Here is a 121,080-nt window from a genome sequence, read left to right as displayed (position 1 = left end):
CTTAGTGGCCTTCACAAAGGAGGAGGCTGGGCATTGGCCCAGAGTTGCCACGAAAATCTTTCTAACCAAATGTTCGGACAGGAGACATCGTCCGATCATTCCCGTTAGCTTTTCTGCGGTCCAAGTCTACATGCACATCCGACTTTGCTTTCTATTTTCTTTTGTTTTCCTATTCTTTTTCTTTTACTTTTTTTTACTTTTTTTCTTTCTTTTTAATCTCCTTTTCTTTAATTTGTTTTATTTTATTTTCTTTTCTTATTTTCTATACGTGACTTACTCTTTTTTGTTTTATATTTCTTTTTTCTTTTCCTATCTTCCTTTTCTTTTCAAGCTTCATTTTTTATTTTATTTTCGTGTTTTTTAATTATTATTTTTTTAACTTTTATTATTATTATTTTCTTGATGTTCGTGTGTGGTATTGGTGATGTTTTATTTTTCTTTTTCTTTTTTATTTTGATTTCCATTTATTCATTTCCTTTTGTTTTTTCCCTACTTATGTTTTTCTTTTATTTATTTTTCTATTTCTTAATGTTTATTTATTATTTCTCCTTTTCTTTTTTTCTTTTAGTGCATCATTTATTTTTTATTTTATATATTTACTATTTTTAAGTATCCATGTGATGTTCTAGTATATTATATATACATTGTTTTATAATTTATTTAGTGTTGTTTTGTGACGTATTTAGGAATATTCGCTTAGTATACATTTGATATTCTATGATTGGGCGGGAAACCATCAAACAGAAGCTATGGTCCGCCTATTAGACGCTAGCAGCCCCTGGGCTGCCAGGCCCTGAGTCCGTCCTTGGTACTTCTATCTAGTTTTAATTCTTATATAAAACATAAGTATTGGCATATATTTTAAGAAACACCAAGTGATTTTCATGAGCACAAAAGTGTCCTAATTGGCCATGAAGGTGGAAGTCTTACTATGAGGATTGCAGCAGCTAGTATCTATAGACAACGTTTGCATTTTTTTATCCCAAGTTGTTCCGATCATCCACTCTCATGTAAGCTGGCATTCCTAACAACAGAGAGTTGGTGTGCATTGAAGTTGTGTTACTTCTGTTGTTTTTCCAAAATAAAATCTTGGTATTACATCCATAAAAAAGTACTAATTTATACCAAACTAAACCCGTCGACAGTGACGTACCTATGATGACTTCGTGAATCTCGTGATCTGCCGGCTCAGTCATTCAGAGGTGCTTATTGTTGACGGTCCTTAAGTATCAAATTTAATTATCAAATAAACAAAGAAAAGGATCCAAATGAAATCAACATCTAGACTTAGGGTTTTATCTGACAGAATTCCACGAGTTTTGGTGTTTGTCTATTTCTGCAGGGGGTTATCAGGAAATACGGAAGAAAGGCCCACACGTCGGGATTACATAGAGATATTAACGTGCCGCGCAATTATCTTACATCTAGAAGACTCCAGAAGCCACGGAAAGGAAGCGGAGGCCGAACGGGGCCAGAGGCAGGGCGCCCGCCCTCCTGCCCTGGGCGCCCGCCCACCTCTGGAGGCCAATCAGGACTCTGTTTCTCGGGAGATCTCCACCGACCTACAGGATCAAGAATAACCGTTCAATCTATGTCGGTTTGATCTGACGGCCCAAGTTCACTTGAGGGGACTATAAAACCTGACCCCGTGGCCCCTGGAGGAGGCACCCCTTGATCATTATTCATTATTCATAGACAGAGCAAAGCTAGGGTTTAGAGATGAGAGCTCTCCTCTCTTCTCTAAACTAGAGTAGATCTAGATAGTAGCAAGATGGAGAGCGAAGGAGGATTAGAGGAGAGGCCGGCCTGTCGGTTCTTTCTCCGGTTGTACTTCGTCATGATCAAGCTCTAATCAAGCTTGCTCATGGGATGTCTCTGGTAATCTACTTCTAATTCATTATGCAATTACTAATCATGTATGTTCTGGTTCACAACTCTTTTGAGTACTTCTAATCTATAGGGCGCTATAGGTTAGAGTTGTAGTATAGGTGTAAGCGTGGTGCTTAGACCTAGATTACTTGTGGATATCCCCTGTCTAGCTGGATCGTGTGGTAGGCCGCGTAGGTGACAGTTACGTTGGTCCTCTGTAGTCCACCTCTCGTTAGCAGGACGGGTAGGGTTTATCGGCCTATGGATAAGCATCCTTTGTGGTGTAATCTTATCACGTGGTTCGTCCCAGACATAGACATACCCCTTTAAAGTAGAGAAACCATAGTTATCTTCTCTATTCTGCTACCATCGCCTATATACTAGAATTGCTCTACTCTCTATTCTCATATTATCACTCACTGTTATCTTACCTTTAAAATTGTTCTTATTCGATTCTACCATCTTTCCTATTTACACCTATCTATCTATCTAGGTTAAGTTAGAGCGTAGATCAGTTCTCCCGTTTCCCTATGTATACGATAAAACCTTTAACCGGGTAAAAGCTTCAACGGTATCCGTGCGCTTGCGGATTATCTGTGTGCGTATAAATACCATAGTACACTCTAGTGTCATGCTGGGGATGACAACCTAGTATTCAAGTGGTGTTAGCAAGTGTCAACAAGCATTTTTGGCGCCGTTGCCGGGGAAACGGTTGCTGAGTTGACTACGAACTAGCTTAATCATTTTCTAAAAAAATAAAAAAAATTATATATATATATATATCCTTTTATCTTTTACTTATCTCTGCTATTCTTTCCTCTTATATAATCCTTGATCTCTGGTCTATCATGAATTCAAACATGTCTATCTACGAATTTCATAGACCTACGGGCACACATCTCGAACCACCAAAATCTTCAAAGCCTATCATAGCATCTAGTTTTGAGATAGACCCCGAATACATAGAATTTGTTCAAAAACAACCTTTCTTAAGAGAAGGTGAGGAAAACCCATACACACACCTAAGAGAGTTTTATAGAGTCTGTGACCTCCTTCGCATAGAAGGCATGTCCGATGAGACCCTTAAATGGAAGCTCTTTCCGTTCTCTTTAACAGGAAAAGCTAGACATTGGTATAAACTCAAAGTAGGGAGTGTTCATGGAGATTGGAAGGAGTTACATAATAGTTTTCTTTCTAAATATTTTCCAATCTCCAAAGTGGTGGAACTTTGGCGTGAGATTCTTTCTTTTAGACAACTGAAAGAAGAATCTCTTGGCAAATTATGGGACCGCTTTATTAACCTTACTCTCACTGGCCCAAAGCTTTCTATTACAGAAGAAGTTCTTCTAATTCACTTTTTTGAGGGCCTTAGTAGGGAAGATAAGCAAACCCTTCATGCGGCCTCTGGAGGATCTTTCCACCACCTATCCGCTAGTGAAGCTTGGAATTTGATTGATTTAATGAGCGGAAAGTCTCCTAGCTTTTATATCCCTGAGAAAGAGACAGAACCAGTTCCTAGACAAGAAGAAGAAGTTTCGATAGCCAGATCACAACCATTTCAATTCCAAACTTTAGCTATCGACCCTAAACCATCAATACCCCAAAATTCTCTAAGGGAGGAAGGAATTCCGACCTTAAATCTTTCAGATACTGATGGTTTAGACTTCTGGTTCCATAAGAGACCTTCAAGCAGGGATAATTCAAATCCTTGCAATAATGTTTCTCTTAGAGAATGTCCTGGTTCCTATTATGAAGAAGTCGAGGATGACATATCAAGTGAAGGAGAGCTAAACCATATAGAAGATTCTATCTTCTCCCCTTCCATGTTCACAAATTTTAAATCCATCCTTGACCTTAGAGACCCCTCTTATCCTTCTCCTTTTAAGTCTCATGATAATCCTAACAATCCATCAAGACGATCAAACCATAGGAGTCATAAAGACCATGAGGATGACATGTCAAGTAATGTCATAGAAGGAGAGCCAAGCCATATAGAAAATTCTAACACCTCCCCTTTCCTGATCACAAGTTCTAAATGGCTAGAATGTGTAGAATGGATGGATAACGAAGAAGCCTTAATGGATTCTGACTTTGGCTCAATTTCAAATGGTGAGTTCTTGACTCCCTTTGAAGATGAGGTTCATCCAACTACAGAAGAGGACATAGGTGAGACCAATCTAGGAGAAACTCCGAACATTCAGATTGGAGACGAAGATAACATTAATGAGCATAGAATTTATTTCATAGCCACTTCGTTTACTCCATGCTCATATGCAACATCTTCCCAATCTATTGGTCTCTCCAACATCACCACATTTGAGATCTCCAACCCCCTCTTCCTTTCTATTTATAAAAACTTTAAAAGGGCGGTTGTCGATGCATATGTCTATAATAAATATTGCAGATCTCGTTGAGTTGATCTTGATATAGGTCAGCGTTGGAAGGGAAACCACTTCGCCGACATAAATTGATGGTTTCCCAAGGACAAGCTTAGTGTCTTAAAATAAGCACTGATCAGATCATAACATGAGCTTTTAATTATTTACAACATTACCTGGTGTATTGAGCATATAAGGATAATTGTAAAAAAATATATATTCCTTCGGGTATTCTTGTCACTAACCTTTCTAGAATTGGAGCAAGAAGATCGGATGAATGACAAGCACAAGGTATGTCTAACCAATCATCATACAACATTGAATTAAGTTCATCCAAACTTGAGTTTTGTAAAATTCAAGCTTGGGGGAGTACTTTACATAAAAACATCCTTTGCCATGTTGCTATGCTGGTTGTCCCTACCTTTGAGACATGCTCAATTTGTTAAATACTAATCACACTACTTCATCTCCACTTGAGTAGATCCCTATAAATGCTGTCATGCTACCTTTGTCTATTTACTAGCAAGTGTTGGTTTGGAAGTACTTGCCATACTTCCATTGGCATTTAAATTAAGCATGGTGCTTAAGTTAAATAGCCTTCCTTAATCTGATTAGACATAGAGTTTAGTTTGGTTACTGAACTAAAAACTGCTTGAGTAGATATTGGTATATTTTGTCGGACTAACCCCTGCAGGAAAACTTTCACTATCAACCTGGGAAGTCCTGAGATAAACTCACATCAGAGATGAAGAGAGTGACACATGAAGTTTAACAATTTGCACAAGAAGGACATAGCTCATTCATCATAGAGAGATGATCCATGGAAGGAGACAAAGTACATAAACAAGATACACAACCACTACGAATGGGAAGCTTCCACAAGGTGAGATGGTACCATCACTCTTTAAGAATTAAGAAGACTAGCAGACGGAGGACATTCTAATCGCTGTCAGAATGCTGCTGACTTTCAAATACACCTCTGCCACCTGCTAGCTACATCAATAGAAATTACGTCAAAATTCAGCTTGGGGGAAGAGCACCCCCATTTATCTCGCTAAGTATTTCTACCTATCTTTATACTTATATTATGTTAGAATATTAAAATACATAAACTATGAAAAACCAAATAAAGATTTTGTGCTTATATATATTTTGCTTAGTGTGTTTAATAAATAAATAAAGTGGCTATGCTAATCTGAATCTTAATAATAAGACTCTAGCATGGATATGATGAATAGTTGCTCTGCCTAATTTGCAAATTTGAAGTTCTCTCTGAAAGCCCTAGTTTGGTTTTGGATAATTGATGAAACCCTAATACTAACCTCTATGCTAAGTGTGTGTAGACTTAATGAGGTTGGTACATGCCAAGTGATGGAGCAAGTGATGATCATGGTGATGATGGTGATGACCACAAGATGATCAAGTGCTCAACTTGGAAAAGAAGAAAGAGAAAAACAAAACCCTATAGAGATCAAGGCAAAGGTATTGCTTAGGGTTTTGGTTTTGGTGATCAAGACACCATAGAGGGTGTGATCACATTTAGGATAGATAGCCGTACTATAAAGAGGGGAATTCTTTGGCTAAGCGATTATCAAGTGCCACTAGGTGTCATTGTTCATGTGCATGCATTTAGAACCTAGTGAGCTAACTTAACTCCTTCGAAGAAAATGTTTGTGAAAATGCTAACACACGTGCACACTTGTTGGTTTACACGTTGTGATGTTGGCACACTTTGAGAAGGAGGTGAAGTTTGAAGGGTAGAGAGAGGATTGCGAGGCGGGATTCGGCGCTTTTTGAGAAAATGAAGTGCATATTTTCTATTGCGCTGGTGGGAATTTTTGGAGTAGTCGCGGGAGTGTTTCTCGCTGAGAAAACACTCACCGGACGCTGGCTTCTGGAGCACGGACGCTGTGTCTGAGCGTCCGGTGCAGACAGTGCCTGTCCCAGTTAGGGTAAGGCACCGGACGATAGGCACCGGACGCTGGGTTGAGCGTCCGGTGGTGCGCGTCCGGTGTGCGGGCATTTTGCGACCCTCTCTGCGCATGGGTCCGGTGAGCACCGGACGCTACCGGTGCTGAGCGTCCGGTGACCCGCAGGTTTGCGGAACTCTCTGCGCATGAGTCCGGTGTGCACCGGACGCGTCCGGTGCCAACTTGCTCAGCGTCCGGTGCACTGCAGGTGACCGTTAGACTCTGACACGAGCGTTTCAAAAGGCAACACGTGGCTGTTGTTGGAGCATCGGACGCAGGTGTTGAGCGTCCGGTGCCCCTTTAAGAGCGTCCGATGACCCCGTTTTTCACCCAGTGAAAGAGCCAACGGCTCTATTTGTTTGAGGGGCTATAAATACGTGTTTGGTCGGCTTGGGGCTTACTCTCTTGGCATTCTTGACTACTAGACATCCTTGTGAGCCTAAGCATAAAACTCTCACTCAACTCCTTCATAGATTATACATCTTTGTGAGATTAGGAGTGATTCCAAGTGCATTTGCTTGAGTGATTGCATCTAGTGGCACTTGGGGATCGTTCTAGCTGCGGTTTTCTTGTTACTCTTGGTGGTTGCCGCCACCTAGACGGCTTGGAGCAGCGGAGGAGGATTGGCATGAGTTGGTGATTGTTCGTGGCCATCTCCCGGTGATTGTGAGGCGTCTTGTACCTTCCCCGGCGGAGAGCCAAAAGGTAACTCTAGTAAAGTGCTCGTGTCATTGAGTTACCTCACTTGTGGGTAGGTTCTTGTGGTGTCCTAGTGAGGACGAGGTTCGTGCTACACCTCTTAGCCACCGAACCACCAAGTGTTGGTCGACACAACGGGGACGTAGCGTGCCGGCAAGCACGTGAACCTCGGGAGAAAAATTGGTGTCTCAATTGTGTTTGATTGGCATTCTCCCGGTGCTTGATTGTTTATATTGGTGATTGGTTCTTCCCCTACACGGCGGTATAAATATCTCATCTTATCTTTACTTACCGCAAACTAGTGTAATTAGTTTAGTTGCTTACTTTGACTTGTGTAGCTTAGTTCTTGTGTGCATAGTGATCATAGCAACTAGAATTGTTGGGTAGGTGGCTTGCAAACACCCCTTTAGAGCTAGAGCAAAAAACTTCGCTTTGTTATTTACTAACCTCTTGCTCTAGTGTTTTTGTAGATTTTTTAAATAGGCTATTCACCCCCCCCTCTAGCCATATTAGGACCTTTCACTCTCTCAAGTTTAGACATAACTGTTATAATTTAAAGCTTGCTCTAGATCTAAACTTGTGGGATGAAAACTTGATCTGAAGTCTAAGTTGTTAACGGATAAGATGTGGGAAGGTTGAGCTGCTGTTTATCTGTTCCTAGAGATGCTAGAATTCTGGAGAATTTTATCTTTGAAAAATCTTTAAAATATTGCATGATGAGTTCCTGTATGATGAGAGTTTAAATTCCTACCACAGCCATATATACATGCTTGCTAGACTTTGAGCCACACATTTACTATTTACTACTTATGAGCATTGAGTGTGGTCAAGCTGTGTAGACCCTTAGGAGCTTGTCATGTGGTTAAATCAAGATTCACTTGCACGTTCACTCATACATGCTACTTCTACTCCGGAAGTACCATCCACATATATTCATCCATGTCCATCTCCAGAACCACCCAAAAATATTCTACTCCTAATCCGGGAGAGAGTAGCCAACAATATTTCTGTTTTCCCTTGTGAAATAAATGCTCAAGTTATCTTGCTACTACCACTTGCTATATTATCTCAAGAGATGAGTGCTCTGAAAAAAAATAGAAGAAGAAAAAATAAACGAGGAAATAAAAAGGGGCCAGTGCCCGGAACCTCGAAAGAAAGAAAAAGTATGACGAGAGGTAAAAATGGACAAGTGTCCGACAGTAGAATTAGGGGTACAAGATACCCACCTGAGAGGAAAGAAAAAGAAGAGCATCTCATTCTCCTCATAAAGTTTCAAAAAGCAAGGAAGGTATGTATCCCCTCAAAAGAGCAAAAGTAGAATTAGACTTTCACCATTGTTATCACCATACACCATTCATTCGCCACACATGCACATCTTGATTTGGCTTATTGATTTGTTTCTTTGGATCCATGGTTTGACTATACAAAAAATGTCTTGTAAGTATGTATACTTTATCTCCCACCTATGAGCTCCAGATATTAAAGCTTTATTAGAGTAGGGTGAGAGAGAAGGCAATGTCACTATGCCTTATACCACAAATACCACATATCTTGAGAGAAGGCATATACCATCACTGCCTTGGTAAGGATCAAATACCACAAAAGAGAGATTTAGAGAGTCATACAAGGAATCTCTGAGTTTTATTTGAAAATCTGCAAAAACTTCAGAGCTATAGCTGATCAAGAATAAGAGACATGGCACTTGGCTAGACTGTTCTATCTTTTAACTACTCAAGACAGAAGTGACAGTTACAAGTCCCATGATGAAAGGTAAAGTAAGTAAGTTTTAGTTCTTGACAGTTTACTCTAACTCAGAGATGAGATCTTATTTAAAAGCATGTGTACCATCAAATTTTTAAGATATTGTAACAACTTCTGATCCATTGCTGAGTCTATCCTTGCTCAGGGACGAGTAAGAGGTAAGCTTGGGGGAGTTTGTTGACGGTCCTTAAGTATCAAATTTAATTATCAAATAAACAAAGAAAAGGATCCAAATGAAATCAACATCTAGACTTAGGGTTTTATCTGACAGAATTCCACGAGTTTTGGTGTTTGTCTATTTCTGCAGGGGGTTATCAGGAAATACGGAAGAAAGGCCCACACGTCGGGATTACATAGAGATATTAATGTGCCGCGCAATTATCTTACATCTAGAAGACTCCAGAAGCCACAGGAAGGAAGCGGAGGCCGAACGGGGCCAGAGGCAGGGCGCCCGCCCACCTCTGGAGGCCAATCAGGACTCTGTTTCTCGGGAGATCTCCACCGACCTACAGGATCAAGGATAACCGTTCAATCTATGTCGGTTTGATCTGACGGCCCAGGTTCACTTGAGGGGACTATAAAACCAGACCCCGTGGCCCCTAGAGGAGGCACCCCTTGATCATTATTCATTATTCATAGACAGAGCAAAGCTAGGGTTTAGAGATGAGAGCTCTCCTCTCTTCTCTAAACTAGAGTAGATCTAGATAGTAGCAAGATGGAGAGCGAAGGAGGATTAGAGGAGAGGCCGGCCTGTCGGTTCTTCCTCCGGTTGTACTTCGTCATGATCAAGCTCTAATCAAGCTTGCTCATGGGATGTCTCTAGTAATCTACTTCTAATTCATTATGCAATTACTAATCATGTATGTTCTGGTTCACAACTCTTTTGAGTACTTCTAATCTATAGGACACTATAGGTTAGAGTTGTAGTATAGGTGTAAGCGTGGTGCTTAGACCTAGATTACTTGTGGATATCCCCTGTCTAGCTGGATCGTGTGGTAGGCCGCGTAGGTGACAGTTACGTTGGTCCTCTGTAGTCCACCTCTCGTTAGCAGGACGGGTAGGGTTTATCGGCCTATGGATAAGCATCCTTTGTGGTGTAATCTTATCACGTGGTTCGTCCCAGACATAGACATACCCCTTTGAAGTAGAGAAACCATAGTTATCCTCTCTATTCTGCTACCATCGCCTATATACTAGAATTGCTCTACTCTCTATTCCCATATTATCACTCACTGTTATCTTACCTTTAATATTGTTCTTATTTGATTCTACCATCTTTCCTATTTACACCTATCTATCTATCTAGGTTAAGTTAGAGCGTAGATCAGTTCTCCCGTTTCCCTGTGGATACGATAAAACCTTTAACCGGGTAAAAGCTTCAACGGTATCCGTGCGCTTGCGGATTATCTGTGTGCGTATAAATACCATAGTACACTCTAGTGCCATGCTGGGGATGACAACCTAATATTCAAGTGGTGTTAGCAAGTGTCAACACTTATAGAGGTAGGATTTGCATACATGTGTTTATAGGAGGTGAGTGCGCATGTGTTTGCGTTATACCGTGCAATTCTCTCTCTCTCTCTCTCTCTCTCTCTATATATATATATATATATATATATAAACGCTACTAATATAAGATAAAATTATGTCTAAAGATTTCTATTATCTCTATTCAAAGATAGATACCTACACTACTAAACATATTTCAATTTTGATCACGCTCTGCCAATCGTAGACTTTAATAATAAAGTCGATATGGGGTTGATCCCATTTATTCTTTCAAAAATAATTGCTTCGCTTTGAAATGACTCTAGGACCTGGTTGATTTTACGCACGTCTCGATGCTCGCATCTCCATGTAAAGATCCATGTAAATTTTTTCTAATAATTTTGGGGTCGGATTGCAACTCTTCGATAGCACTTAAGAACATTCTTTATTTTTAAGAAAACTAGGTGAAACTTCTTTATTGATTTGCTAACATATCATTAGAAACCATTATAGCAACGCCATCAACAAGGAAGCTTGAGATATGCTGCTCCCTTCAACACAATGAAACACCAACCTAGCCATCTCATGAGCAACTCGATTACTAGTTCTACATATCTAAACACACACTTAAAGGTAAGCATTTCAAAGCACACCCAAGACTTTATCTCTGTTAGCATATGACCGACCACCATGTCTTAGTAATTGTTGGTTTTGATAGATTGTACTACCTCTTGAGCATAATCAAATGATCGATCCCTAGGCTTGTGACCATTTGTAAACCTTGGTTGCAAGCAATCACCTCCGCATGAAAAGCTTGAGCAAATGTTCAACTTTCCCTCTTCTTGCTATCACAACATCACCATCGCTAACTCAAATAATAACCCCCTAGCTCCCCGAGTTTGATCCCAAAATAAAAGAAGCATCATAGTTCAGCTTCAGGAAACCTACCGGGGGTTTAGCCCATCTCACCAATCGTCGTCCAACTGACGCATTGCCCCTCTCATTCAAATCATTGACTTCAGTGACTTCTTTGGCATAAAGGCCGACGCTTCTGGCCAAAGCCTCTACACCCTGCTGACATCCCTCCTCCTTACAATATTTCATTTATTCCATAGTTGCAAAAGACTAATGATCATCAATAATTTTTATCCTCTTTTGCCTTCAAGATTAGCTTCATAGTGCCTCGGGCATTCTGCATGCCTCCAAGAGATGTCCATTCATTCTCCCAATTCAGTAAGCGCCAAACTTGCTTGGCCAAGTTGCATTTGAAAAATAGATGCCCGCAGTCTTCACCCAAGGAGCCATAGAAAGTGTGACAAATTCGTGCGACAAAAGTCTAGATAAGGCTATGATACATACTAGCATCCATGAACAATTTGTGCGACAAACAACAACCACAGGAAAGATATAGTATAAACACCATGTTTATACTATCCCTCACTACTCTAAGTGTGTGCACACGATTAATTAAAGCACTTGTTAAGGCGGTGATCAATGTACAAGTGTGTGGGCTTGGATCACAATCCTCAATACATACAACTATATACCAAGATAAACCAGAACAACACTATCACAAATAAATCTTGCACCAACTAAAGACTAAGTAAAGTAGAGAAAGAATAATATATTGAATAAAATGAGGTCTTACTTAAAAATGTAAGGATATATGATCTATACCAAACTCTCTAGAAGACCAAATCAGAAAACTTAAACAAAGCTCAATCCAACTCTGACTCTCACACTAGACTATCCTACTATACTAAGATACAATTGAGCTTACTACTTCTTGAAGTGTCTCTTCCCTTGAGTCATGAATGGAGAGGGGGGTGACCCTCTATTTAAAGGATTTGGAGGTGGATACATGAATCTGTGTGCTTCCCACCTCATCCCTTGAATCAAACTGCCATAAAATGCATGGTGGAGATGTGCCAATGTTGTGCTTCCTTGCATGGTAGCTGGTGGAAGGCGGTGGAAGGAAATATGGGGTCGCCCAACCCCCTCTCTGGTCAGTCGGGACACCTCCTCTAGTGTGGGCCCTCTTAGCGCCATCCTAAGAGGGTACATATATGCAGGCAGGGAAACTTGTTCATGTCAGTTTGTTGAATGGTCATCCAATCCATGTGCTTTGATCTTGAGCCATCCAAAGAAAACACACATTGCATCAAAGGGCTAGAAATTCTTGGGAGTGCGTTTCATCTTGGATTTACACAAGAATAATGGGGGTCTATGGGCCCATAGGGATGGTTTGACGACACCCCCTATGGTGGGCCCGAAAGCTCCATTTCCTCCATTATCTTATATCCTACAAGGAAATACTCCATATACATGTGGAACTTATTATTTGATAAAATATGCTCATGATATGTTCATCATCCTTTTATTTCGAGGCTTTGTTGATGGTGTTTTGGATATATATAAAAGTGTGACATTTTAACCATCAACAAAGTGGGAGAATATCATAAGGTGGGAGGAACTATGACTTATTACAATATGTCTGACCTTGTTTAATTAGACGATGGAACTAAACATGACTTTGCAACATTTTGAAATTATGGCTTCATTTATAGTTAAGTTTAATTGTAAAATGTTTGTGCTACTATGATGAGACACATGTGTGATGTATGCGCGTATGCTTGTGTGTGTGTGTATTTCACATGCATATCGTTTGGCGGAGCCAAGGGGGGCTGGCAGGGGCCATGCCCCCCTAACATGTGTCAATAATTTTTTTTACTAGTATAAATTTAATATTTTTATTTATGTTAAGAGGGAAATATAATAATTTTTTGTCATATATACTTATTAATATCCTCGAGATAATAGAATCGTACTCCCTCCATTCTAATTTAGAAGTAATTCAAGGAATTTTGGAGAGTCAAAGCATCCTAAATTTTACTAAATTTATACAATAAGATAATAATATTATTATTAATTATATTTTCATAGTATATCTATCTGATGACATAAATCTTTACAATTCTTTCTATAATTTTGGTCAAACTTGAGATATTTTGACTCTCCAAGATTCTTAGAATGATTTATACTTTGGGATGGAGGAAGTACAAAACATAACTAGATAATACTATGAAACACCTTAGAAAAACTGAGACACGGATCTTAAGGTTTATAAAATCATCTCAAACATCTTGTTGTTAAGGGTTTATCGCCTACCACCGAAAGAATAACACATTTGATCCTAAATACATATAGAAAATGCGAGCACCTATGTCAAGTTGATGAATTGAGTTAGACGGTCACCAGTTGTGCTCAGTTTTGACAAATCGAATTTTTTGGTTGGCCTTATGCATAATTCCTGGCTCCGCCATTGCTGGCAGTTGTGGTTCCTAAGTACATCTTATTCAGTTCACAACAATTAATCTTACAATTGCGAAAACAGAATTCAAATGAGATGATGAGAAATGAAAAAAAAAACAATCTGCAAAACATCAACAAAGGCGACACTATTAGGATGGTCACCTCTGCTAATCAATAACAGAGGCAAGCACCTTTTAATCAGGCCCATCTTTGTTAAGAGTTAACACGAAGGCGAATGTCTTAGAACTGTCACCTCTATTAATTGGGCACGGCATCTGCCTATAAAAATCTTCTACAACTAAAAAGACTAAAACAAGGACTTTTTTGTGCGGCATTTGATTTCGTCCTGCCGTGCCCCGTCCGCTGCGGCTCCCCAGCGTCTAAGGAAACCGCCGTCCCCTCCGTGATCCCCTTCCCTTTCCTATCTTCACCGTGACCACTAAGCAGAGACCCCGATCCTCTTCCCCTTTCCACCGTGAGCAGAGACCCCCATCCCCTCCGTGATCCGCATCGACTCGGAGAAGCTGCGGCAGCGGCACATCCCCTCCGTGATCCGCATCGACTCGGAGAAGCGGCACATCTCCTCCGTGTTCCGCATCACCGCCTCGCCTGGCTCCTTCCTCTTCGCCTGGCTGGGCACTGGGACTCGGAGAAGCTGCGGCAGCGCCTCCTCGCCTGGTTAGTCCCGGGAGGCCGCAGTGAAGCCGGAACCCGCTCGATCTCCGTTGGCCGCGCCCCGCGCCGCGAGCTCGGTGCCCGAAGCCGGTGGCCGCGCGCCCGCCTGCTGGTGCTCGCGGCGCGCCCCGCCCACCGCGAGCTGCGGGAGGCCGCAGCGAAGCCGGTGGCCGCGCCCCGCCCGCCCGCTGCCCAAGCGGCCGCGCAGTTGGCCGCGCCCCGCCCGCCGGTGCCCGCGTCTCCCGCCGCGAGACCTCGCGGACGCCCCTAGCCGTGAGTCGCACATGGACAGGCCTCTGGTTCCCAGGTATTCTTGCGTCCTTGCAATTTCTAACAGAGAAGTAAATTGATTGCAATACATTCGAAGTGCTGCCTGATTTTAGAGAAGTGAATTGATTATTTGAGAGAGAGAGGACAAACCAACCTTGAGAGAGAGAGCAAAAACCAATTGCTGCTGATTTGTTGTTTTGGTAAATGCAGAGTCGAGGGATTTAGAGTTGTAGGAGATTTAGGTGTTTTTTGGTTGGTTGGTTGGGGGGCGTTACTAGATGATTAGTACAGTGTATGATGAGGATTTGAATTATCGCAGTACCAAGAAAATTAAACAAGTACATATATATATTTATCGTCTCTGTCTCTGCTCCAATGATCTGAATAAAATGGCATTGTCTGAATTGTTAAATTTATATTTATTGCCTTGCTCAATTCATAAGAAATTTGGCTTCTTCGGTCACCATTGAATTTATTGACTTGAAAACTTATGAAGGTCCTACAAGTGTGATACCTAAAAAAACAGGTATAATGAGTGTCAATAATGTGTGATAGCTAAAAAAACAGGTATAATGTTTTTGAAACAAATATGTTGTGCTAATTTGGAAGCTGCAACCATTATAGCCTGTCGCAATCTCTTAAAATAGACATGCTTTATTTTGCTTCAGTAGGCATGATGATGCAATTTCAGCTGCACAGATATACATTGAGCAAAATGGATCGAAAGCATTTGAGAATATTGTAAACAAGGTATTATCTATTTGCTGTTAAATGTACCATTCTCATTTGTGAAAATGGTGGCCACTTGGTACCAGTTAGTTTGCTTGTGCCGTGAGAAGCACAACAAAGTGCCTCTACAGTCTATAGTGATGATGATGCCCTAATGTTTAATGATATTGCAGTGTGGTTTTTCCTATGCATACTAAGGAATTTTAGTTACCAACTGTCATTGTCTTCTATTAAATATTACTATAGTGATTTCCTACATTCTTAAAAAAAACTCGACGGATGAGGAGAGACAGCCTCCATTGCTTTGCACATTTTCCACATTATAGGCCCTTGTACCTTACTGAAAGGGTTATTACCAGAATGAGCTTTATTTTGGGGTGAAATAGCTGGGCTTTATCTCTAGAAATTCTGTAAGGACTCTATGCAACAAAGCTGAGTGCAAATGAGGGTGATCTGGAGTTTGACAGCTTATGGTGCTCTTATGAGTTATGAGCTAGGTTCACTATTGCAGCTTTTAGGCATTATTCATTAAGTTTGCACACAAACTTAACACAAAATTGAACAAAAGTTGGCTTGTTGAGCTTAACATAAAGCTGAATTAGAATTTTTTTAGATGAATGTGGGAATAATTTTTTTTGATTGCCATGGAGTGAATAAATTTTCCACTTGAAAAAACTATTGTTTTTAGGCAATTTTCTTACAGTCTTGTCTGTCCATAATGAGTTCTAGATATAAAACATGACTGATTGGAAAACAACTTTCTCTACATTTACAGGCATTTTGGTTGGTGATGAGCTTGTAATAGATGGTCGAATGGCAAAATTTGAAATTACTGAGAAAACAAGAAATGATTTGCTCTGTAAGTGCGTGGACCCAGGTTTACTTCTTCCTCGAGCCAAGTTGTCATTCGGAAATTTAGTTCAAAGGAACTTTGTCCTTCCTAACGAAAAACTTTATATTTCTGCATCTCATGTATTAATTTTTTATAGTTCCCTTCTGCAGCAACATTTTCCGTGGCATATTAAGAATTCAGCAGCTGTTTCATGGACATTCTTTTTTTTGACTTATGGTCCATAGTTAAAAAACTAATCCTTTTGACACGATCAAATTTCTAGCTAACTTTATGTGAGAAATATCATCTAATCCCTTCCCAACTTGCTTGACATGAAAAGGTTTTGTTGTTCGTGATATACTGATATGTATATAATCTCCCAATCTCTCTTATCATTCATTGGCCACAACTATGTATTTGCTTCTTGCTGAGTGCCTGTATTATATTTGAGGGTTAGGAAGGCATCGGATTTGGGATAGCTGAAGGAGTTGATTGCATTACTCTATCATTTGTAAATGATGCCAATTATATAAAGCAGTTGAAGGCTTACCTCTCTAGAAGATCATTAGGGTCAGGCCACTACCTGGACCTTATTGTTAGTTTTGATTTGTGCCGACATAGAGAACCTATTTGTCCTTGTCTTCGTATAGAAAAAAAATGCTAATTGTGATTTATGTCATCACATTTCAGTTTATTTTTCATGTATTGCTATAGAAATAACTTTGTAGTTTATTAATTGTGATTTATGTTAACACATACAACTCAAGCTTGTCCTTGTATTTTCAAAGTTTAGTTTGTCAATTGTATTTGTGCCAACACTGATTAGTTTTTTGTGTTTTGGTTTGTTTTTGTGTAAATATAGATCAGGCATTAACTCTACTCGCTGCAGGCTTTATATGCACGAGCCAGATTCTCTGGTCAGGGAGATCGTGAGGAAGAATAACACCTTCCTTATCAAACAATTTGGCAACGACAATGGTAAGACCCAGTTCAGTAAGGATCCCAACAATGTATATAATGTTCACTGCTAGGGAACTCTGGTTAGCATCTGTTTACCAGCCTGTTCATTTGACCTTTTAATGCTATCAGCGGCATTGATAGGTTGCTTTTTAGGCCTTACAAACAAGAAGATTATGACATTGCAGCCAGCCAGTGGTAGGGGGATTATAGTGGTCCTCTATATACAACCAAAACAAAGAAGCAAAACAAGGCTCTCAGCCTCTATGACAAGTCTTTCATGCACAAGGACTTCCACAAGATGGCCAAGGTGGTGAAGAACTAGGTATAGAACAATTTCATCCCATGCTCAATGTTTTTTGTGGTTTGGGGCTTTTGATTTAATTCTAGACGAAGAACTAGGTATAGAACAATTTTGTGGCATGGATCGATGAAAAATCAGATAGCTTCTCTGTAAGTAGTGCTTATAGGCTGATGATGGTGCTGCATGACCTTGAGCAGGGTATTTAGAATTGAAACTGATCTGGTTCTTAATTTGTTGCCTGTTGCGGAGCATGTGATTCTGTACTCGCTAATGTATGCCATGTTTGTCACTTATCCTCATGACATCTATGTCCTTTGGTAAGTCCTATCGACTTAGTGCCATATTTGTTGCTGCTTCATGTAAATGCTTGGTTGTTGCAGTTATCTTGTCAATTGTTTGGTTGCTGTCGAGGTACATACAATTTAACTATGTTGCAAAGTAATGTGTCCTTCCTGATGTTTGAATTAAATATTTGTTGAGATTGTGGTTACTTGAGTTTACTCAGAAATCAATATAACATGTTTTCAAAATGGTTAGGTTCTGCAGCAGAGAGAGGGGAGGCTATTGGGCGTTGTTGTGGGGGTGCTGCGGAGTCGCTGGTGATGTGCAGCACCGGCGCCATGGGTGTCGATGACGGCGATCACGAGAAGGAGGACAGCGACAAGGAGCGGATCAAGATTGGACGGCCCAACGGACATGCCACACGTTTCACACATCACCTATGACAATTTCGGCGGCTTCCTCAGCCTCCCCGCCGGCCTTGAACTAGACATACTGTGGCGCACGCCCAGTGCCAGGTGAGCTCACCACTGTTGTGCCATGCGAATGATTAAGCATTGATTACCTTTTATGTCTCTTGGATTTTCCTTTGTGTGCCTTGATTTGTCGATTGCTTTCATGACGGATTTGTAGCTTTCTGATGAAGTGGGCATTGGCCAAATACACGGCGTGAAAAATGATATGTTCCTAAATTCAGTTTGAGTGGCGCACTGCACGTTATAGAAGTTTAGGCACATTGTTTTCAGGGGACGTTCCTAAGCAAGCTGATGGAAGTGAGCTGTATATTGTTTTCAGGGTGACTACATATATTGTCTTAGCTCTTGGATAGTTGGATCTTGGTCTAATTAATGAATTATATTAAGGTGCTTCACCAGACTGCTATATCATCGTCTTTTTCTGTAGGAATGAGATTGTTCAATGTTCACGTCGAGCTTTGAGGATGGTGCGGTGCCGACAAGCTTTGGCAAGGGCAGTCCAGCGTCGTGCGACCACGTGCACAAATGGTGAACGTGGATCCTTGAGGTATGAAAAATAAAGAAAATATTATACAGAGAATTTTTGAGCCTTAGATATTAACTGATATCAACGACACAATACTTAGGTATCAACTGATATCAATAGCAAGAATAAAGCTTCAATTTGTTTTCAGTTGAGCTGTAGGTTCTGAGCATCAATGTAACCCCTTTTTCCTAACATTGTTAGGGTGGTGAGCAGATTCTACTAGAATAATATTTTTGAATGTTGGGACTATAAATCATGTACTGCATATTAGCATATTTTTTAGTGCTATTTGCGTACAAAAGTATATAAGTAAAATACTTTCTCATTCTGTATCTATCTATTTTGGTTGTGGAGGTGCTCTTCCTATCCATGTACTAAGTCTTTAGCTTCTATAGTTACACATTTCAAAAGGTGTAGAACACTTCAATATAGTACAATTCAGTGATTTCAGTCAACACGAAAGGATGAGTTATCTACTCAATATACTTTAGTAGTTAAAATCATCCATGAAATTTGATATCGGCATATCATCTGTAGTTGAAGATGAAGGAAAGGGAGACACCATCAATATGGTCTGGGCTCTGTGAACTGTTCAACCTCGCCAAAGAGGCGTCGAACCTGCTGATCATCTGGTGTCCAATGAGAAGGTCCTACCTTGGATGAGGGGTAGTACATTTGGGGTCTACTTGACAGTAGTTTTTACAGAAGTCATAGCTCCTCAACCAAACGACCCAAAAGCAGGGATAATGGTGGTGTGAAATTTGAACAAGTTAAAAGGTGCTTTTGGTTATACAATATATAAAACGTCAATCTTAATAAATCTGATTTTTTTGTTTTATTTTTTATATAAAGTTTCACTCCTTATTCTATGGTATATATCCGCGTAAAATAGATCTAAAGCAACACATGTTTATACTGTAAATATAACATACTTTGTTTTAAGATTTTATAAGAGATTTCTTAAGCCCCTATTTTAGGTATTAATATTTACATATATACTTGAACTTGATATAAAATATTATCTTAGTCACATCACAAAAAATCTATACAATAGAGTTTATGGGCATGTGTTACCGTATTTTGCTTTTTGATTAAATAACACTTTAACATCGTTATTTAGGCCATATTTGGCTTGCGCCTACGTGCACCCAGCTGTAGCAGCGGTGGCGTCGAAAGCTTGGCGTTCGATTTTATGCCTGACTTTTGGCGAATCCAAGTGTGAAAAATGACGTACGTGCAGTTTAGAAATTGTGGCGGTGCTGAATGTGTGGAAACAATAGTCAGAAGTGCGGCATCAGAGGTGTGCAGTTTAGAAATTGTGGCGGTGTTGAATGTGTGGAAACAATAGTCAGAACTCAGAAGTGCGGCATCAGAGGTGCTGTGAAATCTGGAGAAGTATGGGAACCAACCAAATACACCTACAAAGTGTGGGAACCAACCAAACACCACGCTCTTAGGCCCCGTTTGGTTGCTCTCGGTAAAGTTTACTGCCCGTCACATCGAATGTTTGGATACATACATAGGTACTAAATGTAGACTATTTACGAAACTAAAACACAGATAAAAAGTAATTTGCAAGACGAATCCTTTGAGCCTAATTAGTCCATGATTAGGACACTAATTTCCAAATAAAACGAAAATGCTACAGTATCTATTAAACTTTAATATCTCCAACCAAGCACCCCCTTGATTTCGTAGTATTGTTAAATTATCGTACGATCTATGTATTTTAAGTATAAAAGTTTAGTTATCCCGTAGCAACACACGGGCACACTATCTAGTTATTGATTAATAATGAACATTTGCTAAAGGCGGATATAGTGTCTGCCTCTGGACACCCACCCAAAACTACGTCCACCTCCAAAAATGGTTCTAGTAGTATAGTGAGTAGAAATTTCAACCTTTGATTCCAAACGAACTAAATGTGCAAGTTACAATTTCCACCATTGGGCCAATAAACCAACTATGAAAATATAATATTTACCCTGACATATTTGTTACAAGAACTGATGTGGTGCAAATATATTACTGTAGTTTGTATGGTCAAATCCGTATGATGAAGTGGATGTGGAAATTCATTTTCATAGTTTTTTAGCACTCACACGTAGTGACGATTCTTAAATTATTGCAGCCGACTATGTTATGAATTTCACATGGGTGTCTTAAGCCAAAACAGAGATTGTGCTGTATTTTCAGAGTTGATTGTATTAGGACGGTTTTGTAATAATGGTGGATCTTGCCAAAGTTGGAGATCGTCCAAAGGGTTTTTGGGACAGAAAATTCATCTTGCCAAAGTTAGCCGAATAGGGCTTAGCTTTAAAATAAGACCATGATGCAATGATGTCGTCACCAGTTTTTCTTATATGTCGATCAGTTTTCTTATTATGTTCTTATGTTATTGTCATGTACGAGCCTTCCAGACAGAAGTCCAGTGCAATAGCGAAAGTGTGAAACCACGCGTATCACGGCGTACCCATGTGATGAGGTACCACGCACGCAATAATTAATCAGAGTTTGATCCCTTTTTGTGGTCGATTGAAGTTTGTCATGTCTTGCCAAAATGCATACTGTGCATTACAGTGGCAACTAGTAGTCTAGTGTACTATATAGGTACTCATAAGTGTATGTGAAAACCTTGGCTACGGATCGGAAACATAGGATGGCACCGGATGGGTCGATATACTATGTATGTAGTGTAGTACAAGCTTTTGTAGGAAGGACCGCAGGACCATCATATCAATGACCGGAGGTAGTAAACCTGCGCAAATGGTCCAAAGTAAAAGGTCTATACTAGTACTTATATGGGAGTATATATAGAAGTCCAAAATTTTCTTCTCCGGCTGTTACATATATACATACAGTACATACCTGCCATATATATACCCATATGATTATAAGTTTGTATCACAAGGAAAATAAGGTTTAGAGTTCGGGCTTGTCAACAGGGTTTTTTTTTTTACCAGCCATATTATTCGATTGTATTGTAGGCGCTTCCGGACAATAAGGTTTAGAGTTCTGCAGGATTCAGAAAATAGTCTATAGGATCACTTTCGGCTGATGCCTGGTTGGTGCCTTGATGGCAGAGGCGTAGACATACTATGTACCGGGCGGGTCATATCTTTGCATGCATGCATGCGTCATAAGGAACGGTAAAGATGCATCCTGCAGCCTTTCAATGATACATTTGCCTGTCATGCATGCTTGCTTCGATTCCTTGTTGTTGTTGGCGTGCAGCAGACTTAATTTTCATTGGTTCAGTCTACATGTATAGTGTGGTCTCTCTTCCATCAAAACCGACATATAGGTAAGTAATTAATAAAGCTACTTAAGCTTTATTATTATTATTATTATTATTATTATTATTATTGTTATTATTATTGTTATTATTATTGTTATTATTATTATTGTTGTTGTTGTTGTTGTTGTTGTTGTTGTTGTTGTTATTGTTATTGTTATTATTATCATTTCTCTACACTTGCAAGTATGATCGAAGAAGTGCACACAGCACACGATACTCACAACCATCTAGCTAGTTAATTATATATTAGATGCATGAAACCGTTGTAATTATTTGTATTGTAAATCATTAGCGCTAAGATATACTAACGATTCATATGGTGGATAGAGTCATATATTATCTCATGTGGTCATCCCTCCATCAAGGAATCGAAATACGTCATTCCTCTCTTAGATTTATTTAATTTATATCCCCTCATTCCCTTAATGATAGGTGTATTATTTTGTATAGGAAAACTAAAGTTGAATTTTACAAATTCTGACAACAACTAGTCAAATCATATATAACTTTAGGACATATATAAAAATTGCATACATAAATTTATACTTAGAGTGCCTCTTGAGGTAGTACTATATTGTTTATTTAGCAAATAACAACATATTGGAAGACTAATCAAGGATCCAAATCTATTTTGTATGACTTATTTCTATTCAAAATATGCTTACCATTCCAAGACCGAGCGTGAGTAATAATGCACAACATAATCATGGCCAGTATTTCATGGAGGCAATTTAAAGTGAGTAAAATTAGAAGAAGTGTATGTACCTTCATAATTATTTTAGAAAAAAAACTCCAATGAAAACCCTAAGATGGTCGGTAGCATATCTCCATACCCGCACCGATAGGGTTGGAATTCATAACGAGTAGCGAATGCCCTGACCTCCACGTAATGTCAGTATTGTGGTCAGATCTGATCCCCTGATCACCACGACACAGATAATGCGTGAACTATGTTATTAGGCTCACGTGAACTACGCACGAACCAGTACGCGCCACACCGACAAGATTGGTTATATAATCATAATTGACCCTCTTGTGATGAATCATAGCATATCATCCAATTGGTGGATGCATCCCCACTCCTCAACGTCTAGGGCAAGCCGTGGGCTGAAGAAGAAGTCAAGAAGATATAATTGTATTACCACCTCTAAGGCCTTGTTTAGTTCCCCAAAAATTTTGCAAAATTTTTCAGATTCCCCGTCACATCGAATCTTTAGATGTATGCATGAAGTATTAAATATAGATAAAAATAAAAACTAATTGCACAGTTTGGTCGAAATTGACGAGACGAATCTTTTGAGCCTAGTTAGTCCATGATTGGACAATATTTGTCAAATACAAACGAAATTGCTACAGTGCTCATTTTGCCAAAAATTTTGGAACTAAACAAGGCCTAAGAGTCTCTCCCGGCAGCCATTTTGGGGGGGGACAACCGCTATAGCAACGCTATCATGCACCCATATGCATATGGCCGGTCGCTTTTCGTATGCCTGTGGGGAGCAAGCAGGCATGCCATGCAGGCTACTGTTGCTGCAGAGAAGTGCAGCGATGCACGTAGAATTTTTTTTCCACCTTCTCGGGGTGTGAGCCGATGCAGGCAGCAGGCCGGTGGGTCTCTGACATGTGGTCCTGGAGGAATTCGAGACCACGTCGATCGATCGCGTGGTGTGCAGTAGTAATGACAAGCAAGGTCGTAGGGATCCGCATCGCATCGGCTCTGCTCTCTGCAGCTCACTGCGTAACGGCGCCTAGTTTTGTCTCCACTAAAATCCTCGTCTACTCGACACGCAGAACGTGCATCAACAATGACATGTGGGGCCAAGTCGTTGCTGGGCATACATGTCAGTGAGATGGAAGCAGCTTCCCTTCGCATAGCGGCGGAATTAATGGCGTCTCACAGGTGACAGGTGGGTGTAAAAGGGAATGAGAGCCTGCGCCGCCGCTGCCACGTCTGCCCTCCACTGCATGCCTGCTACGGAGCGTGCTGCCGCTGACAGATGGGACCACGTACGTCTGCTGCTGGCCTGGACCATAGAACATCGCTCTGGCGCCCCCACCATACATACCGCAGTATGGTTCTTAGGCCTCGTTTGTTCACCTCAAAAACCAAAAAGTTTTATAGATTCTCCGTCACATCGAATCTTTTGGCACATGTATAAAGCATTAAATATAGACGAAAATAAAAACTAATTGCACAGTTTATCTGTAAATCGCGAGACGAATCTTTTGATCCTAGTTAGTCCATAATTAGACAATATTTACCGCAAACAAACGAAAGTGCTACAGTATCGAAATCCAAAATCTTTTCGCATCTAAACAAGGCCTTAGTATGGTTGTTTAGTTCTTAAAAAGTAGCTAAAATTTTTCAAAATTACTTATCACATCAAATCTTACGGTATATGTGTGGAACATTAAATATAGATAAAAACAAAAACTAATCATACGTTTGTCTGTAAATCACGAGATGAATCTTTTGACCCTAGTTAGTCCATGATTGGACAATAATTGTCAAATAAAAACAAAAATACTACAGTATCCTAAAACAAAAATTTTTAAGAACTAAACAAGGCCTATGTTGCATGGGGTACTGCATGTACGGGAAGCTAGTTTGGAGCCCGTAATATTTCCCTATTCTCCCACAAGAATTTAACTTAGTTTTCCCTTAAAAGAAGTTAAGGGTTCCAAAGAACCTAAATCTTACAATGAAGAGAATATACTGGCATGGGCTCTCGAATCAAAATTCATACCAATTCCTCGTCTCTGGTTACCCGGCTCATTTATCTTAGCACAAAAGACTCATGGGATTATACTGTGGTTCAAATAATGAGTCCTACGTCTAGTGGAAATAATCTAGTAGTGCTCCTAAGCGCGAGAGCTCAAAGTTTGCACTAGGGGTTATAAATGAATGGAGAGAGAGAGAGAGAGAGAGAGAGAGAGTTAAAGTGTACATGTGAGGCATATGTGCTCGTCTATGGTTGCAACTGAGAGAGAGAGGTCCCCTACATGCCTCGCCTTATATAAACAAGAGGCAAAGGTTATTACAAAATGTGTTGAGGCCCGCATGTCAATTGGAGAGGGGTCCCTTTGATGACATCGCTTGTCCTCCTCGCCACTGGTGTTCTACTGTGCAGAGGAGTGACATAATGTATTGGTCCACCCCTATCAAATCCAAGCGAGGAGAGGAACCTACCACAGCGGTTCACCCACACACAGGTTTGGTGGTGCAGTATCACTGTAGTCATCCATAGTGGGTATTATTCTCACCTATTTCACACTGGGTAACCACAGTTCAAGTGGTGGTGGAACTTATGTGTGTCATTGCCTTGTATGCTATTTGATGGGTGGGGCCCTTTCTCTCGAGACGTGATGTCCATGTCCAGCCTATTGACTAACTAGCCGGACTCCAGGCAACACTCTGAGTGCCCACTTCTATATTTTTCTTCCAAGGCATTAGAGGTCGACTCCTCAAACTAGAGGTGTGTGGGTCAAAGAGGCTCTTGAGAGATCGCATATGGGAACCAAGCTCATTGAGGGTCGTTCCCACCGGGTTTGTGTGAGCGCACGCGATGGGTGTAGCCCTCGAGCCCTTATCCTTTGGGTCCAAGTCAAATAGGGGCTTAGTCTTCTGCAAAGTCATATTACACTTAAATACAAATTTAAGAGGTTAGTTAGACTATCTACTAACATGATAGAGATGGGTAATTTAGACTCAAGTGTATGGATTTCCTTTCCGGTTATATTTCATAATGGTAGATGTAGTTAATTTAGATGCAAATTAGGAGGTTACTAATGGCACATGTGGGTAATTTAGGTGCATATTTTGGGGATAATTTTATATTATCTTTAATAATATATAGGTGGGTAATTTATATATTTAAGGATAATTATATGTTATTTTACTAAATGAAAATGTGGGTAAATTATCAGAAAATAGAACATGTCAAATGGCTACAGTTGCGAATATTATTGTTAAAGTCAACCAAAATTAATGGCTAAATGTTTTTTCTGAGGATTTTTTTGGATTTATCATTTTCTTCTAACATGCCTCAAGAGGATTAACATAAGGACTTCATTAGGGTTCATCCAATTAGTAATAGTAAGATTTTTATCCACCCGTTATTTTTATTATAGATATAGGTATGTGTGTAATTTATAAATAGATGTATGAGTATTATGGGTTTGCTTTTTCATAATAGCTATGGTGGAAAATCTATAAATAGTTATGGATATATTTTATTTATACTTTTCATAACAGCGGAGATGTTTAATTTGTAAATAGACATAGAACACTCAAATTTCTTTTTTCCTTATTAATGCGATAATTGTTACCCTTGAAAGAGAATGTAGTAGCATCTTTTGTTGGTCAATTGTAAAGACAATAGATAGATAAATTGGAATCTAGATATGTGTAACTTAAACTGACAACAACCAAACAATACATTAATTACCATGGCCTTTATATTAAATACTCCCTCTATACCCATAAAGAAAGTCGTTTAGGACAATAATACGGTCTCCAAAGTCTAACTTTGACTCTTTGTTTTTTATAAAAATATTTATCAAAAATTAGTATATGTATATTTTTATGAAAGTATTTTTCAAGACAAATCTATTCATATGGTTTTCATATTTTCAAACTCAACAACTTAAAAGTTATTCATGATTTATATTTTCAATGTTTGACCCAAACCCAGCCCTGGCCTTGGAGGGGGGCGAGAAAGGCAGCCGCTCTAGGCCTCTGGGACCAAGGGGCCTCCGAAACTAGTATGTACATAGCAATATACTCCGTTACTTGCTTTATGTATATAGCAAAACGACTTGCTTTATGAGTATGGATGAAGTATTTTTTATATAGGCACACTGATTTAATTTTTTTAGCTTCTATTTGTTTCATTCGAAGACAGAATTAGTCTAATTTTTTTGGCTCTGGACTTATCAAAGGATGGATGAGAGCGTGCTCATATAAAAAGCCAATGCAACGACCATCAGTCCATCAGAACCCAAGAAAGTGTTGTACTGCCTTTACATTATTGGCGCAGCACTAGGCCAAGTGGGCCATCGTCGATCGTTATCGTTGTGTGGCAATTTGCTCTTTTTTTCCTTCCCATTTTATTTGCTACTTTGCGGTCGCTCATGCATTGAAACAAGAAAATGATTCGCAGGGCCATCCGACCAAAATGTTGCCGTCACAAAGGATTCTTGAAATGCTCTTCTCATTGTCCCATTTATTATTCAGCCAAAAGCGAAGAATAACACACTGAAGCCATCCAAAGGAGCCCAACTCGGTAGATATATAGTGGGGTTAACCACACCCTAATAGCGTAGCTAGGATTTCCATCTACGGTGGTCCGAGTTAATATATAGTTTTTTTTACAATAATATAGTATCATTTGACACGTAGGTTCTCTCAAACACTCATACCAATTGACTAATTGGTTCTGTTCTTTTAACTAGACATTTCGAATCTCAGATGAAGAACTTATTAACTACAAAATTGTAGATCTCCGCTAGTACTATAACTTTAATGTTGATGGACATGTCTAAAAGAATAGCACCATTAAATCTAAAAACAATATATCTAGAAAAATGTGAGTACCCTAGTCAAATTTAGGATTTGAACTAGGACGATGGACAGATTTCACCATAAAAAAAATTAAACTAACTGAGCTTACTTAATTATTCTATGGCCAGCTGCAGAACAGTACTTTGTTCTACACTATGGTTATCTCCATTTCATTTTATTGCTACAGCACGGAACAGTACGATGAACAAAAATGAACAGTAGCTTAATTGGAACTGGAGTCTTACAAAGTACGTGTGCTCTTAAGTCTTAATTGGTGGTTAATTGGGACTGGAGAGAAAGTGGTAGAAAAATCATGAAAAAAGGGAATTTGTATGCTGCATGTCTAAAATTAATCTAGTGGTTTCAAAAACATAAACAGAAAACTTTAACCGTAATAATTGTTGAAGGATTATTATGGTGCCTTATATTTTTTTCTATTTCTATTTAATATAATTACATTTCTATCTAAATTCATGAAACACATACATAGCACAAAGCGTAAAAAAGGAAAAAAAAGTAAGAAGGGGATTTGATACGTCTTTTTAAGACTCAGTTTTTTTTCACGGATATGCAAATAATGTACAATTCATTAAGAGAAGAAAAGAGGTTACAAGCTTTTAAGTTACAAGGATGATTGGCAACATGTCTCAGAGTGCCCTCCCACCCTGCACACAGAAGGCACATCATTCGTCTAGTTTAAGCTACACAGATGAATTTGGGAAGAACAACTCATTCCTACGTAACAAGTCTGCTAACTACCAAGCGATGAGTACACTTACACTCTATTTTTTTTATCACAAGTCAAAATTCTTAAATTTTGACCAAGTTATATATAGAAAATGTACCAGAATCTGTAGCATCGAATTGTTTTCATTAAATTCTAATAAAATGTCTTCATAGTGTATTTAATTTATTTGAACCCTTTGATAATCTTATATTTTTGAAAAAAATAGTTAAAATTAGAGAAGCTTGACTTAGACAAAACTAAAATTAATCACATATAATTTGAAAACAAAAGGAGTACATAGTATATGGTGCTTTCTATATAGATCTGTATATAGGATGGCCCATGTACCCCAAATATATATTAATAATCAGATAATGACAGTCTAGCTAGCAAACATATGTCACAGTCCTTATGGTGGGTTGGGATCGAGCAATTAAACTTCAGTATAATTGATTATCTCCGTTGGAAGATACGATTTATTTGCCATATGAGTATATATATATATATAATTCAGCTCCCACTTTGTGAATATGTACACGATGTATGAAACCCTAACAAGGCAGTCTGAATGAGAGCGGTACCTAGCAAACGTATAAACCTTTGATACAATGCACTGTTCAAATTAATTGTTGACACCAAAAAATGTCACAAGTCGGATTATAGGCATATCTCCAACAAGTTATGTACCGTACGTGCTATGTTGCAGGTTAATCGGCAACCTCTTTATAGGCATGTTAGCTCTGCTGGTGTGTGATCTGGATTTTGGACACCCTCGGGCGTCAACATTAATAAAGATAATAATAATAGAGGATGCACTATATACATCAGATATATGTGCAGGAAATTGAATGATATTTGAATCGATAGTAGCAGAGAGCCAGAGAGTACTTAAATATATATATCTAGAACAGCATCTCTAGCGTACCTTTTGCGTTTAGTTCTCGGTGCTGGCATGCATGGTTGAGACTTTAGAGAGCTCTGGAGGCCTAGTACGTAGTACGTCTTCCTAATGTTTACAGAAACAACAATGTTTACCTTTTTCAGCTACTACCTATTATTACATACTATAAGAGACCGAGAAGATATTCACACCAATGGTTTATTAATACGTAGTGTGGGTATAAATATAATGTAAACCAAGTAACCAACCATTTAGCTCTCAAGCATTTTTCTTATACCATTTGCTTTTGCAGAACTTACATTTATTTTATACTGGGTTTGTAGGCAGGGGAGAAGCTACGCTTGTAGCTGTGGATGTAGATGCACCCCCAGGAAATACAAAATTAGTCATAAAGTTTAATATGTACCCTCTAGACAGAATGTCCATGCACACAACAAGGAAGTCAGACCTCTTTAATTTGTTCGCTTCGCCACTGATTATAGGCAGCACAACAAAGAAGTCTCATGATAAACATTCTGACCGACTGATTCAATGTGTAGTATATCCTAAATATGCAAGTTTACATATATATAAAAGGTGGTTTGTACTATATATACAGTACACAAAATGATTTTTTTACAGTGCTACATACACCGTACCGCTACGCAGTTAGACAATGAACACTGAAAGTTCCTAATATTCCTAAATTTACTGTACAATATTTCGTTACTTTTATATATTTGTATTCAGCTACATGTGCTATGTTCTATCCTTGGTTGTTAAAATAGTGTCATTCCCTAATTTAATCTGCTTAAGCACATGGTTATATACAGCATGATCCAATACATTTATTTATTCTCTGAGACATGCATGTTTTCATGCCTCAGCTGGAAATTTAATGTTTAAGAACTGAGCCAGCTGGATATCTCTTGATTCTTGTAAGAATTACAGACAGAGCTGCAGCATGCAGCAATGAACAATGGAAGCAGAAGCGGATCAGAATATCAGGTGCAGCAGCCTCTGCGGGCAGCAGGGAAAGAATTGCACAAGAACCAAGACAAGAATGATAATACAGTTGCAGAGACGATGCGGATGCAGTAGTAGAGTGTACGTAGATATCCATGAAAAGCATCTGATGTTTAGAAGAAAGACGTACTAGGGTCTGATCTGACCTGATTCCAGTCATCCAATAACTGCCTCTGCTACGCTGCTACCTTGCTTTGGGGGGAGAGCCTTGTGAAGTTGCCCGGAGGGGCCAGAGAGTGCTTCAAGAAACCAAACTAAAAAATTACATGACCCAAACAGTAAGATATGCACACATTGGGGACTAACTGATATCGTATGCAGAGTGGACAGTGCAGTTCTTAAATTACTGAACTTGGTCAGGAGATTCAGAATATGTACAATTACAATGAGCAAGATATATCATATTCTCAAGAAAAGGGAAGAAACACACATTAGTTAATAAGGAAAGCACAAGTGAACTAATATGAGCAAGATATCATCAAGAAATATCAATCCATCAACAATTACACATGCAGATGCAGTACTGGAGCTATATACCAGAGCTGTTCCAACCACTTGATCAGTTCGCGCGCGTGTCAGTGCCTCTTCAGTTCCTCGGCCCAATTTCTCCTTTTTTGCTAGCTGTTGATTGTCTTCACAGTCCAAGATCCAAAGAGCAAGCATCCTTCCCTGCCGTCGAGGAGGATGTTGACGACGATGGCGAGGGCAATTGCAGAAGCGTCGACGCCGTCCGCCGGGTGACTGTGGCGCCGTCTTCGGCAGCGTCCGGCGGGCAGTCGAGGTTCACCCCGAACAGGCGGACGCGCTTCGACCTCGTCGCCTCCACCGCGGATGCAGCAACGTGCACGGGCATCGATGTAAGAACAACGGCGGCCGGCACCTGCGGGCGCAGGAACAGCACGTGCCGGCTGGGCGCCGGAGTGGAGGCGCCGTAGTCCTGCCACGGGCAGATGGGCACCGACGGGAGCGGCAGGAGGCGCTGCGCAGACGCCAGCGGCGGCTGCAGGAACGCGAGGTCCTGTCGGCGGCGGCGGAAATCGATGAAGAAGCGGCCGCGCGGGGCGCCCTCGCCGCCCGCGCCGCGCGCGAACAAGACCGTGTCCCCGGCGCCGAGGCGCTTCTCCTTCACGAACCGGCTCCATCCCTTGGTCATCACGTAGCTCTGGCTGCTGTTCCAGTACGAGTAGCGGAAGCGCCACGCCTTCCCCGCCCGGTCCTCGAAGCTGAGCACCAGCCCCTTCCCGCCGCCCGCGGCCGCTGCCGCGGCGGCCGCAGATGCGTCGAGCGCGGGGAAGTAGCGCTCCGCGTGCTGCTTTGGGATGACGAGGCGGTTGAGCTTCCCCACGTCGCTCGGGGTGACCACCTTCTCGAACATGTGCTCCTTCTCCACCCACGCCACGCCGCCGCGAGGCCTCTCGGAATCCTCGACGACACGGGCATGCGCGGGCGTGAACTCCATGGGGCTCTCCCCGCCGCTCACGCGTCTCGAGCGAGAGCTCTCCGGCTGCTGCTGCTATAGCTGTTGACTTTTGACTTGTATGCTACTTCAGGGAGGGAGGGATCTGGTGGTATGTAACAGTACTATATCCCACAAACTATTTAGGGTTAGATTAGCTCAATATTATATGTGGATGCAGCTCTGTCGAACTTGCTAGGATAGCAGGTGATTGGTGAGTGAGCTGCTGCTGGATAAAGAGTGCTGTTTGTTCTTGTAACAGGACACAGGACTTGGTGATCAAAAGATACTCCTATATAGGAAGAAATGGGATCTAGCTTGCTGGGAGCTCTGATCGAGGTGGTTGTGGTTTGCAATTGTGAGATCGATCTTCAGCAAAGGTGCTTTGGCTGTAGATCAGTAGGTATCAGTGTACATGAGACAGGGAGGGGGGGAAGGCTGGGAAGAGCGATACAAAGCAGCCCCAGCTAGCTTTCTTAAGGAGGAAGATGAAGCGGCCGGCATCTAGCATTCTACTACTAGCTGAAGATGAGGCCGGTGGTGGGAGAGGAGGAGGGGCGAGAGGGACTAGAGAGGGCGATGCCGATGTGAGAGGGGTGGGGCCCACGAGCGACGAATGATAGGGCTTGAGATCATGTGAGTATGCATGTCACTCTCAGCTCTGAGCCTATTGGGATCCTCTCACCTCTCTAGCTCCTCCATGGATGGATGGATGGATGTGTATGATCTCGCGGCTGCAGTGATTCACACTTGACAGCATGAATGATGAGATGCAGGTATGGGGGAAAAAATATCTTCTCCTCCTGGAGGTAGGTCGTGGCAGAATAAGGGACAGTACTCTCTCTTTTCTCTCTCCTTTTTTTTAGTTTTTCATGAATGCTTTGATCTATATATATTTGTATATCCATTGATCATCAGATTGCGCTAGCTACTGAGCCACTGAGTTCTGCAATGCCCAGCTCCCCTCCGATCCCCTCCCCACCAGTGTACTACTACTACTAGTAGCAAGAAGAGGCAATTAACTGCAGCAGGTTCCAACCTGCCGTAGTGCTGTACATCTCTTCTAGCAGCAAGTTCAATTGAGGCCTTGTTTAGTTCACCCTGAAAACCAAAAAGTTTTCAAGATTTCCCGTCACATCAAATTTTGTGGTACATGCATGAAATATTAAATATAGACAAAAACAAAAATTAATTACACAGTTTAGCTGTAAATCACGAGACGAATCTTTTGATCTTAGTTAGTCTATATTTGGATAATATTTGTCACAAACAAACGAAAAATGCTACAGTACCGAAAACTTTTCACTTTCCGGAACTAAACAAGCCCTGAGACAGATAATATCGTGCAGCTGTTGCAAATGGTGGTGTTCGATCGCCTTTGCGCTGCGCGGCGAGGACAAACGAAATTTTGTCAAAAAAAAGAGAGAGGGCAACCAAAATTGTACACATGCAAACTATATATTTTTGTTAACATTTCTCCTAAATTCAGGTGCTTGGTTTTTTTGTTTGTTGAGATATAAATTTTTTATTGTTTGACTATAAAAATTACAAATTATTATTTTAATTATATTTGTGGGCTGTTTAAAATTATTAGCTAAAAATTCCTGAAATATAGCAACTTCTATTTTTAATTGGCTCGTGCAATTATAAAGTATTTAAACTATGTACTCATAACTACACGCCCTAATTCGAAATATATATCTTGAATTAGGACAATGATACGGTCTCAAATGTGACATTTGGCTTGTGGCTTTTTGTTAAAATATACTTAAATAGTGGAAATTACATATTGTAAAAGAATTTATCATGAGATGAATACAATAGCATCAAACCATGTATATGCCGTGAAAGACCGAATAAAATACTAAATGATGATCTACATTTGGTATCGATCGACGTATATGATAACACCCTGTGGTATTTCTAAACATATTTCTTTGATGCTACTTTAGACATATTTTGTACAACTTATAAGCTACTTATGGCTAAAATAAGCTAAAACCAACAGAGCCGCTTATTTTGAATGTTGCTTGTACTCTATTTGTGCAACTTATAAGCCTTTGAGGCACCATTGGATACATACAGCTGAGCTGATGGCTTAGAGCAACATCAAGAGCCTCTTTATATCCTTTCTAAGGCCTTGTTTAGTTTCCAAAAAGTTTCAAGCTTTTCCATCACATCGAATCTTTGGACATATGCATGAAGCATTAAATATAGATAAAAAAATAACTAATTGCATAGTTACCTGTAATTTGTGAGACGAATCTTTTGAGCCTAGTTAGTCCATGTTAGACAATAATTATTAAATGAAAATACTACAATAAGCGAACCCAAAAAATTTCGCGAACTAAACAAGCCCTAATTGTTAAGAATTAAAATTTTGGTAAAAAGATACTATTTGACGGATTCTTTATTTATATCTTTAAATATAGACATCCTCTATTCAAATTTCTCACTAGACAAACATAGAGAGGCGAGGCTAGCTCTAGAGTACGCACAAGACATAGAGAGGGTGAAAAGATATAGAGAGCGATTTTTATTTAAATTTAAATAACTCTCTTAATGAAGATATAGATAAAGAGTAAGTAGAGACTCTTGGAGATGCTCTTACCTTTTCTGGTGCTGCTGTGGTGCCATGTCCATTTCGATCGATCAAGCAAAACAACGACAATGTTGTTCGATGGTTTTTCCATATTTAGCACGACCTACTTTGGTTTATATTTACCTAATCCTAGTTGACTATACAATAATAATAATTAAACCTGCACGCGCGGGGGGTGGGGTTGGGGGGGGCAACATATAGTCATGCTCAGTACACCAATACTAAAATGTAACATGTATTTTATACTAGTTATGCTGCTGGTGCATACTATAAGCATGTAACGAGTGCCACGTAGGACTTTTTACTAGCACACTAATATAAAAATTGATTTTAGAAAATAACTTCATTATTGATTTATAAAGACGGATTATTATATCCTTGCACCTCCTAAAATACCTAGCAAACTGCAGAGGTAAGTCAGTATTTATTTGAGACAACAAAAAACAATATCTCTATAAATCTATTTAGAGACAAACTTCAAAGAGGTCAGCCTCTAAAAAATTAAAAGGGCTGACTTAGAAAATAGACCTGAAGGTCTATCATCGTGGTCATGTATATAAGCAGGCCCTTAGGGTATGTATCGTCAGGCATTCTCCCTGTCCTCATTTTTAGTCACGGTGTCTTACTCTCTTCTTTCTCGTCCCTCGACTCTCTAGACAAACCTTCTATGGCTTGTCCAGCAATAGGCACAACATTAGGGCCTTGGCAGATGCCGATCGAGGGCGTTGCAAACGCATAGGATGCCTACGGTGGCTACCCCACCGAGGGCATGGCGGGAGCAGAGAGGCGATGCCTCGACTATTGGCCTACTATGTTGCCATGGGTGAGGCGGGCATGACATTGACATCCCAACGAGTCAATAGGAATCATTGAAACAATTGCACATACAAGATCGATTAGGGTAAATTTTCATTGTAGTTTGGACCGTTGGGTGTGTATGAGCCCATTAGGGATGCATATATGGGGTCATGACCTCTCCTAATACAATATATTAATTTACATTCTGTCATCCAAGATAGGAATTGAGTTTTGCTTAGATCAATCTATCATTGAACAATCATCATTCATTAGTTTAGAATGAGATACCCTACATTTGAGTGCTAAATCATTCTTTAGCAAATTACAGTTGAATTATTTTTATATTCTTTGATTTACAGTCATGGTTAGCATTTATGGCGAGGTTAATTAACCGGGTAATGCACGTTTAATAACTAGAGGAAACATGGTGCTACAATCGTGGGGTTTAGGGTTTTGTGATCGAAAACTAGATCATGTGTCAAGTTTTCACCTAATGAAAAATCGAGCACCCTTTGTTCCCATCAATATCCTCTCTTCATATGATATCATTTTTATTTAGGCCAGTTTCTTGAGAGTTTCATGGCATTAGATGAGATGATATGGCATGGAATAGATAAAGAGAGAGAGATGATAAAAATTTTATGGGGATAAAACTCATCTACACTGTTTTCAACACATTGGGTCTTGGAAACTGGAAGATGAAACCCCTCACTGATCGAGACTAGCCTTAGACCAGTCTCAATGGAGTTTCATGAGAGTTTCATGTACATTAAATATGCTGATGTGGCGCTATAGTAATGAAGAGAGAGATGATAAGAGTTTCATGGGAGTAGAGAGAGTTTCATCCCCATGAAACTCCAATGCACTGTTTCCAAAATACAGATGTGTTGGAAACTGGGCTATGAAACTGCCATTGAGGATGGCCTTAGGGCATCTGCGATGATGCTAGCTATGTAGCCAACTTATGTGGACCAAACACCATTTTATATATTCTTATTTTTCTATGTACTATTGGACCCACATGTTTCTCTCTAAGATTCTTGAACTATGTGAAATAGATCAGCTATATATTTGTTCACCACTAGTGACTACCCTCTCTCCTATTTTTTTATGTCCACTTTATAACTAGTCAAATAGATAGCTGTTGGGGACACCCTTAGTGCAAAAAAGATGCATTGGTGGATTCCTATTTCACTTGGTGTCTTTAGAAAGACATAGATTATTTTGTAGTAACTGTCGATAAAATTAAATATATTGTAAGAAAAACTAATGGGCAAAATATACCTTGAAAGTCTTTCTAATACGCCTTATGAAAGAAATGGAGAGATAAATATATGGGACAGTATGTAGGAACTTGAAAGTACTCCGTCGACTTAATCTGCGATTAGAATCGAGATATGGTTGAGATCAGAGAACACACAGAACCTACATATATATGTAGATGCTCCTTGGTCGTTTTGCTCATAAAACTAATTAAGGGGGGACAAAAGCTTTCTTGGCCTAACCCAGTTGCATGATTGAAGGATCATCTATACTGGGTACACGTATATGTAGGAGTGTATATACCTTCGAATATGTACTAGCAAATTGCTTGACGCTTTGGGCACTTGCAAACCAAATGGATCTCTAGATGCATGCACACTGATCACTGATAGAGATCCTTCACACAGTGATATAGCTTGCCCTTCATTCCGATTGGTCGAGGACTTGAGATACTTTGACCGGTGCAGAGAGCTAGCTAGAAGGTGGAGCATGGGCGCGTGATTTGCACAAGTGGGTCGTCGTCATAGAGGTCCCAGGATTAAAGGTAGACAACAGAGCTCTTTTTATACAAATCATCTGGTCCGTGGAGATAAGATCATGTGGCATGCATGCATGCATTTTCATAACACTAACCGGCTGGTCTCAGCTCGCACAGTCCAATAAGAGCAGCAGATTCCGTGGGGGACCGGCACGGCCCGAGTGCGCGTACGAGCATATGATATTATTGCATTGGCACACCAGCTGAAGCGCTCTGATGACGATTTAATTTGATGTGGACAAAATGTGCAGATGAAACAAACAGTGCTTAACTGTATATATATGTCCATGCTATTTTCTGCAGTCTGAATCTCTACCTTCTAATGACAAATCTGCGGCTTGATATGATTAATTGCATAGATGCTGTACTGATGTCTGATGATCAAATATAGTATCATAGTATCAACACGCATGAACATATATATACTATGTGGTAGCAGCAAGTACAGTCTAAGATCTCAAGGGGGCCTTTTGAGCTGAGCTTCTTGAGGCTCACAGATCGAGGCGCACATATGTTTTGATTAATTTGAGGATAATATATACAGATGCACATCATATTATATGTTATCAGTTCTGGACACCAATACCTGCAATGATAGTGCTCAAAGACACAAACCATGTAGTGATCATAGCATTTGCACACAAATAATCTGCAGGTAAAGAAGGAAATAAAAAAGTGGGGACAGGAAGGCAGGTATCTAAACGAAGACAGATTATTGGGCTTAATAAAAAACACATAGTTTGCACATGTAAAGCAAGGGCAAAGGAAAAGGTACAGGAGAGAAACATGTTTAGTAATGGAAGGACTACAGCTTTTTTTTTCTTGCCACGCCGCACAACATGCAAGCAGCTTTTGGGCTTCAGTCTTAAGATGATATTCAGAACAGAATTTCCTTAATTTGCTTTATTTTCTCATGTCTACACATACAGCATCAATCGTGTTAACAGACTCCTATATCAATCCGTACATATTGATAACATCATGTGTAATATATGCGAAAAATAAAAATGTCATAGCTAGCTACTTCAAGAAAAGGGTAAAAAAACTACTCGCGCATGCATATGGACCACCTATATGCATAATTTTCTTCAGATTATGGTGTGGAAACTGGAAAGAAGTACTACTACATACTGTATGACATATATAATTCAGAACTTTGGGAGTATATATGTATGCAACATACAGAAGCACTAGCAATAGACAATTAGCTAGACCGATATTATTGATCATATATATGTAGGCAACTAAGCAAGAGAAAGGTCCATTTATATTGATTCAGAATTCAGATCTGAGTTTAATTAACCTTTGAGCTTCATATGCGCGTCAATACATCATATACTCCCTCCATCCCAAATTGTAAGTCATTCCAAGAATCTTGGAGAGTCAAAGCATTTTCATGTTTGACCAAACTTATAGAGAAAATTACTAATATTTGTAACGTAAAGTGAGTATATTATGAAAATATAATTAAGGAAGAATCTAATGATACTTAGTTGGTATCATAATAATAATTATTTTATTAAATAAATTTGATCAAACCACTACTGCAGAAAGAATAACCGTGGCGGGCATTTTCCCTTTTCCGTAGCGGGCAAACGCGTCCGCCACGGCCATAAGGCCACGGTAAATCGTGGCCACTTCCGTGGCGGGCGCCGCCGACCGCTACGGTTAATCGATTAACCGTAGCGGGCAACATAAAGCGCCCGCTACGGTTAATTCCTATTTACCGCAGCGGGCTCTTTACGTCGCCCGCTACGGTTAATAGATTAACCGTAGCGGGCGCTTTATGTTGTCCGCTACGGATACTGCTATTAACCGTAGCGGTCACTTTATGTTGCCCGCCACGGTTAAGTGTTTTTAAATAAAAAAAACACATTGCAGAACCATTGCTGCAAATGAATTTAAACAATTTACAAATTCCAGAATCTTGAAATAGATTTCATTTTAGAAACAGAAGATATATATCTATAGACACACATATGACTGAAAGTTCAATACATAAGACACAACATAATATATAAATCCACTTAGTTGTTCTCATCATCCACATATACACATATGAAATCCGCGAATCCGCTACACATCACAATTCTACTGCGTGGGTGTAATCGGTCGGCCGTAGCATGGTGTCCCATCTCCTAAGCTTCTCGAACTCTGGTCGAACTGCCAATTCACCTTCATTGTCAAAGAATGGTTCGCCTTCGAGCACGCATTTCTCTAGGATGAACTTACAGATGTCTGCCATGATTTGCTTAAAAGCTTGGCGTTCATTCTTCATTGTCTCTCCACGATTCTTCACTGCTTCTTTGAGCTTCTTCCAGCTGTTGGTGTACTCCTTGCTTTCCCTTAGGTTCTCGCAGGTGTACAAGCCACATGCCTTTGATCCCAAAGGTTATTTGGCGCACTGCAGGATCGATACAAAAGCATTAGAGCACATATATACCAAAAGCATAATTGAACTACCTTTAAAATATACTTACGGGGAAAAGTTTGACTCTCCAAAATTCTCGAAATGACTTACAATTTGGAATGGCGGGAGTACATGTCATGGAAGAACGTAACTATACCCATGAATGCATGATCATGCATGTCCCTCTTACTGTGCTACAACCTTTTGCCTGATATATATGCATATCCTAAACGAAATAGGAGCTCGTTCTTCATAATGTATGCTTCCATCAACTGTACTACATATGTCGTACTGTGCTCATTCATATATACCTGTCTCTCAAGAATAAACATCCGTACATCCGTACCCTCCACATATATGTAATTAATTATAATATAACTATCATTATAACGCACCAGAGACACAATTGAAGATGGTAAAGCAGTACTTAATCGAGAGTAAGTGAGCATTCATGCATGCTAGCTAGCTTTACAATGCAATGCAATCTTTTTGTACCAATCTCTAGCAGTGTGGCAGCTGCTATAGCTCTCTCTCAGCATAAGTACATTGACACTGTCATCTCTAGCTCGACGATGTCCTCCGCCCCATCCCCATGGGAACGGATCGGGGAGATAGATAGGGTGCACGAGAGAGGGAAGAAGGATCAAGAGGTCCCCGTGATGCGTGCCCCTGCGGTAGGGGGCGCAGGGGTCGCCATGTGTGTGTGGAGTGGCGTACCTGGTGCGTGGGGGAAGAGCTAGCTAGCTTTAGCCAGCCATGCAGCTAGCTAAGCTAGGGCACGCATTGAGTAATAGTCGTTGATCAAAGGTGAGTAGGGGACCCCCTCCTTGGGTGAAGGCGACAGATCAATACTACAGCATGAGAGTGAAGAAGCGAGATGGTGGAGAAGGTACTAGCACAGTTGCGCATGTTTTATGGTGATGCTGCTGTGTGCTGTGCTTCCATCCACACAAAGGCATTGATAGCGGCTTAATTATATATATATGGTTCCGGAACTTGCGATTGTCAAAGCTGAATTTCTTGCATATCCATCCTTTTCGTAATTGCATTTTGGCAGTCAAGTAACCTTTAATTATGTGTATTGTATATGTGAGCTTAATTACTCCTCCCTGAAGCTTGTTGCAAGCAGAGCTGTGAACGTACTATGTAGGAAAAAGCACGAAGTCACATATATAGAGCTTTTCGCAGTTTGGTTAAGGTATTTGTGATGAAACTTGGTCCAGACAGATTCACATGTGCACTGCTTTTCTTAAAAACTGGCCTTCATCGGCTAGCATTTCAAGGCAACAAACATCTATTATTCCTAATTAATCTTTGGTATGTTCACTTTTGCTGAGTTTTGATCCTATGGCTCGCGATTCATTGCGTTTCGTTTTTTTTTCTCTTTTCCTTTTTAAGACTGGAATATAATAGTTCTGGATTCAGATATAGACCTCTTCCCAACCGATATGGTAGATCTTTCCTCACGGTTCAGACCATCACGAACTATTTTGTGTATTCTGTGACGGGTTTTTGTCAATGAAAGTTGACTTTTCCTATCATTTTTCCCTAACAGGTGATCTCTCCTGACAGTTTTTGCCTCCTGACGGATCTGGCCGTCACGGAAAAACTTTGCTGGGGTGGTGTCATGAAGGAGGCATCAGTCCATGATTATTACAGATATCATCAAACGTATTAAAACAAAAGAGCTGCACATATTACTACTTCCATTCCAAATTATAATACTTTTTGGCTTTTTTAGATACAACAACTTTTACTACGTATTTAGATACATACTATATATATTTAGATGTATAGTAATTCGCCAAAACAACTACTTGTTGATGTGACCGAAACAGGAGCTATCTTTCCAGGATATCAACTCTAGTGCTAAGTTGTCATTACTTTGACCTAAACTGGTCGATGAAGGACACAACACTGCAAAGTATGCGTGTTGCCCTCTTTGATTAGAGTCCCAATTGGATCCTATAAGATTTTAAAAACCTAGATAAAATTCTAAAATTCTCATCCAAACATATTTGATCTGAAGGGATTTAAACATAGAGGTTTAGAATCCAATTCTCATTAAAAATGTTTAAACACGTATCTCACCAATGGTTGACCCTTCGACCTTCACCTCCTTCTGCACATCTGCGGCCATGATGTCGGATACGCCAACGCCCCTTCGACCTTCATCTGGCTCCAGCCTCTCAACTTTGTTGGTATTCTTGCCTAGGTTGGAACTGATCGGGGAGCCAAGCTCGTGGCTAGGGTTGTTTTTGCGCTATTCTGCTTGGGCTAGTCCGCCTCATGGACTCACCTGAAGTGGGCTTTGCTTTCTTAGCTGTCCGACTTGCTAGGGACGCTAATAATCACATATGTCACCAGAGAGTGAACCCAAAAGAAAGGAAGAAGCACACCCTTCTGTTACCCCTCCATTTGGTCGAACTCAGGTCTGATTCAGTAGGTACGTATGGCTTTCTGGTCCCTCCTAATGCATACGGTATGTATTTGATCCGGACCACATAGGTTGGCTACCGGTGTTTAGAGGTGAACATCTCTTGGCTTGTGAATATGTTGATGTTTAGTGCATCAAGGAGGTAGACGGGAATGGAGAAGGACAAAAGAGGGGTTTGGGTCGATGGACCACGGGAGTGAAGAACGAATAGGGTTCACTACCCCTCCTTATATAGTTAAAGAGGTAGGGTTATATATAGAATCTTGATCAATTTATAGGTTGGTTTCCTAGTTGGTTACAATAGACTCGTCTTCTATGCATATTGCATATGCCTTGACCAAGTCAGTGAGGCACACCTTGTTTGGATTCATCCTAGACCAGTTGGACTGACCCACCCTCTTGATCGAGGGTGGCCAATTATATAGCCTTGATGAGGCCATGAGGGTAATAGGGCCTCATGTAGTCAACACTCACCAAAGTGGGAGGAAGGCTATTTTGATTTATAGATGAATTCATCTTTGAATTTGAAGAAAATATTGTCATACTCATTCTTGGATGCCCCCTCCTTTTTTGAATCCTTTTGTGAATTTTTGTCATATTTTCTTGGTGATTTGGGGAGCGGTGATTGATCCGAGTTCTTGGATAATTTAGAGATGTTTCTCAGAGCCTTTAGACATGAGTACATGATGAGATTAAGCTCAGCACCAAACTACCCATAAATTGGCATCTAAAATACCTCTTTCTATTCTCCAAAATCCTTGTTTTTGTGTCCTCTTTGAGATGGCTATTTTTGGTTGATTATTCTGCTCAATCTTGGAGCTATGACCACAAGGGAACATATCTAGGTTTTCCCTCCAACAAAGTTCCCACTAGCACCTGTTTCTCTTGAAATTGAGCCTTATTGAGAAAACCCTAGTTTTGGAGAAGGATTATTCAATTTGTGGTTAAGCCCAGCCTTTCTGGAAAGATCTCATGTTATGGTGGACGAAGTATACCAGCGCCGCAACAAGATCAGTGGCTAGGAGTGAGCTATGGCGGGAACACAGCAGGGCGTGGTCACCAAGTGCAGCATTGTTGTCGGAGCGCAGCAACACATGAGGAGTTTGTTTCAGTAAGTTGTTAGCCATCAGGATATTTAGGAGTTTGTTTCACTAGATTTATTATTCCTTAGAGTGAGGAGAGGTTTGTTAGCACTTTGTTATAAGTATGGAACAATATTCATTAACAAAGGTTTAGCCAAAGATTGAGTTAATCTCCCTTGCTCCCGGGCCTATTGCGTACGCTCTCTCCCTCTTACTCTATAGCTCTATAGTTCTCGGCCCGAGCACGGCGCCGCCTCCTCACCGTCGAGCGTTCAAACCTCGCACATCCACCTTCCGCTCCTATCGCCTCCATAGCAACCTAAGCTCCAACATCCCGTGGAATTACCTTACCATGAGTTCATCAAGATCTAAACCAAGTTTCACATTTTTTGAGGTGATTTGAACTTTGAAGTAGCTTTGGATTTTTGGCAAGTTTCCTACTTTCTAGAGAAATAGGGTCGTCGGTTTGGAAACCTGTGACCCGGTTTTGAGACTTGTGTTTTTTAGGGAGATCTTCTTGGGGTTGTTTTATATTGTTGTGATGCGTTCATTCAGAATTCAGAATTTTTTAAGAGCATTTGAACAGATTTTGCCTTTTTCTCCAAAACCTTCTAGATCTAAAATCCACGAAAAGATAGTCATCTGGTCTGAAAACAAGGCAATATAGTTTTCACTATAAAAACTGGGTCATATGGTTTGGACATAGGGTGATCCATTTCCTTTTCTGTGTGTTTCTCCTTATTCTTTGCTTGTTTGGCTTTTGCACATTGCCAGATTTGTAGGTCAGTAGATACATTGTGACTACGTGATCTTTAGCAGAAACTAGAAGAGAGGCGTGATTAACCTCTGGGACAGCCAATATATCGCTCAACGGTTCAGAGAAAAAAAAAAGGGTTATGAACACCTCCGAAAAATCGAGTTAGACCGGCAAATCTCGAGATTAACGAAGTCACCATAAGCACCTCGTTATCGACGGGCACGTCGCCTAACACTAAAAGCATAGCATCGTTAAATCCTAAAATAAATTCAGGAAAATGCGAGCAACCGTGTCAAGTCAGGGACTTGAACCCGGGTGAGTAGGTTCTACCACAAGAAACCCAATCAGCTGATCTATGATTAGTTCGCCATCAATAACTTTTAAATTGTTAAGTTTGTAAATGTGAAAATTATATGAATAGATTTGTCTTAAAAATACTTTTATAAAAGTATATATATATATATATATATATATATATATATATATATATATATATATATATATATATATATATATATATATATCATTTTTTAAATATTTTTATAAAAAATAAGAGGTTAAAATTGTGTTTTGAAGACCGAATCGCTGTCCTAAACAACTTCTAAATCCTATACAAAGGAAGTATGAACAACAATGGTGAAACAGCCTGAGGTAATGCTTTATTGTGATGTGTAACCTCGTGTTGCGAATTACGATGTTTCGACTTCCCTATGAGTATGACTTTTCTGAAATAGCAAAATTCTTATTAATCTTTTACTTGATTATTCGCCAACGAGGTGATATTGTGATATGCTGTAATATTCCATATTCATCTGTTAACCATATTCATCTGTTAAGGCCTTGTTTAGTTCACGGAACTTTTTTAGATTTCGCTACTGTAGCACTTTCGTTTTTATTTGAAAATTATTATCCAATCGTAGACTAACTAGACTCAAAAGATTCGTCTCGCAAATTATAGATAAACTGTACACTTAGTTATTTCTTTTACCTATATTTAATGTTTCATACATGTGCCACAAGATTCGATGTGACGAAAAATCTTGAAAATTTTTAGAAACCAAGGCCAGCAGCATCTGGATTCTGGAATATTACAATTGTCAGGTGATGTACTCTGAATCTGGAGTCAGAGCTTATTTTCAATTCACCTGCTAAACACAAGCAGCCAAGCAGAGTCAACAGACAGCACAAGTGCACAGCCACAATATCCAAATTTGCTGGAAGTAAATATATACAGTAATTCCCTCTCGGTCCAGAACATATAAGTGCCGTTTATAGATAAACTTTGGCATAGACCCATGCAGACAAACCAGACTACTTCCATACAGCACCATCGGGGGGCACAGTGTGTTTCCTTGATCACCGATATGCAGATTATTGAACATACAGAAAAAGGTTAGGGAGGAGAGGATGTATAATATCATATTTACAAGAAGCATCAGCATTCTCAGGGAACATGAGCTGAAACAATAGCTTTCCAGTTTATGGTTCAGATTTCGCCTATTTGCCTGGATGGAAGAAATTCTCCTTCAGCACATGCTCCCACTCTGTAGGTGAACCACCATACTGGTCAACTGGAGAGGAGATTATGTGCGCTTCCTGAGACCCTTCTGTGCAAACATGAGAGTCCCCAGCAGTTTGAAGCCATACATGGTTTTCACCGAGTTTATCACCATGTACTGCGCTTTGGATGCTCACTTCGTCAGATCTACCTTTGCACCTCATGGGGGTAGCAATATCTGCTGAACCACCTATCTCATTTTTCTCCCTAGCACAATTTCCTCCATCACCAAATGTCTCCAGGCCACCTACTGAATCTTTTCCTCCCAAACGATCTGCCAAATCATCGGAGTGCATAAAGTTAGAGCACTTCTCACTCAGGGTGTTGCTAATGGCTCCATTGCACACAACACCAAGGTCATCCCCATTTGATTGATCACTAAATGTGCCTTGCTGCTCCTTGTTGGCATCACCCACTGAGGTTTCATTATCAGGTCGAGACTTCAAAATTCTTAGCCTAGCCATAACAGCATCATCAATCCCATTCCCATCTTCTCTATTTGTTCTCGTATCCAGTGGTTGCTTGCTGCTTTCCTGACCCAATAGGACTGCACTATTAGGATGGGACTCCAAAATTCTCAGCCTACCCATAACAGCATCATCAACATTATCTGCACTGTTTGCACTTGCATCTAGCTGGTGTTTGTTGCTTTCCTGAATCAAAGAGGTTATATTGTCAGGACGAGACTTCAAAACTTTCAGTCTCACCATAACATCATCTTCGACTGCATATGGTCTCTTGCTTGCTTCTTGCGGCTCCCCACAGTCAATCTCACTGAAGGAGTTTACATTATCAGTACGGGACTGCAAAACCTTAAATCGGGCAAACACATCAGCATCAACACCATTGAAAATATTCCTATTTACAACAGGAGATTGCTTGGTATCTCCTCCCTGGCCCTGAAAAGCCGCAGTGCATGTAATGGTTTCTTTCCCATGGTCCTGTGGTTTGCTACTGGACATGTATGAGATAGAGCCTTTACTGCCTTCCAATGAGTCAGGGGCTGCATTGGCCAAAGAAGAAAAACATGAGTATACACAAAATCCAAGAACCATTGAAAATATTAATTTATATATCCATCTTGCTACTCCCTTCAGCTTCCTTCCACAAATATGTGTCTTCAGCATTCAAAATTGTCCACAAATGTAAACATTTCTGGTATAATCAACCCCTCCCCTCCCTCATCATTAATATTTGGAAGCAGTTTTATTTTGATGGCAAGCATGTATCTTGCAGTTTAAAGTTTTAATTAGCACTTGACGTTTATGGCATCTGTACGAAAGAAAGGCATTAACTGCGCCTCTGTAATCTTGGTGATTGATTGAGGAACATCACAGTCATTTCCCTTCCTCCTACATATGTCCCAAAAATCCTAGAAATGCTTACATTTGTGGAGCAAGGGAGTACCTTTTACTGTGTTGTTGAGACCTTTTGCTGTCTCAAGCTTCAGGCGAGCATGTTGAAGCTCATATTTGAGTTTACAAGCCGAAGCTTCTGCTTCAATCCACAAGTTTCTATAGATTGACACCTGAGAAACTTCAGTGTTGTCAAGCATCTTATCCTCCAGGTGATTAGTAAGAACCTGAAATCAAATGTGCAACGTAAGGCACACACTTCTGAAGAAATGGCTGTATTAATTCAAATTAAGCAGAAGCATGATGTTCCAAATAATGACTAAAGTTACCTGTGAAACAGTGGCCTTCAATTCTGAATCAGCATTCTCCTGTGCTGAATCTCCATGCATTGACCTCCAAAAGTCGTTCCTCGCACAATTAATATTTTTTAACTTCATTTGACTCGAGTTGCTCAATCGATCATCAATTTTTTGTTCAACCTTGAAGATAGATGAAATGAGTTAAGGCTAGAAACTAAACGGGATTATCTATCTATATATAATGTCTGGACTCTGGAGATCAGAAAGCACCATAGAAAGGAAGGAAATATAATGTCTGGACTCTGGATTCATAGTATAACTTTGGTTTAAATTGCATTATGGAATAGTAAACAGTATTTAAATAAAAGCATTTCAAGATCATACCTTGCTTCTTTTGGAACTGGCAGCTGTAAGATTTTGAATCACTGATTGCAGAAGCTCCTCTTCACCTTCCTGCAATGAAGAACCACCCTTGCATGTCGATAGAAGCGCTACTGACAGATTGTGCATTAGTTTCAGAAATATTGCCCGAGTGCTAGAGCTGGATTCAGAAGACACATTCAGCATATTCCCCTCAACACCTGGATAACATTGAGAAGGGTCTTCACCTCTTTTGTGAGTGCTTTCTTCTTTCTCCACATCTGCAGAAAAAATATTTCCATGTGGGCTTCCTGTTCTTAAATGGTCTGTATGAACTCTAGGACTAGGAGTAATAGCAATAGGATTTATCACACCTTTACTCATTAGCTCATTTATGCTTGCTGTAAGGCTGCCACCATGTTCACCCAAAAGTTTTGGTTTGCTGGCAGGACATGAACTTTCCTGTTGACTTGAAGCTATCACATTCTTAGAATCTTCAGAATCATAGCATTTATGTGTCGTGGAATGCTGTTTGTCAGGCAAATAACTAGCATGAGTAGTCATGTCATTAAGAACCCTGAAATCATTTGGCGGAACTTCTTTATGATCTTTGGAGATTTTACATCTTTCAGGCAACTTGAACGCCTTAAAAGGGTCATTCTCAGAACCCGATGCTTCATGGTGTTCACAGAATCGCCATGGATACTCAGAACTCAACTCAGGGAGCTTCTGGTTTTGATGTGGATTGATGTAGCCTACTGTTCCTATCACCACAGGAGGAGCACCATTATTTTCCATGATCCCAAAGGAAGACTGGTATGAGGCTGGTGTGCCCTTCCAACAAGGTGAATCAACACTGGTGTTATTGACCTCAGGAAACTCAGATGAACATTCACGAGGCTGAACAAATCCAGACTCAGACGAAGAAACCTTGGAACTGAAACTTCCCAAATCATGTTTCATTTCAGAAGATCCCTGCATCGGTCTCCCATTCCCTAAATGCTCAGGATTAAGGTGGTTCTCTCCAGGAGAATTGAGGGAATAGTTACCCACTGTTGCCTTGTCATCAGGGTTACTCCATTTTCCATGCTGCTTATCAGTAGTTTGGTATCCAAGACCTTTTTGTTCATTCCACACACAATCAAAATAGTCAAGATTGATTCTGCAAGGATTCATATAAGACGAAAAGGAGAATGAACTTTCCCCAATAGTGTCATTCATCAATGGAACGGTTGTATTGGCCATTTCAGATGAATTGACATATCGTGTAGACAAGATGTGAGGTTGTGTATCTGTTGAACATGACGAAAGCTGTGTGATGTATTTGTCATACGTAGAACCAAAAGGATACTGATTTAAATCTTGTCGTGGGGGATAAGGCCCTGTGTCTTCAGCACCTGAATTATCAAGCAATTTACTCACAAAGGCACTCTGCTGCTGATGAAATGCTGATGGTCCAAAATCTTTAGTGAGGGCCTCTGAACTCTCTTGGCAGTTTCCTGTCTGCTTATCATTTACTGAATTCGAGCTCTCTGATCTCAGAGAATGTAGACCCAATAAGTTACTGAAGTGATTCCTTGAGTATATGCCATAGGGAGTGGACTCGCCTACAATATGTTCAACGAGACCATCAGAAAAATGTAAAGCCACTGTTTGGTTAAAGTCGCATAACTATGCATACCAATCAAATGACTCACTCAGTGCACCTTGTTTGACAAACATGTTTTTACTGCTGCATAATTACAAGGTAATCATGTGCATCTAAGGACGTAATATTTTTTTTACCATTTAATAATAATAACACCTAGCTTTACCCGGTCTTCATGTTGGGACAACACAACTTTATCCCGTACCCGCTGTAAGTAGTATATGGAAATTGTCATATAAAGATGCTAAATATCCAGTTAAAACCTTATTGGCAAAGTCTATCAGGATCCTTCACTGCCACCCACCCACACCCAAGTCAAAACCAAAAGGCTAATCTAGCCGCTACAGTTATCTATCAAAACTGTAATTGTCATAAACAAATGCTAAAAATCCAGTTAACAATTTATTGAGAAAGTCTAAAATGACATTCACCTGTAACTCGTCAACGCCCAACAGAAAACCAAAGGGTCTGTCTATACAATACTCTGGTGAAAAAAATCTCTTACAGCACCCGATTTCTGGCCACTGGATGGAGATCGAACGGCCAGGGTCATATTTAGCTTTGAGCAAACTGCTTCTTCCCAAGCTCTACTGTTCCAACACCACCCCACGTGCCTCCAGCCCTCCACCCTGCCGCAGCAGGCTACGGTTTTGCTGAAGCCAGCAAGGAGCTCCGGCAAGACAGGAAAAAATTGGATGGACCCTGGGTCCATAGCAGGTCCTGTGAACACCCCCATGGATAGCTGCCACGTCGTGAAAACATAAATCCGACGTCTGACTGTGCATGTAGGAGAGGATGCTGCGGTGGAGCCATACTATCCATGGGAGGAGCTCACAGGACCTGCTATGGACCCAGGGTCCATCCAATTTTTTTCCCGGCAAGACACTAGCCCACACGCAGCAACCACCTCCTTACCCCTCCCTCCACCGCCGGTGTCACCCCGGCCTCAACTCCACTCACCAGAAATCCTCCACTGATGAGCCAGCGGCACCGTCACCGCCTTGCCTCACTGCCAGCCCACCACAGCCGCCGGGCAAGGAACTCCATCCCTGAAACCCAACCCCAAACAGCAAACTCTAATAGTCTAATCTCAACAGAGCTCTCGCCAGATTTGGGGAGGGCAAGGTCGTGCCATTCATTTATTTGCCACAAAACAACTGGGTGCTGCCACCTGACAGAACACCCTAGCATTCCCCGAACCAAACAGCCAATCTAGCCACAAGCTTATAAGGGCGTCATGCTCAAATCACCAGCTCTGGTGAAATTTTATTGGGCGCAGAGGAGAGAGAGAGAGCAACGAGCTAGCGCTGCCACAGTCACTAGTCTGACATGCCGAAAAAGCTCCCTCTCTCAGCTCTGTTGCTCTGCATACCTCCACTCTCCACTTCTTTTTTTTAATTGTTTTCAGCTTTCAACTCTGACTGGCGATTTGGTCATCCCGTTCGGGACGCCCTAAAGTCTCTATCCCAAATATGTAAAGATGAAAATCCATTAATCTAGCTGGGAAGTTTCAGTTATCCATCCCAAACTGGTTTGAAAAGCATACCCGCTATGATACGGATGGATACACTGGTGGCTGGTCCGTCGCACCGAACAATCACATGAATTGTACACAACACATGAAACAAAGGGCAATAGCAGATGCAGCTCTCAAGTCCCAAGGCATCGCATCTAACACCCACCGATCACACGTGAACTAGTGAGTAGTGACGGTGCTTTGAGATACCGACACGGAGACAGGGGGTGGGTTGTTTTGTTAGTTTTTGTTACCTTTATAACCCGGCGGCGTGGCGGCGGGGGCCATGTAGCTCGCGGGAGGCTCCATCCACGACACGGCGCCCCAGTCCCCGCCCGCAGCGTAGACGGACGGTGCGGTGGGGAGATCACGGACGGGGCCTGGGCCCGGGCCCACCGGATCAGCGGCGGGGAAGGGCGCGGCGGATGGGGAGAGGGAGGAGGAGAACACCGCTCGCGGCGGCGGCGGCGGCGGCGGAGAGCGCTGGTGGTCGCCGGAGTACGGCAGCATCGCGGCGGGGCGGTGGTGGCGTGCGGGTGGGGAAAGTGGCACGGGGTTTGGTGGGGACGATGGAGTGTGGCGTACGACGGGGAGGGGAGGCCTGGCTCTGGCTCTGGCTCTGGCTCTGGCCTGGTCTGGTGCGCGACGTGTGCGTTTCTGGTGGAGCAGAAGCAGAGGAAGGAAGTAGTTGGATGGGCCGTGATCGGTTGAGCCCAGAACAATATGGGCCTCAGACCTCTCAGCCCTCATGGGTGCGCCAGCAGGAAGTGTGTACTCTTTTGGGCCAGGCCGTATCAGGGTCCGATGTGAACCAGAAAGATTGCTAGGCATTTGATGTTTCTCAAAAAAAAAAAACACCCATTTGATAATCTACAACTGATAGACCTGAATGAATGTCTGATTCCACTATGAAGGACTGGAGCTTACTAGATCTGAAGGTGGCAACTGGCAAGCATATGCAAGTGTGCAGTAAAGAATGAAATTATTTCTTAGTAATCTGAAAATATCTGATGATGATAAATTAAGGTAGCTCGTGGTGACAGCAGACAAATAGGCTGCGTGACCATGAACATAAAAGGAAAAGTTCAGAAAAGACAGGGGTACGTGGGACGCATGCATGGACGAATTGCTTCGTCGGTAAGTCTGGATTCATCGCTTCTTTATGCTGTTTTCTCTTGCTTTTCGATTACAGTACTATATTTTTATAACTATCAGTGCTTCAGATGTACGTACAGTAGAAATTTCCTTATCCCTTTAACTATTATGCTAGCTTCGAATCTCTTGCAAATAACCATTACAGAAATGTAAGAATAACGAACTGCTGGTGGCCGACCCCAGACCTCTAACTTCTCAAAAGGATATCTGTGTCGACATTTCAGAAACTTGGGAATGAATGGCTGCTGTTTATAGAAGCTATATATACAGTTTCAATGCATAACCCAACCTTCAAAAAAGGAAAACAATTACGTTATGAACCTCTTCCAAGGATATACTGAATCTACAGAGACATGAACAAAAGCATTAGCGAATTTATGACAATTTTTTTATTTTTCCCCATATTCCTGCACGTGCGACCGACACTGGAAGCCCGCAAGCACTTGCATGGACATGCAGAAAGGAGGAAGAACTTCGCAGATGCAGATGATGCACTGCGTGCGCCAGGGATGCCATTTCCTAGTGTTCTTCGACCTAGAGCCTGCATAAAACCGCATGCTCACCCCCTGTTTTGGTACTGCATGCTCCAGCCACACATGTGACATGGCGGACGTGGTCTCTGACCTGGTCCTGTCCTTCTTCTGCTGCTGCTTCTACGCTCCCGGCGACAACCACCGCGGCGTCGGCACGCACCACCACTACAGCGGCGGCCACGGCCGCGATGCGGCGTATCACCATCACCACCGCGGTGCCGGCAACCGGAGCAGGTCGGTGTCCCTGCAGGTGCGCGCTTACTACACCTGCACCCTGAATCAACTCTAGATTGTTTTTGTTTTTATATGTACAATGACTGGACTAACCAGAGCTGAGCTGCATCTAGACGGTGGAGCTTAAGGTGAGGATGTGCTGCGATGGCTGCGAGAGAGTCGTACGACAAGCCCTCCAGAACCTCCGAGGTACGTACACACGACACGCCGCTGCTCTGTTTATTCTCCGGATCAAGCAAAAAATCGTATTGCGATCTTATCTTACAGATCCACACATTTGCTATATGTATATGTGACTACAGGAGTGGACAGAGTGGATGTGAACGTGCCAATGGAGAAGGTGACGGTGACGGGGTACGTGGACCGGGCGAGGGTGCTGCAGGAGGTGCGGCGGAGCGGGAAGAAGGCGGAGTTCTGGCCGAGCGGCGGCACGTCGCTGTGGTTCACGTCCCCCCGGAGCTACTTCCGCGACGACTCGTACCGCCGCGACAGCTACAACTACCGCCGGCGCGGGTACAGCGACGGCGACCGCCACGGCCGCATGCGCGAGCCCGCCCGCGGCGCCGGGCCCGTCGGCAACATGTTCAACGACGACGACGTCGACGCCGCCTGCCGGATCATGTGACCCATGCGCGCGCGGATGTTGCCGCCGTTGCTCTGCTAGTCTTGGTTTCAGTTTTTTCGTTTCGCATCATCTTATCATGGGCTCGGCGTAATGGATCGCGAGTTGATCCAAATGGTGGACCATGCGTACCGTCGAGCTTCTGGTTTTGAACGAATCTCCCTAATTTGATCCATGAACTGATCGATCCGAATCAATGCCGCACGTATCAGACAAAGCGTTGTGACTACAGTTGTTACTATCACAAAACTTCGCTTTCTCGTCACGAAACAGGGAATGGTATTCATAGTGTCTCTTTGATATATTTGATTATATGTTTATTTAGCAAGTGATAGCTAGTTTATATAATTATAGTAAGCGAAATTAATGACCAAAACCTATTTTATTTTACTCTTTTATTATAAAAATATATATGTGTTTGTAGAGATAGAGTGTGTGTACGTAATACGTTCATAAGGTTGAGTACACGTATCTGTGTTGTACTATGATTCACACACAAAAAAATACTTATCATATCACCAAGGGATTGATAAATTTAGTATGACAAGCATGAGCATATTTTTGTATAATTTTAATTAAGGTTAAAATAGTTTGACTAGTTGCATTTAGACAGGTAAGATTGGGATTCAAACCTTAGATAGAAAGATAAATTATTGGCAAGACATCAATGCAAAATCTTGCAATTGCAATTAAGACATTGTTTCTACACAAAAACAAAATCGGTTCTACATTGGCAAGTCCAAGCTGAAAAGATTTTCTTTTTCTTTACGGTCTCCTTCGAAAACAAAGGTAACTATAGATTCAAATAAAACTATTTGTTAAAGTTAACTATGTTTATAGAAAACAATATTAACATTTACATATCTATTTATTATAAAAATAAATTTCATCACTAATCTAATGGTACTTTTAGTATCATAAGTTCCAGCACTTTTTTTTATAAATTTGATTGAATTTTAAAATTGTTAGAGTAAATTATTTTTTTTACACAGAGGAGGTACCCCATAGATGCTAGCGCCGCTCGCATCCTCACCAACTTTACTAAAAAATTTTTGTTCGCCTCGAATAAATCGAAAAAAGAAAACACACCTGACCAGCAGCTGACCACACACCACACGTCCGAACATGGTGAATCCGAAGCCGACGAGGTCGGCCACCGCACGGGCACATCTGTCACCGGACCGCGCCAGCGCAAAAAAGAGTTTAAACTAATCTACCACCAGCTGGACGGGAGCCAGCCCTTTCCATGCGCCTGTCCATGCACCGTCCCCTCCGTGCTCCCGCTCCCTCTCGTCTTGCAACGCTGTGGACCAGTTCCACGGAGGGAACGCCCGATCCTGCACACGTGTCCCCGCCTGCCTCCCCCCCCGGATCCGGTCACCGCCAGGTGGGCCTCACCCCGGATCCAGTCACCGGCAGGTGGGCCTCACCCCCCGTCACACCACGCACGCACGCAACTCGAGGCCCAGCCACAGCCAGGGCTCGAACCTTCTCTCCTTCTCGGCTTGGCTTGGCTTGGCTTCCTCTTCCTCTTCCTCTTCCCCTCCACGCGATCGAAACCGAAGCCCGAATCAATCCTTTCTCCACCACCGTTCCAGCCCTCTCCAGGCGCCCCGCGTCGCGGAGCCGCCTCGATCCGCCTCCGGTCTCCTCTCCTCCTGGTCGCCTTCCCCCCTTTCCCCGCGCGTGTGCGTTGGCCGGCTGGGTTCCCGATGAGGGGGTTGCTGGCGGTGGAGGCCGCAGGCGCGGCGGCCTCGGCCTCGGTGCTCAACGGCGCTGTGGACTGGTGGCGTGACGTCAACGAGTCGCCGCTGTGGCAGGACCGCATCTTCCACGCGCTCGCCGTGCTCTACGGCTTCGTGTCCGTCGTCGCGCTGGTAAGCCACCCTCCCGCGCCCACCTCGCTGCCCCGACCCCCTCGTCTGGTCCGATCTATCAGAATTGCGCGATTAGATGGGATTTTTCCGTCGGTTTCGGTTGGTGTTCGGCTCGATTGGCGCGGGGCCGGCGCTGGTTTGATTTGTGGCCGTGCAATTTTGAGGGACCTGATGAATTTCGAGACGACTTGAGAGAGGCGGCACTGTAGCGTCCGCAGAGAATTCTGAATTTGCGGTGTTTGATTTCTCTTGCAGATCCAATTGATCAGAATCGAGTGCAGGGTGCCAGAGTATGGGTGGACAACGCAGAAGGTGTTCCATTTCCTAAACTTCCTCGTGAATGGAGGTGAGCCAGGCATTTGTGCTGATTGCACTACTTTGCTTCCGCTGGGTGTTTGATTTGGTGGACTGATCATCGATGTGAATGCTCTGTTCCTGCTTTCAGTGAGGTCCGTCGTGTTCGTGCTGCGTCGAAATGTGCAGCTCGTGGAGCCTGAGGTTTGTAGCTGGTTTAATGATTATTATACTGTACTTCGTGTAATGGATTTGTTGGAGGTCTTGAGTAATGGTTTGAAGCAAATGTGGTGCCACAGATAATACAACATGTGCTTCTCGATATGCCCGGGCTTGCGTTCTTCACGACATATGCACTTTTAGTGCTCTTCTGGGCAGAGATTTATTATCAGGTACCTCGTTTTCTCTCTGATAGACCTCTGTGTTGTTTTGTCAACGTTGTTGCACCTCTTAATTTTTTGTTCCTGTTCTGCAGGCACGTGCAATGTCGACTGATGGGCTTAGACCAACTTTCTATTGGATCAATACCGTGGTCTATGCAATTCAGGTGATAAACCTGTCATTTAACTCATAATTTAGGTTGGACTTCAGAAAGATATATGCTGTGCTAATTTAATACTATATATGGGAATGTGCACTTGTTCTATGGACATTGATCACATCTAAAGTTTTATTTGTCTATGCAAGTGCGTGTCAGGCACCAGACCAATCCTAGGATTTTCCTGACCATCTGTCCACATGAGGACATGCCTGTCTGTCATTGTCGTTAGCCCGCAAAACTAGCAAATTCTTTTGGATGCCAAGTGCTGTGATACCTTCCTTTACCAATGAGGAAAAATATCGTGTGAACATATTTAATGCACTATCTTAACTGCCATCCCATTAGGGTACACATAATTGATAAATGCTAACCTCACTAGTACATGCCATTATTGTCAAGTCTGATTTCTTGGTGAAAACTGGAAAGTAGTCACACTGGGGGTGTTGTGTATGCATTTTTATTTGATACATGCAAGGTAGGGACATTCTGGTTTCTGGACTCATTTGGTATCAATGAATTTCAGATAATTCTATGGTTGGTTTTGTGGTGGAAACCAGTTCGAGTTATGGTCATCTTGTCAAAGATGTTCTTTGCAGGTAATCCATGTTTCATTTCCCCTTTTCCATCGATCTATCCCTATATCCCTTTGACAGCAGAAAATCATGGGCATATGCATCTTGGAATTCATGAAGTGCGATTAATTTTCATCTTATGTAGTACAATTATATTGAGGACTCATGGAAATTTTTATTGGTGAAATTTGTCAAAGTAAATTTTAGAAACAGTTGTTGTGAAACATTGGTTTGTGGTATCTGTTATTGCCTTATTAGCAGGGAATGACTTGAAGACCACACCACATTAAAGCTGTGATTGACTTTTTTCGGCTTCTTGACCTTTTCAGCTGATAGTGTGCTATGTCTTTCAGGTGTATCACTATTTGCAGCCCTCGGGTTTGTTCTCTATGGAGGAAGGTAACATTTTCTGGCTTCACTTTACCCTAATGAATTGATGATATTCTCCTGAAAACCCAGTAACATTCTTTGTTCTCTTTAATGGTTGTTATGTGTGCAGCACCACGGTCTTACTATGCCATTGTCCTGATAGAGTATATCAAATGCCTTATTTTTCTTAGCTGGTAGTAGATTTCTGGCCAAATTTCCACTAAAAGATCCAGAGCAAGACTTGCATTCTGTAACCACCATTTTTCAAGCAGATCAGGATGCGTAGAAGTGGTTTTCTACACTAGTCATAAATACCCATTGCTGTACTGGGATGCATGTGAGATCTTCCCAGTGCATAACTTATACCCTTGCTTCTTGATTTGTAGGCATATTTTATCATCCTAAGTATGCATGTAGTACAGTTTAACCCTTCATTGATTGAGATGGCTTTTGATGTTCTGTCTGTTTCTTTAGGTTATTCCTGATGTTGCAGCGTTTTCCTGTAGAATCGAAAGGAAGGCGAAAGAAATTGCAGGAGGTACACTTTGGATTCTGCTGGTCTGAATTCTTTGGATATTTCTGTACAAATTATACGCTAGTTATGTATTCTGCATACCTCGATGCAGGTTGGCTATGTGACTACCATCTGCTTTTCTTGTTTCTTGATCAGATGCGTCATGGTAAGCAATTGCATTTTCTTTGGACTGGTGTTACTTCTACTATTCAAATTATAAGATGTTTTGGCTTATCTAGATACATAGCTTTTGCTATACCCTTAGATATACACTATGTCTAGATACATAGTACTCCCTCCGTTCCAAATTATAAGACGTTTTGGCTTTTCTAAATGCATTGCTTTACAGACATAGTGTATATCTAAGTGCATAGCAAAAGTTATATTTCTAGAAATGCCAAAACGTCTTATAATTTGAAACGCACGGAGTAAAAGAAATGTATCTAAAAAAGACAAAATGTCTTATAATTTGGAACAGAGGGAGTACCAATTATGTTGGTAGGTATGTCCAAGGAATCCACTAACTTAAGCATGTATGTTGCAGATGTGCCTTAATGCATTTGATAAAGCAGCAGATCTTGATGTCCTGAACCATCCAATCCTGAACTTCTTGTATTACCTGGTATGAATCCTGACGGTATAAAAGCACTTTACCCTACACAGTTTGGATTGCATCAATCTTTAGATTTTTCTATAACCAAGTGTCATTTGTTTGGTAGTAATTTTAAAGTCTATGGTAGATACATGCAATAGTTTTAGTTTGACATCCAATAAATCAAAATATCATTGGAGTGTATAGATTATCTCATATGCAGATGCAAGGGTTTTTATGATCTTGAATTGCACATACTCCTACCCCTCAGTGAAACATCTATGGGAATCAAATTATCCTTTTTCCGATTACTGACAGAATTCACCTACTGCAACTGCAGCTGGTTGAGATAGTGCCTTCGGCTTTGGTGCTCTTCATTCTACGGAAACTGCCTCCAAAGCGTGGGATCACACAATACCACCCAATCCATTAGAGAGCAGGCCTTGGTGGACAAGCAAAGGTTTTCTGGTGGATAGTCTTACACAGCGTGGTAAATACAGAAGGCAGAGTGAAAAGTACCACCCGTGCTCACGAGCTTGCCCAAGCTTTTTATACGAGGAAAGGCTTTAGAATCTCAGGTTCAAATTGTGTGTAAAAATGCAATCTCTTTCTCTCAGATTTAGAAAATGTAACTTATATAACTTTGTTATTCTCAGTGCATATCATCTGTTTACATCGCCGCAATTGTTTGTATGTTTCTTTTGGTCCTCTGCCTACTCACCTTTGCTGGTCAAGAACATTTTATCCTCTTGGATTGCATAGATGATGTCATTATATAGGGAACTGAGAAAACTTAATTCTAAATTATATAAGAGCAAGTTTAATAATAGTCTATTTGCTGACTATAAGGTTTCTTACCGTCTTCTCCCAGCCCACCCATACAATAGTTAGTTATTCACTATTAATACATGGTCCACTTATCTCTCTCACTAAGTTTCTTGGTTATTTGGTTATTATGTCTAAGCTGGCTGTTTCTGTTTACAGTCTGCTTCTTCTCTCTCTCCTCCCTTCTCTCCTTCACATCAGCATTTAGCTAACTTACAGCCCACCATAATACTTGCTCTAAGAGAGCTTCAACAGCAGATTGAGAATACTCATCCACGTGGACAAGCGCAGAGTGGTCAGCCTGTGCGCCCAGCGTGGCGGTGGGCCGGTGGCTCGGGACTGGCCAGCCCACCTGTGGCGGCGGTGCAGTGTCCAGCCCGACCGCTCGGCACGGCGGCGGCCAGAGCACCACGACGGTACCTCCACCATCCGCGGAGACTGTGATTGAGAAAAAAAAATGGCCATGAGAAAAAAAAAATGTCCAGGAGTATTTTTTTTATATATAAGGACAACTGAAAAGAAGGATTTTCTGGAGTATTTTTAATATATCTTACCTGTATGTCACTTTTTAAGAGTTTGATTGTTTTTCCAATCTAGTGGAGTCGCTCTAAATAACGAACGGCAGCGGAGCGTGTTCTCTGAGGCTTTGTAGCCGAACTAACATCGGACGGCAGGCTGCACGTGCCACCAGCTGCCCTTGGCGGGGAAAAAAAATGTTGCGAACCTCCTGAGTCCTGACTCATGTGCAGCACCGCTGGATTGACGAGCTGCGTCGGGAAGGCCACGGTCTTGCGATGCCTACCGGCACAGACCACCACCTGCTGCTACTGTTAGGCCGTTTAAACCACCACCTGCTGCTACTGTTCGGCCGTTTAAACGTTGTCTAAACACTAGACAGTGGACAGTGGTACGTTGTTTCTGTTTAATCATTTATTTAATCTATTTAATTGACCGTTTAGCTTATTTATTAAATTGTTTAGTTTGAATCATAGCTAAATGGCAGATGACCGACTGTTTACAACTTATCCAATGGAAAAACATTGCCTGCTGTCTCAGCACAGGAGCCCGCTTCTGGACCAGTGGAGCACTTGGAGCTCTACGAAACCGTCACCAGTTTGCCCGCGGGAAGCGATTGGCAGTTGGTACTTCCAACGTCGACGAAAGAATATACGATCCATACCAGTCAAATTAACTCAAATTTAACAAATTTTTAGTAATTATATTAGTATTTATATCACTAACTAAATTTATTATAAAAATATATTCTACAACTAATCTAATGTTACTTTTTTTATCAAAATATTAGTATTTTTATATAAATCCAATCAAAGTTCAAACTATTTGATTTATTAAAAAGCAGAATTGCATTCCTTTTATGAACGGAATACATACTTGGTACAACATCGAGGGGTAACGGCAAGCGGTCCGAAACAGAACATAACAGGTGAAGTCCGAAAGTCTGACAAAGTTTCTCTAATGATACCACACCAAGCCTGACACATGAACAGGATTACTGAACAGTTAACAAGGGATATCTATTTGTTACAATGGAAATGGAAAAAAAAAAGAGACATATCCCCTTAAAAATTTTTTGCATTCTCTTACTGCTCCAAGTTATTATACACCCTACTGTTCCAGTAGGTTTCCAGCCAAAAGGAACATCTGGTCATTACATGCTTATTATGCACAGGTTTCCATCATGGTAATATCAGAAGATTATATAGCCTATACAGAGCAGAAAAAGAAAGGTAACATATCAAAATTCAGAAGTGTCTAGCTATCTTGTCCTACGGTTTCAGGTTTATTTTCTGTGTTGTCCTGGTGCCCTGACGATGTTTCTGCAGCGCACGAGTCAGTTTTTCCCATCCCTTGCTGCTCAGGAACAGGCAGTTCATGTGAAGCAGCTCCAGAACTGCCATCCTGACCCTGAAATGGTGCATCTGATGGCTCTACTTTACACAAGTCAGCTTCCATCCCCCTAGGCTCTTCAGAACTGCCATCCAGAACCGGACATGGTATATCTGCTGCTTCTGCTTCACGCAAGTCTATTTCCACCCCACCCTGCTCAGGAACAGGCAGTTCATGGGAAGCAACTCCAGAATTGCCATCCTGTGTGGTAGAAAGAGGTTCATCTGCACTTTGAAGTGTTATTTCTGAGGACTCATCCTGCATAGGTAAATCTGATGATTCAGCTTCACATACACCTCTCTTCACCGCTCCCTGCCCAGGAGCATGCTGTTCATGGGAGGGAGCTTCACAACCACCATGACACTCTGGCCCAGGAGGTTGATCTACAGTTTCAGGTCTCCTTTTTGTGTTGTCCTGTTGTGGTGAATCTGATGATTCTGCTCTACACCAGTTCCTCTTTGTCCCTTGCTGCCCAGGAGCTAGCAGTTTGTGGGATGCAGTTTCAGAACCGCCATTCTGCACCTGACGGTGAGATTCTGTCCAACGGTAAACAAACCGTTCATGCCATCCTCTAGTATCTCCTCTCCCATGGTAGGAAGTTCTTCCTCTGCCTCGACCACCAATTCGACTATATGGCGCTTGTCGCTCAATACTATTGGATTGCCTGTGTCCATTGGCCCTATCAAATTCAGAATCTGTAACTCCATATGAACCAAACCTTTGTTGGAAAGACCCTCTGTTCTGAAACTCAGGATAAACAGATCTATTCTGAAATTCGCAATTGTAGTAGGTTCCTGGAGCTTGCCATACACCAAGAACACTAATTTGGCCGTGTGATTCTTCCCTATAAGCTGATCTAGGAGTATGCCTTCCATTGCCTGCTTGAAAACTACTACTGCACTCACGTGATAACCTGCCATGGGGTTCTGGCCCAAGATGCTGCTTGGACCATCCTCTATACCCTTCCAGAGAGCCATGCCAGTCACTCGAAGCATTGTAGTTGTTGAACAGATTTTGATTAGCAGGCACAGCTCGGGATTGATTATTATAGTGACCACTGCAGAAGGGTTCATCTTGCTGAAAGCGAGTTCTGTAGCTTTCCTCTCTACTACCTGAGAAATTATTGGTCCTTTGAAATGCATTTGGTCCCTGATCATGGGATTTGGTCATGCTCCTTGCATTGCTAGAAGCTGTACGCTCATTCCATCTTCTTGGTGGGCTGTTCCTGACAGCCACCACGTTGCGTGTTGATGACCAAGGTGGCGCTCCATTTGTGCGGCTACTCTGATAAAGTGCAGAAAGAATGACGTAAGGCATTTGGATCAACAGAACTTTGCAAACAAAAATGTATTAGGCTGCTAATCTTGAGGGAAAATAGATTACTTTTAGTATAAATGATAATGTTGCTGAACAACAGAATATGACTGGACAAGAAAACACTGGAAATATTATAGTTAGTGTAGCATAGCCAGAAAATCCAAACTAGTGATATATTTCAAGCACACTATGATATTACTTCACTCATCCTATACTAATATTTCTCACTCCAGGATGTTTTAGAAATCGGTTTCAGGGCAGCAGCGCTCGAACAAGATTAGAAGGCTCCTGATAGCACCACCCTGAAGGACCTGATTGCGCCACCAAGAGCAGCAGTCAGTGACCCTCAATGCCTTCACAACTACAAGTCCTATATGTATCCTTGAGTAGACAGAAAGAGTAAACCATAAACCATAGTGTTGGGTGTGGGGATGTAGCAAGTAATTGTAAGATTCACTTATTATGGTTTTGTTAAAGAGGAGGATCAGGAAACAATCACATAATATCAAGGAAGTAACTACATGCTTAAGGAGGATACATAGAGCGTTTTTGCTTCATAAAAAACTAGATTCCAGAATACCTGTTCTCTTCGATTCCATTGCTCAGGCTTAGTTGCAAACATGACTACTTCTGCTAAGTCCTTATCCTCAGAAGCATCAAAGAAACATCCACGCCTTTTTGAATCACGGACTAAATCAGCCCATATTGAATTGCTAGCCAGTAAAGTGGTTCCATTTCCAAGGATCCAAAGGCAGTACCTGTTATGGCAGAAACATAGCAATTACTGAACTGAAAATGCAGTGGAACAGTGTTTTAACTGTAACTTCACTATACTAGGAGTCTATGGCAACATACTTGGCTCTTGTCAAAGCCACATTGATTCTCCGAGAATCAGAGAGAAAGCCTACTTTCCCATCTTTATTGGACCTAACTGTTGAAATCAATATAATGTCCTCCTCACCACCTTGAAATCCATCAATAGATTTTACTGTAACGGATAGGAAGTCATGCTTCTCAAACTTTCGTCCAAGTTTATCTTGCAATGCAATCACTTGAGCTGTATAAGGAGATATTACACCAACACTTGTTATCTGCCTCTTCTCAGTGCACTCTACAGTTGTTTTGGACAAAAGAAAAGGATACTAGTTAGCTTTATCCAAAACTCTGGACAACAGTTAATCTAGCCAATAAAATATTTATTTCAGAAACAGAGTCACCTAATAAAAAATTAAAAAGAATGCAAAACATGATGAGTTGATGACCTTGGCAGTAAGCAATGAAGCATGGTATCAATATCTAGACTAAGAATGTATGGTTTTGTCATTTTGTGCTAGTTGAGCAAGTGCAGAGAATAAACAAGTTATATATGCATGTCTTTCCAAAGATGGCAGCGTGGAATCCAATATTTCAACTCTGGTAAAGAAGAGGTCATCTCCTATCCTCATCATAATACCAACAAAATAAAATATAAGGCCAGAGTACAAAGGTCATAATCATAAGATACACAGTATTATTATTCCCAAACACTTCTTTCCATTAACAACAGGTCAACAGCCCTTTTTCAAAGTACAAAATACTGATATGAGTAGAATGATAAAACATTTCATACTCAATTATAAGTCAGACCTGACATCATCACTGAGGTAATCCATGTTAAAAGGTTTATTCACATCAGTAAGTAGGTTTATCATGCCATCGAGGTATAAAACCATCTTAGTACAGTCCTCTCTTTTTTCAGTGTGTTATGTGAAGGATAAAGCCTTAAAATGTACCTTTGGCAAGTCTTTCGATTATATTGGCTACTACAGCAACCTCAGCCATATTTTTGGAACTCTGTCCAAGGCTATCAAGCATTTCCATGTCGTTATCAATATGAATAAATGAATAAGCACCATAAATAGGTCCAGGTAGATAACTCTTGGCATAGTCTTTCTGCTTGACAATGGGACCATCTGAAATCCGATTATCATAAAAATTGGAGTTTGGAAATTTACTGATGCTAGGGTGCATTCTATATTGTACTTCCAGCAAGTGCTTGTTGTAACCCATCGTGCACAGTCTCTGATAGAGGCTTCGTCCAAAGTCAGCATCTTTAGCAATCTAGCAAGTTGCAAGGAGGCATAGTATGAGCATTTGTAGAATTCTAAATATAATCACTGGTAATGAAATCTGTAGTTGATAAAAGAGATCATGGCATTCAAAATAATCTCATAACATACCTTGCTCTTTACCAACGATGATAGCTGGTTTTCATCGCCAATTAGTAAAACATGTTCTATCCCTTGTAGCAATAGAGGAACCAGTGATTCACATTCTTTTAGTTGTGCTGCCTCATCAATAACTAAGATGCTTATAGGCCTCACACTTTGCAGTCTGAACAACTCAAATGAACTAGAAGCAGTGCAAAATATAAGCTTCGCATGCTTCAAACATAATTCCCGGATTGAAGGCTCATTGTCTTCACAAGGAAGCCGCATCTTCGAAAGAGCCATAAGAGTTTTTATACAATGAGACTTTATGTCCAAAGGGCTATCTAGAGAAATATTAGTGTCATGAAAGTCATCTGCGTCATCTATCAGGTCATCATGACTACCAGAGGAGTCAGGAACTTCGTCAGCAGGATTAAAGATTGTAAAAAGAAGCTCATCAGACACATTATCTGCGCTCAGCGACTGCTGCAATTTACCTACCAAGCTTTTGGCAGACATCATCTTATCAAAGTTCTTGCCCAGGGAACTCCTTGGTAGATGGTCAAAGAATGTATCGATACATCTGACCAATTCATTTGCTAAAGTGCTGAATCTACTTGTAAAATATTTCTTAAAGGTGAGGTCACGTGCATCACCACTCCCTTGCTGTATATCCACGGACGTTCTGTACCGAGAAATGCAATGTACTAGGAATGTTACGACAGAATCCACACAATGCTTCCACCCATGTTGTCGGTTGAAGTTGCTCAACAACTTCTGGACACGATCATCCAAATATATTTCTGACAGTAACTTGCCAATTTGCAAACGGTCCTTGTTACCGAATAAAATGATGTCACCTAATGAATAGTGTTCTCTTAGAGAAAAGTCCCCAATCAGCTCAAGAAGACGAGAAGCAACTTGCAGGACAGCCATGTTAGTTGGAGCACATGCAAGAGTTCTCTGTTCCTTCATCAGAAGCATTTGTAGCATCACTGCAACTGTTGTAGTTTTACCCGTGCCTGGTGGACCCCAAACTAGCCCCACAGAAGACCTGTGACTGCATTCACTTGCCAAAACACAACTTGCTACTGCATCAAGTTGTGAGTCATTCAGCTCAAAATTGCAGAGATCACCCTTGATTTCATCATGTGATTTATTAATGCAGTATTTACAATGTCCAAGAGCCTGCAGCATCAATTCAAAAACTTCAGCCTTCAATGAACATAAAGCAACAGTACATGAGTTCTATAAACAAAAATGAAAACAAAGAAGAGGACATCTAACAACACAGAATTGTCGAATTGTATGAACATATCATGCATCACCGAATTCATTTTGTGCCATCAGAATTTGAACTACTTAACAAAAAAGTTGGCAATGTCAATGAAGGCCAACTTTGAATACAATCTTGGTAATATAATGGTAGTGCTTAAAAATAATATTGTGGAAGCATAACAATAGGGAGGAGCAATTCTATTCCACAAGCTATAATGTACAGGTAAACTTGATTGATTGGTTAGCAGTTAAAAAGATGGGAGTTAATTTTCATGACATTTCACATAATTTAAAGTACTGTATGACATTCTAGGAGTACTTCTATCAAGCTATGTATATCTGTAACATCAGGATGCTAATCATGAGAAGAATATATGCAAGCGTGTGAGCAGCAGTGAAATAGATATTCCAACATATAGTTCGAAACCATGCAAGCCTAGATAGATAAGTTGCTCCATTCTGTAAACAACGCAAACAAGCAATAATTCTTTATGCACTTTATTCGCATCTTACAAAAGAAATATTAACAGAAAAAGCAAGACATGTAATGATCAAAAGCATACCATCTTCATTAATGTATTTCAGATACAACTGCGAAAGATAACATGGAAAAAGGATTTTTCTCTTGTACACTGCAAACTAGTCATGCTATCTAACATTGTAACTGAAAAACTCACATAATTGTTTCTTCCCAACATGCTACGGATGATTCTTGAATCCATCGACAAACCCCTTCGGAGCACAACCCAAACACGGTCATATGTTACCATATTAGTCAGGTACATTGCATAGAAGGACCATCGCTTTGATTCACCTGTCTCTGTCTCATTTCTTCCATGCAGATTTCTGCATTTTTCAACCTTGTGTGACTCTTTCCAGACATTGCGATGCACAGATGAGTTTCTACATTTTGAAGTCATTGCTTCTCGATCTAGCATTTCCCAAGATTTGTCCAAATCTTCATCATACAACTTATCATATTTATTAGCCCCAATTGGTCGCCGTTCATCTCCTTGTGCCCCAGTCTCCATCACCCGTAATGCCTTGACTGTCATCTTGTTACCATTAACCTTACTGACCCATACGATGACACAGGATTTGGACTGTTTCAGAATATCAGATGGATTTGCCGGTTTTGTTTCTGAAATGAGTAGAACATCAGCCGATTTTGGCTTATAATTATCAATCCCACAGCCATGAGTCGTTCCCCTCCATCTGCCAAGACTGAGCTCGTATGACCCCTTCCCTTTCCTCATTGAATTAACAGAGAGCAGTTCTGCATATGGAGCGTTGGAGATGTCCTCCATGCTTGAACACATGTCATCCCTGACCTCTTCTAAAAGGGGCCCAAAATACGATGTCATGTACTGCTCCATGCTGCTAAATGTCTCTGGTATCTTCGACACCTGTAAGAACATTCCCCGCTTCCATGAATCATAGATGTTTTTTTCTTGGCAGTTTGCAATAAATCAGTCCACAAAACTTATCTATTTTTTTTATTGTTATGTCAGTTTGAAAATATTCAGTATAATCAGTCCATAAATCTGCTAAAGAATATAAGAACAATTGCAATGCAATGATCGCTCCAAATGTCATAGGTAGATGATCTACGTGAATGAAATATAAACATTCAGACAGCAGCAGGGTAGTTATATCCTAGCCAATGGCACACAGTCTAATACTCTAAACCAAAGCATTAGACCTAGAAGATATCGCGAGGACCTAGGTACAATTCAAACGACAGAAAGCGCAGCCAGTAAATCATCCGCTGCTGAAGCTACAAAGAAAAACAAATCATACAGCAAATTCTCCGCACAACGATGCGGCCCCCAAACAACTCCAACCAACGAACCTAAAACAGCCCAGGGACAGGGAGGAATGCCCATTAACGCGCAAAATCCCCCACGCACTTCCTCAGATCGGCACGGATCATCCGCTAAGCATACCAGGTGCCTAGCGCCGAGTGGTCAGTAGAGATGTGGAAAGGGAGAAGCAGGCGGTCAACCTAAGCAGGTCCTCACCTTGTCGCGGAGCAGGTCCTTGTCGAGGATTTGGTCGACGGACCACGAGAGCACGATGTCGGAGAGGTTCTGTCTCCTCCACCGCCACAGCGCGTCCACGGGGCCGTCCTTCCCCGGCGTCCGCGCCGCCTGGCGCCGCTCCTCCTCCTCGCCAGCCCCGTTGACAGCGGAGCTCGACGGGTCGCCGGGATCCTCGTCGCCGTCGCTGGCGTGGCGCGGGCGCCGCATTTTGCCTTGGCTCGGAAGTAAGGACGAGGTGGAGGAGGTCAAGAGGCCGGCCGGCCAAGCGAAGGCGACGAGGCGCTGTTTCGAGATTGGCTGGGGATTTGGGGACGCCTTTTTCGTTAGGACGGACAGATCTTAGGTTTACGCCTTCGAGATTTGGTCAGTACTACTCAGTAGGAAGGCAGTAGGGATCCCTCGGACGACAATTGGGCTTCCACCCATTCCTGCAGCAGCAGGTGGCCGCGGCTGCAGCTCACTCACATAAGGCCAGTTCCTTTAAATTTTCAAGATATCATATTGAATCTTTAGACGTATTTTAAATATAAATAAAAAAATAATTAATTATATAGTTTATCTGTAATTTACGAGATAAATCTTTTGAGCATAGTTAGTTTATAATTAGATAATAATTATCAAATACAAACAAAAGTGCTAGCCGAACGCAAAAAAATTTGCAAACTAAACAAAGCTTAAGTTACTATATTACAGGGCTCCGTTTGGCAGGACTTCACCAGCGGCTTTAGAAACTCTCTGGAGTCGTTTTCTATCAAACAAGATAAAATGAAATGTCTTTAAAAACGTACTCTCACGGAGACGTTTTATAGGGTAGAAAGGAGCCAAAAAAATAGTGGTTTCTCCTAACTTCATCTCATCCTACATGACGTTTTATAAGAACATATTTTAAGGAATTCTATATGTAGACCTGTTTTGCCAAATAATTCAACAAAACAGCTCTACCTTCGGCAATAGAGTTGTTCATGGAGCTTAAGCCCAAAAATAGCTTTCTCTAGTGAAGTGGAGCCATTCACACCTCCTAAAGTTTAGCCACCTGAATCAACTCTTAAACTCTTTGTTTGGTTTGATGGATTAAAAGAGGCCTTTTAGTTAAGGTGTTTGGCTCCAAAGTGACTAAAGGGTGAGACGGTCTGACTAAAAAGTGAGGTTTTGCAGCTCTGCTCTAACTTTGTCCTGTCAAATACCTCCAACTCCTAAAACTCCGGTCTAAGTAAAAGGTGGAGTTTAAGGCTAACTCTATGTTTTTCCTGGGTGCTCTACAAACCCAAGTTTTAACCTCCTTGTGGAGTTATGGAAATATTACTCACCAAAGGCACTCATTACACAAGAAAAATGATTCATTTCTTTCTTTTGCTATCGCTTTCTTCCCCATCACGACTTGCCCGCGCCAAGCCTTCACATTTGCGACTCACTCGTGCTCGGCAATGCCGCCACCGGACACGCTCAGCAGAGCAGTCCCAAACAGACCCTGAGTCTCATTTAGTAACATTTAAGTGATTAGTTGGCTAAAGCCCATTTAGTCCTATTTAGTTATAGGGATAAAATTGGCTAAATAAGACTAAATGAGACTAATTTAGGAGGTGGGGAGTGAACCAAACACCCCCTTACTCCCTCTATTTCATAATAAGTGCAGTTTTATAATTCAAAATTTGTCCAAAACTAAGTACTTGTAACTATTAGCTTGGCTTATCAACCATGTTACCGTGTTTTTCTCTCACAACAAAACAACATTAACCGGATTATCGGACGAAAAAAGCATCGACCGAACAACTCAATCTCAGTGAACATTCCATCTGAGTTTTATTTATATTTAATATTGTGACATGTCAGCAAATTTGATGACTTGGCAGGTTAATTAGGCCAGTCTCAATGCGATTTCATCAGAGTTTCATGGGCATTAAATATACGATGTGGCACCGTATTAATGAAGTAAGAGATGATAAAAGTTTTATGAGGGCAGAGAGAGTTTTATCCCCATGAAATTCTTCTACACTGTTTTCAAAATCAGATGGGTTGGAAACTGGGACATGAAACTCTCCATTGAGACTGGCCTTGTGAAGAGAGATAGGGGTTTTATAAAAAAATCCGTCAGCACAGTTATTAACACAGAAGCTAATGTGACAGTCTCGTTAATTGTGATATAGAACTTCCTACTGAGATAGTCTTAAGATAACCTAACTCTATTTATTTTTTTTCTACTTTGTCTATTCCCAAAGTGTAATGATTATATCTTTATGTGGATATATTAGTGATTTCTTCACCCAAATCATTGAAGTGTACTTACCTTGAGACCAAGAAAGTACTAGATTATATGTACCGCTTTATCATGTTCCTGTAAAGACCAGACGAATGGTGGAGAATTTACGAGGAGGATATGAGAGGAATCTAAGGCCATGTTTGGTTGCAATTTTTTTTGTAAAATAGATATTATAGTATTTTTTTTGTATTTTACAAATATTGTTCAACTAAGAACTAATTAGATACAAAAGATTCATCTCATAAATTACAGACAAACTATGCAATTAGTTATTTTTAATCTATATTTAATACTTCATGCATGTGCCGCAAGGTTCGATGTGACGAAGAATCTTAAAAAAAATTTACAAAATTTTTAGGAAGTAAACAAGGCCTAAGTTAGGGGAAAAAACCAGCGGCATAACAAATACAGGGTAGTGCAGAGTTCTATTCATTCATGATGTATATCCCAATCAGTTCTTCTCAATGCTAGCTAACCTCGATCATCGCCAACTCAGTCACCTGTTCGAATAATGGTGTTTCTTATGTTATCGGACGACCAACAGTCTTTCTCTGCCTTCCTCTTCTGAATCCTAACACAGGGGCGAAGCTAAGGCTTGCCATTGGGGTCCGCTGACCCTGACAGATTTTGAAAACAAAGAGAGAATCACTGTACATGATTGTTATTTGCTCCTAATGACTCCACCTTGATAAAGCCAAGACCCCGCTGATCTTCTAGCCTGGCTTCGCCACTGCCCTAACACACCCTCCCCCTCGAAATCTAGCTTGATCCCAAGCTGAACTCGCAAGTAACTGTCAATAAACATCAATAGCCTCCTCCCATGACGTTAGAGTACATGAATGGCCACACCATCAAACCTGAATTTGGGACAGCACTGAGGCTTGTTTTTGAATCATCCTAGATGATAGAAACTGAATCGGTGATACTTAGTTACGGACGTTCGGCCATCCGGACAGACCAATCTTCACGTGCATTACGAGTAATAATTAAAAAAGTGACGTGTATTTAGAAATCTGCAACATCTTTCACATCAGAGCGTGTGCGCATGCGTCCACTGGTTCTTTGGGTATCCATGTGGCGTAGAGTGATCAGGCTGCTAGCTGCGTTTGCTGTTGATTGGACCAGCCCATCAGGCCTAGCCGCATGTGCCTAGGGCCGCGGACATCCTTGCCATGTCTGCCCTACCTAACGTCTAGGCCTGCTGCTTGTTGCTCCTTGTTGTGCTGCTCTTTTCTCTCTCTCTCCCTCTCCTATTTTCTGCGCCACGCCAAGCTGTCTCTGCCACGTTGCTGCTTTGGCCGATCTAGTTAAGGAGGTGTTTAGTTTGGGTGTTAAAGTTTAACAGGTACTGTAACAGTTTCATCTTATTTAAAAATTAGTATCCAATCATGGACTAATTGGGCTTAAAAGATTCGTCTCTCAAATTACTCTCTAGTTGTGTTTTTAGTTTCGTAAATAGTTTATATTTAGTACTCCATACATGTGTCCAAACATTCGATGTGACAAGCGGTAAAAGTTAACAGGTCAAACTAAACGGGCCCTAAGCTACTGGCATGCAGATCTACATCTATATGGCAGTTGAGGACGTTTGTAATAGTAATTTATAAATAGCTAGCTAAATAAGGCAAAAAATAAATAAAAATAAAAATACTACAGCGGAACGTTATAGAGGTGTTTTTAGGAGATCATGCTACATTAGCTATTTGGAAGTCCTAGCTATTTGATCTCTCTATGATAGACAATGACATTCTTTGTATACTAGCTATTTTGAGAAGCATGGGGACGCCCTGAGTGTTGGTGCAAATTTTTCCGTCCTTCCATGGCATTTAGCATGTTTCCTGCGTTTTAGATGTAGGTACTATATTTTATTTGGATGTTGTTGTATTTTTTTGCAATGGTAGCTATATACTATGTTTCAAGTGTATGTATCGAATGTTTCAGCTAGTTACAATGTATATTATAATTTTGTTATCTGGATGTTGCAAGTGTTACAATGGCTATACACATATGTAGCAAGTGTATGTTTCAATTGTTTCAAATGTATGTTGCAAGTGTTTCATCTAGATATTATATACGTTGCAGTGGCTATATACGTATGTTGCAACTGTGTATTCCAAATGTTTCAGCTGTTTCATCTGAATGTTGCATGTTTTATCTGGATGTTGTAGATGTTGCAACAACTATACATGTACGTTGTAAGTGTATATTCTAAATGTTTCACCTATTTCAGACATATGTTGCAATTATTTTATCTCAATATTAAATATGTTGCAGTAATATTACATATATGTTGCACACATATATTTTAATTGTTTCACTTGATTTTCAGCATATTTTGGCTTTGTTTAGTTCGCAAAAATTTTCAAGATTTCCCGTCACATTGAATCGTTGGTCACATGCATGGAGCATTAAATATAAACAAAAATAAAAACTAATTGTATAGTTTACCTGTAATTTGTGAGATGAATATTTTGAGCCTAGTTACTCCGTGATTGGACAATGTTTTTAAATAAAAACGAAAGTGCTACAGTATCCAAAAACCAAAATTTTTGCGAACTAAACAAGGCCTTTATTGCAGCAAGTGTTGCTCTCCACACGCTCTAGCAGACCAACACCAGAACCAGACGCTCCTACACCACTAGGATTGGTCCCCACGGGGGTACTGTAGCATGCAGTGTAAGTCAACATGAGTAACGCAGAGCCAAATGCCCCTGCATCACCTCCTGCACCACTAGACTTGGTCCCCACGGCATACTGTAGCATGCAGGAATCAACATGGGTAACGCCTTGTGCTTCTATCTTCTCTTGGGTGAGCCTATGCACATGCAGGGATAGCATTAACATCAACACACTTGGGGCACCGGGAGCAGCAAGTGCAGCAGTAGTACGCACGCAACAGAACGACACGGGGCGCGAAGCCTGCTAGCAACAACAGCAGCGTGCGAGCGGGGCGGCAGAAATAATTATCGTGAGTCATAGAAGACTAGCAGAAACATACCGTGTTAATTGATTTAGATGAAAGCGGGAAGCAGGCAAGGCACCGACATCTGGACGTGTCTCGTGCACCGGACGTCCGGCCGCTAGGATAACATGTACAGAGCTAATATCAGACTAGTAGCGCTTCAACTACGATACATGAATTATTGGATGAATACGACAAGTATCTGTAAGTTAGAGTTTGTAGACCACATACCCAACTCTGGCTAAAATATTGAAGGGCCTATAAAATCTGAAACTAAGCCTGATTTGACCATTGTGACGACTCAATGTAAAGTCTCGGTGAAAGGTCCAAATGGCTAAAGGGGGGGTGAATAGCCTATTTAAAAATCTACAAACTTTACTAAACAAGTGAGTTAGTAAAATAAGTGGCGAAGCTATTCTAGCACTAGCACAACTAAGCTATACAAGCCACCTATACAAGTCTAGCAAGAAGGCTAAACACTAAAACACAACAACTAGAGAAGGCTACACAACAACTCTATACTAACAAGAACTAAGCTACACAAGCTAAACTAACAAGGTAGGCAAGTATGTAAAGAGAGAAGAGTGATTGTTATACCGACGTTGTAGAGAAGAGATATATCCAATCAATCACGTACACAAACACAAGAGAGACCTCGGCAAAAGATGACACAAGATTTTTTTACCGAGGTTCACTTGCTTCCCGGCAAGCTACTCCTCGTTGTGGCGATACACTCACTTGATGGATCACGAGCTAATTGGCAATCCAAAGCTCAAGAACCCCTCACAAATCACTTGGTGAGGCTCGAAACAATCTCCAATCACGAGCTCAACACCACCGCTGCTCCAAGCCGTCTAGGGCGTCGGGAAACACCCAAGAGTAACAAGAAATCCGCAGCAAACTCAAGAATCAAGTGCCACTAAATGCAACTCTCAAAGCAATGCACTTGAATCTCACTCAATCTCACTAGGATTAGCAATCAAGCAAGGAGATGAGTGGAGGGAGTGTTCTCTAGCTCAATGTATGTCTCAAGTAATCAAATGTGCAAGAGCAAACCTCCCAAAGCCGGCCACCAACTATTTATAGGCCCCTCAAAGAAACTAGCCGTTGGCCACTTTCACTAGGCTGAAAACGGGGGCACCGGACGCTACTAAGTGGTCACCGGACGCTCGACCTCCAACGTCCGGTGCTCAGGGGAAGGCCACGTGTCCTTCAGGAATTGCGTGTCAGATTCTAACGGTCACCTGCGCACCATCGGACGCTTTGTAGGTCCACACCGGACGCATCCGGTGTACACCCGACCCATGCGCAGAGAGTTTCGCAAACCTGCAGGGTCACCGGACGCTAAGCACCGGTAGCGTCCGGTGCTCACCGGACCCACACGCAGAGAGGGTTGCAAAACGCCTTCACACCGGATGCTAACCACCGGACGCACTTAGAGAGCATCTGGTGCTCAACCCTAAGCACCGGTAGCGTCCGCTGAGTGTTTGTCAGTGAGAAAGCACTCCCGCGACTTCTCCAAATTTCCCATCGGCGCAATAGAAAATATACACTTATTTTTCTCAAAAGCGCTGAATCCCGCCTCGCAAGCTCGGCAGAAGGGAGAGAGGAACCCACACGCCTCTCAACCCTAGGAACTCCACCTCCTTTGTAAAAGTGCTAACACCAACAAGTGTCCACCACCAAAGTGCATGTGTGTTAGCTTTTTACAAACATTTTCACCAAAGGAGTTAAGTTAGCACTTTACTAGATCCTAATGCATATGCTCAAGAAGTAGACCTAGTAGCACTTGATTCGAGAGATGACCGTGATTTCCCCTCTTGATAGTCGGCTATCTATCCTAAACCCGGTCGATCACTTCTCTACTCATCTTAGACCGGCAAAAGTAAAACCCCATATTTATACCTTTGCCTTGATAACTTTGCTCCTCGTCTATCATCATGATCTCCACATCAAGCTTCATCTCTTTGTAGTCATGTGGCCACCTCTCCATGCCACCATGCACCTTCATCACATGTGTTGCTATGCCTAACTCAAATCACTTAAACACAAGGTATTAGCAACTTGGTGTCATTAATTACCAAAACCAAACTTGGGCTTTCAATCTCCCCCTTTTTGGTAATTGATGACAACCATCACAAAGATATGAAATGAAATCATAAAGAACTTTAATTGCTTGTCCAAAGCATTTTAATCATGAGACAAGGTTGGACAAACATTTCAATTTCGGTTTTGGTAGTACTAGCTCCCCCTACATATGTGCTTCCATGAGTTTGGTTCAACTTTGCACATATGCAAGAATTGGAATTTTGGGAGATTTATTACTACCAAAATGATGCTAAGGTATATAGAATGGACCTTTGAAGTGTGATACCAATCGGAGTTGCCAATATACCATCCTTAGCACCAAAGTAGCTAGACATACATCAAAAACACAAGATACCTCGTGAGATCACATTATATGTCTAGATACCACATGAAAATAAAACTCTATGCTATAATTCAAAGCATTATTCAAGTTCTATTTCTAGCAAGCACCAATCAAACAAGAGTAGTGAAATTAAACTTGCAATGCAACACAACATTATGTTAGTGCACATTCAAATGCAACAAATGGTTCATGAGCTTGCTCCTCCTATTTGTGTGCTCAAGTTTAAAAAGTTTTCGCTCCTTATCTTTGTTTCTCTTCCCTCTTTTTGACTTTAACTTTGTTTCTCTCCCCCTTTGTCATCAATGACCACAAAGGTTCAAATTTTAGTGAGAATGAAGTCAATCAATGTGAGGGTCAAATTATGGTTCAATCTAGATCACTTGCCTAGAATATGTAATTCGGTTTGATCCAAGGACAAGCTTCTTCACACCTCATAAAGTATAAGGGTTATCTTGACCATGTTGAATTACACATCTTAATCTCATATTCTAGATCCAACACTAGGCTTACAAGCTCACAAACATGTCATATGCTACCACTAGATCAATCAAACATAGAAGCAATAGTGGTACCATACATACATCAAAATCTTTTGATTTTCATGAATGAGCCTATTTGTCATGCAAACATGTCTATATGTTCTAATCATGTCCTTAGCAAAGTATGAATGCTATGTCAACCAACTTTACCTTGCTTTGTTGGAGGAGAGGCATGTCATATATAAAAGTGGGGGTGCACTCATCTCAAGTTGGAGAAGTCAAGTATGTTCAATTCATTCCTCAACTTGCAAAATCTCTTCTCATCAAGTGGCTTTGTGAAGATGTCGGCTAGTTGATCTTCGGTGCCAATCTTTCAATTCTAATATCACCCTTTTGTTGATGGTCTCTTATGAAATGATGCCTTATGTCAATGTGCTTAGTTCTTGAATGTTGAACCGGATTTTGTGTCATCTTGATTGCACTCTCATTGTCACAAAGCAAAGGCACATTCTTGAATTTGATTGCAAAGTCATTCAAAGTAGCTTTCATCCAAAGCAATTGTGCACAACAACTACCGGCACTAATGTATTCGGCTTCGGCGGTTGATAGAGCAACACTATTTTGCTTCTTTGATGACCATGACACTAGAGATCTTCCTAACAATTGACAAGTGCCACTTGTGCTCATTCTATCAATCTTGCATCCACCATAGTCGGAGTCCGAATATCCAATCAACTCAAAGTTAGACCCCTTGGGATACCATAATCCAACATCATGAGTGCCCTTAAGATACCTCAATATCCTCTTGGTTGCCTTCAAGTGACTCTCCCTTGGTGAAGCTTGATATCTTGCACACTTGCACACACTAAACATCACATCTGGCCTTGATGCGGTGACATAGAGCAAACTTCCAATCATGGACCGATATAGCTTTTGATCTACCATGTTGCCACTTGCATCACTACCTAATTGATCATTTATCCCCATAGGTGTGCTCATTGGTTTAGCTTCTTGCAACCCAAATTTCTTGATCATGTCCTTGATGTACTTGCCTTGACTTACAAAGGTGCCATCCTTCATTTGCTTGATTTGAAGTCCAAGGAAGTAACTAAGCTCCCCAATCATGGACATCTCAAACTCATTTGCCATCATTCTTCCAAATTCTTCACAAAAGTCTTGATTGGTTGATCCAAAGATGATATCATCAACATAGATTTGCAACACAAACAAGTCATTGCCTAGCTTCTTGGTGAAGAGGGTAGTGTCAACCTTTCCCATCTTGAACCCTTTAGAGAGAAGAAAATCTCTCAATCTCTCATACCATGCTCTAGGTGCTTGCTTCAAACCATACAATGCCTTCTTGAGCTTGTAAACATGGTTGGGTTTCTTGTCATCTTCAAAACCGGGAGGTTGCTCAACATAAACCAACTCATTGATGTATCCATTGAGAAATGCACTCTTCACATCCATTTGGTAGAGCTTGATGTTGTGGGCACAAGCATAGGCTAATAATATTCTAATTGCCTCCAATCTTGCAACCGGTGCATATGTTTCTCCAAAGTCAAGACCTTCAACTTGAGTATAGCCTTGTGCTACTAGCCTTGCTTTGTTTCTCACAACTACACCATCTTGATCTTGCTTGTTTCTAAAGACCCACTTGGTACCAATGACATTGTAGTTCTTTGGCCTCTCAACAAGCTCCCACACTTGATTTCTTGTGAAGTTGTTCAATTCTTCATGCATGAAATTTACCCAATCGGAATCCTTTAATGCATCTTCTATCTTCTTTGGTTCCTCAAATGAGACAAATGAGTAGTGCTCACAAAAGGATGCTAGCCTTGATCTTGTTTGTACACCACTTTGAATACCACCAATGACTTGATCCAATGGATGATCTCTTGCTATGCTTGTAGGTTGGAGTATTGGGAGTTGATTACTTCCACTAGCTTGACTTTGATTTTGATCATCATCATAAGAGCCACTAGTACTTGCTTGATTTGTGTCAATTTGCACTTCTTGATTGATCATATGAATATCATTGTCATCATCAACTTGCATTGGCCTTATGTCACCAACATCCATGTTCTTCATTGCATTTGCTAATTGATCTCCTCTCACATCATCAAGATTTTGAGCTTCATTTTGAGATCCCTTTGTTTCATCAAACTCAACATCATGGACTTCTTCCAATGTGCCACTTGTCAAGTTCCAAACTCTATATGCCTTGCTTGTGGTGGAATAACCAAGTAAGAACCCTTCATCACATTTCTTCTCAAATTTGCTCAATCTAGTGCCTTTCTTGAGAATGTAGCATTTGCAACCAAACACTCTAAAGTATGCAATGTTGGGCTTTCTTCCATTCAATAGCTCATATTGTGTCTTCCCAAGCTTCCCATGGCAATAGAGACAGTTGCTACAATAGCAAGCCGTGTTGATAGCTTCACTCCAAAATGAATGGCTAACATTGTATTCACTAAGCATTGATCTAGCCATATCAATCAAGGTTCTTTTAACTACACCATTGGATTGATGAGTGTATGTTGGAGAGAATTGATGTCCAATGCCAAGATCATCACATAATTCCTCAATTCTTGTGTTCTTAAATTCACTATCATTGTCACTTCTAATCTTCTTGATAGTGGTTTCAAACTCATTTTGCACCCTCTTGACAAAAGACTTGAATAGATCACAAACATCACTCTTGTCATAGAGGAAGAACACCCAAGTGTATCTAGTGTAGTCATCAACTATCACAAAGCCATACTTGTTGCCACCAATGCTAGTATATGTTGTTGGCCCAAATAAATCCATGTGCAATAGCTCAAATGCCTTTGATGTGCTCATTTCACTTTTCTTAGGATGTGCATTTCCAACTTGCTTTCCGGCTTGACAAGCACTACATGGTTTATCCTTCTCAAAGGTGACATCCTTCAAGCCTCTAACTAAGTCATGCCTCAATAGTTTGTTCAATTGTTTCATTCCATCATGACCATCTATGCCACAACCAACCTAAACTTGATTGCTAATTAGGCATGATGTCAATTGAGTGTCACTATCATTGAAATCAACCAAGTATAAGCTACCATGCCTAAATCCTTTGAATATCAAGTTTGATCCATCAACACTAACCACCTCAACATCATCACTACCAAAGATGCACTTGAAACCAAGGTCACAAAGTTGTGCAATTGACAAGAGATTGAAATCAAGGCTTTCAACTAGCAACACATTTGATATGCTCATGTCATTGGAGATAGCAATTTTACCAAGCCCTTTGACTTTGCCTTTCTTGTTGTTGCCGAAAGTGATGGAATCAAAACCACCATTTTGATTTGTATCAATTGATTTGAACATACAAGACTCCCCGGTCATATGTTGAGTGCACCCACTATCAAGCACCCAATGCCTTCCTCTGGCTTTGTAATTGACCTACAAGACAAGATCAATTCTTTTTAGGTACCCAAACTTGATTGGGTCCTCCAAAGTTAGTAACTAAGCTCTTTGGTACCCATATGGCTTTCTTCTTTGAGCCCATCCATGGTGCACCAATGAACTTAGCATGAACACCTTTTGTATCCTTGGTAAGCACATAGAAAGAATTAAGTTTAATTGAGGATACATAAGCTTTGGGTTTCTTGTTCATGCATTGTTGCTCTAGGTGACCAACTTGCTTGCAAGCTTTGCAATATCGGCCATTGTTCTTCACAAAACTAGTCTTGTGAGGAGCAAAGGCGGCCTTGCCTTTCTTGGGGTTATAGCCCAATCCCTCTTTATAGAGAGAAGCTCTTTGACTACCCAAGCACATAAGCAAGCGGTCCTCACCACCATAAGCCTTGGCTAAGGTGTGATTGAGCTCTTTCACCTCCTTCTTGAGAATTTTATTCTCAACTTTTAGTGTGGTGTCACAAGTGAAACCATCACTACTAGATGAGGATGATGTAGATGTGCTACATGAAGGGTTATTAGAAGCAATAACAATAGGCTTACTCAAGATATCACATGTTAGGCCTATGTTGCAAGTTTTAGCTTTCTCAATTTTAGTTGGCTCATTTTCACATTTGTTAACTAGAGAGGAATGAGCTTCTTCAAGCTTAGTGTGAGCCTTTTGAAGCTTCTTATGGTCTTCCTTTAGACTCTCATAAGATGCTCTAAGCTCATCAAGTTCTTGCTCAAGGGTTTTCTTATCCTTAAGCAAGGCCTTGCACTCCTTTCTACTTTCCTTATAGTGATGAGTGCAGTCTTCTAGCATAGTGATTAGTTCATCTTTAGTTGGTTCATCATCATCACTATCACTATCACTAGCATGGTCACTCTCATCATCGGATGATACCTTAGTGGCCTTAGCCATGAAGCATGATGGAGTGTCGAAGATGGAGCTCTTTCCTTGAATTGCAATGCTAGCATGCGCCTTCTTCTTGGCGCTCTCATCATCACTTGTGGAGTCATCACTATCCCAAGTTGCAACATGGGCATCACCCTTCTTCTTGTTTGAGCCTTTCTTCTTTTCTTGCTTCTTCTTTTGCTTCTTTCTTTCCTTCTTGATAGCATCTTCATCATCACTATCATAAGGACACTTGGCGATGAGATGATCCTTGCTATGGCATCTAAAGCACCTCATGGAGTGGTCATTCTTCTTGGAGGAGCTCTTCTTCCTTCTTGCCCGATAACCCTTCTTCTTCATAAACTTGCCAAATCTTTTGACAAGAAGAGCCATCTCCTCATCTTCATCACTATCACAAGAGCTTGCTTCTTCTTCACTTGATGATTCTTGCTTGGCTTTGCCCTTGGATGTGGAGGCCTTGAATGCCACACTTTTCTTCTTCTCATCATCTTTCTTCTCACCATCCTTCTTCTTCTTGATCAACTCATCCTTTTCATCATCTTCTCTATAAGCATCATCGGTCATCACCTCTTGAAAGACTTGTTGGGGAGTTGATTCACTAAGAGTTGTCTTGACTAGCACGGTGATCAATGTGTCAAATCTCTTGGGCAAGCTTCTCAAGAACTTCATAGAGAATTGACTATCTTTCACTTCTTCCCCAAGTGCCTTGAGCTCATTCACAATGACTTGCAACCGGTGAAACATCTCCGGCACACTTTCATCTTCTTGCATCTTGAAGCTTGAGAACTTCTCTTGGAGAATGTAAGCTTTGACGGTCTTAGTACCTTTGGTGCCTTCAAATGTTTCTTCTAATTTTGCCCATGCATCATGAGCAACCTCAATGTTCTTGATTTGCTCAAAGGTCTTGTCATCAAGAGCTTCATGAAGAGCACTAATTGCAATGTCATTGCATTGAAGCTTCTTTTCTTCAACCGGTGTTGGTGCATTCTCATTTGCAACCTCAAACTTTGTTTCGGTCACCTTCCAAACTTCTCTATTGATTGACTTTAGATGGGCGGTCATCTTGACCTTCCAATAAGCATAATTTGTGCCATCAAAGTAAGGTGCCTTCTTGGTGTTGTTGATATGCAAACTAATAGCCATTTCTTCGCCGTAGGTTGTTAAGCCAAAAATAAACGGTGCCTCGGCTCCGATACCACTTGAAAGGTCCAAATGGCTAGAGGGGGGTGAATAGCCTATTTAAAAATCTACAAACTTTACTAAACAAGTGAGTTAGTAAAATAAGTGGCGAAGCTATTCTAGCACTAGCACAACTAAGCTATGCAAGCCACATATACAAGTCTAGCAAGAAGGCTAAACACTAAAACACAACAACTAGAGAAGGCTACACAACAACTCTATACTAACAAGAACTAAGCTACACAAGCTAAACTAACAAGGTAGGCAAGTATGTAAAGAGAGGAGAGTGATTGTTATACCGACGTTGTAGAGAAGAGATATATCCAATCAATCACGTACACAAACACAAGAGAGACCTCGGCAAGAGATGATACAAGATTTTTTACCGAGATTCACTTGCTTGTGGCGATACACCCACTTGATGGATCACGAGCTAATTGGCAATCCAAAGCCAAACCCTCAGCGGGTGCCGCACATCCACTCACAAGATGGGGATCCTCCAAGCCACGAGCAATCCACTAGAGTAGCCAATTGCGATCTCCCGCGGGGAAGGCTCAAGAACCCCTCACAAATCACTTGGTGAGGCTCGAAACAATCTCCAATCACGAGCTCAACACCACCGCTGCTCCAAGCCGTCTAGGGCGTCGTGAAACACCCAAGAGTAACAAAAAATCCGCAGCAAACTCAAGAATCAAGTGCCACTAAATGCAACTCTCAAAGCAATGCACTTGAATCTCACTCAATCTCACTAGGATTAGCAATCAAGCAAGGAGATGAGTGGAGGGAGTGTTCTCTAGCTCAATGTATGTCTCAAGTAATCAAATGTGCAAGAGCAAACCTCCCAAAGCCGGCCACCAACTATTTATAGGCCCCTCAAAGAAACTAGCCGTTGGCCACTTTCACTGGGCTGAAAACGAGGGCACCGGACGCTACTAAGTGGTCATCGGACGCTCGACCCCCAACGTCCAGTGCTCAGGGGAAGGCCACGTGTCCTTCAGGAATTGCGTGTCAGATTCTAACGGTCACCTGCGCACCACCGGACGCTTTGTAGGTCCACACCGGACGCGTCCGGTGCACACCCGACCCATGCGCGGAGAGTTTCGCAAACCTGCAGGGTCACCGGACGCTAAGCACCGGTAGCGTCCGGTGCTCACCGGACCAACACGCAGAGAGGGTTGCAAAACGCCTTCACACCGGATGCTAACCACCGGACGCACTTAGAGAGCATCTGGTGCTCAACCCTAGCAAGGTCAAGCGCACCGGACTCTGAGTCCAGCGTCCGGTGCCTACGCACTCAGCGTCCGCTGAGTGTTTGTCAGTGAGAAAGCACTCCCGCGACTTCTCCAAATTTCCCATCGGCGCAATAGAAAATATACACTTATTTTTCTCAAAAGCGCTGAATCCCGCCTCGCAAGCTCGGCAGAAGGGAGAGAGGAACCCACACGCCTCTCAACCCTAGGAACTCCACCTCCTTTGTAAAAGTGCTAACACCAACAAGTGTCCACCACCAAAGTGCATGTGTGTTAGCTTTTCACAAACATTTTCACCAAAGGAGCTAAGTTAGCACTTTACTAGATCCTATTGCATATGCTCAAGAAGTAGACCTAGTAGCACTTGATTCGAGAGATGACCGTGATTTCCCCTCTTGATAGTCGGTTATCTATCCTAAACCCGGTCGATCACTTCTCTACTCATCTTAGACCGGCAAAAGTAAAACCCCATGTTTATACCTTTGCCTTGATAACTTTGCTCCTCGTGTATCATCATGATCTCCACATCAAGCTTCATCTCTTTATAGTCATGTGGCCACCTCTCCATGCCACCATGCACCTTCATCACATGTGTTGCTATGCCTAACTCAAATCACTTAAACACAAGGTATTAGCAACTTGGTGTCATTAATTACCAAAACCAAACTTGGACTTTCAGTCGGATATACCAGGAACGGATAGTCAGTGTTTGGATGGATAGTCGGTGTTTGGATACATAGACTAAGGGGTTGTTTGGTTTCAGGCCAGTGTTGACCACGCCACAATCACATTCGCCACAGCCGCGGCGGCCAAAAGCTCCGCCACACTCGCCATACTCTGCCACACTCTGCCACACACTAGATGACAAACACAAGGTGCAAAACGACAAGATAGAAAGTTGTGGCAACCAAAACATAAATGAGAACCAAACAACAACCTTTTCACTGTGGCAGCCACAGTTAGGCGTGGCGTGTTTAGGCTGGCAACCAAACACGCCCTAAATTTTAGGAGATATCACATCGGACATCACATGGTGTTTGGATACTATAGATTAAAGTTTAGGAGATATATATCACATCGGACATCACATGGGCTGTTCAGATACTAAAAATAAAACAAATTACAGAAGTTGTCAGTAATCCGCGAGACAAATTTACTAAACCTTAATAGCACATCTCTATTGTAGCACCAAATTATCAAATCATGTGCTAATAACGAATGGATTAATTAAGTTTAATAAATTCATCTCATAGATCATTGATAACTTTTATAATTTGTTTTATTTTTAATATCTAAACACCTCATGCGACACCCCCGCACCTCAAACTTTAGTCCCAGACACTCAGGTTCAGTGCACGAGTCACCAATAGGGATAACATAGGCTGTCCGGCGGTGCACTAGCAATACTCTTTTTTTTTGTGACTGGTGCACTAGCAATACTGATACTCCAATATAATGCACTGTAAACACAGATTTCATTGTGGATATAGAGATACGGGTCTATTTTCTACGAATTTAGCCAAAGTTAAAAAATGACCTAAACAAAACTAAAACGAACTACAATCTGGAAGAAGAGTACTATATACCTTGTACTTCCTCCATTCCAAACTATAAGGTCTTTTGAGTTTTCTAGATACATTTCTTTTACCATGTAAACATACTATATATATCTAAATGCATAGAAAAAACTCCAAATCTAGAAAAAAAAATTGAAAGAGGGAATACCCTTCAAAAGAATCGGCTTAAAAACTAAGGCATCAAAGCCATGCAATACCATACACGTATGCTAAAGATATGCCAGCCCCTCTTTGTTACAGGTTCCGTCGAAGCAAATGGAAGCACCCCACCATATGCTGGCACAGCTGCTGCAGTCTAAACCCAACTGCAGTCCACAGCAGCTCTTCCTTCTTAAACTCTGACCTGCTCTCTCAGGCTCGCTATCTTGACAAGACTTGTCCAGAGAATCCGATCTTGCTTGCCTCGGATCAGATACACTGGAGTTGTAAGAGACGACTAGGAGGAGAGGCACTGAGGCAGTTGGGATGTTTTGAGAGTACAAACTGCCGCACCTCCTCTGATGTACCTCTGATGTACCTGCAGTCGCTGGAGCAGGTGCCCAACTGGTCTTGCACCATGTTGTATCCTGAAACAACACAGGCTTATGTGTGCATGCATATGCTCACATGAATTTCTTCCATCAAAATCCTGTAAAATGGATTAGGCCAAGCACGGTAAACCTGACCTGGAGATCAAATACTAGAAATTGTGAAGCAGCCATGAAAGTACACGATTCTCTATCTTCCATGTTGGTGAGTCTTGAAAACATCAAAAATACAAGTGAAATGGCACCTTCATCGTCTTACTGTTTCCACTTTGCCCAATTCTATAGAAAGAACAGTACATGAATTGTGCCGTACTGTCCCAGCCGGCCCCCCAGTTCATTGTAAAATAGATATGCATTTGATGAATTCAACATGAAAAGAATACAACAAAGAAGACTCATCTTCCGGCACCATATGGGGCAACTAAACCATGGATCTATAATTATAAAAAACGTAAACAGGGTTCACTAAGCAAAGCAACAACATATTTCAGTGCTCGCACAGTACCAATATGACTGCCATTCTCTGATCTCCGCAACTTGTTATATATGCTATATATATAGGCCAAACAAGGCATGCAGGAATATATTGTGTACCCTTCCTCAAACACTAAAACTCGACCCAAGGGGAGAGACATGCCGAACACATTGCTTGAAAGTATAGAAAAGGCACCCAAGAACAGGTTCTTACCAGGGACACCTTTACTGAAAGACTGACCAAAGTGAGTCAAACTAATGGCTGTATTTAGTGTGAAAATTACTAACAGAGCTATATAATACACAACTGGCTCATAAAGAAAACAAAATAGCACCTAAGTGACCACCATAACAAGACCTCACAAACATTGGGATTTTCTACAGAGGCAACGAAGAATGGATGAATGGTGGAGCATTTGCTTCACACTAGTTTCAAATTCCACTATTCCAGCGCAACTAGTTTGCAACTTACAAAACTAGAACATCACATCGAGTATTGCAATAACCCAGAAAAGTGAGAGAAATACAGCATAAAGTTACAGATGCCAAATTACCACAGTTCACTGTAAGTCTGTAAGACTTATTTGATCTAGTGAAACCTAGTTATATCTCAGTTGAAGCAAATTACTGACAAGTATAAAGGTGCATCATGAAAACCAAGGATTAAGTGAGATCATGGGCAGAGCTAGAGCAAATTCGAGGGGGTGCGTTTGTCTTGTGGGTGCATAACTTTTTACTGTGAGGGTGCATATATAGTGTTCATAATCACCTTTTTTTTTACTTTGCCGTGGGTGTGACCGCACCACAGCTTTATATTTAGTAGCTCCGACCCTGAGTGAGATAAATAATTAAATCTTAGTTCTTCTGAAGAGTATAGTGCACATTACTGGCACTAACTAACCCTTCTTCTTGAACAGGAAGGATCTAGCGCACAGTGCTGTAGTACAAAGTGTTGTTAGAACCATCAGCAGTCTAGCAAGGTTGCTGCACTCTTTGTGTTCAACCATGCATAATGCACTCAGCATGCAACATAGTGATCGGCTTAGAGATTCAGAATAACACAAATCTTAGAATTAGTGATGGATTGCATTTAATTATATTAAGAGAGAGTAGCACAGTTACAGTCCAATAAGTTCTTGAAGTTACCATGGCAAGGACAAATTATGTTGGCAAAATGAAAATTGACTATTTCGTAGTATTTCACAATCTTTGTGTCAGAATCACCATCTTAGTTATTCCCCAAGAAAAAGTATATAGTACAGCCAGTTTGGTTTGCCATTCGGCAAAAAACAGTGTGGTTCTAAGATATCCCTATTTTACAATCTAAAGGTTCAGCAATTCAAGGGTGGTGACTTCTGGCAAGCGACCAAAATGTTGAAGCAATCAAAGAACCTTCCTAGCTCACAACAATTTCTAGTTATCCGTGTATTGTAACTGACCAAAAAGAACAGGGGGTGGGGACAAACCTGTTCAAGAACCCCCACCCACTCAAATCCTTTGTTGGGACTCAATCACCAGTGCATTGAGCATGATATGCATGACAGCATCATACACATCACCATCATAATGCATACCATCAGCCGTGCATTGCTGCCCGCACCCCTGGCTGAGCTTCCCCACATCAAGCAGCAGGAACGGGCCACCATCACCTCGCAAAACACCTCTCCGATCGACCTCACGATCATAGGCACGCAGCATGGTGCCATTCATGTGTGCCCTCTTGGCGTCTGTGTTGAGCATGTGGTTCACGAGGTGCGGCAAGCCGAGCCAGAACATATGCGGCGGCGGCACGGGAATCTGCGAGCGGAGCGACTTGGCGGCGCCCGCGACGGACGCCAGTGCGTCGCCGTAGCTCGCGGCGTCCGTGACGTGGAGCATGTGCCACAGCCCGGATCCGAGGACGAGCACGTCGGGTAGGCGCGGCGCGAGGCGCAGATCCTCGCGGAGCAGACGCGTGAGGTTGCTCTCGAAGGGCGCCCAGACGAAGTCGACGGAAATGCCCCGCGCGGGGACGGCAGCGCGGTAGTCGCTGTGGCGGCGGAAGAGCTCCGGCTCGGCGGCCGCCGCCGCGGCCGGGTCGAGCAGGAGGCGGAGAAGCGCGAGCACAAGCAGCCGCGCCTGCGAGTCCCCGGCCACCATCACCCACGAGCCGTTCAGCAGCAGCGACGCGTCGTCGCGCGACAGCCGCGCGAACGCGCAGGCGGACGCCAGCGAGGGCGGCCACGACCACGCCCGCGCTTTTCCGCCTCCCGAGCCGTCGTCTGTGGCACCGACGGCGTCAGACCACGACACGCGGTGCAGGAACGGGACGCAGGAAGACCCGGAGGAGGAGGAGGAGGAGGCGCCGGGGTGGGGGAGGAGGAAGGAGGAGGCGAGGTGGGGCAGGGAGGGGAGGTACGGGGATAGGTGGACCCCGACGGCAAGCGAGATGAAGAGCGCGCCGGAGAAGAAGAGCACCTTGTTGCGGCTGAGGTGCCAGCCGGCCAGCCCCATGGGGACGAAGAGCACGACGCACGCCGCGACCACGCCCGCCTGCGCCGCGGCCGAAACCATCGGCCGGCGCGGGCCGAGCGAGCGGCCGCCTGCACTCGAGACTTGACCCGTGAGCGCGCGCGCTCGAGCGGCGAAGGCGCTACCAGATCTGGGGCGCGGGGGTGGGGATCGCGGGCGGCACGCGAAGGTTAGGCAGGCAGGAAGGCAGGCGGCCGGGGGTGCGGCGTGGAGCGGAAGCGAGGGAGATTAGAGAGGCGCCGCGGCCGCGTCGCCTGGTGGGTTGGTGGGTGGGGGTGGGGGTGGGGTTAGGGATGGAGATTGGGGAGCGTGGCGGTGGCGCAGCGGGTCGGCGGGATGGGAACAGCGCAACGGCAGAGCGGGTGGGAAGGGGACGGGGATGGCGCGACGGCGCTTTGGCGCTTGGGGCCGTGGACGTCGGTGCGAATGCGATGCCCCCCGATACGTGCGCGCGCCGCCGGGGATGTGGGGCACGGGTCGGCTCGGTTGGTCCTCTCCTGCTCTGTGTTGTGTTGGTGTCTGTAAGTTGAGGCCTTGCTTTAGTTGACAAAAAAAATTAGGAAATGATAACACTTTCGTTTATATTTGACAAACATTGTTCAATTATAGAGTAACTAGGCTCATAAGATTCATCTCTAATTACAAGTAAACTGTATAATTAGTTTTTGTTTTCATCTATATTTAACGTATTATGCATATGCCGCAATATTCGATGTGACGGGAAATTTTGAAAAGATTTTGGTTTTTTTGGTAAACTAAACAAGGCCTGAGTTCTCTTTCATATTTGAACTCGAGATTGCCACTTCCATTTATGTAGTGTGTGTTCAACCTGATAAGGGAAAAAACAGATCGATGGCGAGTCAGCTTAGACAGTCGCCACATGCCCAATCGGATCGATGCTGCTATTGTCGAGCATCACAGGTTACAGGCCTCTGTCAAATTTTGACTCACGCGTTGCATTGTAATCTAAAAATTTCGACCTGCTAAACTATGAACTAAACAATTCATTGAATAGCTGCAGAGGCATGGGAGGACGTTGTAAACATTGCTGGTACTACTGAAAGCTCAGAGGATCATGAGATGGAGAGTTCTGCACATGAACAATCGACATAGGATGACACCGAGTAATACCTCTATGACTCGCTTTTTTGATTAATTGTTCAGTCTTTATTGTGTTTACTAATATTCAGTAGTTCAAAAGTAGCAAGTTTGGAGTTTAGATAAACACATTTGCTGCTGATAATAGAAAAGAAATTAATCAGTCAGCCGCTGTTGTTGGAATTTGAAACTGTGCCTGAAGGGTAGCGTTTTTGTCAAACTTTGAAGCTCAATTTAAATGGATTTCAACTATAAGCTAATACACAAATTTGGTGTTCTTCGCAAGGTAATGTATGGACTGACGAAAAACATGATTATTTTTAGCATTGGTACAGTAACTGGACACTAAATACTTGATCAAAGTAGCTCTGTCAATAGTAGCTCTGAAACTGAGTTTCTGTTAAACTGCCTGAAGGCTGAACTGAATCTGAACTTGAGGTTTAGTTAAACTCTGGAGCCCCTCTATCTCTTAAACTGTGAGGACTCAAACCTTGTTCCTTAAACCAATTGAGATTTCCAGAACAACTTTTGGAGCCACGTGTTGAGATTTCAGACCGGCTGACGGGGCGGCATTAATGTCATATGTTCATATCTCTTTCCTTGTGTTGGCTGCTGCAGTCAGTTTTGTATGTTACTGACATACTATCAGTTACGAGTACCATATAGATATAGATAGATATCTAATGGAAGAACAAGGATGATTGTTTTGATGCTGCAATGGCAAAGCTAATGCATGAAAATTTACATCTCTATAGTTACTGAATTTTACCTTTTCTATGCGGGATCGAGAAACAAGCTGATGCATGTGTTCCTAATGAGCCAAAAGACATTTTAAAGATCTGGTTGGTTGGTTGGTTGGTTCAGCTCTTGGAGAATGGGCTCTGGTTGGTTCAGCTCTTCTGCTCTTGGCATTCATCTTTGTTGTCTCATTGCATTCACAATTCAGGATTGACGACAACTTGATACATTTGTTAAGTTAAAGATGCAAGACAATTGTATTGGATAATATCACATTCAGAGCCTAAGTTGTAGAAATTAAACTTGTTTTCTCAGTTTTTTCGTTGTATAGTTGCAACATCAGCAGACAAACACCTCGTCCAGTCAAACTAGCCAAGCTTCCCCGCCAACCAATGGATTTGGGCAAATGGATGCGGGTGCAATAGGGGAGTGTGGAGAACGGCGATCAGCAAGCTGGATTTGAATTTGGTAACTCCAAATCCTACCCAACGATACAGGTATACAATTCAGGTTTGGTGGCTCTGTGGTCAGCTGGTGCCTGGTGTCGTGTGCAAGCGCGTCTCTGATGACAAACTCTCCAGAAGATCCAGGGATCCTCTTGAATAAGGTTATTCTATTTTGTGATTACTAACCGAACAAATCATGGTAAAAAATATTTGACAAATCCAGACAGAAACAGAGTGAGTCAATGGGAATGAAGAACACAGATAAATAAGACATCCATTGCTTCAATTGGTAAGGTTCCAATCTCCATACAACCATAAACACCTAACAAGTTAAACACAGTGCAGACAACACAAAAGTCACAAACTCAGCTAATCCATCAGGAACCCTAGCTATCCCCACGTGGGCGGAGGGACGAGGACGGAGCCACGCTCAGCCGCCGAATCCGTAGAGGGTGCGGCCCTGGCGCTTGAGCGCGTAGACGACGTCCATGGCGGTGACGGTCTTGCGGCGGGCGTGCTCCGTGTAGGTGACGGCGTCGCGGATGACGTTCTCGAGGAAGATCTTGAGCACGCCGCGGGTCTCCTCGTAGATCAGCCCGGAGATGCGCTTCACGCCGCCCCTCCTCGCCAGCCTCCGGATCGCCGGCTTCGTGATGCCCTGGATGTTGTCGCGCAGCACCTTCCGGTGGCGCTTGGCGCCGCCCTTGCCCAGGCCCTTGCCTCCCTTGCCGCGGCCCGACATGACGACGAACGGGGGAGCTGCTCGGAGGAGCGGAGGTTTGAGTGGATTTGGGGCGAGGAAGATTTGGGGATTTTTGAGGGATGGGGGAGTGAGGGGAAGGGAATTTATAGGAGGGGAAGACGAGGGCCTCGATCCGTGGGAAGGTGGTGGAGCCGACGGATTGGGTGGGGAGGCTCCGCGCGGATCGGTGACGTGTCCCATGCGGACGGCGCGATGCGGCTCGATCCGCGGGAGGTGAGGCTGCGCCGTTGGATGGCAAGCACAGGCGCTGATTGGCTTGAACAGAAACCCGCAGGATCGATGACGTGGCGGGGCAGGTACTATTGCTTGTGGAGTGGGCTTTCAGAGCAAGCGGGCCTGTTTGGACTGTTTGTGTTTAAAAGCCCATTTCTTAAATACCACGCTTCTCAACCTATATAATACACTCTGATATACGATAAAACGGCACTGTGTTTCTAAAAAAATTAGTAGAATGCCCCACGCGTTGCTGCGTGAATTACCGGTAAAATTATATTATCATTATATATGCTAGTGGATGATTTTTAGCATTTTAGTATGGACAACTAAATATATGTTAGAAAATGATATGGTTTGTTAATGTGAATAACATAGATGCAGGATAAATAATATTTGTTAGTTCGATTTATTAGTGGATAAAGATATGAACACTTTGCATGGCGGGATAATGTATTAGTGGATGATTTAATGGACGTTGATGTGGACTCTTTGCATGGAAAGAGAATTAGTTAGTATGATGCTCTAGTGGATGATGATGTGGATACTTTGTATGTCAAGAGAATTAGCTAGTGGGGTTTATCTATATAAGAGATATAGATGAAAAGAGATGAAAGTGGACAGGAAAATTTCTTTTAACGATTTTGCTTTTTGTATTTCATTATACAAAATTGAATTGAAATCAAGATGGGATGTACGGAGGCTGATAATCCATGACTGAAAGTATTGTTCGCTGATTTTATTGAGAGAAAAACATTGTTGAATGGCTGACAAATTCTTGAGACCCCTCGTGAGGCTTTTCCTATATTGAACTAATATTTATAGTAAAAACTTAATGTTCAAACATTATTACTAGAATAATGATTGCAAAGAAAAACATCCCAAATCTTATAAAAACAAGGTCTATCCTGCTTAACACCGGAAAAAAGAAAACATTATTCCATTTCACTTCTTGTTTCTATAGTTTTCTGCTCTGTAGCAAAAAAGTGTGAGAGCATGCAGGCCACCCAATGAGAGATTATACAGTTTTAGATCTCTAAGCTCCCAGAACCAAAAAAATTATAGGCTATCTTTACAAGGGGGGGGTGTTTAGTTCCAAAATACAAAAAAGTGGCCCGAACTCCAAATCTTTTGACATTTTAGGAGGAACTAGACAGGCTGAAATTATATATAAAAAAACAAACGGGAAGGATGGATTCAACCGCCTCACACCAAGAGAAAGAAAAACAAGAGGAAAAGATAAATTTAGAGCATCACCGACTCAACATTTGTCATTACTTTTAGATATTTAGACATGTCATTATTATTTAAAACTTGTTATGTTTGTGTTATTGTCATACTAATTTTTGCAATCACTTCTTTACATGTGTACGGACGCGTACACGCGTGTGTGTGGTGTGAGTGTGAAGTGTGTGTTATGTGCGTCCAAATTATACCATGATAAAAAAAATTATGGCAAAAACTTGTTCGACCGTGAACAAATTTTATATGGTACTAGTAGCATGGGTATAAACATTATAGAAACAATAGCAAATCATCAAAAACGTAATTGCACGGTGGCAAAAAAAAGCCTAATTCTTCGGACCTCCTTTGATTGCAGGAATGTAAAACACATGGAAAAAAACTTAGAAATAGGATAGAAATGCAAGTAAAAAATAGAGGAATCCAAAACATAGGCCTAAGTGCATAGGTCCCACAATCGTAAAAAGAGCCTGGTAACTAACACAATATATTGTTTTATTAAGCAACTCTTTATTATTTACAGTCTTTATGATTCCTGAGCTATGAATTTCTGAGTTCCAAACATCCATTCTTATTTATTTTCTGTGTTTTTTCTTTTACTCATCCTATTCCTACATTTTTTTCCTATTCCTGTGTTTTCAATCCCAGTGTTCTAAGCAGGCCCTAAATTATTAAGTGACCCTATAATACAGTGCCCATTTCACTTGCTTGAATGAGATTATCCATGTAGACAATGGCGGATATAAGGCTAGGGCCAGTATTAACATGTGAGAAAAAAAATACTAGAGTAATCTTTTCTTTTCTAGCTAAATCTATGCACTAGTATTATTTTTATTCATTAACATGTGATCCGTGTTGGTGGTTCATAGTATTGGCCTTACTCGCGAAAGTTCTCTAGCTCCGCCACCGCATGTAGGGTACAGGCCCGGCCCTTGGGGGGAGCAAGAGGGACAGCCGTCCTGGGTCCTCCCTAGACTTGGATAGGCCCCCAAATATGTATACGTAGTAATAGCCTAATAGGTATTGTACGATCGTGTATTCGTGTTTTCCGTAATCATGCGCCGCGAGTCCGCAAAAACCGCGGCCTTCCGTAGTTCTGTATTGTGTTTCCTACCTACCGTGTGGATGCGTGACGTGAGGAGCAGAGGGGCCTGGCGGCGTCGGCGTGGCGGCGTCTTCCATCAGGCAACAGAGCGGAGAAACGAGAAGGTATGGATGTAGATTCTCCTGATCGGCTAGTCACATGATGCCCTGATCTCCATTCTCTAATTGACTAATTTCCTCATCTCCGCTTAGCACTTCGGCTTCACAGCAATCAGCCGTTCCAGCATGCTCTAGCCTACGGCAAGGTATGGATGTGGATTCTTAAATTTAGTTACTAATTATTTCTCACACGATTCTTAAATTTGGATGAGATTGATATTGAAACCATCATCGATGACTTCACGTCCAGGAATGTTAGAAGAAAATTTTAAGGTAATTTAATGTACCAGTAGCGTGCCCGTGCTAACGCTACGGTTAAACCAATAATAGATTTTTTTCTAAACAAATGGAGAAAAGCGAATATTGTGTGGGAATACCCAGATTGAGGTATTAACAAAGAGAATTTTGAAAAAAAATTATTTCCTTTGGTATATGGTCACAGTAACAATAACTTAGAACTGAGGGAGCATATCTGATGCATGTTGTTTCAAGTTTCTTTTCAACTATATTTATGAATTTATACCTATTTTATTTTATTAAACAGAATCCAACCATTTATAATAAACAAGTTACCTTTAAAATAAATTTAGTAAATACAAAATACCATTCCAAAGCATAGAAGCTAATTCATGACTCTCAAGAATGGAAACGATCTTCTTAACATTATTACTCTAGTGTACAAAATTGATGTTTCTAGCCATCTTAATATAGTATTCAATGACACAGAACAACGGATTAAAAAGGAAATCCAAGTTTTTTTCCTGCACAACTGCCCTTGCTAATGCTACGTATACAAATTAGAACTCAAATATATACAAACTCAACCAAATTACATTGCAGGAAAGAAGGCAGTATAATTGTTTCAGGCCAAAAAATAGTATCCATGCCTTAAGGTCAAATTAACTGCAATACAAGAATGGTGGAATCCTATTCATTCTCTAATATCAACCGAGAATAGGCAAATGATTGACATCAGCTGCAATCACATGTCAGGTTGAGAAAGTTCAGTACAAGGATGGTTAGGAACAATCTTTCGTTGACTAAAAACTGTTTTTTTGTTGTGCAAAAGGCAATTGCCACTCCCTTCCTGTCCAAGCATGACTTTCCACCAAGCCATCACCTGATAGTCACAAGGGTAATGCTCTAGTCACAGGGTGGTAGCCTAGCCTCCAAATAGACTCAACACAAGCACAGATGACGACTGAAATGGAAGTAGTGGAATGGTAGCTACTGCTTAGATCAGGAATTCAAGTGTGGTTTGGTTAAAAGGGGAAGGTCAACAAAGATTACCTAATCAGCATATCTCGCAAGCTAACCGGTACAACCTGCACAAAGCAAAATGACAATATATTATTAGTTGGAGAACAAGGGGCCAAAAGAAGAAATCAGCTATTGTTAGGCTTTCTTTCAAGAGGTACTCTTTAGATGGAGAACAAACTGCTGAAACTAACTCATTTTATTTTCACCGCGGCATGTGGAGATCCCTCGTGAAACCGAAACTTATAGAAGGATCTTGATATACAACAAAATAACTTGAAACTAACTCAGATGCTTGCAGAATTTACCTTTCCCTTTTAGTATCGAAACAATTCCTTCTTGCAACAGAGCACAGTTGTTTATTTCAGAGGCAACAAAATCTGTTTAGAGAAAAATTATCAATTGATGGTCAAATTACTAAATAGTGGAAACAAATGTTAGTGCAAAGGCACATCTGAGCCAATCTACTCATGTACACGGCACCACGGCACGGCGCCTCGTTGAGGAAGGTGGTGGGGTGGCTCAGCACGGCGTTGTCGGAGGGGTCATCGTCGGCTAGAAGTGACACCGCCTGGCGCATAAACTCGGCGAGATCCGACACCTCCTCCATGGCCTCTATGGTTAGGGGTCTCCTTGGCGACAGATCTGGAGGGATTGGATTGGAAGGCCGACAGCGGCGGGCGGCAAGTCTGGAGGCTCCTCGTCCTCCGTGCCATACTGCCATCAAGAGTTCCTCCCGCGTGAGCCCGTGCAGGGCGGTACCGACCACGAGCGGAGATGCAATCGCCAGGTGGGCTGATGGTTTTCTCTGGGAAGAAAAAGAAAATATGGCACGGGGATGGGAATCGAACCCCGGCCACCCGAGCGTCATGCGGTGGTGTGGAGCCTGTTTGAGGCAGAGTGCATGCGGGTGGGAAGGGTGAGAAGCCTGGCTTCCCACATCCAATCGTGACCGTTGGATTTTGGTTAGCTATATTATTAGCTCTTGATTTTAATAGAGGGAAATTTCTGTGTACACTTTTGTGAGTGCACAATAGTTATATACTCTCAGCGGGGGACGTTTTTTGGAGAAACCTAGTGTAATTTAAGTATTCTATTATAGTAGAGATATACAAATTATTTCATATCAATATTACTTTTGCATTCAATTAAATACTTATTAGTAACATTTTATATATGTGTATATACTATCAAGAACTAGTACTATAGTATTATTATGTTCATATAAAAGGGTCCAAAATTTTAGGTTCGTTCTAGGTCCAAAAATAGTCAGGACCTTGTTTCAAGCTCTGATTGCTCAGCATTATTGACGCTTCTACACTTAGGATCACTATGACAGTCAGCCTCGACAACATGCGAGGTTTTGTCTAGTTAATTTGGTAAAGGCTTTACCAGCTCGAGACAGAGCAGGCTCCATCACGTCAGGCAAGTTGCGTTAAAAGAAGCCGTGGTTAGGCTAGCAAAATATTGCTTACAAGTTACAACGGAGTACTTTTTGCAACACGAGACGGTGCAAACAAGGTATATCCTCGTTCCTGCACCCGTGGCCGTGGATGGACAAATGTCTCAAATCGTTGAAATCAACGGAGATATATCGACTAAATTTGAGCGGGGCCCGGGTTCAAGTCTCCCTGCCCACGGATTTATGCTGTGCCTTTGCTTTATTGAAATTTTTAACTGAAAGTGGCATGTCATCACACACAGGTTAATTAGTTTAGGACGTCGACGCTACGCTCACACAGTGCTAAGCGCCAGCATGGGGGCAGAAGCAGAACGGGAGGAGGCCAACTCGCACTCCACTTCCAGGATATATACTACTCTCTGCTGCATGTGTCGCAGTGAACACCCTTGAGTGAATTTTGGAATCTTGACGGAGACAGTGTGGAGGCGACTCTGAGTTCAGCAGGAGAAAGGTGTCCAACGCTGAGCTTTTTCACCGGAGTACTCCCCGGGCTTGGCCGTCACCGGTCCAGACAAAGAAAAGAGACAGCTCTCTCTGGCCTGTCCGCCTGTGGGCTGTGGCCGACTCTGCCACTGGCCGTCGATCGCTATGGCAGCCTGGCACACCCGCGGAGACGGGAGACAGCCGGGCATGAGAAGTCGTCGTGCACGGTCACTCATAATGCAAGACTCTATCACAGAGTCCAAGACAATTAATTACATATTATTTATGGTATTTTGCTGATGTGGCAGCATATTTATTGAAGAAAGAGGTAGAAAAAATAAGACTCCAAGTCTTATTTAGACTCTAAGTCCACATTATTCGAGGTAATAAATAACTTTAAACTATATGATAGAGTCTGCATTATGAGTGCCTTTATTAGTCGAATGTAGTGTTTTTATCGCATAATAAATTAATAAATAGTATTTTATGTCATATCTTATCAGTTAAACGAACCAACAGGGCAATAGGACACTGCCGCGCACATCAGTGCACAGTGCATCACTGAAACCAAGCCTGCAAGTAGCCGACTAGTAGCTAAGCTTTGTCACCAGAGAATATCAAAACTAACTCGGCTTTACTTCCTAAGATGACAATCCTAATATCTATACATTATGAATTATGAACAAAAGTCAGGCACAAGTGTAGAGTGATCAATACCGAACAAGGAGATACAAAGATATATCTTCGTGGTTCAATTCGGTAACCTACGTCAATGTTGCAGTAAGCCCGATGATCACCACTTCTCTACCAAAACTTAACCACACAAGGTTTCCTCCTCCACTTAAGGGTTTGATCTCTAAGTCGGCTCGATCACAAGGCGTTTATCCAAGCCTCAATTCCAAGTGATTTTTCACCTCTCCAATGGAGAATGAACCTAATAGCCCCTCACAATCAACTCTAGAGCACCTCGTAACCTTCAATCGAGTGCTTCAACAGAGACAGATTACTTCAAACCATCTAGGTGGCGGCAACAACCAAATAAAAAAATCTACAACCAAAGCAATCTCTAGTACCATTAGATACATCTCTCAAAGCAAATGCACTGAGCTCAAAATCTAAGGCCTTGTTTAGTTCATCCTGACAACCAAAAACTTTTCAAGATTCTCCGTCACATCAAGTCTTAAAGCGCATGCATGAAGCATTAGATATAGACGAAAATAAAAACTAATTGTACAGTTTGTCAGTAAATCACGAGATGGATCTTTTGAGCCTAGTTAGTCTATAATTGGATAATATTTGTCAAATAAAAATAAAAATGCTACAGTGCCAAAATCCGAAATTTTTTCGTAACTAAACAAGGCCTAATAGATATTTGCATATAAAATGTATGTTTGTTATTACCTTTTTTAATAACATAGTCCTTTACACATGTATGATTTATCATAAGTGTGTTACGTGTATGGAACTTCACGTAAAAAATGAGCATTGGTATGATACAAACACACAATTAGGAACCTATACACAATTGTTGTCTACATCTGTTCAATGCACCCTCAAGGAAAAAAAATCCTTGTTGACATTGCTTTGAACAAAACAACTTGCAAAGAAACATATAAATAGTTGGTCTTTTTGAGCAAAGGGATTTTTGCTTGCACTCATTGTGTTGAAAATTGCTAACAGCTGGGACCATCATCATATGCTATCACAACAAAAATTGAACCTAATGGATGCTTACATATGACAACTAAAAGTTTTTGTCTGTTATCTAGAAAACTCAGCTCATTTATATGTATGGTTTCTCATAAGTGTAGCACATCTCACACTCCACGCAAAAGTTGCACCGCATTATAACAACACAATTATGAATCCAGCTAAACATAGATGTTGTTTATGATGACTTAAGATCACCCTAGATCGAGAATGAAAAATCCTTGTTAACATTGTTTTGCAACCAAACACATCTAAAAATTTTGAGCAAAGAGAACTTTGCTTACACGTATTATGTTGAAAAATGCTAACAACTGGACCCATCATATCTTTTCATGAAACAATTTGAACCTAATGGATATTCAAATGTCATACCTAAAAAATGTTTGTCTATTATAATGTTCTAGAAAAACTTGCCCCTTTAGAGCAAGTACATTGGCGCTATATCATGTATAGTCTCATGCACTATCATGTAATCATGAGACAATTGAATAGCCAACATATATAATGGGTTGTCTTATAGTAACTCAACCATTTTTTTATTTGTGCAATCAACAAAGAATTTTTTGTGAGTTGCAAGGTAACATATAAATCATACAATAGTGAGATAGTTGTCTCATAGTCTTAAATTTTTACTTATGAGGTAGTTGTGTCATGAACAAACACATTAGTGTTTCACCTTCCTTTCTTCTTTGCACGCTATAAAAAATTCTACTCTTATTCTAAGCTATAAGTCGTTTTAGTACATAATTTACATTACTACCCTTATATAATGTCTTGCACTCTACGCAAAATTCGCAACAGTATAGTTGTTTATGGAAACTTAGGCCTTGTTTAGTTGGTGGTTAAATTTTTTTTGATGTCACATCGAATATTTGGTAGGATATCAGAAGGGGTATTTGGATACTAATAAAAAAACTAATTATATAACTCGCCTGGAAACTACGAGACAAATTTATTAAGTCTAATTAATTCGTCATTAGCACATGTAGGTGACTGTAGCACTTAAGGCTAATCATAGACTAACTAGGTTTAAAAGATTCGTCTCGTGATTTCCAACCAAACTGTGTAATTAGTTTATTTTTTTTTATCTATATTTAATACTCCATGCATGTGTCTAAACATTCAATGTGATAGGTGGAAACTTTTTGGACGGTGAACTAAACAACTTTAGATCACCTTTAGGCCTTGTTTAGTTCCAAAATTTTTGGCAAAATGAGCACCGTAGCAATTTCGTTTGTATTTGACAAATATTGTTCAATTATGGACTAACTAGGCTCAAAAGATTCGTCTCATCAATTTCGACTAAACTGTGCAATTAGTTTTTATTTTTATCTATATTTAATACTCCATGCATACGTCTAAAGATTCGATGTGACGGAGAATCTGAAAAATTTTGCAAAATTTTTGAGGAACTAAACAAGGCCTTAATGAATAAAATAAAACCCTCATGAGCATCTGTCATTTCTGGAAAATCGCAGACGTCCACGAAGGCCTCCAGCTCGGCAAAACCTGTCATCCACGCCGCACGCTGCCGTGGCGCTCAACCGGCCTGCTCCACCCACCACCACCCAGTATAAAATGCCCCTCTCCTCCTCCGGCTGCTCAAGTGAGCTCCGCTCCATTTTTCTCCTCCTCTCGTTTTTGCGTTTAGGTCCCTGGGGAAGCAGGGATTCCCGGCGCCGGTCCCTCTCCCCGGCTCTCCCGCCTCGCCGCTCCGATCGAGGCTGCAGCATCAGGTATTATCCTTCGGAGCCGCTTTCGGTCCTCATGGACTTGCATTTCACCTCGTTCACGCGCTGTCGGTTTTAGATTTCATCTGCTTCAGTGAGGACTTTGAGTTAGAAACTAGAAGCGGTCGCTGGGGAGTCGCCGCGGTCTCTAGGAGGCATTCCAGGGCAGGATTTGCTGGAAATCTTGGTTCGCGGGGCGAATTTTGGTGCCAAGAACTCTTTAGGAGAAGATCCTAAATTTGGGTGGGGGTTTAAGCTGTAGAGTACGGTGAAACTGATAAGGTTCGGCAGTTCGGCTATTGTTGCTCCGAAAATCTCAGGGGAGCCGGAAATAGTAGGTAATAATAGTAGTATTTGTTTGTTTATATGCAGTAATGTACTGTAGAAGTTTTTCTGTTGGCCGCTCCTTTTTATGCTAAATTTTGGCTCTAAATTTACGGTGCAGTAGTTATTACTTGTAATTGTAATTAGGAATTCCGACCAGGTACAGGTGTCGGGGTGAAAAAGATAGGCAGGAAGTAGGTTTTCTTGTTGTGATGTGATGCATAACTTCTTTATCACTGTAGCTATTTTATTTAAAAGTTGTATTTTTGCGTCTTGTAGTTGCATTAATGGGAAATCAATGCCAAAATGGAACCTATGGGAGCAATTACAACAACTACAACCACTTTCAGAAGGGGCCTTTGGCTTCTAGGTACTATGATGGGGACGATTCTGAGGATTGCTGCTCAGGGCCATCTAGATCGAGTGTAGCAGATCTTATGCGGCAAGGACTGAGACGAACCTTAACATCCATCTCTGTCCTTGGTCGAAAGACTCCTAATGTAACAGAGCATTATACTCTGGGCCGGCAGCTTGGAGAGGGTCTCACTGGGACAACCTACCTCTGCACTGAGATCAGCACTGGTTGTCAGTATGCATGCAAGTCCATCTTGAAGGCAAAGTTCCGGAACATGCAAGATATTGAAGATGTGCGTCGTGAGATCCAGATAATGCACTACCTTTCAGGCCAAAAGCATACAGTCACCATCAAGGATGTGTATGAGGATGAGGAGGCCGTGCACATTGTCATGGAGCTCTGTGAAGGTGGTGAGCTATATGACCGGATTAAGAAGGAGAATTACAGTGAGCAGAAGGCTGCAGATCTTATCAGAATTATTGTTGGCATCATAGAGAACTTCCATTCACTTGGTGTGATGCACCGGGATCTCAAGCCAGAAAACTTCCTCTTACAGGATAAAGACAATGATTTGTCAATAAAAGTAATTGACTTTGGTCTCTCTGTGTTCTTCAAACCAGGTATTATATCAATTTAAAACAAGCCATCAGGCTCTTCAAATTGTCAAGTAATGAACTCGTTATGTGATATTCTGCTAATGTTTTGATCCATATGTTGTATAACCCAGTAAGTCCTTCGTGTTGTCCATAACTGAAACATTTTGTTCGTGTTGTTAAATATTTTAAGGCTCCCACAGAGCAGAACAGCATAGCATAATATTTCCTCCTTGTATAGTTTTTTTCCCTGATTGATTCACATCTAGACACCTTTGATTTATACCGGAGTATGGAAGTATGCACCAATTCTGGAGCCTTTTCCTAAATACAGAATTTGCAAGTTTTCAGGTGAGGTTTTCACTGAAACAGTTGGAAGCCCGTATTATATTGCTCCAGAGGTATTGCAGAAGCATTATGGACCGGAGGCTGATGTATGGACAGCTGGAGTGATACTCTATGTATTGCTAAGTGGCGTGCCACCTTTTTGGGCAGGTGAATTATTTAGACATGATGATATATATTTGACTATTTGTAGTTTTGCTTCACTGCCGTTTTCTGGATGTGCTCAAATCACTCATTTAATTTTGTACCAGATACACATGAAGGAGTACTTGACAAAGTGTGGGATGGGCATTTTGATTTTGAATCAGACCAGTGGCACAGGATTTCGGACAGTGCAAAGGATCTTATAAGAAAAATGCTCTGCCCTTGTCCATCGGAGAGATTGAAAGCCCATGAAGTTCTAAGTTAGTATCGTTTAACCCTTGTGCACATTACTTTTTTTTCATTTCAATACCATATATTCATCTGTCTTATTTTTCCTAGAATGACTTTGACCAGATAGTTATCCCTGGAAATTCAAAGTAACTAATGTAAGATAGAGGTGTTGATAATACCTGTTCACAATTTAATGATCTTTTTCTTTCTAAATGCTCAGAGCATCCCTGGATATGTGATAATGGAGCGGCTACTCATCAAACTCTAGATCCAACTATTCTTTCTCACATCGACAAGTTATATGCAGAGAATAGATCAAAGAAATTGGTTCTACAGGTTTGTTTTCATGCCATGAAGTTATTTCCATTTCTGCATCATGGTAAAGCATTATCAGGGCTTTCTGGGAATGAAATTGGAGATGTTGTTTTCTGTTACCTTTTTCCTAATATGGATCCTTTGGGTGATGTAATAGTTTAAACTTCACTAGCATTGTTACCTGCTATAAAAGGTTAAAACGATAAAAAAAATATGGTAAACATTGTAGAATTCTCAACAGGGTGTCTTAAAACTTGATGCAAAGCTTTTCATTATTCAGGTATCAATATATCTGTCATCAACTCATCATTGTTGTCAGTGTGCATATTGTCAGATATGTGTTTCATTTTTGCTTCCAAGCTCAGAGAGTAATTGATCAGACCTTTTCACTCTTTGGTTTTATTTGTCTGATCTGCCATTCTAGGTTGATTTAGATAATTCCATAGGCTGCTTTGCAAGGATAGATGGGATATGAAGTACTCTGCATCTGGCAATTCAATATCATAACAATTCACTTATTTTCCATTTGTGAATCTTCCTGATTTTGGCCCAGGTTATTGCTAAGCATCTTTCAGAAGAGGAGATTGCTAGGTTAAGAGGAATGTTCAAGGCAATGGACAATGGAAACAGTGGTGCAATTACTTTGGCTGAGCTTAAAGAAGGGTTGAGGAAATCTGGTTCAGTGTTTAGAAATATTGGGATTAGTGATATCATGGAAGCGGTAAGTAACTACTGTATGGAGCACTAGCAATCATATTGGTGCATATGATGGATCTTTCAAAAAAAATTTTTTTGATGACTTTTCAGAGTACTGATGGACGAACTAGAAGTGATAACTATTAATGTGTTGTTGAACCGCCTGTTAAATTGGCCCTTTTGCTTAATAAGCACTAAACCATTCACATGCCATATGTATTAAATAGGTCGCTGAAGTAGTCTGATGCACTGAACTGATCTCATGACTTCAAGATTTTTTATTTATTGAATGCTTGTAAAAAGAACTGAGATAACATATCCCTGTCATCGTAGTTCAAACTCATGGATTTACAGGAAAAACAATGAAGTGCATCTTATCCAGTACGATATTGCTATAGAGCACAGCATGCATTTACAGTAAATTACTGTCAGACTTATTGAAAAGTGTTTATATCTTCAGGATGATTATGACAACAACATCAATATCAATTGGGAAGAGTTTATTGCTGCAACAGTGCCCCTAAGTAAAACAGAGCACAAAGAACATTTGATGGAAGACTTTACATATTTCGACAAAGATGGAAGTGGTTATATCACTGTTAACGAGCCTCAAAAGGCTTCCATGGAACAAAAGTTGGAAGATACTTTCCTTGAGGACCTCATTTATGAGGTTGATCAAAACAATGTAAGTCTATCTTCTGATTGCTCACCAAGCTAATGATATCTTGATAAGTTTGGGAATAGTTCACATGTTTGATGGAAGTACATTGGCCCTAAATGATTTCTCTCCTTTTTTTTTTGAAAGATAGCCCTAAATGATTTCAGTTTCAGAAATGCCTTGGTGATTGGGACTGAAAAAAAACACAAGCTCATGTGTGGCAGTTTTACAGTTTGCAGTCCCAGCATAAGCATAAAAAATGCCCGCATTTCCAATTTCTATAAAAATGTGTGATAACATGCGCTTTAGTAATTCTGTAATGAAATAGAGGTATCGAGTTCTTTTGACGTATATGGTTGATTTGTCTTGGGAGACATGCTCATACCTAATTTTAAGCCATGGTTTCGTCAACTCTCAGAGCAATATGTGTGTGTGTGGGGGGGGGGGGGGGGGGTGGGGGGGGGGTGGGGTGGCAGCAGCATGTAGAAAAAAATCCCTGCTGACAATCTGATATGTAAACTTCTCATTCTATAAATTTTCAGGATGGCCGGGCCAACTATGGTGAGTTCGTCACAATGATGCAAAGCGATAACTCTGGACTTGGGTGGCAAACAATAGAAAGCAGCATGAATGTACCCCTGAGGGAGGCACCTGAAGTTTACTGATGTCTCTGTCGGTGCAAAGATACTGTTCTCTTTGTCTCCTTGTGTGGTTTGGTTCCTCACAAGTCACAACCATCTGGCATTTTGGCAAAGCTTGTGAATCGAGGAGAAGAGAATGTAGTCGAAAGCTAGTAGAAGGCTGGCTACCTTATAGCATGCAGGTAGTATATGTGTGTTGTATGATCTATAAGAACAAACAAAGCCGTGTGGTCATCAGATATGTATCAGTAACTGGTTTGTTGGTTGGTTGCTACCGGCCCTGCAGTCTAATATATAGGAGTAATAGATTAAATAAAAGTAGAAGAAATTGATCTGTCTGCTTCTTTGCTGTGGTCAACTGTCAACAGAGTACTTATTGTTGGGAGGAAGTGATCAGCAACAGCAAAGCTTACATCTCTTCAGCCATGCCTGAAGTCCCCAACCTGATGACTGATGTAATCTGGAAGCCATTCTGGAGGAAGCCAGGCATCTTATCTTATACAGAAGCAGAAGGGAACAGGTTAACCAACGGTGGTGAGGTTCAAGTGGTTGGAGGGGCAGGTGTCTAGCTAGCTTGGCGATCTGGTCCGAGTGGAGTGCTGTGTACACGGCAGGGTCCAACTCCAACAGAAGTTGTGAGTACGGAGTACCTGGTCGGCGATCGTGATCCTGTGTCAGGAAGGCGCGAAACCAAAGCCGAGCTCGAGCGGGGTGTCGAGGTCGAAGCCGGACTCGGCGCGGCGGAAGCGAGGGACGGCGGGGCGTGGGGACCGTGGCAAACCTGGAAGGCCGGCCGGCGCGGGTGAGGAGGCGCCGCCGGAATCTGGCGCTGTCGCCGAGCCGTTCGGAGCCCAGTGATCGATCACTTCTCTGTTCAACGGAAAGGAGACGTCTTGTCCTGTGGCTGGGAATCGGATGCCGGTGTTTGTGTGTGTGTGTGGGCGAGAGCAAAGCACCGGAAAAGAGAGCGCGTGCCATGCGCGCGTGACCGCCACGCCAAGGGCCCAACCGGCAACGGCGCACGCGGTCGTGGGCACGCCCGGTGTGGTGTTTTGTGTTGTTCCTTGTGTGTTCTGTGGTTCTCTTAGGCCTAGGCCTAGGAAAAAGTAGGGGTGTGAAGAAGGCCTTCCCGAGACAGAGAGAGAGAGATCGAGTGGGCCGGTACAGCTGAAGGATGCTGCGATAAGATGAAGAGCAAACCAATCTCAGCTTGGGACGGTCACGTCCTGGCGTCGCGACTTGTGGAACGTCCACGCCTCCTACGTTCGACGTTTCTCCGTCACGGTTAAGCTGTCCTCGCCGCGCACGCCTAGCGAACCGTGGTTCCTGACCAACGTCTATGGGCCTCCCATCCGAGCTGACAAACCCGCATTCCTTCAAGAACTGCGTGACGTGGCGGCCTCTTGCCCCGGCCCCTGGTTGGTTTGTGGTGATTTTAACCTCATTTACCAGGCTGCCGATAAGAGCAATGGTAGGCTGCACCGCAGTCTCATGCGAGCATTCCGCCGCGCCTTAGATGACTCGCATCTGCAAGAGATTGTCCTCCACGGTCGGCGCTTCACTTGGTCTAATGGTCGCGACAATCCGACTCTGGAGCGCATCGATCGGGCGTTTGCCAATGCTGACTGGTTTCTACGTTTCCCGCATCACCACCTAAAGTCCCTTGCCTCGGATTCTTCGGACCATGCGCCGCTCCTGTTGATCTTGAACGTGGAGCCTTGGGCTGTTCCCAGGTTCCACTTCGAACTATGCTGGGCCAAGCTCGACGGATTTCTGGAGGCGGTTGGGGTCGCCTGGGGCCAGCCGAGCCCGCTTTTGGACGCCTGCACAAGTGCCTCGACCGCAGGCTGAGGGCGGTGGCCCGGGCGCTGCGCAGTTGACGCGCCACCAAGCTGGGGAGCATTCAATTCCAGCTCGCCGCGGCTCGCCTCATTATCCAGGAGTACGACATCGCCCAAGAGTCCCGTTCTCTCTCCCCTGGTGAGCTAGCGCTGCACCGAGAGCTCAAGGGGCATGTCCTCGGGCTTGCCTCCCTCGAACGCACCATGGCTAGGCAGCGGGCTCGGACCCGCCACTTGCGCGAGGCGGATGCGTGCACCAAATACTTTCACCTCCAAGCTTGTCATCGCCGGCGGAAGAATCATCTCCTGACCATTTCTCACGAGGGACACTCCTTCTCGGAGGAGGAGGCCAAGGCGGAGGTGGTCTACTTCTACTACAACGCGATTATCGGCACGCCCTTCCTACGCCGGCACAGGTTAAACCTCGACGCCCTTCAGCTTCCGTCCCTGGACTTGGCAGAGCTCGCCCTCCCGTTCTCGCCGGCGGAGGTCGAGGCCGCGGTTCGGGCGTCTCCGTCCGACAGGGCGCCGGGGCCAGACGGTTTTGGCTCGGCGTTCCTCAAAGTTGCTTGGCAAGTTGTGGGCTCCGACATCGTTCGTGTCTTCGCCTCCCTGTGGGACTTGGACTTCAGGAACTTTAACTGTCTCGATGAAGCGTACATGGTGCTCTTACACAAGAACAGCAACCCACTCGGCCTTAGGGACTACAGGCCGATCAGCCTTATTCACACGGTCGAGAAACTGTTCGCGAAGACTCTGGCGCTGCGCCTCGCACCGCGGATGCCTGCGTTGGTCTCCGTCAACCAGACCGCGTTCATCAAGGGGAGAAGAATCCACAAGAATTTCAGGACTGTGCAGCTCATCTGCCGCTAGCTGCACGCGAGGCGAGCGCCAACAGTGCTCCTCAAGGTGGACATCTCCAAAGCGTTCGACACAGTTGCCTGGTCGTTCCTGTTGGAAGTTTTGACGAGGCTCGGATTCCCCCTTCGCTGGTCAAAGGACCAAGGATGCGCCTAGAGGGGGGGTGAATAGGCGATTCTGAAAATTTACAACTTGAAAAGCGGAAACGGTTAGAACTGGAGTTTTCCACACAAATGAAAAACTCCACACAAAGATAATCAGAGAAACAGTTGTAAACAATATTAAATAAGTCTAACACCTGCACCACAGAGATTAGATCACAGAAAGAAATATTATTGACAACTCGCAAATACCGGACGCGTCCGGTATCAACTCGGACACGTCCGAGATACACGAGCACACAACACCTAGCTGTTTCTGTTCTCCAGCTTCTCCAAAACCTACACACAGCTTATATGATGATGTATAGAAATACAACACCCTACAAAAAGGTATCCAACACAGATAATACAATTTATATAAGAAGTGCTGTGCTGTCCAACTCGGACACGTCCGGATTGATCTCGGACGCGTCCGGAATTCACGAGCAGAGGATATTCAATCCTTGTGCTGTGAAACTTCTTCCTCTCCCTGCAAGAGTCTCAATCACAGTATGTATGATACTAGAACCCTGCAGAGAAGCTCACACAAGAGATAAGACACAAATTTCAAATGTAATGCAAAGGGAGACACAAAATTTGTTTTACCGAAGTTCGGTCTCCGTAGAGACCTAATCTCCGTTGAGGGGGCTACGGGTAAGGCACTCGATGACCTAGAGGATACCACTAAGGTCACTCTAGCTCAAAGGTCCTCCCTAGAGAATACCGCGAAGGTAACTCTAGCCGGAGTCTCTTCCAACTCCAACTCCTCCTTCCACTAGATGATTTCTTCCCTTGCGGAGGCGAAATCCGACCTGCACAAACAATCCGAGGCAACCACAAACACTTGGGTGCTCTCCGGCGACGCCTAACCGTCTAGGACCGAAGAGTCCAAGAGTAACAAATGCAAATCACGAAATAGACAATATGCTCAAGTGCTCAAGTGGTGGCTTGCTCTCAAAACCGAAAAACTTTCAACCCACAAGATGGATTTGTCAATCTAGATCAAACACTCACAAAGAGAGGGTTGGGAAGAGTTAGCAAAGCTCAAAAAAGTGTCTTCAAGCCAGTAGAATCAGCAGCCCTCAAAGAGGAGGGCTGAGGGGTATTTAAAGACAGTTCTGAAAACTAGCCGTTGGCCATACCGGACGCGTCCGGTATCATACCGGACACGTCCGATATGAACGAGGCCAACAAACTTACCCCTGTTAGCTTGCTACTCCCAACCACGGAGAAGCCTACGTCGGAACTCCCGACGTACGTCGGAACTTCCGACAAGTCAGCACTACTGACGCGCACCGGAAGTGCTGACGCGCTCCAGAACAACTCCCTGGTCACCGCAACTCAAAAAGTTAGTATGCGCAACAGTACTCATACCGGACGCGTCCGGTATGCACGACCTGTGCACATTGAGTTCAGCACTCAGGTTAGTTTCTCTAAGACCTCACATGGGTTGACTTGAGCACTAGAGAGTATTAATCCATGATCATGATGCATCCCTCTTAATAGTACGGCTTTCCTATCAACTCAAGATCAAAAGATAAATCAAATTGAAGCTTCCATCAAACCAAAGCCTTTCTTTCAATTCTTGATAAGCTGAGGATGTCATCATGTCAAACTTGTTTTCATCTTGAGCATAGCCATCTTGAGCACATGACTTGGTTCCATTTCATAGATAGATTTGACTCCAAATGTACCAAGTCATTTCCATTAACTACTTCAATAGTAGATTTGATCCTCCACATCAACATGACCCTTAGAGCTTGATTAGTACCTCAACTAAATGCAAGTAATTCCTTCTTCACCCGAGCTAGGTTTTTCGGTCGTCAAGCCGTCGCTTGCCCTTCACCCTTGCTTAGTACCTCGAAGCCTTTCCTTGCTATCTTCACCATCTCAAGTCTTCAAGTCATATGTTGCTTTGAATCATCCAATCAATTTTGTACTTTTCATTTTTGCTTTCATACGAGTGATAGCTATCTTCACAATAAATAAGCCTCTTTCAATAATTCCATTTGCATTGTTGTTTTGTGCTTGAACTAGATTGCTTTATACAACAATACATAATTTTGGCTTTTGTAAACTTGGATCACATAACTGTGAGATAGCTTTTCCCTGTTTCACACTTAGCAAGATCATTAGTTCCTTTAATCATGGTTGTCATTCAATCATCCAAAACACATTAAGTGGCTTAATGCACTTACAATCTCCCCCTTTTTGGTGATTGATGACAACCTTGATTAAAGCTTACAAAAGATAATAAAATTAAGCTCTTGGGTTTAATGATTTATTTGAAGCTCCCCCTTAATATGTGCAATATGAGTGGAATCCATAATCTGACCTATAAAGATCAATTTGCACATTTTGAGTGAGTGACAAGCTCCCCCTAAATCATTGCATCCAGTGCAAGTGAGTGTGAACAATATAACCGTGATGCACATGACATGTAAAAATCACACAAGAATAAATACAAAACATACACCAACAAATGTCAAGGCAACACTCTTGCAAAAATTGAAATCTAAAAATTATAACCAACACACATAGCAAACATCACATAGGTTTCCCAAGTCCACAAGTCACTAAGATAAAGATCATGTCTCATTCCATAGTCTCAACAAGATACAAGATAATATAATAAGTCTCATGATACATCAATGAAAACTCAATAAAAACTCATCATAGACACTACAGCTGCAGTACATATCTCAGAATATGCCAAACATGAAGAACATATGAAGCTTTAATCAATATCTCTCCCCCTTTGTCATCCATCTCCAAAAAGTGTACAGGAACAAGCATATGACATAGGAGGGCTGCAAGCTGTAACCGGCTGTCTCTCACTCATCATCATCATCATCATCATCATCATACCTCTGGTCTGGAGAGCGAGAAGTACCTGGTGGGCGAGAACCACTCTGTCCTGGGTCACCTAGATGGCCATATCCACCAAAGCCACTAGAGGTCCCCGCACCACCGTAGCCATGGTCATAGTCGTGCGACTCACCAAAGTAAAGAAAACTGTCCCACCAGTGCTCCTGTGACTGCTGCTGCAAGGGCGCCTCAGGCTGCTCGCCCTGGTCTGTCTGACCCTGCTGTACCTGTGGTGGAACCGGCTGTGACTGAGAGTATCCACCAAACTCCTGCTGAAACTCTCTCTCATATCTAGCCTGCTGCTGCTCAAAAGTCTCAGGCTCACTAGCAGCACTGTCAGAAATAGGAGACCTAGGAGTAGGAAGCTCATTCTTCTGTGCAAGCTCCTTGAGAGTACGAGTATCCTTTCTCCTCGCTTCTCTCTCATGGTGCTGTCTAGTTTTGATTGCATTCATATCCTTGCACATCCCAAAAATGGCACTGAAAAACTTCCTAATGGGAGAAGGAGGGGCACGGCCACGTGAAGAAGATCGGGAAGGACCACGAGGTGGAGTAGGGTGTGCTGCTGAACCTCCTCCTGTTGCTGCTCCTGGAGGTGACAAATCAATCTCAACCAAGTCAGCAGCAATCTTCATAACCTTGTGCTGCTTGTCATACTCAAAGGACTAGCCTGTCACCTGTCGAATCATATAAGTGATGTATGGTGCATAGCCACATCCCTTGACTGGTCTCTCACCTACTGACTTGATCTCATTCCAAATGAAATCAAACACACTGAATGGTCTAGCATCAGGCAACATCCTCATCAATAGATTTCTACTATAATCTCCCACATTGCCCTTGTCTCCAACCTTGCAGGCAATGGTCTTCCTGAACATCCTGTCCAAGTATCTGTATGTGGGGAAAAGACCTTTCACCTTCCCCACAATTGCTCCTCTAAAGCCTGGAATGTAGAGCTGACCCATCCTCTCTGGAGGTGTCACAATCTCATCATGAATCTTGTCTCTAGCAAGATCCTCCTCATCAAAACCAAGATATCCAGCAAAGGCTGCATACTCAACACTGAAACACTCACCAGCTGTCATCCAGTGCATCACCCTATCTGAATCAACATACAAAGTGGCATAGAACTGAGCCACTATCTCTGTGTTCCAATCATGCTTGAAAGACATGATCTCACTAGCACCAATCCGTGCACAAATATCAACAACCCTATCAAGTGAAGGCTTCTTGTGAGCCTTCAACTCCTTCCACTTAGCCCACTGAGACTTGATGACCACAGGATTTCTACTCAAAATAACAGTGGTGTAGAAGTCAATCTGAAACAGAGTGCGAAACCTGTAGTCATACATCACCTGCTGCTGAGTACTGGGATCCTCACTCCTAAGAGTCTTCACTCTCTTTGTCATCCCTGTGCCCTTGTAATTTGCTCTCTGCACAAAATCTGGCACATTAGGAGCATAGACTCTAGGATGCCCCAAGTGACGTCCACCTCCCTGTCCTTGCTGCTGTGCTGGTGATACATTCTGGGCCTGCACATGGTCTTCATCACTATCCTCAGACTCTTGACCATTGCCTGACTCATGCCCAGACTCAATCTCACCTCTGGCCTCAACTCTGAACTGATCTGACTCTGAAGCAGATGAAGAATCATCATCATCACTACCTTCTGCATAATCAGCTGGTGCTCTATCTGCAAGCCTGCCAGATTTCCTCCTCCCACCTCCACTGCCACTGCCACTACCGCTGCTAGCTGCTCTCCTAGGTTCCCTTGTTCTTTTGTAGTACCTCATGGCTGTGGGATCATTCTTGTGCTTAGCTCGTGGCTCAATCCGTCCGTCTCTAGTCATGATCTCCCCCTGAATCCATAAACACAAAGGAGATATACAAACATTTAGAGCCATGTCCAAAAGTGCCTCTCACATTGCCATAAGATGAAACAATAATCATTCGATGAATTTGTAATCACCTAGACACAATTCAATGTCAAATAGGTTCACAAAGCATCTATAATAATCATTGAGATCATCTAAGACAATAGGGTAAAGAGTCTGAAGCAAGAAAGCAGCAAGTGCTGCTCTGCTGATCCATACCGGACTCGTCCGGTATGAGGTCGGACGCGTCCGACTTGGACGCAGCAGCCCCATCCTAGGGTTCCAACTCCAAAACTCAACCAATTCAATCCAAACTTTGGACACAGCTTCTAGACAAGGAATGTAGCATCTTCACCAAAGGGATTTGGAAATAAAGCTCTATCCAATAGATCGGAAGGAGTCCGAGATTTGAATACCGTGAGAGTGGAGGAAAAATTGGGCCTTCGATTTCTTGCTGCAGATCCTTGATTCTTGATGCCTGGAGACTCCAATCCACCTTCCTCCCTTCCTTTTCCACAGACAACTCACGAAATCGCCAAGGTGATGAGAGAGAAGTGGCAAAGTGCGGTTCGGAGGGAGAAAGGGGAATGAGGGAAGAACAGGTCTGAAGGGGTACGCTGCTTCTTTAACCCCGCGCATACCGAACGTGTCCGAGATGGGGCCGGACGCGTCCGAGATGCTCGGGCTCCAAAAGTTTGCTGTATTTCTTATTTTTCTTGATCCACGACCCCTTCTATGTTAATACTGAGTCCAAACATATATATATATATGTATATTTAAATTACTTAATCCAATCATTTCACATCTCTTTTCTTCACATTTTGCACTCCAAAATATTTCAAATCTCTTTTTGAAATTTCTTCAAGAATTCTTTCCTCGGTCTTATGTCCATGAGTCTTATGATGTCTTAGAGATGTGAGGAAGAGATAAAAGAGTGACTTAGGACTTGAGAGAATCATGCCGAGTGTGATTAGGCAGTCAATCAACCAAGGAGAACAATAACCACACTTAGCATGATTAGGCCACAAAGACCAAGAATCAATTGTTTTCACAAACCACTCAGCCTACTCATGCTATTAGAGATTTTGAAAAGATTCTATCTTAAGTCAATCAAATGCACATTCTAGCATAAGGACCTTACATGCACTTACAATGCTCATATGAAACCATACCTTGGCCTTGAGCCCCTATGAATACCACTGAGTGTAACTTGAAGTATGGCATTTGCATTTCGGACACGTCCGAGATAATGTCGGACACGTCCGAGATGTCCCACACCCCTGCAATAAAATCTTTTGGGCAGTAGAGCTAGTCCTGGACCACTATTAATGGTTAAATACTAAAGTGATTCTAGCCCAGGTCTTTTCATGGGCTTCTCATCAGAAATTTCTGCCCTGAGAATACCGAACACGTCCGGCCCTATGTCGGACACGTCCGACATGCTCAAGACAGAAACTAAACATTTTGTTTTCTAGCCATTCCTTTTGCCTTTGAATTGACCTGCACATAGGTGAAAAAATTGCTCTACTAGAGAGACATTAATGGCATCGAATGGCAAGTAAGTATGTGGTCAAATTTACTTAGTCACTTTCTCAAATATCACAAATATTGCTATTTGTGAAATATTAAGCATGAGTGACAAAACTAACTGGTTTAGGTACTTCTCACCGACGATGAAGATGAAGCGAATGATACAACAATTTAGTTTGCTTTGGGTCAACTACATATTGGAGATTGATGAACAAGTTGATAGGTTGAGCGTGTCAAATGTAAAGACATGGTATGCTTTCTCAACCACCCCAAAGCCTTCATCTTCACCAAGTACCTACAATCACAGCTTAGGCACACTTTGGTACCCAACTCTTGTTGGGTCCTATAGGGTTAGTTGCAATGTGCTTAGGCACCCAAGTGGTTCTAGTGCTAGCATGTGGTGAATACCTTGCTTGGCTAGTACTAGATCCATTTGTGGTCCTTCTAATCTTATCATTGAAAACATATGCATTTGGCTTGGGCATGTTACCTTTGGGACAATCATAGCTTAGATGTCCCTTTCTTCTACAATTGTAGCAAATGCGGCCTTTGTTGCTACAATCCTTGTTTTGTTTGTTGTGACACTCATATATCATGTGTCCAATCTCATTGCATGCATAACATCTTCTTGTTGCAACTTGAACCTTGTTTCTTGTCTTCTTGAAATCCTTGCAAGTATTGCTCAAGTGGCTTACTTTGTTGCACTTGATGCTAGCTTTAGGTTCATCCATCTTGAGTTGGTTTACCAACTTGCTAGAGGCCTTTTTCTCGGCCACCTCACACTTGTTGGGCCAACTCTTGTTTGGACACATATCTCTCATGTGCCCATATGCCCCACAACCATAGCATAACCTTTTACCATGTTTCTTGCTCTTGGTTGACATTGCTTTGCTTGTGATGTGGTTAGTTTGTTGTATGTTGGAGGAAGCAAGATTTGAACCCTTCTCAAGCTTCCTCACCATGTTTTCACGGTTATCTTGAGAAGGTTGTGCTTTCTCCTTATCCTTCAACCTAATCACATCTTTCTTCAGTTTTTCTACTTCTTCTTTGAGCCTAATGTTTTCCATAGGATCATGCTCAATCAAAGATTGGCTAGCTTGAGAAGCACACTCATTAGCACAAGAAGTATTTAATTTAGAGGGAGTGCTAGTGAGTGGGTGAGTGTGAGGTAGAAAGGATTTTACCATTGTAACAACAACCTCATGCGCTATCTCAAGCATGGCATGTGATTCTACTAGGCTTTCATGTGAACATTTGAGTTGCTTATGCACAACTTGAAGAGTGTTGAAGTTGCATGAAATCTTGTCAAGCCTTTTCTTGAGCTCGAAGTTTTTCTTTTCTAGTTGAACAACACTAGAAAGAGCATTAGTAACAAAATCATGCTCAATTGACAATTTTTCATACCTCTCATTCATTTCCTTTAACTCTTCAAGCTTGGATATGAGGGACTTGTCTTGATCATGAAATTTTTGATCTTGTTCCTCATTTATCAGTTTCATGAACATGAGCTTGTCCTTGCTGCTAAGATGATCAAGCATGTGACTATCTTCATTTTCACTTTCTCTTTGATCATCCTCTTGAGCCTTCTTTTGCTTGGTTTCTTTCTTCTTCTTCTTCTTCTTGCTCTTCTTGGCCATGAGACACAAGTGATTAGAGTCATGGGATTCTATTGTTGACTCATCACTTGGTCTCCACTGAGGTGCATTGTTGCTGCATTGATCTGCTTGCTATCCTGCTGCCACAGCCATACCGGACACGTCCGGTATCATATCGGACACGTCCGGTATGTGCTGCACTGCCAGCACAGCAGCATCTGCCTTGATCAGCTTCGGTTCTGCACTCTTGAGGTTGCTGGACGTTTCTTCATTGCAGTGAAGTATGGTGGACATATTATCCTTTGTTTTCCACACATAGCACTCATTGTCATTGGGTTTTCCATATAACTCATACAATTTGATCCAAATGACATGAGCACTTGATGGAGGAGTTTGTCCATTGAAAATTGCTTCATCCTGAACCTCTACACTTAATGTACTCAAAATGACAATAGTAGCTAGAGCATTGAGTTGCACATATATCTCTTCCTCTTTTGGAATATTCTTATAACTAAACCAATCGACTATGGAATGAGATATACTTGCATCCACAATCTGCTCTACAAGTGGACTGATAGTCCGAAAAGTATTGAGTACATGAATTGACCAAGATAGAAAGTTTGAACCATCATTTTGGAGAAGTATGGGATCCATGTTATTAGGCGTCGACATCCTTTTCTCACAAGCGGTGAAGCTCGATTGTGAGACCTTGCTCTGATACCAATTGAAAGGACCAAGGATGCACCTAGAGGGGGCGTGAATAGGCGATTATGAAAATTTACAACTTGAAAAGTGGAAACGATTAGAACTGGAGTTTTCCACGCAAATGAAAAACTCCACACAAAGATAATCAGAGAAACAGTTGTAAACAATATTAAATCAGTCTAACACCTGCACCACAGAGATTAGATCACAGAAAGAAATATTATTGACAACTCGCAAATACCGGACGCGTCCGGTATCAACTCGGACACGTCCGAGATACACGAGCACACAACACCTAGCTGTTTCTGTTCTCCAGCTTCTCCAAAACCTACACACAGCTTATATGATGATGTATAGAAATACAACACCCTACAAAAAGGTATCCAACACAGATAATACAATTTATATAAGAAGTGCTGTGCTGTCCAACTCGGACACGTCCGGATTGATCTCGGACGCGTCCGGAATTCACGAGCAGAGGATATTCAATCCTTGTGCTGTGAAACTTCTTCCTCTCCCTGCAAGAGTCTCAATCACAGTATGTATGATACTAGAACCCTGCAGAGAAGCTCACACAAGAGATAAGACACAAATTTCAAATGTAATGCAAAGGGAGACACAAAATTTGTTTTACCGAAGTTCGGTCTCCGTAGAGACCTAATCTCCGTTGAGGGGGCTACGGGTAAGGCACTCGATGACCTAGAGGATACCACTAAGGTCACTCTAGCTCAAAGGTCCTCCCTAGAGAATACCGCGAAGGTAACTCTAGCCGGAGTCTCTTCCAACTCCAACTCCTCCTTCCACTAGATGATTTCTTCCCTTGCGGAGGCGAAATCCGACCTGCACAAACAATCCGAGGCAACCACAAACACTTGGGTGCTCTCCGGCGACGCCTAACCGTCTAGGACCGAAGAGTCCAAGAGTAACAAATGCAAATCACGAAATAGACAATATGCTCAAGTGCTCAAGTGGTGGCTTGCTCTCAAAACCGAAAAACTTTCAACCCACAAGATGGATTTGTCAATCTAGATCAAACACTCACAAAGAGAGGGTTGGGAAGAGTTAGCAAAGCTCAAAAAAGTGTCTTCAAGCCAGTAGAATCAGCAGCCCTCAAAGAGGAGGGCTGAGGGGGTATTTAAAGACAGTTCTGAAAACTAGCCGTTGGCCATACCGGACGCGTCCGGTATCATACCGGACACGTCCGATATGAACGAGGCCAACAAACTTACCCCTGTTAGCTTGCTACTCCCAACCACGGAGAAGCCTACGTCGGAACTCCCGACGTACGTCGGAACTTCCGACAAGTCAGCACTACTGACGCGCACCGGAAGTGCTGACGCGCTCCAGAACAACTCCCTGGTCACCGCAACTCAAAAAGTTAGTATGCGCAACAGTACTCATACCGGACGCGTCCGGTATGCACGACCTGTGCACATTGAGTTCAGCACTCAGGTTAGTTTCTCTAAGACCTCACATGGGTTGACTTGAGCACTAGAGAGTATTAATCCATGATCATGATGCATCCCTCTTAATAGTACGGCTTTCCTATCAACTCAAGATCAAAAGATAAATCAAATTGAAGCTTCCATCAAACCAAAGCCTTTCTTTCAATTCTTGATAAGCTGAGGATGTCATCATGTCAAACTTGTTTTCATCTTGAGCATAGCCATCTTGAGCACATGACTTGGTTCCATTTCATAGATAGATTTGACTCCAAATGTACCAAGTCATTTCCATTAACTACTTCAATAGTAGATTTGATCCTCCACATCAACATGACCCTTAGAGCTTGATTAGTACCTCAACTAAATGCAAGTAATTCCTTCTTCACCCGAGCTAGGTTTTTCGGTCGTCAAGCCGTCGCTTGCCCTTCACCCTTGCTTAGTACCTCGAAGCCTTTCCTTGCTATCTTCACCATCTCAAGTCTTCAAGTCATATGTTGCTTTGAATCATCCAATCAATTTTGTACTTTTCATTTTTGCTTTCATACGAGTGATAGCTATCTTCACAATAAATAAGCCTCTTTCAATAATTCCATTTGCATTGTTGTTTTGTGCTTGAACTAGATTGCTTTATACAACAATACATAATTTTGGCTTTTGTAAACTTGGATCACATAACTGTGAGATAGCTTTTCCCTGTTTCACACTTAGCAAGATCATTAGTTCCTTTAATCATGGTTGTCATTCAATCATCCAAAACACATTAAGTGATTAATGCACTTACAGCTGGCGAGATTGGATATCCTATCTTCTCTCCACGGCCACGACCAGGGTGCAGGTCAACGGCCGGCCAGGCAGGCGCATCTACCATGCCCGAGGTCTCCGGCAGGGAGACCCCCTTTCGCCGCTGCTGTTTGTCCTCGTCATGGACGTTCTTAACGCTATGATCTGCGAAGCGGACCGCCAGGGGCAGCTCTTGCCTCTCTTCGGGTCCAAAATCAAGTTCAGGGCCTCCATCTACGCGGACGACCTCGTCATCTTCCTGGCTCCAGTGGTCCACGACTTCACCTGCATGAGGCAAATCCTGGAGGCCTTCGAAGGGGCCTCGGGTTTGGCCACAAACGTTGACAAGTGCAGTATCACGCCGATCCACTGCGCTGACGCCATGATCGCGGACATTCTTTAGGTGTTCCCTTGTTGTGTCAAACATTTCCCGATCACCTACCTGGGCACGCCCCTCTCGACCTCCAGGCTGAACCGCGAACACGAGCAGATCATCGTCGACAAGGTTGCCGCCAGGATCCCCACCTGGAAGGGCAACCTAATGACTCCTATGGGTCGGGCCACTCTGGCCAAGTCTACCCTTTCGGCCATCCCGGTTCACACCTCTATTTGCTGTGCTCTTTCGCCTTGGGTCATCAAGGAAATTGACAGACGACGTCGGGCCTTCATCTGGGCCGGGGCAGACACGATCTCGGGAGGGAAGTGCAAGGTCGCGTGGCCGACAGTCTGCATGCCCAAGGATCTGGGAGGGCTCGGCTTATCCGACCTCTCCACCCTCGGCGTAGCGTTGCGCCTGCGTTGGGAGTGGTTACGGCGCTCCGACCCTTCTGCGCCCTGGGCGCAGTTGACGTTCAAGATGGACGCAGTTTCTGAGGCCATGTTTTCGGCGTCCGTGCGGGTGGTCATCGGCGACGGAACCCGCGCCCGGTTCTGGACAGACAACTGGCTGCCGAACGGCCCTATCTGTCTTCAAGCCCCATCCCTCTTCCGTGCTGTCGGCTCGCGCCGGAGGGGGCGTTCGGTTCGTGATGCGTTACTGAACGGCCGCTCGAGGCGCGACATCACCGACGCGCGCACCATGGCCGTCATCTCTGAGTTCGCCGCCGTTCGGGACATCTGTCGGTCAGTCGTGCTCCACCCAGGCGTGCTTCATCTGGAAGTGGACAGCAGATGGGGAATACTCCGCGGCCTCGGCGTACCGTGCCTTCTTCTTTGGTTCCACGGAGCTCGCTGGTGCCCGGGAAGTCTGGGTTGCGCCAGCCCCCCCCCAAGGTCAGGTTTTTCTTTTGATTGGCGCTTCGCGGCAGGCTCTGGACGGCAGCGAGAAGGATGCGCCACGGTCTACAGTCCAGCGCGGACTGCGCCCTGTGCGGCCAAGCTGAGGAGACAGTCGATCATCTGCTCTCCTCCTGCGTCTTCACCAGAGAAGTTTGGTTCCACACCCTCCATAGAGCCAACATGCAGCAGCTTGCGCCCGGGCCAGCCGCGCGTGTCGGTCTCTGGTGGCTCCAGGCAAGGCCGTCGGTGCCCACGGCTCTTCGGCGTGCCTTCGACGGCATGGTTTTGCTGGTGTCTTGGCAACTCTGGAAGGAACGAAACCGCAGAACCTTCGACGGAATCCACGAATCGACCACCCAGGTGCTGCTTCGAATTCGGAACGAGGCCGAGGCCTGCATCTCGGCCGGCTACAGCAAGCTTGCGCCGCTGTTCGCGGTGCTCGCGTAGTGGACTTCTCGCGTTCGTTCTCCTTCTTCTGTAGCGCCAACTAGTTTGTGCTTAGTTTTCTCCTACAGCTGCACCGTTCTAGCCGGTGATTTGTGTTGTGTGGCCTGTTGTAACCCGGTGCATCTCGCTCTCGGTTCCTCAGGAGTGTTTTGAACATTTTCTCCTTAAAGCAATACGAGCCTACGGCACGTTTTCAAAAAAAATAGAGAAAATGGATAACGAATTATTAATTACTGATACTGTGGTATCAAATCAATTCGATCAGACAGACATATAGCCTATAGGGCGGCGAAAATTTGATTCGAGAAAACCAACCAGCCATCGGTGGTGGAACTAGAAACTTTGATTAAGGAGGGCGGATAAATATGATGACACTTCATAAGTGTCATAAATAAATATATATATAAGTGTATATCTCTATAATTTTTTCAATATTTTTACATATGTGGTTCTGAGTATTCGTAATAAAAAAATCATAACATTATGGTAAAAGATGAGTAAAAGTGGGTAAAATGTGATGGCATAGGCGCTAGCCCTCTGGTTCCGCTAGTGCTGACTAGACTGCCTTACTGACAAGTGCAAGTCTAACTTTTAAATTTGACCCGTTATTATTATTGTCGTCTTATTGTTAGAAATTGTGTTATCTAGTTGGCACACAAGCACAAGGAGAACACGGAACATGAATAGGGGTTCTCTGTACACTTTCTGACCTCTAAAGCCTTTCCAAGATACAGTGTGTGAACTATCTGACCTCTTTCCCTCTCCCTTGATTTTGACACCATTTTTTAACTTTGATTTACGACACTTACGGACTTTCTGGCCTTTTTTTTTCTCCCTTTTTGTCACTACATCAAATTCACATGGTATCGGATTCCATGGGATTTCCTTTTTAAAAAAAGAAAAACTAGTACAGCATGGGAAAAAATATTCATAACACTTTATTAGCTAAAAACGTCCTTGGAACACAAGACACAAAGGCCTTATTCATAAAAGTAAAAAATCTTAAAATAAAAAAGTACGCGTACCTTGGTCCCCGGTTCATTAGCCCTCAAAAGCAAGTTTATTACTTGCTCAGTCCCAATCTACAAACTAGGATGATTTCTATTATTCTATATAGTCACTAATTAGAGTATCAACGGAGTGAAATGGTTATTTGTTATTTTCTTAGAATTAAGGAAGAGACGGAAGGAAATGATTTCTTATACAAGAGACTATGTCTACACGAGAGCTAAAATAAAAAACGATATGATAGGTGGATGATGTGAGAGACAATACATGCGACTGGATTAAAATTTGTTTTGAAGAAACCGTCCATTGCAGATATAATTTCTCAGTGTAGTGTTTATATAACTCACAAGTATAGAAATCCTTATTGCAATGGCCCTAATCCATTCTTCTTTCCACCGATTCAAACATCAGCATTTACCTCGATGCAAATCAATGGTGGTGAGGATGCTGCTGACGTGCTAGGCACCTCGGTGCTACATCCTTTAATGTTCATTATGCTCTCTCTGTTTTTTCACATGTCACATTACCTTTGTTTTAAGTCAAATATTAGTATCTTGGACCATTTATTTTTTTTAAAAAAAAATATAGACTCATGACATATATTTTTAGATTTATATGAAAAATACTTTCATAATATATTTTTTATATGATGTAAACCTTTAAAGACTTTTTGAAATGGCTGGTTAGAGATAATAATGTTTTTTGCGAGGAAAAGATAATAATGTTTGACTTAGACCAAAGCTAATATGACATGTAAAAAGGAATAGATAGTACTTAAGTTTTTTTTTACCTTTGACTATTATAATTTTTTATTTTGTGATATTTTTTATATATAGATTGATACAAGAAGACTGACATATATTTATGATAAAAAAATCTTTCATAATTTGTAATATTTTAGTTTTAAGATAAGAACTTTTCTACATATATTACAAATAAAAGTGTAATATAACTAATATCTTAATACGTAGACTTACACTATTTCTGATTAAAGAAATTATTTTCCCTTTCAGGCTCGTTCGGTTGTGGTTTATTCGCACGAATAGTTCCTAAGTGATGGAATGGCTATAGAAATTTTACAAGCGTTCTCGGTAGGATCGGTTTCAGGTCTTGAATCCCTAGTAAAAAAACAGGCCCTTAGCCTAAGTGAAAGAAAATGTCGCGGCCTTTTT

The 121,080-nt window shown here is 42.1% G+C and overlaps 8 protein-coding genes and 2 long non-coding RNA genes across 33 annotated transcripts; 4 read left to right on the top strand and 6 right to left on the bottom strand.

The window, feature by feature from the left end:
• Positions 13,837-19,370, top strand: LOC110431672. Of its 22 annotated transcripts, none has more exons than XR_002449107.1 (8): positions 13,840-14,459; positions 15,091-15,172; positions 15,927-16,553; positions 16,873-16,961; positions 17,097-17,265; positions 17,782-18,041; positions 18,427-18,546; positions 19,063-19,370. It is a non-coding gene; the product is annotated as an uncharacterized LOC110431672 (long non-coding RNA). The 22 variants fall into 22 exon arrangements; XR_002449095.1 differs by having other exon boundaries at positions 17,073-17,265; XR_002449102.1 differs by having other exon boundaries at positions 16,846-16,961.
• On the bottom strand, positions 30,331-31,997 carry LOC8062866 (putative B3 domain-containing protein Os10g0537100). Its single transcript, XM_002464972.2, has one exon. The coding sequence runs from the start codon at positions 31,476-31,478 to the stop codon at positions 30,654-30,656; it is 825 nt and encodes a 274-aa protein (XP_002465017.1). The 5' UTR covers positions 31,479-31,997; the 3' UTR covers positions 30,331-30,653.
• Positions 44,534-50,724, bottom strand: LOC8058812. 2 transcript variants are annotated; one of them, XM_021451706.1, is made up of 6 exons: positions 50,353-50,723; positions 47,309-48,541; positions 46,959-47,215; positions 46,605-46,754; positions 46,328-46,502; positions 44,534-45,923 (listed from the first exon to the last, which is right to left on the bottom strand). In XM_021451706.1, exons 1-6 carry the CDS (start codon positions 50,606-50,608, stop codon positions 44,860-44,862), a joined length of 3,135 nt encoding a protein of 1,044 aa, XP_021307381.1. In that variant the 5' UTR covers positions 50,609-50,723; the 3' UTR covers positions 44,534-44,859. The 2 variants fall into 2 exon arrangements, with proteins under 2 accessions (XP_021307381.1, XP_002465015.2); XM_002464970.2 differs by having other exon boundaries at positions 46,959-48,541; positions 50,353-50,724.
• On the top strand, positions 51,777-53,527 carry LOC8058811 (heavy metal-associated isoprenylated plant protein 30). Its single transcript, XM_002467539.2, has 3 exons — positions 51,777-52,036; positions 52,134-52,209; positions 52,323-53,527. Exons 1-3 carry the CDS (start codon positions 51,809-51,811, stop codon positions 52,643-52,645), a joined length of 627 nt encoding a protein of 208 aa, XP_002467584.2. The 5' UTR covers positions 51,777-51,808; the 3' UTR covers positions 52,646-53,527.
• LOC8062864 (tobamovirus multiplication protein 3) lies at positions 54,123-58,098 on the top strand. 2 transcript variants are annotated; one of them, XM_002467538.2, is made up of 11 exons: positions 54,123-54,519; positions 54,775-54,865; positions 54,965-55,017; positions 55,113-55,205; positions 55,289-55,360; positions 55,878-55,950; positions 56,280-56,325; positions 56,770-56,833; positions 56,922-56,975; positions 57,354-57,431; positions 57,742-58,098. In XM_002467538.2, the coding sequence occupies exons 1-11, from the start codon at positions 54,355-54,357 to the stop codon at positions 57,832-57,834; spliced, it is 882 nt and encodes a 293-aa protein (XP_002467583.1). In that variant the 5' UTR covers positions 54,123-54,354; the 3' UTR covers positions 57,835-58,098. The 2 variants fall into 2 exon arrangements, 1 of the variants encoding a protein (XP_002467583.1); XR_002449380.1 differs by having other exon boundaries at positions 54,124-54,519; positions 56,966-56,975; positions 57,742-57,812.
• Positions 59,721-67,340, bottom strand: LOC8062863. Its single transcript, XM_021447504.1, has 7 exons — positions 66,940-67,340; positions 65,596-66,324; positions 63,671-64,828; positions 63,224-63,551; positions 62,307-62,562; positions 62,032-62,209; positions 59,721-61,418 (listed from the first exon to the last, which is right to left on the bottom strand). The coding sequence occupies exons 1-7, from the start codon at positions 67,165-67,167 to the stop codon at positions 60,000-60,002; spliced, it is 4,296 nt and encodes a 1,431-aa protein (XP_021303179.1). The 5' UTR covers positions 67,168-67,340; the 3' UTR covers positions 59,721-59,999.
• On the bottom strand, positions 85,600-87,546 carry LOC8062862. Its single transcript, XM_021451634.1, has one exon. It carries the CDS (start codon positions 86,989-86,991, stop codon positions 85,927-85,929), a length of 1,065 nt encoding a protein of 354 aa, XP_021307309.1. The 5' UTR covers positions 86,992-87,546; the 3' UTR covers positions 85,600-85,926.
• LOC8058810 (histone H4) lies at positions 89,481-90,061 on the bottom strand. The gene has a single exon (XM_002464967.2). The coding sequence runs from the start codon at positions 89,971-89,973 to the stop codon at positions 89,662-89,664; it is 312 nt and encodes a 103-aa protein (XP_002465012.1). The 5' UTR covers positions 89,974-90,061; the 3' UTR covers positions 89,481-89,661.
• On the bottom strand, positions 93,464-94,308 carry LOC110433172. The gene is made up of 3 exons (XR_002450574.1): positions 94,218-94,308; positions 93,943-93,977; positions 93,464-93,772 (listed from the first exon to the last, which is right to left on the bottom strand). It is a non-coding gene; the product is annotated as an uncharacterized LOC110433172 (long non-coding RNA).
• Positions 99,095-103,879, top strand: LOC8062861 (calcium-dependent protein kinase 23). Its single transcript, XM_002467537.2, has 8 exons — positions 99,095-99,240; positions 99,838-100,533; positions 100,858-101,001; positions 101,103-101,255; positions 101,447-101,562; positions 102,095-102,262; positions 102,698-102,922; positions 103,438-103,879. The coding sequence occupies exons 2-8, from the start codon at positions 99,846-99,848 to the stop codon at positions 103,558-103,560; spliced, it is 1,617 nt and encodes a 538-aa protein (XP_002467582.1). The 5' UTR covers positions 99,095-99,240; positions 99,838-99,845; the 3' UTR covers positions 103,561-103,879.

Source organism: Sorghum bicolor, chromosome 1 (genome assembly GCF_000003195.3).
Source record: "Sorghum bicolor cultivar BTx623 chromosome 1, Sorghum_bicolor_NCBIv3, whole genome shotgun sequence".
NCBI classification, from domain to species: domain Eukaryota; kingdom Viridiplantae; phylum Streptophyta; class Magnoliopsida; order Poales; family Poaceae; genus Sorghum; species Sorghum bicolor.
This window is presented reverse-complemented; position numbering and strand designations above follow the sequence as displayed.

Excerpts from the sequence above, each read along its gene's own strand:
- LOC8062861 (XM_002467537.2), top strand. The coding sequence starts at position 99,846 with ATGGGAAATCAATGCCAAAATGGAACCTATGGGAGCAATTACAACAAC. Across the intron at positions 101,002-101,102 it reads CGTGCCACCTTTTTGGGCAG|ATACACATGAAGGAGTACTT; the intron begins GTGAATTATTTA and ends ATTTTGTACCAG. Across the intron at positions 102,263-102,697 it reads TTAGTGATATCATGGAAGCG|GATGATTATGACAACAACAT; the intron begins GTAAGTAACTAC and ends TTATATCTTCAG.
- LOC8058812 (XM_002464970.2), bottom strand. The coding sequence starts at position 50,608 with ATGCTGCCGTACTCCGGCGACCACCAGCGCTCTCCGCCGCCGCCGCCG. Across the intron at positions 46,755-46,958 it reads CCAGTTCCAAAAGAAGCAAG|GTTGAACAAAAAATTGATGA; the intron begins GTATGATCTTGA and ends TCTATCTTCAAG. Across the intron at positions 45,924-46,327 it reads TCTCAACAACACAGTAAAAG|CCCCTGACTCATTGGAAGGC; the intron begins GTACTCCCTTGC and ends TGGCCAATGCAG.
- LOC8058810 (XM_002464967.2), bottom strand. The coding sequence starts at position 89,973 with ATGTCGGGCCGCGGCAAGGGAGGCAAGGGCCTGGGCAAGGGCGGCGCC.
- LOC8062862 (XM_021451634.1), bottom strand. The coding sequence starts at position 86,991 with ATGGTTTCGGCCGCGGCGCAGGCGGGCGTGGTCGCGGCGTGCGTCGTG.
- LOC8062863 (XM_021447504.1), bottom strand. The coding sequence starts at position 67,167 with ATGCGGCGCCCGCGCCACGCCAGCGACGGCGACGAGGATCCCGGCGAC. Across the intron at positions 66,325-66,939 it reads AGGACCTGCTCCGCGACAAG|GTGTCGAAGATACCAGAGAC; the intron begins GTGAGGACCTGC and ends ATGTTCTTACAG. Across the intron at positions 63,552-63,670 it reads CATCGTTGGTAAAGAGCAAG|ATTGCTAAAGATGCTGACTT; the intron begins GTATGTTATGAG and ends GCAACTTGCTAG.
- LOC8062866 (XM_002464972.2), bottom strand. The coding sequence starts at position 31,478 with ATGGAGTTCACGCCCGCGCATGCCCGTGTCGTCGAGGATTCCGAGAGG.
- LOC8058811 (XM_002467539.2), top strand. The coding sequence starts at position 51,809 with ATGCTCACCCCCTGTTTTGGTACTGCATGCTCCAGCCACACATGTGAC. Across the intron at positions 52,037-52,133 it reads GCAGGTCGGTGTCCCTGCAG|ACGGTGGAGCTTAAGGTGAG; the intron begins GTGCGCGCTTAC and ends AGCTGCATCTAG. Across the intron at positions 52,210-52,322 it reads AGCCCTCCAGAACCTCCGAG|GAGTGGACAGAGTGGATGTG; the intron begins GTACGTACACAC and ends ATGTGACTACAG.
- LOC8062864 (XM_002467538.2), top strand. The coding sequence starts at position 54,355 with ATGAGGGGGTTGCTGGCGGTGGAGGCCGCAGGCGCGGCGGCCTCGGCC. Across the intron at positions 55,206-55,288 it reads GGGCAGAGATTTATTATCAG|GCACGTGCAATGTCGACTGA; the intron begins GTACCTCGTTTT and ends CCTGTTCTGCAG. Across the intron at positions 55,361-55,877 it reads CCGTGGTCTATGCAATTCAG|ATAATTCTATGGTTGGTTTT; the intron begins GTGATAAACCTG and ends AATGAATTTCAG.